Source organism: Cydia fagiglandana, chromosome 23, assembly GCF_963556715.1.
Source record: "Cydia fagiglandana chromosome 23, ilCydFagi1.1, whole genome shotgun sequence".
Classification (NCBI taxonomy): Eukaryota; Metazoa; Arthropoda; class Insecta; order Lepidoptera; family Tortricidae; genus Cydia; species Cydia fagiglandana.
The window spans coordinates 2368592-2512770 of NC_085954.1; the positions used below are offsets into that span (position 1 = coordinate 2368592).

General features: G+C 36.2%; 1 protein-coding gene across 2 annotated transcripts; it reads left to right on the forward strand.

Annotated features, from left to right (window-relative positions):
* Positions 1 to 54098: 54098 nt before the first annotated feature.
* On the forward strand, positions 54099 to 116661 carry LOC134675856 (irregular chiasm C-roughest protein). 2 transcript variants are annotated; one of them, XM_063534160.1, is made up of 22 exons: positions 54099 to 54538; positions 60536 to 60686; positions 63690 to 63770; positions 74806 to 74957; positions 78348 to 78439; positions 81860 to 81968; positions 90053 to 90131; positions 92857 to 92945; positions 96461 to 96563; positions 99186 to 99319; positions 100961 to 101084; positions 101803 to 101948; positions 102475 to 102628; positions 103188 to 103313; positions 103901 to 104013; positions 106916 to 107083; positions 107944 to 108047; positions 111933 to 112081; positions 112793 to 112972; positions 113851 to 113957; positions 114895 to 115000; positions 116041 to 116661. In XM_063534160.1, exons 1-22 carry the CDS (start codon positions 54359 to 54361, stop codon positions 116088 to 116090), a joined length of 2697 nt encoding a protein of 898 aa, XP_063390230.1. In that variant the 5' UTR covers positions 54099 to 54358; the 3' UTR covers positions 116091 to 116661. The 2 variants fall into 2 exon arrangements, with proteins under 2 accessions (XP_063390230.1, XP_063390231.1); XM_063534161.1 differs by having other exon boundaries at positions 116053 to 116661.
* Positions 116662 to 144179: the final 27518 nt, after the last annotated feature.

Genomic DNA, 144179 nt, shown 5'->3' on the forward strand with positions numbered 1-144179 from the left:
CATTATTTACACTGTTAGAGTGACATTCCATTTCCAACTGCAGCTGCAATACTGTTCATTTTACTATGGAAACGCGTCGCTGTCATTGTCAATTTCCATAGTAAAATGAACAATATTGCAGCTGCAGTTGGAAATGGAATGTCACTTTAAATCTGTTATTGTATTTTTCTTTGTGATGCAATAAAGAGTATTTACTTACTTACTTACTTTGGCATAGTATCAAAGAAAATGTCCTTGTTACAATACATTCGCTTAGCAAAAAGGTAAATACTGCCGTATTCGAACTTACAAGATATTCACAAGAGACGAAACATACTAGATCCATTCTAGATACATTATAGTTTAGATATCAACTAGTTCTCTTTGGCAGCGCAATTCGGGCAACCAATGTCATTTTTACGTTAGATAGAGTAAGATATCTATTAGATGTGAATTGGATCTCTAAGTCATATCCTGTGGAAATCGTTCAAGAGTATCTCCAGAATCGCGCAAATGTCAAATTTGACTGGTTAGATCACAACATATCGTTATCGTATCTTGGTGATGTCTAAAAGATGTCTAATAGATGTCTATTTCACAATCCGAATCGGGCCCATAGTAACAAAGAGAATGTCCTTGTTATATACATTCACTTAGCAAAAAGGTAATAGTATTTACCAACACGTGCAGAAATATTATTTCCGGGCCTAGGTCTACAATACAATGATTTTCCTTTTCAGCGCTAAGTAAATAATGTTACTTTTCATAAAGGTTCTTTCAAATGGGACACAGACCTTTTCTTTGTATTGTTCTTTTCTATGTGTCATCATCATCATCATCATCTCAGCCATAAGACGTCCACTGCTGAACATAGGCCTCCCCCTTGGACCTCCACTCGTGCCGGTTGGAAGCGATCCGCATCCAGCGTCTTCCGGCGGCCTTAACAAGGTCGTCCGTCCATCTTGTGGGTGGACGTCCTTTTGCTAGTCCGTGGTTTCTATGTGTAACTTGGTGTATTTGTCTTTACTCCATAGCCAAACTGGTTGTAAGTATACAGGTTTTAAATAGTTATACCCTTAAACAGGTTGTGTATCTATATAGGTACCACATAAACAACAAGATTTTTTTTTGACGACCAGAGTAAATATAACGACCGCAAAATGTCGTTGCCGTAAAGTCTATAAAGTGGGTGATTTCCGAACGTAAAAAAATGGGAGGTGTCAATAAAAATTTCCTTGACATAAGAACGGGTCACTCACGTACTTTAAGACGAAACAGGAGCTGAGTTTTAAATATTTTAGGTAAATATACCCGTCTCGCTAACGGAAGCGGCTCCTAAAACTAGTGCTATAAGGACAAGGCGAAAAATCCCGCGTAAAAATCTCAATGATCGAGGTTTCGTACTCGACTGTTTCCTCCAACCAACCAATCCTAACTAAACTTGGAAATCTAAATGATTATGAAATTATCTGTGTCGGGCCGTTTTGCTTTTTTGGCTAATTGATATCAGTTTTGAATACTACGCCTCTCATTGCGGCATAGTCAATTAGGCCATTTTGGCCATTTTTGAAAGGCTCAAGCGCCTTAAAAAACAAAAATATCAAAAAAGCAAAACTCCGACACAGGTATTGATAATAATTAATCTGTGTTGAAAAAATCATTGCTCTAGCATCAAAACTTACGGAGGGAGCAGTCGAGTAACGTTTGTATGGAGAAATGACCACTCCTGTTGGCTCTTAAATACTCGTACCTATATTAAAAACCGGTCACTCACGTACTTTAAGTCGAAAATGAAAACGCACGACATGTTTCACTTCGTACCGAGTAGTTTCATCAGGAGCTTGCGTTGACGGTGACGGACCGGCGCAGACTCCTCGCCCTGGCTGATGACTCTAGGGGGGGAGGGGGTCAAAAACTAGCAAAAAATCGTCTTACGTAATAAATGAAAGGCGCCCATATTAGAAACATTGAAACAGTACCATGTTTCAATTCACAGGTTTACTCAGGTATTTCCGAATGTCGAAAACTGTCGGATAATTCCGAAATGAGACTTTTATTATGATGGAATTAATGTGATTTTCATCTGTATTTCGGAATTACCCGAATACACCTTAATTTAATGTAGACCATAACGCATAACCGAAATAAACCGTAACCGAAATTCAATTACGTAGTTTTTACCGCAAATTACAACCGGATTGTGGTATACATTTGCCAATCAAATTTCAACTTTATTAGTTAAGCATAGAATCGAATGTAGGTTACTGTATTTATGTCATAGTAGACGATGTACAAAAATCTGGTGTAGTTTTAATTTTGATCCGTAATTGTTTAAAAGTATGATTGAGTTTTGATTGCACATTTTTTGAGTTGTGACTTTGTTATAAGAGTAGGTATTAATACACAGACTGTTTTTTAATGCACAGATATAAAATGTAGTCTGCGGTTATTCCCTTTGAGCGTAGGCTGTGGAAAAATAGTATACCGGGTGTGGCCTATAACACGAGCAAATAATCAAAACATAGATTGTACTCCTCAAAAGGTGACACTTGTATTCAACAACTTTTAAAAATTATGTAGTATTTAGATTCCCTATTTTTCATACAAAATAAATAGGTATTATCTTCAATGGACGCCATCGCCACGCCATTATCATTGTGATTGACGTTGCTTGTCACGCCTTAAACATAACAAAATTCGCAATCCATGCGTCTTAGAATAAAATTTAAAATGTATTAAAAATCAAACTACAAGTTATTTTTAAAAGTCGCTGAACAAATGTTGGTCAGTATGAGGAGTACAGCCTACGGTTTAATTTTTTGCTCATACTATAGGTCACACCCGGTATAGCAAGATCTTTGATACAGAATAGATACTGTTGAATATGTTTAAGATTTTTCATTTGTACTTTTCATTTACCACGTGTATCACGAGCTGTTTCGATCCTAGATGGCGCCACCGCTCGAAGAAATATTGCTCCATACCTTTGGCGTACTGTCGAGTAGATGGCGTTATTTTTAATATTTAACAAATAACACATCATTGAAAGAAAAAATATCATAGCCAAATGGCGTTCTAACAGTTTTAATCTTCTGTCGAAAGATGGCAGTAAATTTACTGTGGCTACATAATCTACTTTGAAAATCGGACTCTATTTTAAATTCTCTTTGCTGAGATGAAAGGTGCCTATATTGGGCCCGATCGGATTTTGAAATAGACAACTATTAGATATCTTTTAGACATCACCAAGATACAATAGCGATATGTTTAAGATCTAACCTGTCAAATTTGACATTTGCGCGATTCTGGAGATACTCTTGAACGATTACCTCAGGATATGACTTAGAGATCCAATTCACATCTAATAGATATCTTACTTGGGCTATAGCCCAAGCCCTCTCGTGCTCGAGAGGAGGCCTGTGCCCAGCAGTGGGACGTATATAGGCTGAGATGATGATGATGATGATGATGAAATATCTTACGCTATCTAACGTAAAAGTGACATTGGTTGCCCGTATTGCGCTGCAAAAGAGAACTAGTTGATATCTAAACTATAACGTATCTAAATAGAATGGATCTTGTACGTGTCGTCTCTTGTGAATATCTTCAAGTTCGAATACGGCAGATTATTATGGTATGGTGAGATGAAAGGTATAGAGACAGCAGTAGAAAGTAGAGCGAGTTGATGAAATTGTTTTCGCTTGTTTTCTATTATTAGCGATTTGTGTTTATAGCCTTGGCAAATAACTAATGTGTTCTATAACGGACAATTATGAATGATTAGCTAACATTAACAATTGAAAAAGTATTCGAATACTTAGAAATCTCTTTTTATTCATTACTCATTTCCTCCATAGCGGTAAAATGACCCAGTCTCATTTACTTTGTGACATTTTCGACAGTAAATAAATATTTTTACAGTAATTTGACCGCACAGTATTGCGTGGGCGAAACGCAATAAATAAAGATGTCTTTTTAGACTAATGACTGTTTTTACGTTCCATAAAGTTTACGCACGGATTGTAAAAAACGTAGGTGCGGCCATTACTGATGGTTTTAATATGTAACGACATAAATTAGTTGATTAAAGTCATGGTAAACTAATTATTTTTACTAAATAAGGCACGGGATGATTGCGGAGTTTAGTAAAGTTTAGTCAAAAACTGATTGCAATATTATCAATTTATCAAAATGTAATACGCAATTTTCAAAGTGTTAGTTTATTAAAGGCAGAGGGGTTATCAACGTTCAAAATTCTTTTAAAAACCATTCGGAAATTGATGAAATAACATAACGACCTACTTACATTTTCCGTTTAATACATTCTCCCGACAATGGGCCGAACCCCAATATTTCTACTTTTTTATGTAAAAACGTATTATTCCAAATGTACCAAAAAACCTTCAGGAACCAGTATATTTTGAACTTCGATTCCATTGAATCCTTATACATATCTAGGCTACAATTAAAATGTTTTTTCTGCAATGGGAACTAAGCAAGAACCGTTGAGAGCTCTTGAGCCTATCCGTACTTCTGATCGGGATAAAGACCTAACACAATACGTAATAAAAATATAGATATACGTTTTCGACATTTTATGAAATAGGTTTACCAAAACTGCTATAAGGTAGAAGTACTAGCGCTCGACGCTGCACTAGTATTCGACATGGGCACTTTATGTCAAAGTAATATAGGTTAAATTTGAACGGCGAAAATTTTTCTGTACTTATTCAAATTTAATGATTTTTATTTATTTTATTTCTTGGTAATTTTACATGTATGTAAGATGTATGGTTATTGGTGCAATAAAGAATATTTACTTACTTACTTAATCCTTGTCTCCGGAACGTCTTATGTTGTTGAGATTAGAGTTTCCGGTCGGTGCTACATCTATTGTCACTTGACAGTACTACTACTACTTAAATTAGTACTGATAATTCCGCTACTCGATGCTACGAGTAGATGTCGACTATGAAAGTTGCTATGGAAATACTAATATTTCTGGGACCAAAAATGATATATGGAGTGAGCACTCTCGTATTACCATATTCCCGGCAACCTTCAAATCAAGAGTGAACGGGCACCTTCTGGGCGAGCTCGCTCCATCGTAGGCCACGTCTACGCCTCGGCTAGTCTGTGGCCATGAGTAAGCCCATTCATAATAAAAAAAAAAAATTCTCTATGGTAGCAGAGAGATGGGCTTATGACTAGAATCGAATTCGAGTCTCGTCCGAGCCAGCGAATTTTTCCATTTTTCCTTTAATTTTTAAGCTTAAAGGCACATATATTTTGACGACCGGTCTGGCCTAGTGGGTAGTGACCCTGCCTATGAAGCCGATGGTCCCGGGTTCGAATCCTGGTAAGGGCATTTATTTGTATGATGCAGATATTTGTTCCTGAGTCATGGTTGTTTTCTATGTATTTAAGTATTTATATATTATATATATCGTTGTCTAAGTACCCACAACACAAGCTTTCTTGAGCTTACCGTGGGGCTCAGTCAATTTGTGTAAAAATGTCCTGTAATATTTATTTATTTATTTATATAAAAATAATAATCTAGATATTTCTTTGTTATAGATCATAAAGGTAAGCAGAGAGCACCAGTTTTATCAGTTCCTATTTGGTACTTATTTGGCAAGTATATTTCACTACATCTTTTTATAATTCGCGTGAAGCATATTCAATAAATAATACGACACCTACATAAGACCATGTTTCAGTATTTTAAGTCAATAAAATCATCATGAGTATCATGACACCTACATAAAAAAAAACCGGTCAAGTGCGAGTCGGACTCGCGTTCCAAGGGTTACATAACTCCGACTCACGCTTGACTGCACATTTCTAATAGGTTTTCCTGTCATATAAAGGTAAAGTACTATTTTGTGTATTTTTTTCAAAATTTTAGACCCAGTAGTTTCAGAGATAAGGAGGGGAGGGGGGGGGGAATGGTCGGACAGACAGATTGACATATAGGGCTCGATTCGGGAAATGAATTAGAGACTCACTAGATATGAAATAATAACGATATGAAGATATGTGACGTTCCACTGCAAAAGGTACCTTATGGCGACTGGCGCCGCGATTCGGGAAATGAATTAGAGATTCACTAGATATGAAATAGTGAAGATATCTTAACTATATCGTATCTAGTTAATCTCTAATTCATTTCCCGAATCGCGCCGAGACTCACGAGTGATCCTCCACAAAGGTTCCGTTTCGAACAAGGGTTCCGTTGTTTCCTTTTGAGGTACGGAATCCTAAAAAAAGAAAGAATAATTCCCAACACGTTCCTCGAATCACTAATATTTTTCGTACGACCACTTTAAATACCGGTCTTACAAAAATAAATAAAAGTATTTTGAACCCAGTTCGATACCGCGGCTATCAAGACCTGTCATGGCGTCCAGGCAAGAACATTGTATGTCAATTTGTGTTTTATTTGCGGGTTTCGATTCTGTATTCAAACGTTTGTATATTTTAAGCCGGATTCAATAAACCAAAATGCCTAAGTTTAGTTTTGTATGAAATATTTATATGGTTACTGTATCGATATTGAGAGATTTTCGTTTATTCCATTTATTTTGTTCATTAGAAACAGTTTCTTAATTTATTAAAAGCATTGCTACATACAACAAATGGTTCATAAGAAACACATTTTCTTCAACTACCTAATTGGTTTCCACTCCACTAAGATTATTTGGAGTTCAACTCGAAATGGGTTGAAAATGGGGTTGAAAGCTAATTAATACATACAAAATAAAGTAATAGATGGTTTTATCTTAATCGAAACAATAATGGTATCCATTTCAAATGGAACAAAATGACAATCGTTTTTGCCAATAACTTTAAAGTGAGAGGCATTAAGTTTTCATTACACAGTAATTGATACAATTCACTTTTGTTTTCAATGTTACTTGTGTGGGCTAAATTTACTAATGGGTACTTTCTAAACCACAATATGAAATAATAAAAATTGAATTTTATGACTATTTCTTAATGGATAAAACTTTCGTTTTCTGTCTCTTAACTGATGAGGTAAATCATAATAAAATCAAATTAGACAAACTTTCGGAAATTTTCTTTTGGTTAAGTAAATTCAAAGGGTTCTTATTGCAAAAACCACGTGAAAAACACAATAATTATGTACATCCAGCCGTAAAAGTGCACAGCCACTTTATGAATGAATAAATTCATAAAGTGCCCATGCAATTTTGCATCTCGTTGTACCTGTACGGTCGATAATATGTTGAGGTTAAACCTAAAAAAATGCTAACCGAGTTTTTTTAAAATTGGACCCCTACGGAGGTTAAAATGGGGTTGAAATTTTTGTACAGTTTTTTGTGGAGGAAGTCGCGGGTGGAAGAGTAGTTCTTAATAAAGTTACGTTATATAAACAAAAACACGGGTGTCCATGGGTGACGGAAATCGCTTACCATTAAGTCTATATTAAAAAAAATACACAACAAAACTGCGTTTGACCTATTTAAATACAGAACATTGAAAAAAGTATTTAAACATGAATCCACATAATTTTATCAAACTTCGCCGGAGATCAATTTTAAGAAACAAATTTATGGAATCATAAATGAAGTATCTGAATTCGAATGGTCTCAAAAGAATAAAGGCGTATGAGTCAATGAAGGCTATATAAGACCGTAACCTTTTTGGTTAGATTCGAAATGCGAAGAGTTGATTTCAAGGAAATATCGGAGCGACGCCTAATAAGTATTTTGTCAGTAGCAAATTCACAAAATGATTGAAACCAACACTAGATATAAAAAATCGATCAAATAACTTAATAGACAAATAACACTTTGAAATAACAATGTATGTATGTAATCTATTATTTCCCTTTACATTTCTCCGATTTAATACCCGAAGTTCAAGAAACGAATGCATAATAATATAAAAGTGCATTAAATCAAAACGGATTTAACTATAAAACTGCTTCAAGCGTATATCGTCGTATTACGGTCCGATCTGATTTGTTACTGTCATAATATTTAAACCCACGATACTTTACTAATTTCTGTTTATATTTTTTACAACTTCTTTGAGAGGTTAGCCTTGTTATAAAAATAACAAAAGCTTGTGGGCGAGAGAGTACGTGCCTACTTTTGCAATCAAAAACACACCTGGTGATATTCTTATTGGTAATAAAATTTACGAAGAGAATCAAAATTTCCGTATAACAAGTCTTAATACTGTATATTAGGTATTGTTACGACGCGATAATTTTTTTGCTGCCCAAAAAAAGAGTGTTTTCTCTTAATTTTCTTTCACTAAGTAATCCGAGCCGCCGCTAGAAGAGTGTCGAAACACAATTGTTTCATATTTAAAACACAATTTTTATATATTTAAGAATTTTAAGATTAGGTATGAAGCACTTAAATTCATTGACTGTTAAATCGACGGAAAACACGCAAGGTCGTGAGTTCAAACCTCGTAGCTCAATAGTATTAATGATTCTGGTTAAGACAAACAAAAAGAAGGTCAAAAATCTTGTCCAGTATTTTGGACGTTACCGATATTAAGGGTTAAAATCATTCTATTTGTAAACGATAAGAATTGTATGCAATTTCATCCTTGAACAATATTTTTGTTTTACAACCATTGAAATATGTAATATTCGTCGTTTCTTCTTCCTTTTTTCTGCAACCTATAATTTTTCGAGTCAAATCTTCGTAAGCGATAGTACCAAAATCCAGCTTTAAGTCACAAGCCTATGCTATGACCTTGATACGCAATTCTGATCTTTATTGCCCAACTACTTAAGCACTTATATCGCTCGTAAATAATCTTTATCATTCTTGTACTCCCAAAAAGTCCAGTGAAATCGTTATTCATTTATATAGCCAATAACTGTCAAAGTTCTCCTTAAAACTATCTGTAGTGGAATCTTTTTTATTACGGTTTTCGGTCGAAGAATCTCGGGTATAAATTTCTTTGTACGATAAGGTTCTATTTGATTCAATTATTTGAACTCGAGGTTTCACAGTTTTCGGTTGTCTTTTCTGTTTGACACTTTTAGTCATCTTTGCACTAAACGATTTTGATTGAATGACTGACATTTTATGACACTCATGATGTCGTCCCACAAAAGTTCATATTTTCACCACGCCGTGCGCTGGCATCGCTTATATTCCCCTCACCACCAATTGCGCACATATTAGTTTATTAGTTTTCCGTAATATTTTTTCAGTGAAAAGCTATAAATAAATATGTAATGGTCGGCTGGGATCAGTAAATTTCCAAGAAGCTCATTGATCCGAGCCGTATTTCGTCCAATTTGAAAGTCGGCTTGCACCACTACATATCAAATTGCAGTAAATTACATAGTACGTTATAAAATTGCAGTAGGTACACTTGAAAAGTAAATTACGAGCCACCTTTCACTTTTTAGCCAACCAATCATTTTGTAAAAAAAATGGTTTTTATGTGCCAATGCATTTTAAAGGAACTTTCAAATTCTGCCCAATGTTCAGATTTACGGATAAATTTGTTCTTTTTTGCGTGAGTCATCCTTAAAATGGAACTGCTGTCGACCATACAATATATTTTTGGTACTTTAAACTGTTTTGTAAGTTCTTTTTAGGGTTCCGTACCCAAAGGGTAAAACGGGACCCTATTACTAAGACTTCGCTGTCCGTCCGTCCGTCCGTCCGTCCGTCCGTCTGTCACCAGGCTGTATCTCACGAACCGTGATAGCTAGACAGTTGAAATTTTCACAGATGATGTTCTGTTGTGTTTCTGTTGCCGCTATAACAACAAATACTAAAAACAGAATAAAATAAAGATTTAAATGGGGTTCCCATACAACAAACGTGATTTTTGACCAAAGTTAAGCAACGTCGGGAGGGGTCAGTACTTGGATGGGTGACCGTTTTCTTTTTGCTTTTTTTTGTTTTTTTTTTTTGCATTATGGTACGGAACCCTTCGTGCGCGAGTCCGACTCGCACTTGCCCGGTTTTTTTTGTTAAAAGTTACCTATTTAAGGTGTTGCAAAATCTCTTGGTTTAGATGAAAAGTTAAATTCGCTCCCCGCCTTGAGCAAAAAGTTATTCCAAGTGGGACTTTGCATAGCCGTTTGTGGAAATAGTGTTTTTAGGGCCGGAATAGGGCCAGGTTAGAATAATTTTAGCATAATGAAGGGAAAAAGTTGCGAGTGTACTGATGTAATCGGGGAAAATACTGGGCGGCCTGAAAGGTTTCTAGTACCTGTTAATGAAGAATATATATATGTATTCACAATGTAACAAAATCAAAAACCATTTATCTTAGTCAACAAAAGGTCTATACAGGGTGATTCATGAGACGTGAGCAGGACTAATCCTGCACACTCAGTAACTGATAATTGATCGATCACCGTCGTATATAGGTGAAACAACCACACTTTTTCCTATTTTTTTAACTTTTTGGCGAGGGCAAATTTAATTCTCTACAATCATGGTCACCCTACAAGACCTAATTAATAAACATAAAACCTCTTTAACCGTAATGACAGCATTATGATTACGAAGAAAATAAACTGTCAAACTTGAGTGAGATACGAGTTTTCAAAAGTAACCAGACCGTGATGACATTCAATTTGACACAGAATATCGGTAGTTTAGTATTCTAATTGTAGGGTGACCATGCATGTCGTAAATAAATTAATAACTTTTTTTTTTTCAACACGACTAAAAAATTTACGTTAACCTCACTAATACTGATACGAAACAGTTGCTTATAATTTACGAAATGCGCTGTGTTAGTCCTGCTCACGTCTCCTGAATCACCCTGTATACACCGTGAAATTTTAGTGGTTGTTTTCCCGCGGCAGGGCGATTTGCTATCGGTAGTACTTTCGAATTATGATAGACAAACTTATAAATAAACTGTTTTCCAAAAAAAAAAATACAAAAAAATAACCTAAACTCGAACAAGCGAAAAACAATAGTAACACACTAAAACTGCAAGTCGACGACAGTTCCCGATATTGTAAACAGATAAACAAATAAACAAGCACATGTTACTTTTTTAAACTGTGTAACAGGCTAGAGTGCTTTACTGTTTGACAACTGAAATTAAAATTTACTTAGACTGTTCCTTCACGATTAACAGTTGAAATAAAACCTTTTTATTAGTTTGATGATTGCCATTACGTTGTGTCAACTTTGGTAAATCGAATACTTAATTACATCCTCTTCGCTTTTTAAACTAATGTGATAACAGATCCTGTCAATGTCATCACTGCTATTTCTAGTAAAATGGATCGACATTACGAATATTCTAATTTAGAGTACGTCGCGATGGTGCAGGACGAACAATTGTCGCCGCAACACAGCGGCTGCTTAACCACGGGCAGTTTCAAACGCCAGCACATGCACAGGGCAGAGGTGATTGTGTATTGAACGTGGTGGATTGCAGTTCGAACAATTATTGCGGTATCGGGAAGTTTAAGTGTATGTTTAAGTTTTTGATCATTAAAAGCTTGACCTTATCTTGTTATGTTTACTTTTAAGGATCTGCAAACTAACTGCACGTAAAATGTGTAAAGGAAAAATAAATGGAACTACTTTTTAGGTTATTTTGTTTCATTCACTCAAAAGAATTAGGTAGGTACTACTGCAGTGCTACTACTGGTGTTAGGTCACTTTCGAGTTTCGTTCGACACATTTATAAATCTGGCATTTCTTAACATTATTTAAAAAAAAGATTACACATCGACTGTGGGTCCATATTGGCTGATATACAATTTATTATCCGAATATTTCTAATAATACCGCTTTGTAGTCATAATCATCATTTCTCCGAAAATTGTTACTCATATATTTTTTTTATAGTTTTTTGTGCTACCACCTACATTATTCATAACGATACATATTCCGTTTTTTTTTACTCATAATATTGTCACTGAGAATGTATCTGTGCCCATAATAGCTCAATAGTGGGACCGGATTTTTGCACTATAAGTTTTGATAATTCTAAAGTTGAAAAAGTGATACTTATCTGATATGGGACATATTTTTAAGCATATTTGCAATATATGATGAAAAGTTAGAACGAGCGTTAGATATAAATTAGGTATTTATATATTTTTAGTAATGATTTTTTAATATTGAATTAAAGTGCAATGTTTAAGTTCAATTGTTTATAATATGTATGACGCTTTATAATGTAAAATTATTAGAAATTTTTTTAACGTGCTTCTTTGTCAAACTACAAATTAGCTTATTATTTTGTCGATATTGAATTAAAGTTTAATAAATCCACAACAACATATCTCATTTTTTAAGTTAATAGGCACGCTAAAAAGCTAGAAGAATAAGATATATGCTCTAGAATTAATATGCGTTTTTTGTCCTATAAGATCCAATATTGAATTAGAGTCTGTAAAAATAAGTCTATTACTATAAAATAATATACGCAGCCATATTATGGAAAGTAAGAAATTTCTGCGTGTAGCTTGCATTGTAATAGTAAAATCCAGTTAAAAAGGCGCGAAATTCATACATACGCCGCGCTGGTTCGTCAGTCGCCGGCGCGGCGCTCGAGAGCCTATCATAGCCTACCTATACTTCGCCCCTCGCCCCACCTCCCGCTCAGTAACACTGTCTGTCTTTTCTTATCATTCATTTGTTTGTTTACCGTGCACATATATAAATTAAATGCGGACATTACGTGAAATTAAAATATCTTATTACGTAAAAATACCTACAGCTGGTCAATCAGATCTTGGCAGTAGAAAGAGGCGGCAAATTTGAAAAATGTAGGCGCGAAGGGATATCGTCCCATAGAAAATTTGTGTTTCGCGCCTTTTTTTTGTGACAAGATTTGCTTGACCAGCTATATTTCATTATCTTGACTAATATTGTAATAAAAATGTACAAAATATTCACAACTATTTTTTACTATACATAGTTTGTCAAAGGAATGTCTCATTTCAAACATAGACAGAGAGAATCATCATACTATCTTTGACTTACACTAGTACTAGCACCCAAAAGAAAAGGATGAATATAGTTTTTTTGTTTTTATTTACTGACAAATGGTTTCTTCTGGTTCCTATTGTCATGTCCTGTCCTATTCAAGGTCAATATCATAATATGTATATTATAAACCAACTGCTCAATATTACACGGTATACATCCTGAATATACAATAAGGTAAGTGAGGCCACTTACCTTATTGTATATTCCGTGTGGGCCGTATATGCCTATATAGATAGAGCCCACCTTAAATTAAAATGGTTTTTTTTAATAAACAGGATATGAAGTATGAAAAACTCACTCAAATAGGTTTCTCATTTATTTAAGTTTCTTCATTATACCAAAATAGTTATAAAAATATTACGATACTCTTGGAAAATATACCTTAAAAGTCCTATTATGGGCCTTATTGAACACTAGCAGTGTATTACTTAATCCCGCAAAAAATAATCATTTCGACAGTAGGTAATAACAGATTTTATTGTTTTTAACTTAAGAGTTATACATATACAAATAACAATATTTGATACTTCATAACAGGAGGATTTATTTATAATAAGTGAAAATAATTATTTTGGGCCTTAATAACTAAAGATATAAAAATTGTCTAGTTTACGCGAAAATAGTAGGTAACTAAACATAAATCTTTATTACTTACAGTAGTATCATCTTTTAACATCTGGGGGCACGGCAGTGCCCCTGCCAAGACGAGCAAAGCATAAGGGCACTATCTACCTTTTCTCGAAGCGCTTCGTCGTGTTTTGGAACCCTCATAACTTGGGGTTGGATTATACCAGATAAACAAAGTTCTCGGACTTATTAAGCATATCAATTGCATAGCTCTTATACTTTAGATTTTATTCATATCTAAAAACTTCGATTTCGTCACTGACTCACTCACTTGATGATCATCAATACCGGGTACTTCCTGAAGTCCTCTAAGAAGCTGAAATTTGGTATGTAAGATAGTTTTAGTACACAAACAACAAATAAATTCAAAATCTTGAAATTATTTTTTTATCCCTAAGGGGATGAAGAGGGGGTTTAATTTTGTATGGGGAATCAATAATCGCTGAACCGATTTTGTTGAAATTTGGTATGTAGATAGGTATTGTTATGGGGAAGGATATAGAATAGATTTCAACCTCAAAGTTTACCCTTACGGGGTGAAGGCAGATTTCAACCCCAAAGTTTACCCTTATGGGGTGAAGGGTTTATATAGGGAATCAGTAAGAAGTACATTGTGTAACAGATGCCCCCAGATACTTATTTCAGGATTTTTAATAGTAAATCACCCCCAACCCTTTAAATTAGGGCATGGAAGATTGTCATAAGCATCTTACAAAAAGAAGTGAAATCCCACTAAAAACATTTTGATGTAAAATGTTGCCCAAACGAAACCACTGTCAAAAAGTTATCAGATCTCTTGCCAAGCTTCTAACTCTACAAGCCCTCTAACTTTACTAGCTCTACACCAAAAGTATGTGGCTTGGTCGTTTCGTTTCTACAAGAACTATTGTAAGTATAATACAAAAACCGCCCAAATGCGAGTCGGACTCGCGTTCCAAGGGTTCCGTACATTACACAATTTTAACAATAAATTTTTATTTTAGAGAAAAGTGAGTAAAATGTCTTTAAAAAACCCGTAGGGATCGGAAAACTAGGTACTTAAGTCCGACTCACGCTTGACTGCACATTTCTAATAGGTTTTTCTGGCATCTATAGGAAAAGAGCTAATATGTGTATTTTTTTCATAATTTTAGACCCAGTAGTTTCGGAGAGAGGGGGAATGGTCATTTTTTGCGTATTTTCTTAAATAACTTCTAAACTATTTATTTTAAAATTATTAAAAAACATATCTGAGGTTCTCACAATGAGCCCCTTAATTTGATATATAACAAGATATAGTGTTTTTTTCTTCTATTTATCATTCATCTCAAAAGTGACCCCTTTATTTGAATTTCTATTATTTACTTTACATGTATGTTCTTGGGTTATAGACTTATGTGTGTATACCAAATTTCAACTTATTGGTGCAGTAGTTACGGAGCAAATAGGCTGTGACAGACGGACAGCCAGACACACGAGTGATCCTATAAGGGTTCAGTATTTTTCCTTTTGAGGTACGGTACCCTAAAAATAATGAATTTAATAAATTTTTCACCTTATGCCCATGTGGCGGTAGCGAAACAGCCAAGCCACATATTTTGACTAAGGTGTAGAGTTAGTGAAGTTAGGGCTTGTAGAGTTTGAAGCTTGGCTCGACAAGAGATCTGACAACTTTTTGACAGTGCGAGTCTTATGGTTTCGTCTTAGCAACAATTTACATGAAAATGTGTTTGGTGGGATAATTTTTTACAGTATAAATATTTATTCGTAACAAATAAGTATTATCTTTTAACATAATTTTGACAGTACATCTGGTGCTACATTACGACACCGGTGCTATAATAAGCACATTAAAACACTCCCTTTGGCCGTGTGTTAAAATTTGTCACTCGTTGCAAAATATCTATTTTTCGCACTTCTATCGTAAATACCTACCTATGTATTAACAAAAAAAGTCACTTGTAAATAGTTACTGCCTTTAAAAAGTATAAGTGCCTCAATGTTATTAGACTTTTTGATTCTATAAACGTCTTTAGGTCAATAAAGCAAGTGATAAATTATTAGAGTTAGACCAAGAAAAGTCTGCAGCAATTTTGACAGCCCACGCAGTGCAAGTGTTATTTATAAGTCATAATTTTATAGAAGTTTCTTCAAATCGACCTTATTAATAAGAGATTAAAAATACTCAAAATTATCTTAAAATATTTTAATCTAATATTTCATCTCATACGTTCAATAAGGCCCGGGACTGGACCTTTTTACCTGCACTGACAGTGGGCCTTCTTAGCAACAAGTACAAATTCAGAATAATTGGGAATAATAGGGAGCAACTGTTATTTTTGAATGCTGGGCCTTGTTACCCGCCGGGCCTCATATGCCTGCACTTCACCTACCTTATTTGTTTTACAAGGGGAAAAGTTGTTGATTAACCGCTCGTGCTAATATTGATACCCAAACAAGCGAAACATTTTTTTTTATTAAATAGAAGGCAAACGAGCAGACGGATCACCTGGTGGTTAGCGATTACCGCCGCCCATGGACACCCGCAACACCAGAAGGGTTGCAAGCGCGTTGCCGACGCGCGTTTAAGATGGGGGTCTTTTAAGGTTTGAAGGTCGTATCGGACAGTTCATTCCACTGTTTGGCTGTGCGAGGCAGGAAGTACATTCACAAATTCAAACATTCTAAAATTGAAGCACGAGCGTAGCGAGTGGTTCGTAAAATTGAACCTTGAGCGTAGTGAAGGTTTCGAGGGACGAAGGTTAAATAAAATTTTCATCACATCAGCTCGTAAAGGCCCTCTTGATTGTTCCAAACGGATAAGAAAAGTGGCATTTAATTTGATGCAAATTTTGAGTTGTTTCCGTAGGTAAATTGGATCAGTTGGTTGGTAATATTGACTTTAAAATGATAAATATCGTTAGTTTGAAATTGATTTTATGATAAAGTAAATATTATCGGAGATGATCGCTCTTAAAAAATATATGTCGCTAGTCATTTATAACCTAAAAGCGCCAAATTACGCAAAATTATATTGAAATGACACCTGTGTATTGAATTTGAAGAATACTTTAACAAGGGTAGTTATCTGTATGACAATGCACCTAAAATAATTTTCAAATGTATCTATTATTTCTATACTTAACACGATAACGAATTCTACGTAAACGAAACCGCGGGCAATCCCTAGTACATATAGAAATAAATAAGGAAAGGTAAGTTTCCATTAGTGTACTGTGTAAAATAACTGTTTACCATTGATAATAATTTTATAAACGCTTTGCGTATTTTTAAGGTCACCGCGCTAACCGCTAGCCCGCGACCGTCGATCGCTGCCTCCTGCCCCGGCGCACAGCGCGGCGCGCGAAAACGCCGCGCGTTTGAAATGTAACTTAATATAAGCTCGGAATGCATACTTACGTATCAGTATTTAGTGTCGCCGTGATTTTATATTTCTAATCTTTTGTGTGAGAAGTAAGATCTTTATTATGACCGTGTAGTATTAACTCTACAAACTTTAATTCAATATTGGCTATACTGCTTAACCAGAAATCAATATCTAGACAAGCACATTGTCTACATTTCTAACTTTTTACATGTATACTAAGTTGATAGGTAATATCGTAATTTTGCAATATCAGCTACTCTAATTCTGTATTTACATAATAATTCGTGTTTTTACGTTCACCAGAAAGCAGCTGTTCCAGATTTCTAAAAACCGAATATTGTGAATAAATAAAAGTGTTATTGAATATGTTAAAGTTTTTTGTAACTTTAATTTTATATTTACATAGTTATTTAGCAAAAATTGAAATATTTAAATATGGCCGAACGCTCCACCTAGAATTTTCTAACTTTTTACATGAATGTTATTTAACATGCTTACAATAACATATCAAAAAAGAAAAAACTTTAATGTTATCAAAACCCATTTTTGTTCCACCGCTGGTCTATAATGTTATTTGTAAGATTTTCTCGAAGACTAAGGCGGTAGCATTTGCTCTCGCTACGCTCGCTCACTGTGAGGGTCACAGGATTTCGGTTCTGTGAGGTTCGCAGTTCTAACCTAACCTAACCCACCATTCTGGCAGCATTTCGGTTCTGCGAGGGTCGCAGTTCTAACCTAACCCACCTTTCTGGCAGCATTTCGGTTCTGTGAGGGTCGCAGTTCTAACCTAACCTAACCCACCATTCTGGCAGCGTTTCGGTTCTGTGAGGGTCGCAGTTCTAACCTAACCTAACCCACCTTTCTGGCAGCATTTCGGTTCTGTGAGGGTCGCAATTCTAACCTAACCTAACCCACCATTCTGGCAGCATTTCGGTTCTGTGAGAGTCGCAGTTCTAACCTAACCCACCTGTCTGGCAGCATTTCGGTTCTGTGAGGGTCACAGTTCTAACCTAACCTAACCCACCTTTCTGGCAGCATTTCGGTTCTGTGAAGGTCGCAGTTCTAACCTAACCTAACCCACCTGTCTGGCAGCATTTCGGTTCTGTGAGGGTTACAGTTCTAACCTAACCTAACCCACCTTTCTGGCAGCATTTCGGTTCTGTGAGGGTCGCAGTTCTAACCTAACCTAACCCACCTTTCTGGCAGCATTTCGATTCTGTGAGGGTCGCAGTTCTAACCTAACCTAACCCACCTTTCTGGGAGCATTTCGGTTCTGTGAGGGTCGCAGTTCTAACCTAACCCACCTTTCTGGCAGGATTTTAACCTGACTTGACCTACAGGTGCATGCTGTTATAAATAAAATCAAATATGTCGAAATCGATATGTCGAGTAATAATATATGCATAAATTTTAGTAATAGAGATATTTATGTAGAATGACATTATGAATATAATAAATTCGAAGTTCCAATGAGTATTGTTTAAAATGAAAATGAACAATGATCATTAGGATGTAAAATTATATGAGATACATTTTCGGAGTTTCAATAATCGAATTTGCAATTTTATATGAACTTTGGCGCACCCATCGACTGTATATCGATAGCAGAATCATTTCGTTGCGGGAAAACAACCACTAAAATTTTACGGTGTATACTAGCCTGAGTATTGAGTAGAATGCATGTACACCTAAAAAGGTAAAGTTTCGGTGTAACTAAATGTGTAATTGTATATTCCACCTGAAATGTAACCTGATTCTAAGTTAAAATAAAAAAACTTGATACATGAAGTAAATAACTCGGGTACCCTCGGAGTCCTTAGAGTAGACTACAAACATTCACAATAATGTAAACATAATTTATGTACGTTCATACTGGAGGGTTTTATTTACGATAATTCCATTATTATAACATTTATAACAATTAAAGAGCCTGATAACTGCACGCTTACTTCTATGAGAGTACTTTCTAATGCAAAAAAACGAAGTATAGTATATAGTAGCCTAACTGATTACAAACGTCCATGTTTAAAAACAGTAGCCGACGCCATCAACTTGATAAGTTTAACGCACCCAAGCGAAACTGGTACCCAATGAACTGACAACTTGAAATAAATGAAACATTGCAAGTAATCATTTAACATGCAAAAAAATCACAATCTGAACTCAACCTTAACTGTTCACACTAAGGTGTAAATCAGCTTGAAGCGCTAACTGGACTTACGCTCTTTTTATAATGTAGTATTCTAAGACGGCCACGCGAACGCTTCTCCGACAGACGCTTCTGAATTAGACTTTACGACTTCGACATTAAGTCATAAATTCCTTTGCACTAACCATGGTTTTACAACGGTTTATAACTTAAGTGTTGCAAGCCACGCGTAATGTACTTGGTTTGCAACTGGTTTTCAAAGTCCAGTTTTTCCTCTGTGGATATTTTTGTTCGCATGCATTTTTATGGCCAATAAAGGTATTTTAAGTTTCTCTTTGACAGACTGTTGAATTCAATTCAAGGGGCCAATTCACACTTACATTTTGACATCAAAATGATGTCTTTTTATAATCATTCGTCCGTGTGTCTTGCTCGCTCCAATATAAGTACATGGATAAGGTACGAGAAAATACATAGAGTGCTCACTGCATAGGTACATAAATTTTAGTACCAAAACGACTATTATTTTCGCAGTCGACATCTAGCATCGAGTAGCGGAATTATCACTTACTGTTATTTAACAATAGATGTTCCGACGACCGAAAATTCTAATGCTCAACAATTTTTTTTTCAGCTAATATTATAACCGGATTAACCGGAACTCTAGTTTCAACTCCTTCTGCTTAAATATTAGTTGTAAATTGTTGTTTAATACAATTTGCGTGAGTCGTGACACTAGAGAATTCTAGTATCAAGTAGCGGTACTGATGATGAAATAATAGTCGTTTTGGTAAGTATCAAAACTGATGTATGCAGTGAGCACTCTATTCTTACCATTTTTCTCTATGGTACGAGCGAAAAGTACGCGCGAATGATAACTAAATAATATCAATTTAGATATGTCATTCTGATATCAAAATATACGTAAGTTTGAATTGGTCTCCATGAAAATTTATAGGATTTAAATCAGAACCGCGAGAGCTTCGAGCCTTAAAAATGTTTTTTTTCAATTTATTGGTTTGAAAGTGATCTTATGCTGATAATATCATTATAATAAAATACATTATAGAACATTATTCTTTGACTCCGAGGTGCTTAGGGATTTAATGTTTTTTTCGTAATAAAATACATTATTTTGAATACAATAAGCAGTTTTGCGAAATATGAATTTTAAAGCCGACTACTGATTAACAGGCCACCGGACGATATCGGCCTGTCAGTTAGAACAAAAATTTGACAGCTCCGAACAGCTGACCGGCCGATATCGTCCGGCGGACTGTTAGTCAGTGGGCCCCTTAATGGGTTGAAATGAGTCTGAGTAGGTACATACTTAAAATTAATAACTACAGGTATATTTTGACAATAAAAAAGTATTAAGTACTACCATCAAAGAACTGAAAGTATAAATAACTAGCTTCCGTCAGCGACTTTTGTCGTCGTGGTATGATGATGATTAATATAAACCATCTTGTCCTTGTCCGGGCTTCAAACTATCTAAATAGCAAATTTCATCTAAATCGGTGCAGTAGTTTAAGCGTGAAGCGGTACCTAACAGACATACAGACAAGTGGACACTGTCTGTCTATCTGTCTGTTAACGTGTCACTAAACTCGGTGTTTTGCATTTATAATAGTATATACCTAGGGATAAGATTAGATAAAAAATATTTCTCTTAAATGGATATTTTGCAATTTCTACTTTAATTATCTCAACATCTTATTATTTCAATCTTTTATGACATCAATAAGCTTGTATGTTTCTTAATAATTTTTATATAATAATATAAGTACATACCTATTTAATACCATAGGTACTTGTGTATTATACGAATTATTTAAACGAAATTAAACTTTAATACTATCACCATAAGTATAAGAATTGAAACGCTACTATAACTTGATAGAAAACGGCCGCCTTTCGTCACCAGAATTAATTTCAAAAGATCGTATATCCCATACATCACCCAGCCTCAAAGTCCTACTAAAAAGGGCTTTAATCCCATAGAAATTCCTGTCACTTACGCCCTTTTATACTAAGAAGGTTATACTTGAGCTAACCGGTCAAGCTTCCGCTTGAGCACCTGTCGCTTGACTCCTTTATTTTTAATAGAACCTTTAGAACGACAAGGTTCTACGTCCTATAGGAACAGTACTCTTTTAGAACCTTTTTACAAGTAATCGTGACGCATGGTAATGTTCGAGAGAAGAATAGCGTATGATTGTATGAAATGTATTTGTTTATCTGGCGTTTTGGATGTAATTTTTTAGCTGTGGTCGCTTCAAGGGTGGGATACTGTGGGAATGTGAACTGTTAAAGTAATGAGATGAAATATACAAATTCTACATTTTTCATGCAGATGTTCAAAGTAAATGCTTTGCTATGAATAAATGCATTTAATGTTGTGTCGATATAATTTTATTAATCGTTGAGAATAACCTAACCAGCAAGACCTGCCAAAATATTTTCAAGGGAACTTCGATATTCTGCTGAATGCTCTAAATTACTTTACTCACTCACTCGCTCACTCACTCACTCACTTACTCACTCACTTCACGACACTTTGGCATTAAAATGTTCTTTATAAAAAAAAAACCGAATTCAAAAATTTACTTGTCACTGCGATTACACAAAATATTCGATAACGTCTGCGCAACTTACTTTCTATACATCTCGCTCGCACTAATATGCGTGTAAAGGCGAGATTAACGAGATGCATAGAAAATAGTAAGTACCTAAATTACTCTTGCGTATTTGTCAGTGTCAAACTCGTGGTAGTGGTGCAGATACATTTTGCCAAAAATATCTCAAATTTAGACCTTTCCAGAAATGGCTATAGTGAAATATAGCATGCTTCATCTCATCCCGTCTCTTTTTAATAGGTGGCGTTCTCCAGAGAGCCACATCTTGATGGGATGGCTAGGGTTGCCACTGCTTAAAAGAATACTTAATTTTTCAAATCTGGCTTATATTCGAGATAAACTTACTGAATACCATCTATTAATACATTGATTGCGTGGAACCCGCTCGGTCCGTTTTCTGTTCGTAGTCGCTTTCCACTACATAGCGGAAAAACGCTGGGATCGGCTACGAGCGTAGCGCCACGAAAACGTTGCAGTGAATGTGTTAAAAAACGTTCCAAGATTGTAGTTTACTCTGCATTGATTGTTAATGTTAATTATTAATATAAATTCCACAGGCCGATGGTAGGATAACCTAGCCTTTTAATCCGAGTATAAGGCTTATATATCAAGCTGATAAGAGATGTTAAACCTTAAAATTACTTACCTAAGGTTTTAAATGTATTAATTAACTTAAAAATATTAATGTGTTTTTTACAACAACACTTAATTATACCTTATATATATATTTTTTCATAGCATAGCATAGTAATCCAATAAAACTTTTAAAATAAAATAAAACCGAATCCATAACCAATCTGGAAATCCAATGTGGGAATCTGCCAAATCCTACACCGGAACATGCGACACAACTGAAAACCGCCGTGTCGCTGAAATAATTTTTAGCTTGTAAGATTTTTACTACCTATTGTATGTATGTTAGTTTGTAAGGTAGATACCTTGGCCTCAGTTGCCTGATAATAAATGATATTTAAATTTAATTTAATTTATGACAGTTATGGATTAGCTTGTTTTAACTACTAGTCACTAGTCCAACGCTTTTTACTTCAAACAACAAAAATAAAAATAATCATTTCATAAAAGTTATAAAAGGGTGTCAACCCTACAACTCTTGTAGATCTATTTTTTCCCCCGCAAAGCTATTAAGTCAAAACGCCTTATCTTAAGCCGGGAACCTTTTTCTGAATTACGTTTCCGTTTTTTTACACCCTATGTCTTGTGGTGACAAAATGGTGGAATCGATTTGATAAAAAAAGTACGCTAAGGCACAGTACACTAACGCTACGTCTTACGTAGGCGAACAACGCGCGAACGCGGCGCGGCGCCTAAAGCCGACCACTGACTAACAGGCCGCCGGACGATATCGGCCTGTCAGTTAGAACAAAAATTTGACAGCTCCGAACAACTGACCGGCCGATATCGTCCGGCGGACTGTTAGTCAGTGGTCGGCTTGACATTCGCGTGCAAATCGCGCCGCACCGCGTTCGCAACGAGATCGCTTACGTAGGACACTTCTATGGGCATCAAAGGATTGATTTCGCCGCGCCGCGCCGCGCCGCGTTCGCGCGTTGTTCGCCTACGTAAGACGTAGCGTAAGGGCCAGTTGCACCAACCACATTTGACAGACTGATCAACGTCAGCCGGCGCGCCCCGGCGCTTTCCTATGAAACTTTCCATACATAAAAATTTAGCGAACTCTTTAACGATACGAACAGTTTGGTGCAACCGACCCTAAGAACAGTAGTGAATCTAAGGCCGCTCGGCAAGTTATTTGCCTACTCTTGCGTTGGCGCTTAGGGTTGTCAGTACTTTTATTGTACCTTCATACTGATACGCGACCCGGCCGCCGCGCCCCGCGCCCCACGGCGTGTTGGTCAACGACACCTTCTCGTAACTCATGAGGCCCTGGTACTTGTGTAGCGCTAAATTCAATTTTTAAAGAGTTTTTTTTCTCGATTTTAGCCACCGTAGCCTATGGAGACTAACAAGTAACGCTAAGCGGTATTCGTAGGCAATGGATGTTCCTATATTAAGGGTGTCACATGTGCGTTTCTGACTTATGATGCAATTGTTCCTACAATACAATACGACCGCGGCGAGCTGTACTGAGGCCTACCGAGAGCAGACAAATGCGAGCGGGTGGGCAGCGTACTCGAATGCACGCGATCACAGTCGCGGTACAGCCCACACTGCCGCCACCGTATTCCCCCGTATTTTATGCTAATGTGTGCGTGGCAGCGCGTGCGTACACGGCGTCCGGCGCGCACGCACACATTCAAGCCGGCAGCGGCACATTTCTATGAAGATTCACTACTGTTCTTGTACTGTGGCTAAGGTTTAATAATCTACTTCCTTAAGAGGAAAGTTGACGACCCCTTCTGTATATAAATGTACAGCCCGATTCGAACTTTAAGGTACAACAATTAATAGATCTAGAAACGACATGGATTAGATATGTCAGTGTCTCATGTGACGCTTCTTCAAACAAAACAAAAACGTCTCTTTTGACACTGACACATGTAATCCATATCGTTTTTAGATCTATTAATTGACGTATCTTTGTTGTGTGTGTACGAGTAGGTACTACGTCTTAGTCACACACGTGTATAGTTTAGTCTATAAGGGGTCATCCATTAATTACGTCACACGAATTTCTAGGTTTTTGACCCCTCCCCCCTCCTTGTCACACTTGGTCACATTTGGCAAACCCCTCCCCCCTAGTGTGACATCACATTTTTTCTACGAAATCGGCAAATCGAATTAAGTAAGTATTTTTGACGATATAAATATTAGTAATTTTATAACCTAAAACTGCTTAGGAAAGATAATTAAACGAATAAAAACGATTATCGTTTTAAAAACTTGTTATTTAAATGTACAGCGAATAAAATAATTTAAATAAATTTTCGGTTACTGATGAAGTTCAAGTGACGTCACAAAGTTTGTGTCTCCGCCCTCCCCCATGTCACAATATGTCACATTTTCTTGACCCCCTCCCTCCCCCTAAACGTGTGATGTAATTAATGGATGACCCCTAATGGCTTGTACTTATTACTTAGACAGAATTAACCTATATTCAGCAGGATCGAGTTCTCATTTAACGCCCCGCCTCACATGGCGACCCTGCCAGGACTAAAGTTCGAATCAGGCAGTTAGTAAAGTTACGGCTTTCAGGTCGTTAAGTAAGGCAGGTCCCGTCATATGCACTAAACGTTAGTTTAGCGGTTAAGCTAGGTATTTCAGTGCTTTGTAATTTAGTCTTAGTAACTTAGACAAATACTAAGACGCGTAAGGTTTTGATAGCTAATGTAGGTGAATGGTGATGTGAAAAGAAATATTATTATTCTTTTTTATATTTAGGTATACCTATTTAGTTTATGTGTCTGTTATACAATGAAAGGCATTAAAATACGAGTGTCGATTTATGATATGAGCGAAAAGCGAGTTTCATCAAAACATCACACGAGTGTTGTGCCTAATCATGTACAGTTACATATAAGTACACTGCTTTATACACATATTACTTTAAGCTTAATTATGTGTTCAGGAACCGCATGTTATGACCACCATTGTAAGTTTTCTGAGAAATTCTAAATTTAAATGTCAATACTAAATCTATCTCGTCGTTCTTATTACACAATAATAACATTTCCAAAGATAAAAAAAATACTTTTATTTTAGTATGTATTCTCATTAAGTAGAATGCACAATATTATTTTGAGAGAATAAAGTTCTAAGCATAAATGTAAAAAAAAGTTTATTAAGAAATGTAAAAGAACTGTTTATAATGACGTAATTTGCGTTTTATGAATGCATGAGGATTTATGATAACGACATGTTATAATAAGTATGTATGTATGATCATAGAAGATTTTGATATGCGTTACCTACATACGTAGGGTTGCCATACGTCCGGATTTGTCCGGACATGTCCGGATTTTTGATCCTTTGTCCGGATTGCGGCCGGACTTGGCATGTGTCCGGATTTTTAGGAATGATCTTATAAAAATAAAATGCGCGCCCGGGGACGGGGCTACGGGATCTGGTGAAGGGAAAGGGAAAAGTAGATCCACGATACAGTACACCGCAGAGAGCAGCGCGCCGCCGGGGCGTCGTTCAAGCTACGCCAAATCTCTGCTACAAGAAATGTCCGGATTTTTAGGGTGATGTCAGGATTTTTATCAGGACATTTAATTCTTCCATATGGCAACCCTATACCTACGGTAGCTTCATTACGTAAACATCCATGTAGGTAGCCGTTACAGTGTACCAATCATTCAAAACAAATGACTATCATCTCACATGTCACAGACTAGAGAAATTCCCCGTTGATTACTTCGACACTGCCGATAACTTACGCGGCATGTATCCAACTTAATTAGCATATTGATTTAAGAAATGCTTCACTAGAAAAGAGTTGTATGAGGCTTAGTATTAATATAGATATAATATATTTTATGCTTAGAGAAAGTAACTGCTTAAGTCAAATATAGATGAGATACTTTAATCTAGAGCAGCTTTAAATATATTGATTTATCAATTAATTCTTAATAGAAGAAGATATTAAAAGTATTTGAAATGTAGAACACTTTGTACGTTTCTCTTTTAAGATGTTTATATGTATATAGAACGCTCCCCGCTGCGTTGCTCAAAACATATCAATCTGTATGAGTGATGGATGAATTATGTTTAGTGATAATTACATAAATAATCGATTAAGGTATAGGTGCGTTTGTTTTACAAACATAATGAAATTGTTTATAGGATCTTGAAATAATGTTATGTTTAAAAGATTATTTATTTTATGCAATATCTTTGCCTACACGCTGGAGCTTTTGCCTATGATAATGTATTTAGAAAATGAGTTAATTGAATGTTTCCAAAATTTTATTTTCAATATTTTTTAAACATAGGTACCTACTTCCAAGGATTATTCTACATGTCTAGCATATTTTCTCAAATGTCAAGGCAAGTTGCGGAAAACAAACATAATTTATTTATTTATTGATCAAATAAGCAACACAACATTACAGTATCAAAACTAAGGCAATGTGAAACTACAAAATAAAAGAAAAGACTTAAAGAAAAACAACACAAATAAAATACTTATTTGTTTTACAAGGGGGCAAAATTGTTGTTTAACTGCTCGTGCTAATATTGACACCCGAGCAAGCGAAAGATTTCGAAATTGAACCACGAGCATAGCGAGTGGTTCGAAAAATGGAATCTTGAGCGTTGCGAGGGTTTCAAAGCACGAGGGTTAAACAAAATTTGCCCCCGAGTGAAACACAACAATTTTCACCACACCAACCCGAAGCAAATATTAAATGTAAATTATCAAACAAAATCAAACCAAATCAAATCCAAATGAATGTTATTAAATATGTATCATTAAAAATCATCATTTAAAAGTCAATTCTACCAGCAAACATAAGAAAATAACTCAAAATTTGCATTTGATTACTTTGCCTCACATGTGAATAAAATGCAACTTTGCTATCAGTTTTTGAAGTGCAAAGTAAGCCTTTCCGAGCTGGTGTGGTGAAAATGAAATTAACTACCCATTAGATTTGGAGATAATGGAACTATAACAAAGACCCCACACTAACGTTTCTCGAGCGCTATTGGCTGCTGCTCAACGCAACGTTTGGCGCAAATGCGCAGCGACGCCATTTTCTATATCGCTGACTAGATGCCGACGCTCAAATGACGTTAGAGTGGGGTCTGTCTAAGGGTTCCTAGTTAGCTAAGTAACCCTAAAAGTTTCAAACAAACTCAAAACCATGGCGTGTCAAATCAAAATGCTTGACAATAACTAAAATAGGTTTAGTAAAATATCTCACTAAAATAACAAACACTTTTTAGATAAAGATAGTTTATTTAATTAGTCAAGTAATCATATTACAATGCGTTTATGAACGTCAAATAAAGCTACACCGGCTCCAACCCTACACCTCTGCCTCGAGACAATTTAAATCCACCCTCAATTGGAGGAGGGTGTCCCAATATGGGACCGGCAAAAAACTTTAAACAGGCAACGTTACGGTCATCTCCGATTTTGTATAAAATATAAACTGTTGAGTTAGGTGACTTGCACTTTGATTCAATCAACTTTAAAATCAATTAACAAATCGAGCATAGCAATTAGTGTTAACCCGGTACCATGTTTCCGCCCAATTTTTAATAAACTAATAGACCGTGTACCAAAAACGGACATTTGAAGGGTATAAAGGGGCCCACAGATTACCAGTACGCCGGACGATATCAGCCTGTCAGTTGTTTGGAGCTGTCAAATTATGCTTTTAACCAGGCGTGGCTCACACCGCGATTTCGTCGCTTTGCTACAGGTAGCTAAAAGTACATCCGTTCCACACCAATTTTGGTGGCTAGCCATAATGTCCTGATCGTAATAGACGCGTTTTAGTGAGTCTTCTGTACCTAGTACTATTATTTATTCTGTGGTTTATTATTTATTGTGTGGTGTGGTGTGGTTCTGTGGTTGTGATGTGGGGTGGTTGTGTGGTGGTGTGGTGACAGGCTGATATCGTCCGGCAGATTGGTAATCAGTGGGTCCCTTACGCTCACATGAACCTATATCCTGACCACGACACTGGCATATTCTATAGCGAATGCATTAGAGTTAGACCAAGAAAAGTCTGCAACGATTTGGATAGCATACGCAGTGCAAGTGTTGTTTATACTAGGGCTCGCGGTCGTGTCCGGGTTTCGTGTACACGTGTTCGGTACTCGTTTCCGAACTACACGTACACGGTTTTCTGACCCGTTCTGCACGTGTAGTCGGGTACACGTGTAATTAAGATCCGTGTATCCGGGTATCCGTGTACCAGTGTACACGGCGACACGGACCTTAAATACACGCAGGCCTAACCTGTCCTTGGCGTGTAGCGGAGATTGAAGTAATGTATAAAGTTATAAATAAAACAAAGGTTCAGGTTCAGGAGCTCCGATTGTTTAGCAGTTTTATTTTATCGGATGTTCAATGTGATTGATATGTGTTGTACCAATTTAATTGATTTTCACCTCAGCAGCTCGAACAAGGGTACTTTGCTACTTAATAAAACCGGGCAAGTGCGAGTCGGACTCGCGCACGAAGGGTTCCGTGCCATAATGCAAAAAAAGGCAAAAAAAAACGGTCAGTATCCAAGTACTGACCCCGCCCGACGTTGCTTAACTTCGGTCAAAAATCACGTTTGTTGTATGGGAGCCCCACTTAAATCTTTATTTTATTCTGTGTTTAGTATTTGTTATAGAGGCAACAGAAATACATCATCTGTGAAAATTTCAACTGTCTAGCTATCACGGTTCGTGAGATACAGCCTGGTGACAGACGGACGGACGGACAGCAGAGTCTTAATAATAGGGTCCCGTTTTATCCTTTGGATACGGAACCCTAAAAACAGCGAACAAAATTCGATTTTGCTAAAGGAAAATATAACATATTCCGTTCGTTGTAGTTTCAGTAAGCATAACTATCTACTTTTTTATTAGATAATCATTTAAGTTTACTTTAATTATTAAAAAACTACATCAATGAAGAAAATTAAATACCTATCAATGAGGTCAACGGTTACTAAGATATTGTTAATTTTAATCTTATGATTATTAAAACAAAGTGCACTTACCTACCTATTATTGACATCACCAATCAATCCAGTAAAACTGCAAAGTAGGTAATGAATCTTCCTAACCTCCCACATATTCAATCGTATGTCTTCATAGCACGAATCTCCCCTACACGAGAGTGAAGGGTCGAACCGGCGGGTAAATAAGATCCGTTATTTCGTGTATCCGTGTACCCGTGTACACGGGTACCCGTGTAAACGTTTCCGAATCCGGGCGGGTTCGTGTAGTTCGGGTTCTTAAGCCCGGCGGGCTTAAGAACACGGGTACCCGTGTCAGCGTGTAACACGTGTATCGGGAGCTCTAGTTTATACAGTCATCATAAGTTCGTAGAATTTTGACGTTTAAACAGTGTATTTATAATTTGAAATTAAGACTGACATTCAGTAGTTAAATTATTTTATACTTTATTAAATTTAGTGTTAAAAAAATAATTTTATGTTTATACAAGATTAATGACTATCGCTAATTTCTTATACGAAAATATACCTAATTTAATTTTATCTCTAGACACGTTTTGTCTATAATGATAAATTTTAAATGTTCCGCGAGAGGCATAAAAAACCGGCCAAGTGCGAGTCGGACTCGCACACGAAGGGTTCCGTAACACCTACGCAAAAACGGCAAAAAATTCGTTTGATGTATGTGAGCCCCACTTTAATACTTATTATATTCTGTTTTTAGTATTTGCTGTTATAGCGGTAACAGAAATACATCATCTGTGAAAATTTCAACTGTCTAGCTATCACGGTTCATGATATACAGTCTGGTGATAGACAGACGGACAGACGGATAGCGGAGTCTTAGTAATAGGGTCCCGTTGTTACCATTTGGGTACGGAACCCTAAAAACACAAACCGCCTTATAATGGTCAGCATATAATGGTAACAGCGAATGACATCTATATCACTAATGACTTGTCTCCCGCTGCGCAAAACGTCATTACCAGATCAACGACGCATCGTATAATAAAATATGGGGTCAACGTACCGTTTCTTCAAGAAACTTTCTTGATATACAACGCGATTCGGGAAATGAATTAGAGATTAACTAAACTGCAAAACGTAATTCAAGACCAAAAAAAGTAAGAAATGTTGCCACTTTTTTACTAGCGCGTCTTGTATTTATGTACAAATAAGTAAATAAAAGTACTTTTTTTAAATAGTAGGAGTAAAATTACGAATGAATAAATTATCTTAGCGTGATTATTTATCAAAAGGAATTTACAATTTTACAAACAAATTATTGCAGTGGCAACATTGTCTTACTTTTTTTGGTCTTGAATTACGTTTTGCAGTATAGATATGATATACACGCGTATTCACAAGATCACAAGATCTAGAAACGATATAGAGATCAACTAGATTTACATTAGATATCGACTAGATGTGACTTGGATATCTAAGTCATAACTTGTCGAAATCGTTCAAGAGGGCCTCCAGAATCGCGGAAACGTCAAATTTGACATATCTATCTTACAAATATCTTTAAATTATCCATATCGTAACTTGTTGAGGTCTAGTAGAGATCTAATACATTTTCAGAATCGAGCCGATAGTAATTAGTAAATATATGTGACGTTCCACGGAAAAAGGTACCTTATGGCGGTTGGCGCTTACCCTATTATTAACGCCGCTCCAATATTAACGCGGCGCTATGTGACGTTAGCGCCAGCCGCCATAAGGTACCTTTTTCCGTGGAACGTCACATGTCTTCACTATTTCATATCTAGTGAATCTCTAATTCATTTCCTGCTTCGCGGCGCCAGGTACCTTTTGTAGTGAAACGTCACATATCTTTACTATTTCATATCTAGTGAGTCTCTAATTAATTTCCCGAATCGAGCCGATAGAGTGAGCGTTTCTTTTATTTTTTTCCATTTTATATATCGTGACCTTTCTTGCCACTTTTGTGTTATTTCTAGTAGGATCGCGAGCCCTTTTCATCCTTGCAGGAGAAAAAAAGTGTCCTAAAATTTCCATACATTTTTCAAACTTTCCTTTTTAGGGTTCCGTACCCAAAGGGTAAAACGGGACCCTATTACTAAGACTTCGCTGTCCGTCCGTCCGTCCGTCTGTCACCAGGCTGTATCTCACGAACCGTGATAGCTAGACAGTTGAAATTTTCACAGATGATGTATTTCTACTAAAAACAGAATAAAATAAAGATTTAAATGGGGCTCCCATACAACAAACGTGATTTTTGACCAAAGTTAAGCAACGTCGGGAGTGGTCAGTAGGTACTTGGATGGGTGTTATTTTTTTGCTTTTTTTTTGCATTATGGTACGGAACCCTTCGTGCGCGAGTCCGACTCGCACTTGCCCGGTTTTTTTTATCCCATTAGGATCGAAAGAGCTCGTGATTCTGAGTAGAAATAACACAAGAGTAGCAAAAAAGGCAACAATATATAAAAATGGCAAAAAAATAAAAGAAACACTTAGGTAATCATTTTCACATTAAACTTGTAATAAATCATGCTTTTATTGTAAGTTAAATATTATATTATAATGCCAATATATTGATTTAACATAAAAAAATACGAAACGAAAATAAAAGAGGTTTTCTTAAATGACTTCTTTTAAAAATAAATTTCATAGATAGTTTTAGTTTTGTAGGTAGTTTTAATTTTAGGTTACTTTTTATTCTAAGTTTGTTATTAATATTGTAAATATACCTATATTAAAGAGTAAATATTGAACTTCAAATGTAAACAGTCTCAATAATCAGAGAATAAAAATGTCATAATAATATCGCACTCATTATCTTAAAGGTTTTCATTTGGGAACCGAGCGTTAATTATCATTCCATCACCGACTGTTATTAAATAAATACAATCTTAATTATTTAACTCACTATGTCAATTTGCTTTCTGCCCAACCACGATTCATATCGAAACGATTAAGTAAAAAAACCGGGCAAGTGCGAGTCGGACTCGCGCTCGAAGGGTTCCGTACCATAATGCAAAAAACAAAAAAAAAACAAAAAGAAAAGCAAAAAAAAAAACGGTCACCCATCCAAGTACTGACCACTCCCGACGTTGCTTAACTTTGGTCAAAAATCACGTTATTTGTATGGGAGCCCCATTTAAATCTTTATTTTATTCTGTTTTTAGTATTTGTTGTTATAGCGGCAACAGAAATGCATCATCTGTGAAAATTTCAACTGTCTAGCTATCACGGTTCGTGAGATACAGCCTGGTGACAGACGGACGGACGGACGGACGGACGGACGGACAGCGAAGTCTTAGTAATAGGGTCCCGTTTTACCCTTTGGGTACGGAACCCTAAAAACCCTCCCTTTTATCGACAATTTACGACAATTTTATCGATACCTATCAAAATAAAAATAACCGACCCAACATTCTATCGATATCCCTATCAAAATAAAAAAACCCCAGACGGTAACAGCCTGATCGATATATCGATACGGTACCGTATCGGATCCGTATCGTATCAAAATAAAATAAATATGGCGGATGGAGTGGAACTAATGGAAATAAATCAGCTGTGTTGGCTCGATTACCCGAAAGAGTCGTTCATGCGTGCGTAAGGTGTAGGAGGGGGCGGGGCGGATTCATAAACGGAAGCGATTTAATGATGAATAAGATAAATACTTATTCACCTTTTGTACAGTCACCTGCAATTATATGTTACTCTTTTGAAGGCTGCAATAAGATGTGACACGTTCTTATGGCTCTACAAATAAGATCGTGTCAGATATTTTTGCGGCCTTCGTTGTGTAGCATAATATTGCAGGTGACTGTTGTAGATTACTCAGAAAGCGATAGTTAAAGTTTTTATCATTATTCGTTTTAACTTATGCATTTTGCCATTTTTTTTATTTGTATTTTATAATAAACGGAAAACGGACGATTTACTACGCTATTATTATAATACTACCATGAATTCCTTATCTAACACCATATTGTATGATGTTTTTTTTTTTGGAATACATAATTAATGAATATTATAGGACAAATCAACCTACACCCACCATTAAAAATAAGGCTTGTATTGTGGGTACTAGACGAAGATAATATATATATGTACATCTATGTCATAATTGTCATAGACTGGATAAATACTTAAATGTGACTTTATCTATGGAAAGAGACCTTATCGTCGATGGAGCTTACGACATTATTATTGATGCTCCGATATAAAATATACAATGCCGCGCGACGCTTTGCGGCTTAAGCGCCATCGACAATAAGGTCCCTTTTCCTAGATAATGCCCCAAATACAAATGGATGAATACTTAAATACAAAATATGGATAGATAACATCCATATTGACCCTATTGAGCTTATTGTTTTTTTTTTGCGACGGTAAATTACTATTTATTTTATCTTTTATTTTAGGAACACAGGAACCCCATAAATAATGCCCATACCATGATTTGAACCCAGACCTCCTGTTTTATTGGCAGCCTGCACCTCTAGCACAACTGGCCGCGACAGGCGTGAGAAGTGACAGATCGGCGCGACTTGGCGGCTTGTCACGTGTTGGCAGCACAACTCACGCGCGAGAGCCGCGACAAACTCGCGATCAGGTGTCACTGTCAGAAAATGACAACTATCGCGACTTTGAACTAAAATCCTTAGCACAACTGCCTATTTTGAGACAAAATATTCTCTCGTCTTTATGTCAATCCGCGAGTCGAAGTCTACGCGACTTTAGAACGCGACTCGCTCTCGCGGGTGGTTTGCTTGTACTTTTTTAACTAAACTCATGATAATTATAACTTAAAAACAAGTTTCATATATTATGTAATAATATAATTTGTATAATTACTTATTGCCCTAAGGAATAAGGAAGTATGGAACAATCACTAAATGCGCTTTACGCACTCATATATCGATTATGCACGGTGATACCTACAAGTACCACAACACACCCATCATGTTTACAACTTTAATTTCAAACAGCTAGCTTGTAGGTACTCAATTAAGTAATTAGGTACATATGTAGGATTTTTAAATTTCAATTCAGGTTCGTAAGTTTGTAAAAGTAATCCTAAGACTTCCTTACACAAAACTTTCATCAACCTAACAACGGAGCCCGCTTGCTTGTACATAAATGAAGCCGATGAGGTGGGTAGGTACAAATGTTCAAAACAAACTATCTAACATATTAAGTAAGCCATAGTATTAGTAGTAATATTTAGGATCACGGTTAAATGTCTAATTTCAACAATCTCTTACTATTTAGGTACCGTTTGGAACCTTCCTCGACTTCAACAAAAGATACCTACATGTGGCCTGTGCCCGCTGCATCGTACTGTAACAGAATGATGTAATACGTGGCTATAACAGGATCATGTCCGGCTCAAAATAATGCTTTGTATGAAATATTATCAGTCAACACCCACTAAACCATTCCGTCCCCTGCCAACACCATACCGTGACGTGACTGGACCGAGCCGACCAACAATATTTTGAAGGAATCGTTACGCTCATGTCATAGTCTGCGTAGGTAGCATAGGTACGGTTATCATATGGTCTACCATATTGAAACTCCTCTAGATAATACCCGTGTTCTAGATGTTTCACTTCATGTTTGACAGGGCCTGATACGATCATGCTATGATACGTTGCTGTCAACATTAGGTATGAAGTGGGCCTTGGGGAGCTAATTAATAATGGCTTCTAGGAGTTCTAGGTACTTACCTACCTACTTTATTTTTGTTTCTTTTCAGGTAAAAATACAGGAGAGAAAAAAAAACACAATATATATTTAAATTAATAGTATATTGCTTTGCCTTATATATTCTTGCAATATTCGACTTCTTATTATTAAACCTAATATATATTAACATCTAGAATCACTATAGAGAAATTGTAAGAATCTTCTTTACTACCCTTGAAAAGTATTTTCTCTCTTCCTTTTTCTTCGACATGCGGCGTAGGACAATTAAATATCACCCTGGAAAGAAAATTTATTTGTAGACAATAAAATATGGTCATGACTTCATCGAGGACTATTATGAAATAAGCTTTTCATATCAATTTGTCAAATCATAAACAGTTAGGTACACAGTATACAAACATGCCATCCATTATTGGCACAAGAAAAACTATATGAAACTTATTTGAGAGTTACTGTGGCAGCTTAGATAGGTACGCCATAACCATTAGGGTTATTATTAATAGTTCACTTCCTCGGTGGTGTTCTTAAAGCTAAAGCGCTTCTCACATCTTAGTTAATTTAGAAAAGGGGACAGCTCCGCGTTTGAAACCTACAAGCTTGCCTAGTGTGTTTCTTTTCCTGAATCTCCACTTCGGGTCCCGTTGGCAGGTTCCTATTAATAATAGTTTCCTTTGGGTGCTGGGATATCAATCGTGTCTAGGATAATGCTGAACTTATTCTGAAAAATAAAACACTATTTACAACAGGAATATGAGAACAAAACCAATAATAGCCATTTCATTATTATATTTACTTACAAAAATATTTTATTTAAAAGGTATATTAAACAGAAATTTTTAAACAATATATATTTTAAGAAATATTATCAATATTAAGTATATAAGGAAGGCTCTATTACTTACATTTTTTCATATTTTTTCCCGTAATTAAATGTTGACAAAATTTGAAAGTTCCTTGACTTTGACAGGAAAAACTTAACCATCGACAAAAAACTAGATTTTTTACCACCAAAGAACGAATGATTTAGCGCATCCCTGGTTTCCGATTCAGTGTTGCCACTTGCAAATATCGATTTGTTTAGACTTTGATTTCGCCGGGTAACACTGACGAGTCGCGCCGCGACTTTGAGTTCTCTACGCGGCTGTTGCAGTCGCGGGTACAAGTTATGCTACGGAAATCGACAGATTTGACAGCCGCGGGAATGGCGACTCGAGTCGCGGTCTAAGTCGCGGATGCAAGATGTGCTAGAGGTGCAGATAATATTGATGATTTAATACTAAACCACAGAATAAATAATTGTACTAGGTACAGAAGATTCACTCTCTAACAAAACGCGTCTGTTACGATTAGGACAGATATGGCCGCTAGGTGGCGACAGCGCCACGCGCGGCTTGTGGCTAGCCACCAAAATGGTGGTTGTGGTGGTTGTGGGACGGATGTAGTACTTGTGCTACCTGTTGCAAAGCGACGAAATCGCGGAGTGAGCCTGACCCAACTCCATTGTATATTATAAAAACGCTATAACTTATGACTTGTAAGCATCTTCCAGCATAGATCAACTCAACTAGAATGAGATGCACATATCTCCGTAAAGCGCCAGTCGTTTGAATGTTAACGCTCTTTTAAGTATTAATAATACCTACTTTATAGCTATATTTTAATATAGTTGTATTAGTGGAGAAAGTGTGAATATTAAAGTTGGTAATATGTCAGGTTCTAACATTTAATTAATTTAAAAAATCTATGAAATTGACAGTATCTTGTGTAGCTCAAAATTAGTGATTTGTTTAATGGCTCCTCTACACGATGGGCCAACGCCAGCCACTCCAAGGGACGCATTTATGCGTTAGAGGGAGCAAGTGATATTGCTATCTCATTCTACCGCATGGCTGCGTCCCTTGGAGTGACCGGCGTTGGCCCATCGTGTAGCCTCGTGTAGCATCGAGGAGCCATAATACGTTTAGAGGCACATGAGTACTCGTATTAAATAGTTATTGGTTTCACTCGGGGGCAAAGTTGTTGTTTAACCGCTCGTGCTAATATTGATACCCGAGCAAGCGAAAGATTCCAAATTTGAACCACGAGCGTAGCGAGTGGTTCGAAATATGGAATCTTGAGCGTTGCGAGGGTTTCAAAGAACGAGGGTTAAACAAAACTTACCCCCGAGTGAAACACGACATTTTTCATCACACCAACCCGAACCAAATATTAAATGTAAAATATCAAACAAAATCAAAACAAATCAAATCCAAATGAATGATATTAAATATTTATCATCCAAAATCATCATTTAAAAGTAAATTCAACCAGCAAACATAAGAAAACAATTCAAAAAGTGCATTTGATTACTTTGCCTCACATGTGAATAAAATGCAACTTTGCTATCAGTTTTTGAAGTGCAAAGTAAGCGTTTCCCAGCTGGTGTGGTGAAAATACGTTTGAAGGCACATGAATTGAGTACTCGTTTTAAAAAAACCGGGCAAGTGCGAGTCGGACTCGCGCACGAAGGGTTCCGTACCATAATGCAAAAAAAAACAAAAAAAAAACGGTCACCCATCCAAGTACTGACCACTCCCGACGTTGCTTAACTTTGGTCAAAAATCACGTTTGTTGTATGGGAGCCCCATTTAAATCTTTATTTTATTCTGTTTTTAGTATTTGTTGTTATAGCGGCAACAGAAATACATCATCTGTGAAAATTTCATCTGTCTAGCTATCACGGTATTCACGGTTCGTGAGATACAGCCTGGTGACAGACGGACGGACGGACGGACGGACGTACGGACGTATGGACGGACGGACAGCGAAGTCTTAGTAATAGGGTCCCGTTTTACCCTTTGGGTACGGAACCCTAAAAATATGATATTGTATATCTCTTTGCCCAGCAGTGGGACACTGGTAGAGATGGGCGGCGGGTAAATACCCGGGGTAGATATCGGGTATTTATCGGGTATTTACCCAATCTACCCGGTATTTACCTTTTCTACCCAAATGAGTGGGTATAAATAAAAGTTGGAAACGGAGTAGTAAATTTAATGGAGATATTGCAAATAACGGTTTTTTTGATGCTCATGTAGTTATATAAAACGTATAATATTTGTATTGACTAAGAAAATTGACAAATGCTTAATATCTTAAACATACGTTCTACAATACGTGTGTTTGTCACTCTACTCCTCCTAAACGGCTGGAACGATAACGATAAAATTTTGTGTGTATATTTCAATGGGTTCCTGAAGGGTTGGGAAAAACAATTATACCCGGTAGGTGGCGCTGCTATCGGTATATAGCCAAATTCGATTTACTGAAACCGATTTGGGTGAAATTTTGTGTATATGACTATTATATATGTATATTTCAACGGGTATCTGGATGGTTTGAAAAACTAATATTAAATTACTGACTGAAACCGATTTGGATGAAATTTTGTGTATATATTTCAACCGGTACCTGGATTGTTTGAAAACACTATTGGCTATATATATACCGATAGCATTGCCACCTACTGGGTCATATTGTGTTTTCATCATCATCATCATCAGCCTACTCTCGTCCACTGCTGGACATAGGCCTCTCCTATTGCACGCCATTGAGCACGATTTGCGGTAACTTTGATCCAGCTCTTGCTGGCCACCTTGCGAAGATCATCGCTCCATCTAGTCTGAGGGCGTCCTACTCTACGTTTGCCGATGCGCGGTCTCTACTCGAGAACTCGTCTACCCCAACGGTTATCGGTTCTACGGCTAATATGACCGGCCCACTGCCACTTCAGCTTGCTAATCCGGTGGGCTATGTCGACGACTTTAGTTCTCTGACGGATGACTTCATTTCGAATACGATCCCTCAGAGAGACTCCGAGCATAGCCCTTTCCATTGCTCGCTGAGCGACTTTGAATTTATGGACTGACCCTACCGTGAGTGTCCACGTTTCGACTCCGTATGTCATCACGGGTAGGACGCACTGATTGAAGACTTTTGTCTTCAGACTCTGTGGGATTGACGACGTGAAGACTTGACGCAGCTTCCCATAAGCTGCCCAGCCCAGCTGTATCCTTCTATTCGACTCTTTCTCGAAGTTGTTCCTTCCTAACTGCAGTATTTGCCCGAGGTAGACGTATTCCTGAACAACCTCGAGAACAGCCCCTTGTACTGAAATAGGTCCCGGAGCAACACATTTGTTGAACATAACTTTTGTTTTGTCCAAATTCATCTGGAGACCTATGCGTTGAGAAGAATCAGCTAGACCGGTCAGCATATGCTCTAAATCCTACAACGTCTCAGCCATGGTGACGATGTTGTCCGCAAATCGCAAGTGTGAGATGTATTCGCCATTAATGTTAATACCATGTTCCTTCCAGTCGAGCGTTTTAAACATATCCTCCAATGCATTTGTGAACAATTTGGGGGAAATCACATCCCCTTGTCTCGCACCACGATGCATGGGGATAGGCTTAGTCTGCTGGTTTTGGACTTGGACGGCCATGGTAGCTGCGTTGTACAGACATCTCAACACTTGGATATATCACCAGTCGACTTGGCATCGCTGCAGGGAATCCAGAACAGCCCAGACTTCAATGGAGTCAAAGGCTTTCTCATAGTCCACAAATGCTAAGCACAGGGGCCGATTATACTCTTCAGTCTTCTGAAGATGTGGTCTATGGTGCCGTATCCTCCTTGAAATCCGGCCTGCTCCGGTGGCTGAAATTCGCCGAGTCTTCGTGCTAGGCGCTTCGTGATGACCCTCGAAAACAGCTTGTAGATGTGGCTTAGGAGCGAAATGGGTCGGTAGTTCTTCAATAGGGCCTTATTTCCCTTTTTGAAGAACAGCACGACTACACTCCTACTCCACACCTCTGGAGTTCTCCCATCGAAAAGAACGGCGTTAAAGATGTTCTGGAGATCCTTCAGTGCAGGTTTACCTCCCGCTTTCAGAAGCTCGTAACGCCGCCCTCGCCTGGGGCTCTTCCATTTTTAAGCTGCCTGAGGAGCATCTCGATTTCGTCAGAGCTGATTTCTGGCAAGTTTTCGGTAAAATGGCGGATTAATGTGGCTCTCGAATCCTCATTTTCGGGATCTGGTTGAGATCAAACAATTTAGATACACACAAAATTTCATCCAAACTGGTTATAGTAAATCAAATTTGGCCATATACCTAACGAAAAAATTACTGTATTAAACGATAAATAAAATAAAATGTAGAAATATCAAAACCAAAATATGACAACAATTAAAAAATAGTAGGTATATAGGTATAAAAAAAATTCACGAAAAAAAATTAATTGTGTACAAAAAAGTTGTGAGATTGTGATTTGTATACTTTATTTTAACTTATTTTCATATTTATACGATAATAATATTGATATACCTTGGTTATATAATGAATTTCTTCAATTATACGAACAAATTTTAAATACCCAACAATTTGGGTAGATACGGGTAAATATCGGGTAGATTGGGTAGTTTTGGGTATTTTCCCGGTATTTACCCGCTGGCGCCCATCTCTAGACACTGGTGGTACTCGTACTGGTGCTTGACGCGGTCCCAGTACATGTCATCTTGAAACATAAGTCATTGTCAATAGAGGTGATAGCAGTGTGTCATCTATTGGGCATTAGCATGTCGAGCACCAGTACTACCACAATATCTGTGTGTCAATGATGTGTCAGTTTCAAAAGTGACGTTTTTGTTGAAAGAAACGTCACATTTGACACTGACATATCTAATCCATATCGTTTCTAGACCTATTAATTGACGTATCTTAAAGTTCGAATGGGGCCGTGTATATCCCATGGCGTTTGTAGGTCAAACCTGTGATCCCTATCCTCTAGCCGCCCAGAGACCTATAAAAAGGTCTCCTGTTCCATTCTAATTTGAACTTTGTGTTGACGAAATAAAATATAATTTTGCTTGGCAAGGTTTGACGTATGAGCGGGTAGAGGATATTTAACCAACCAGGTGTAATGTAATTACTCGCAACACACCTGTTATTTCTTACCTTCCTCTAAAATAAATAATGACTTCCAAAAAATTCTCATAGTTAAACCTTAAACTTAATCGTACAGAGTAAATAAACCATACTTATACGAATTATAAGTAAAATTAAACAAATTATAAGTATAACATGAACAACATATCATTATAATAATTCAAAATCAGAAGGTCTTAAGCTAAGTGTAACTCCACATGAAATGGAACCTTAAGCCGAATGGCGCTTACGCCATTATTAACGATTCCCGAATATAAATTTGACGCTTTTTGGCGTAAGCACCATTTTCTTTTGTTAATTCCACATATTACTTAAGTCATTTTAAAAATAAGAAAGTAAAGTCGCCTTAGTGCAAAAACGACTTAACTGACACTAATTTCTTTAACAGTTACATCATTTTAAAAGTAACAGGCAACGAAAGTTCGAAGAACAATATGGTTATTGTAACCCCAATTTCGTAATTAACTACAATTTTCATAGCAATCATCTCGTTTGCGTGTCGGACTTACTGCACCCAGGAAACGGCAACTAGTCAACAGTTCTCACGGACATTCTATCTAGCGATCGCCGGATGTGACGGAACGCTAAGTGGCTTTGACTGGGGTAAAGTGGCGTCATTGACTGGGCTAATCATGTGACTTAACACCAGACACCTGGATAGTTATAGATCTAGATTCTAGAGGCATGTGGTGTGACCAATCAAAGATTCTCACGTTTAAAATAAATCTAATACTTTTTAGGGGTCCGTACCTCAAAAGGAAAATCGGAACTCTTAAGCGACCCACTGATTAACAGTCCGCCGGACGGTATCGGCCTGTCAGTTAGAACAAAATTTTGACAGTTCCGAACAACTGACAGGCCGATACCGTCCGGCAGACTGTTACTAAGTGGGCCCCTTTATAGGGTTGGTGTTTAGCAAAAATGTGTCAACCCACATTAATTTTTCAATAAAATGTCAACTGTAAGCGTATTTTTTTTGAGTTGACATCTTATTGCAAAATTAATGTGGGTTAACACATTATTGCGTATCAGCATCCAATTAGGATCACTCGTGCGTCTGTCTGTTTGTCTGTCTGTCCGTCTGTCACAGCCTATTTTCTCGGAAACTACTGGAACAATTAAGTTGAAATTTAGTACACATATGTAAATAATTGCCCCAAAGATGGACATGTAACGTAAACAAATGAATTTTAAACATAGGGGCAACTTTAGGAGGGTAAATGATAAAGTTGTAAAATAAAGTTTTTCAAACTACAGTGGAACATTGCTAACTCTAACCTCGATAAGACGAAATCCTCGTTAACACGAAATAAAATGCTATTCCGTTCCCTTCAGAGCCCAAAACCTCTATAACTCGAAATATTTAACCTTATTAACACGAAAAATATAATTTTTTTGATATAAATTGTTGAAATCGTCACATGATCACCGACACCTGTCATAGACAAATAAGTGTCTGGCACCCGGCCCTGGCCCGGACCGTTCTAGCGTGAGTCATCCATTAACTCTCTGTTTTCTCTGTATTATTGTATTTTTTTTATGTGTCAAAATGTGTGTGTTTGATGTGTGTAGGTACCTAGCTATTTGTGTTGTATTGTAAATATATTAACTAACATATCCACCGGAAATAAATGTCAAATTGTATCTACCATCTAAATTCTAAAGTACTCATTTGTCGTGTCTTAAAAAAAAACAATGCAAAAACAATAATTGTCACGTCAATTCTTAAAATAGTGCGTCCACCGCCCGCTCTGTGTGTCCAAACTTTTTTTATTTTTTTTTAACCTCAATCCTTCTGGGAACGGATGTAATAGGCATCCGTTTAATCGCTCCAACTTTCATTGCAATTAAAGTCTTATTTCGCGGTAGTAAGGTTTCAAATTACTTGTAGACTCCGGTGGCCCACGGAGTATAACACCTGTCGAATCATTTTAAATTATTTAGAACCTTATTGTTGAAAGAATAAAGTTGCATTTGGAATGAAGCGAATTGGGTTTTTAAACGGGTTTGATAATGTGGTTTTTTGAAATTGAATCTTTTATAGAATTTATTGTCCGTATGGGAGAGGATATAGATTGATCTTAATACCGGACAAGTGTATAAAGAGTTTAATTAAGAAAACTAAGATTTTATTATCTATAAAAAGTTATTTATGCCTAATTATTTTTCTAGTGACCACCGTGTCATCGCTACCTAATTAAAAATAAAGTTTGTCTCAAACTTGATCTTAAGATCAATAATAGTAACGGATTATAATTTATTGGCCTATCTTAGAAGCTGTGTTTTTTAGACGTTATTTGCCGCAGTAAGTTGAGATTTAGATAATATAATACTCGTAGTATCACACAGTACTATGAGTAAAGTAAGAGTCCATACATCAGTTTCTTACCAAAAATACGAGTTATTTTGTAGTCGACATGTAGCGTCAAGTCGCGGAATTTATCAGTACTGCTAGTTGATAATAGATGTCGCGGCGAACGAAAATTCTAATGCTCAATAATTTTCAGCTAATGTTATAACTGGATTAATTGGAAGTCTATTTTCAACTCCTGCTTATAATATTAGTTGTAAATTGTTTTTAGTAGTACATTTTTTGCCAGTAGCGTCACTTGTGACATCTGGCCCCTATTTCACCAACGTGACAGGTGCGACAATTCGACAAGTCTCATTGTTGCTGACGTCACAGGCATCCATGGGCTACGGTTATCGCTTACCATCGGGCGGGCCGTATTCCTGTTTGTCACCATCATTGTATTATTTAAAAAAACTTTATTATATCGGCAAAAAACAGGTATTTCTCTTGTGATGTTTATGATGATAATGATGACAATTGTCACAAGATTTCAAAGAACTTTCGGGAATTCTTGACAGCAAATGAGTTCTGTGTCGGAATTTCGTAACAATTGTCGTATTTCTTGTAACAATTGTCATTAGCTTCGCAAAATAAATACCTACTTATTTACTGGAGATATAGTGGATTTTTTTTAATTAACATGTTGGTGGCAAACAACCACACTGTCCGTCTGATGGTAAGCGGTTAGCGTAGCCTATGGAGGCCTGTGACGTCAGTAACAGTGATGTCGACAAATGCGACATTTGTCACGTTGGTGAAATAAGTAGTGGTGGTTGGATAAGTAGGGATACTGATAGTACTAATAAAGCTCTTTAGCACAGAAGCGGTATCATGGTCGCATTTTATCTCCTGTCATGCCATGCATCACTATCACACTTACATATTTCTTAAAACGTGACAGGGTGACAAATGATAAAGAGCCGATCATCTGAGCCCTACAGGACCGGCTCTAGTGTGACATAAAACGCGTATAAAACTAAATCCTGATTTATACCACGCTCAACTATACCACCAACTAACGTCGATATACTAAGCAATATTAATTACTAAAAGCACCGTCCATTATTCAGTTCACTCGATACCGCGATAATTTATCCGAATTTGTATAGAAACGCTTTAGTTTGATATAAATTAATTGTCAGCTCGAAGAGGGTATTTTTAGCATGAAACTCGGGATTTTTATTTAGTAGCGATGGAATCGATAAGCTTTTTATAGACAACTGCAGTTTTTTTGATGTTTAATAAAAATATTGTAAATTAACTCACATTTATAGACGGGTTTATCGCGAATTTATTTTATCACCTTTATTTACCGACGTATCGAGACAGGTTTCACTGGTCGTGGTCGCCGCAATTAATTAGCCGAAATATCACGAAATTTTGGTATACTTGTTGTCTTTCTTCTATGCTATGCAATACGGGTATGATGGTCGTTCTTGTCTACGTGACAGCGTGATAAAACGGTGTCCGTCACGTTCAATCTGTTAAAAAGTGACGGATATTTTGTCACGTGGTTAAAGTCATCCATTATAGGCCTGCAGATTTTTATTTTATTTAAAGTTGCACTCTATCCTTATATTGAAATTAGAAATTTTTACGTTTTTCCTACTCAGAATAACGAGCTCTTTCTGAAAAATGTGTCCCAAGGTTTTCATTCAGTTACTTTCATAACACTTTCTAAGGTAAACTTACTGGTGCTCGACGCCGTCCCAGTACATGTCATCTTGAAACTTAAGTCATTGTCAATAGAGGTGACAGCAAGCTGTCATCTATTGGGCATTAGCATGTCGAGCACTAGTACGTTTACATTATGACAGTAACGGAATGGAAGGAATAAAAAAATTTAACTTTTGATGGCCATCTTTATACTTATATTTAAATACCTAAAGAGAATATAACTTTAGTATCTTCTGTCCGAATTGTGACGGCGAATACGGCGGTGATATTACCGTGGGCCCTGTCACTGTCAATTTACTTGATAAAATGAGTGATCGGCTGAACGTTCTATTCAGGGCTGTAAGGCGGCAACGAACGCCACTTATTTTATCAAAGAGATTGACATTTGAAAGTGACAGCGGCCGCGACAACGCTGTCGACTGCCAAGGATTGAAAGATTTATTATTAGTGTAGTAGCTACTCTGATTTCGATTTGATAATTCTTTAACTTCTAAAAGAGTACAAAAATTACGATATAATTGGCGCGATTCGGGAAATGAATTAGATATTCACTAGATATGAAATAGTAAAGATATGTGACGTTCCACGACAAAAGGTACCTTATGGCGGCTTGCGCTTATTTCGCATAGCGCCGCAATAATACTACTGCGGCGCCATAAGGTACCTTTTGCCGTGCCTTTCCCGAATTGCGCTGAATGTAACTAGATAAATAAAAATAATAAATAAATAAATAAATATTATAGGACAATTTTACATAGATCAACCTAGTCCCACAGTAAGCTCAATAAGGCTTGTGTTGTGGGTACTAGACGACGATATAAGTATATAATATACACATATATATACATAGAAAACATCCATAACTCAGGAACAAATATTTGTGATGAACTAGATGTAGGTAAAATAAATCTACGATAATGTAACTGAAACAAATCATATTAGGTACAGTCGCCATCAGATACATCGGAGCGGCCAAGGTGATCACAATATCTGAACGCGCACTCTAACGCCTTGACAATAGAGGCCTGTTCAGATATTTGTGAGCACCTTGGCCGCTCCGATATATCTGATGGCGACTGTACCTGCAAAATAATCTCCTTTTTGATACACAACAATCCTTACACAACAATTGCTGCTTTAGAATAGAACAGAATATAATAGAAGAAATTTATTCAAATACGCTTAAATTTATCTTAAGTATTACATGAGACATACGGCGCGATTCGGGAAATGAATTGGACATTCACTAGATATGAAATAGTAGAGATATGTGACGTTCCACGACAAAAGGTACCTTATGGCGTCTGGTGCTTACGCTATTACTTATTAACGCCGGGGCTCCAATATTTAGTCGGGGCAATGGTACCTTTTGTCGTGGAACGTCACATATCTTTACTATTTCATATCTAGTGAATCTCTAGTTCATTTCCCGAATCGCGCCGATAGAGAACCAACTTGTCATTAAGCGTCACTGAAAAGGTCTCCACTCAGCTTAACGTCTAGATACCACATAAAGATCACGACGCTGGTCTTCCGTGGAAACCTTTAAAAACAATTTCAACGTACTTATATTTGGGTCTCTATAAAGGTAGGACTTCCTAATTTGGTCACAAATACTCTACTATGTACCAGACAGGAATCATGTTAAAATTAACCACGCTTAATCGTCTCTGTGAGTCATTTAGACAACTTACAAGGGGGTAGGTTAAAAATATACTTCACAACGGCTACAAGCCAGCATAACTTTGAGCTCTCGCCAGGCGTAATACGTAGAAATATGTAGGTCAGGTTATACTGGGTATTATTAGTAGAGACATTTTAGACTAAGAGCTGGTATTGGAAAATGGTAAACGATTTCAAGAACGAAAATCTTTATCTGTATTAATGGATTATTTTCATAGTAATTCACCAGTAGCCAATTTTTGCGCTTTTGAATTTGGAACTTTCTTTTATTTCTATGAGTTCATAACTCAAATTTAATTTAAACTTGTACATGTGGAAGATGTTATTGGTCTCACGCTTTATTAACCCTTGTACTCTATTTCTGTGTCTGAACCCTGTGTGTTGCTGTTTTTTGTCCCAAACAAATTGAAAAAAAAATTACGCGGGGACTTACGAGGTTAATGTTAATATTGCGGTTGACCCATGTCTCTTCACCTGGTCATATCATTTTGACAAAAATAAATAAAATAATAATAAACTTATCTAGTTAGTTTTCTAAACTTTTTACTAGATCCGGACCTCTGGTAGCTTCTTAGTTGAAAAAAATGCCAAAGTACTTCAAAAGTGCCGAAATTATCTCATTAAGAGACATTATGTCCTATATTTAAATATTAGAATAAACACCATTATGCATCACAGTTAGGCCAAAAAATGCGTTGTCAAACCATTTATAAACCATTATATTTTTCTTACTCACAAGACATAATACAAAATGTCATTAAAAATTTAAACATCTATATGCAAACGCAAAAGTTTATTAAAATTATCAACAATACTGTAGGTAGTAGAAAACCGGGCAAGTGCGAGTCGGACTCGCGCACGAAGGGTTCCGTACCAAAAAGCAAAAAAAAAAAACAAAAAAAGCAAAAAAAAAACGGTCACCCATCCAAGTACTGACCACTCCCGACGTTGCTTAACTTTGGTCAAAAATCACGTTTGTTGTATGGGAGCCCCATTTAAATCTTTATTTTATTCTGTTTTTAGTATTTGTTGTTATAGCGGCAACAGAAATATATCATCTGTGAAAATTTCAACTGTCTAGCTATCACGGTTCGTGAGATACAGCCTGGTGACAAACGGACGGACGGACGGACGGACGGACGGACAGCGAAGTCTTAGTAATAGGGTCCCGTTTTACCCTTTGGGTACGGAACCCTAAAAAATATCAAAGTGTCTTTGGGCCACTCTGTAGTTTCGTTGATAAAAATGTTAACCATTTTCCTGCACGAGCTCTCCGTCTATTTCAGGAATAGGGTGGTCGGATACATGCAGTCGTTCTTTGGCAGTTGGGCAGGCGTTGTCTGAGTTTGGATTTAAAAAGTTTCAGTTTGAATTTGGAAGTGTTTTTGTGTTCGGTTATTTTTGTTGTGACAAAGGTGAGATATTTTATTTGAATCTGACCGTAATTTTACTTTTATATGCATTTGAGCGATTTTTATTTTCTTGGCCATTTATTTTTTTCGTCAGATAATATTCCCTATTTCTAGATTTCCCTCTAGATTCTTGAATATAAGCGCAATTTCATTCCTAAATAAATCCTTAGATTTGCAAAAAAAAAGAAAGGTATTTTCATAAGAGATGACTCACGCTAGACCGGGCCGTGCCCGGGCCGGGGCGTCTGACATGTAATTTTCTATGATGACTGATCAGTGATCGCTTTCCATAGAAAACGAAGCTCCGGAAGCTCCACGGCCCGGTTTAACGTGAGCCATCCTTCTCAACGGAAAATTTTATACATTTTTTCGGGACAAGTTTTGATTTCGTGTTTATTTGTGCCAGAATGCTCTTCAAATTTGATACAAATACGTATATAAAAAAAAAAAAATAGCCACAACCGAATACAGAACCTCCTCCTTCTATGAAATGGAAGTCGGTTAAAAAGAAAAATCTATTGTCAAGATCACTTAACAAAATCTCGTCTGACATTTTACATTGGCTCCGTTATCAACAAAGTAATTTTGTTAATTAACTTATCTTTAATACGCCGTTGCCTTTGGACCCTCAATTTGCTTATCGGTCGTAAAATTAAATGTTACTTGAGGGCCATTCGAACTTACACTGATATCAGAATATCTAACTGATATTCAGTTTAATCGTGGACTTCTCTTGGTCGTCTATACCGGGTGTGGCCTGTAACACGAGCAAATAATTAAAACATAGATTGTACTCCTCAAACGGTGACACTTTTGTTCAACAACTTTTAAAAATTATGAAGTATTTAGACTCCCTATTTTTCATACAAAATAAATATTATCTTCAATGGATGCCATCGCCACGCCATATCATTGTGATTGACGTTGCTTGTCACGCCTTAAACATAAAGAAATTCGCAATAAATTGCGTCTTAGAAAAAAACTTTAAAATGTATTAAAAATCAAACCACAAGTTATTTTTAAAACTCGCTGAACAAATGTTGCTCAGTATGAAGAATACAGCCTACAGTTAAATTTATTGGTCATATTACAGGCCACACCCGATATAAGGTGGCTAAAAAATAACTGTATTCCCGTTGCCGTTTTGGGATTATACTGAGCAACTTTTACTATGGGACTTTTTACTACGCAAAAAAAAATTTACCCTCCCATAGAAAAAGAACCAGCCAAAATGTATGAATCAGTAAATTTTTTTTTCGCGATTTCGAGGTTGGTCGTTGGTCCCATTGTAAAAGTTGCTCAGTATAATCCCAAAACTGCCCTGGCAACGGTAATGCAGTATTTTTTTACAGTTATTTTTGGCCAACCTGTATATTGGAGCGGGAGAGACGTACGATAACTAAATTAATTCAAATATCAGTCTTAGTTCGAATTGGCCTGTGAATGTTATTTAGTAGATAATGCCAAAACCTTAGGCATCGGCGCTTTGAGGTTATAACCGAAATTTAATTACTATGTTTATCTTAGTTCGTTCTATTTAATTTTCTTCATTCCAAATTTCTAGTTTTATGTATGATTTAGGTATTTAAAAAGATAGGTACCTATATCTGGCTCCAAAGTGGAAGAGATTTAATCAATAACAAAACTTATAAACTATCATTAAAATTAAGTATAAACTAAATAAATTATAACTAATAAAATAAATAAATAAAACATACCCACCTACCTTAGGTCCCCCAGATCTGTCCCCTGCGGAAGGGTGTCCAATAGTGCCCATAAGGCTGGCTACATTCCCACGCTGAATGCTACGCCTATTCTTTGGCCTAGGAATGAGCCAGCCCTAGGGTCACCCATTATAATAATAAATATTGATATAATTTATTTTTTATTTTTATACGCATTATCCAACTTCCTTCAGAATTATACTTACATTTGTGTCATTATTCATAATAAATCAAAAAAAGTGTTTATTTTATTTTCATACAAAATTATAGGCACTTAAAAACAAAAAAAAAACTAAAATTATTAATACTAGGTACATACTAAAAACCAAGGTACTAAAACTAAAATGAGTTAGTATAATAAAGCTACATTATTACAATAATAACATTAATGGAACCTCAAACTTAATCTCCTTAACCGATTTTGGCACTAACAAGGTATAATAAGCTGTAATCTGTTTCTGAGATGATTTGTGATGGTTTCAAGCAGAAGTTACAATGTTGGTTTATGATAATAATTAAACTAGCAATTGCACGCGATTTAACAATTTGAAATAAGTAAGGTAAATGCATTTAGTTATTATTAATATCACAGAATAAGTAATAGTATTATCATACAGAACGGCCACGCACCGCCCCGCCCCGACTTGCATTACCTCGCCCCGCGACTGCCCGCGACATGAATCTGGCGGACTACCAGCGTCCTCTCAGTAAAGCGATTTACCCACACATACACAATGAGGCGTGTACAGACGTGCCACGCACACATATAAACGCAAATGATTTTTGATGTATGGCGTGTCCGTCCTGTGATTAATATAGACAAGCCATTTCTACCAAACAATGAAATTGTCGCAACGCAACCTGTATCACGTGACCAAAACGTCGTAAAAGCCGTAAAATTAATGGCGCTTACGCGATTAGGTCGTGAGACTTACGCTCCGCTTCCATGGTTTGTTGTCAAAAAAACATCAACCTCATGGTGCAAAATACTGGTTCTCTGTGCCGGTTCCATACGTAACCCTTAGTTCAGTGGGTCAATGTGGAAAAGACTTACCGACCAAAATATTGTATGTCAGTCTTCTCCTAATGTGCTTGGCCCACAGGGATTATATATCACGGAATAGAGTCACGGAATTAGTCCAGGGCAGATAGCTGAATGGTAAAATATGTGGCTTCCAAACCGTATCACAAAAAGGCGTAGTTTCATATTAAATACTCTTATTATTTTAAACTATAAACGCGTAAGTACATTATCATTAGCCTTAAATTAGTTACCAACCTCACATAGCTTTAATATTATCTTCAGCCAGTCTTTATCTCAAAGGAATAAGGTCGAAATTACGCACTAATCAAGATAATTAAAGAATTTATATCGATATCAGTAATAAGCCTGCTCTATAAAACTAATTACGCATCCATGAGAACAAACGTAAAGTATAATTTTCGAAATAGCGTAACTACATACTAGTTTTAATAGCGTTTACGACATTTTAAAAGTAAAGCTGTGAAGCACATGTTTTGTTACAAAAGGGCGTAAGTACATCAGATTAATATGGCGGTTACGTCTTTTTTAAAGTAACGAAGTCAACTAGAACTACTGGTAGAGTAACTACTAGTGTGTATACGCACTGGAATTTAGTTCTTTTTTTTCGTTCGGTAATAAATAATGTTTATGTGTTAGTTAAATTGTGCGGTTGGACATGGAGGCTTAATTATATATTTTTGGTTCGATATGGTATGGTATTGTGGTGTAATGGATCGGCTTTTTGACAAAGGGTATTAAATATTACAGTCCTTAACCGGTTTTTTTGAAAAAAGTGTGTAATATTCTAATTTTTTTTTAAATACCTACACCTACCTACCTAGTAAAATAATCTTTTTCAATACTTTAGGCATTTTATAGTCAATGATGTTCGAGTAAAGTACATTACAATACGTTATAAAGGCACTTACGGGCTACCAACAACATTTTATAATTAAATTTTATATTCTGTATAGGTATACAGATATCTGCAAAATCTAAAACTTATTTTTAGGAAATAGTTCATATTAATTATTATTTTTTTTTTTCAATTTATAATTTTATTTGTTTGTTTCAATAATAAATGTAGGTATATCTATTGGTTAAAATTATTCTACTATTTCTACATAGGACCCTACCCCTAATTTCACACCTTTTCGGTCATGTTTCCTTCCCCATACTCCCAAGGGCGTCGTATCGGCGACTTAGGGCGAGTTAAACCGCTTTAGCCTCATTTCTCTGGCTCGCCAAAACAACCAGGGTAATGAGAACTCTCGTTCCAAAAAAAATGTACAGAATACGAGACTAGGTTTGTACTGGAATTAAAACTGCGTTGGAAAGACATTTATCATTGTAACTTTGCATAATTTATTTGCAGGTAATAAATAAAAATGCGAAGACGGATGGCTCCTGTGTGTTTGTATGGTACATAGGGTCGGAGTACGGGTATACATTATGTATGCAAGTGATTTAAACATAGCTTATAGGTCGTTTTACATTTGACATATAGCCTTGACCAGTGACGTCTCTGAAAAAAAACATCTGCTAGCACTGAAATTTTGGTTCATCCGTTACAATTCAAGTACTTTTATTGTTATATTTTTGCAGAAATGCAGATATTCAATTAAAAATATGAATATTGTACAATAGTAAAATGGTTCTAGGAATAATTTGATCTCTGATATTATGATTTTTGTTATAAAATTATTTTAAAGAGATAAATATTAGGCACCTATGTAAGCTTTTAAGCTCTTTTGTGAATTTGTGAAAAGTAGGTAGGTATTTACCTAATTGAACGATATATTTTTTTTCAAATAATTTCATACAAAAAAGAAATTGATATTGTTTCCCGTTTTTTTTGTAAAACGAAACGGAGAAAACTACGCCAAACTTTTATGCATATTTGTGATTTAATCGGAAAGGCGAAGTTTTAAACTTTTGCGTCAGTTTTTGTTTATCGTGTTTGCAAAGAAATAAGTTCAACATAGTTTCGCAAAATATTGGTTTGCAGCCGGACTTTAAAATTTAATGTTAGTTTTTAGTTTACTGACTTTTGCGCAGAACTAAATGAAAACATGGGAAATGTTTAAGCTAAAATAACATTAAATCATTCAAGTTTCAATTTTATGATATTATTTGTGCATGAAACTAAATATTTTATGTTGAAAAAAGACTAGTTTTAGTAAGTGAATATGTAGTAACATTCATATCATCATTCATCATCATTTCAGCCTATATACGTCTCACTGCTAAGCACAGGCCTCCTCTCATGCGCGAGAGGGCTTGGGCTCTATAGTCCCCACGCTAGCCCACTGCGGATTGGGGACTTCACATACACCTTTGAATTTCTTCGCAGATGTATGCAGGTTTCCTCACGATGTTTTCCTTCACCGAAAAGCTAGTGGTCAAACATCAAACATCAACATCAACATTTATTCAGCAAATAGGCCACAAGGGCACTTTTACACGTCAACATTGAATTTACATAAAACGCAAAAATAATAACATCAACAATTTTATAAAATAAAACTAACAATTCAATCTAACGTATTACAATTACTAAGAGATGTATATGGTCTCTTAATGTCGAATTACATACAAAATACAGATAAAAAAACACACACAAAAAAAATCTATAATATTTAGAGGTGTAAATGTCTCTAGGTGTCAGAACTATAAGATTATATAGTTTATCAAGTTATCCTTAGAGATGTATAAGGTCTCCAAGAGTCAATATCCTGTATAATTAATACATTCATTAAAAGAAAAGAAACATACGAGAACAGAATGAGGCGTCTCACTGTAATTAATTAATAAAAGTTACTAAGTATAATAGCTCGTGTTAGCTTAACAGACCAGTCTCCACAAACAGCACCCGTTCACGAGTATGACGCGTATCTCAGCCAGTGGTAAATATCAAATGATATTTCGTACATAAGTTCCGAAAGACTCATTGGTATGAGCCAGGATTTGAACCCCCGACCTCCGGATTGAAAGTCAGACGTCATATCCACTCGGCAAACACTGCTTCTACATTCATATATACCTACATTATTAGTAGGTATTGTCTAGGTATTAAGCATTACATATAGACTCTGAATTCAAAAATTTAGAGGTGTCTTTAACTTTTTTATAGGTACTCTTAACCCTTTCAATACAAAAATAGCTGAGTTAACTCAGCTTTCTTCCTCCTATATCTTAAACACGTCAAAATAAATCATATTCTCAACATCACACCAAATAAATCAATATTCATAATCATGTGAACACCCATTCTATTTGCGTCACTTACATTAAACCCTTTTTTGTTTCAGATCCAAAAAAACAACTGAACGAGCGATACGTCATCCTAAAAACAAAATGGCCGCTAAGCAGCACGCGTCGATAAAAATAGGAACGGACAGGGGAAGTTAAGCTTCCGTTTTAAAATGTGAATTTTAAAAATAGAACACCGGATCCTTATGTTAACGGAATGGTGACAATTCTTGAAATGTCTAAGTGTAAATATAGAGTGGACTTAGTGAGGGTGAAACCTTTGTTCTTATTATTGCGGACCCAAAGTGTGTTTTGTTTTAGTTTTTTTCTAGTGTTTAATTTTGGTGTGTGTGGTGGTTATCATGAACAGAAGTTTGCTATGGAGCCGCAGGATCAGGTAAGTTTATTCAAATCTTATTCATAGTTTGTATATAACTTGTATTTCAATGCATGTCCTTAAGCAATGTTTTAAATGTGGCGTCGAGCACCAAAATCCTCATGCCCTGAGAACAACACATTTAGGTATTATTAGTATTACCTGCTAGCTTGAGTACTGACCTAGAATTGGTACTAACAATTAGGTCAGTAATCTAGCTAGCAGGATCAAAATGTGTCATTACAAATATTATTCAGTAGTTAATCCTGACATTATGTAGAGAATAAGGTGATAAAAACCTGATGGTCCTTGGTTCAAATCCCGGTTCAAAGTACGGATATTAGTTTCGGATTCATGGGTGTTTTCTATAAATGTTTATGTTGTACATATATCGTTGTCTATGTACCCGCAATACGAGCCTAATTGAGCTTTCTCTGGGGCTCAGTCAATTCGAGTATGTAATAATATCCCAAAATATATTAATTTTAAAAAAGGTTTTTAAATATCAGAAGAATAATAAATATCTTAATCTTCAAGTCCTTACGTGATTTTTTATTTATTTCAAGGAGTTTTAATAATCTTAACCAGTTAAGCTTAATGACATTGATTTCTTCTAAAAATAACCCGTCAGTAACGAGCTATAATTAAAAAAACCCACTAAATATCACTGTCACTGTTTATAATCCCGCCAGTAATCAGAAGCAATTTTAAAACGATCCAGGCCGCAAAGAAAGGCATTTCCATATCAAAGATAATCCTCGCCATGACAGTATAATTAGGAGCCCGGAACAATGTAGTTTTCCGGCTTAGACGGAAATGGCGTGGAGCCAGAATGACGTGAAAACTAGTACTATTTTTTATGTGTTCTTTAAAAAAATACATAAAGTTGGCCAGGAGGCAAATTTAAACGCGTTAGACCCGTTCATCACAATAATTTTAGTTAGTTAATTCTGTAGAATTCTATAATCATACACATATTTTTATCTTTGTTTTATTACTCAGTAGGCGTATTATATGGCTTTATCAATGTGATAAAATAAGTATCACTTTTTAACATCACGCAATTGAAATACACACAGTCATTATCATGCTGTCAAGTAGACAAGTAAAGCCATTATATCCGTACTTGACTGAGGAAAAATCCACAGTATATAGCAAGACAATACTACCCACACTATGCAAATATATTTAGGTACATTGTACATTACAAATTTATCAACCATAATCAATAAAAAAACCAAAATCAATAACCCCAAAATATTTTCCATAAAGCACCATTGTAGTAATTTATGAATACTTCATAAAAGTCGACTTCAGCCACAAACAAGCGACAGAAGGGCGATAAAAAGGTCAATAGACACTATTGTCCGACACTTTATTGTTGTAAAACCAGTTTGTTCCGTAAAAACCATAAAAAGTTTAGGTGTCGTAAAATGGGGTCGTATATCGTAAAAATCGCCAGGGTAATGATATTAATAATCCGATTCTGAATAATGACCGCTAAATAAAGCTATTTTCAACCTTGTTTGAGCCTCCTGCTCCTGAAGACCTAAAGAATAAGTTCCTGTTTGATACTCCTCGTCCCGGCTGTGAGCTGCGTACATCTCGTGTTCTCAAACTCTCAATTCCTGCTCACCGCACTGGGTTTACGACTAACTCCTTTGCTGTCCAGTACGGTTACCATCAGACAAACTGATGGTAACCGTACAGGCGAGTCGTCTCTGGAATTCACTCCCTCTCAATATTAGACAAGCCCCGAGCAAGTTAGCATTCAAGCGGTTGCTACATAAGTATCTGCTGAAACAAGAGTTCGAATAGTGTCCATCATTATATATTATATATTATGAGTATGTATTAAATATGTAGTAGTACATATATTAATTATATGTATTCTATATGTATGTAGTTTATCAGAATTATTAGTTGTTCGTTGTTCAGTTGTTTTCCAATGTTCTAATAAATGCCTCTGTTCTCCTTGCACCATTTTTACATGTCTCTGTTTGGCCCGATGGTTGACTGGTAGAGAATGCCATTAGGCATTAAGTTCGCCATTTGTACATTATTTTTATGTTTGTGCAATAAAGTTTAAATAAATAAAGCAAAATACCGTAAACCGTACTTTGATTCGTGGGGTAACATTGATTATCGGATTATGAGGAATAAGGAATTGATTTTTGAATGCGAACTGAAACATTTTATGATGTGGTTGGCATGCTTAACCTAAATGCGAGTAAATGATGAAAGAGTACAGAAACGAATTCCAAACTAGATACATACCTAGTTTAAAAATCGATGGTTAATGTTATTCCACGCAAGTAATCCGAACCTTCAAAGTAACCCCGGTTTACGGTGTTTGGCTTTATTTAGCGCTAATTCAAAATCAGATAATTCATATCATTACCCTGGCCAGGCGTGGCTCACTCCTCGATTTCGTCGCTATGCTACAGGTAGCTAAAAGTACATACTTTCGACCCCAATTTTGGGGTTTGCCATAAGCCGCGCGTGGCGCTGTCGCCACCTTATCTGTGCTGATCGTGACAGACGCGTTTTGTTAGAGAGTGAGTCTTCTGTACCTAGTACTATTATTTATTCTGTGCCCTGGCGATTAATACTTAAACTTATTTTGACGAAATTAAAATACCTAAATTATAAATTTCAAAATCTTTGTTAAATAATGGGATTCGTTGTTATTAAAAGAAAAAAAAAATAGTGCATAGTTGTTATCCATAGTATTTTCTCGCAAACGTTCGTATCTGACGTGCTACTTAGTCAACCTCAGTACCTACTTTATGTAGCTACCGAGACTGATTGAAATAGCAAGACAATACTTCATAAGATCGATATATTGTTATGTCACACATTCGTAAATCTCCGCGAAATTACGATGGTAAATAATTATGCACTACATCTGTATTAACATATCTGCCTGTTCAAAACCTCATTGTGATAATGAGTAACCTGTTTACCATTCCATTAAATCCCATTAAACGCAACATATGTTCCACATAACAAACGGATTTGCCCTGTTACGTAATTTAAACGTGTACTGTTCTAAACCGAAAAGCATTATAGCATTGCCGAGACACGTGGAGATACGCCTTAATGGATTAATAAGGCAGAATTTAGAGGATGTGAACGCAAAACGGATCCGGATCCTAAACTAAGCTTAGTTTTCGATGTGTTTTTGTACATTTTGCATTGTATTTCACTTGAAAGTAATTTCTCGTTTAGGTACTTGTATTTAGTGTTTTTCAAATAAATATTTATATAATAATGTAGACGTTATTCAAGTTTTGATTTTGAGCAGTTGCCAGATATCACTATAATTCATGACCAATTAACCAATTACAATAATGATTTTTTAATCGCGTTACTCATTGATAATTAATAAATAAACCCTAACAAAGTATATATAAAATTTGTTTAACAATTTTTATATCCTATATTATTTGACAGAGCTGGAAAAAGCTTTATCCTTTTGTGAATGTAAAATTCTGGTCAGACGTCATATCGTTTTTGGTCCATCTCTGATGGGGACAATTAAATGAAGTTTAAAAACTATACAAGTTCAAACAAGTTTGTCAGCAGAAAAAGGCGCGAAATTCAAATTTTCTATGGGACGATAACCCTTCGCGCCTATATTATGTAAAATTTTCCGCTCTTTTCTCCTGACGGAAATGGCTTGACAGAGTATATATTGAGTACTAGCAGAAGCCTGCGACTTCATCTCATCATCATCATTATCATCATCATCTCAGCCATAAGACGTCCACTGCTGAACATAGGCCTGCCCCTTTTTTGGGGGGTGAATGCCATAATCGCCACGCTTGGCAGGCGGGTTGGCGATCGCAGTCGAGTACACCGAATTTGAGGGACGCTGCTGCCCGTCCACCGGTGGTCTTGGACGTGGTTTAAGGACATACCCGGGTCCTGGACGTAGTTTAAGGACATACCCGGGTCCACCTTATACGACTTCATCTATTCTGCATAAAATGATGAAAATGATAATTAAAACTTTTCTTTGTCCTTCCCCGGGTCTCAAAGTATTTCCATACCTGATTTCATTCAAATCGGTTCAGCGGTTTAAGTGTGAAGTAATAACAAATGGACAGACAGACAGACAGAGGTACTATCGCATTTACAGTATGAGTAAGGATAAGGAATAAATGTTATTATAATTATATTATAATGAGATTAATGAGTAAGCCTGAATTCAAGTGATATGGTCCGTTTTGTCCTGACTTCCTCCTGTTTATTCACTGTGTGGCTAGAAACATACAACACGTGTACAATTTAATGGGACGTGTGTTCCGAAAATATTATATTACTCGCACACAATTAAGGTCTTCCAATTAAACAGGAAAATTAAGTATCATGTATCTTGTTTTGTAAAATTATAATGTGATTAGAATTTAATATTTACATAGGTAACTCACATTTATAGGCGGGTCTATCGCGAATTTATTTCATTACCTTTATTTACCAACGTTTCCAAAGTAATAAAATAAAATCTCGAAAGACCCGTTTATAAATGTGAGTTAGTGTACATAAGGCGAAAGTTTCAAATATTATATTTACGTCTGTTAAAAGGTAATAAAGTAAATTAAGCATAAGGTCCTGGGTTCGAGTCCCGGTAATGGCATTTATTTGCGTGATAAAAGGTTTTTCGTACCTATACATATTTGGATGTAGTTCAGGGAAAGGGATCCATTTTCGTCAAATTGTCATTTAAATTTTATTCATATATTTTGTGGATTGAATCATTTTCTCGTACCTATACTGCGTGTAAATTCAATACGGGCGAATATTTAGGACCTAAGAAGGAAATTGAGATAAATTTTGCTTAGAAATATTATGAAAATATTAATCATACGCAACAATTTGTTTAGGTATATTTATCATTTATTTATTTTTCTTCTTAGGCTAGGTCATTTATAAAATTATGAACATAAAAATAAAATACAAAAACACTATAACAATAAAAATACGTATAAACACATTATAAAAAACCTAACCTAGGGTGCCGCCGGCAACGGGGCAAGGCCCAAGCTGCCGGTGATCAGGGCCGCAGATAGAGTCGGACCAAAAAAAAGTCTGCAGCGGATTTGATAGCCCACGCAGTGCAAGTGTCTTTTTTTTACCTAGTCTACTTTGGTGTCCCACTAGCAAGTGTCATTTATACGTCATAATTTCATAGTGGTTTGACGTTTAAAATAACACTCACTCCGTGGTCTATCAAATCCACTGCAGACTATTCTTGGTCTGACTTTATATAATTGTTTATATTAATATTAGGTACCTACTCGTACTTATCTATTTATGGTACATTGCATATTATACCATCATTTAGTACCTGTACCTGCAAGTCAAGCTTTATCGAGCTAACCATCAAGGCTCGGAACCGGTATTTTTTTTAAATCCCAAATTAGCCTAATAATTTTAATTATTTTATGGTCTTTACGTGAAACTGAATCATGTATTATATTTAGGTAACAACTTCGCATTGTTAGATTGTCCCATTAAAAATGAAATAAAAAACCAAAGAACGAAAAAGAACTTAATAATACCGGTATTTTTTGGATAAAAAAAAAACCGGTTCCGAGCCTAGTAACCGTGGAACTAGGTCAAATTGTGTAAGACTCTTCTTTCTTTTTTTTTTATTTAATTTGTTTTAATCCATTTCTTTTTAGCGTGATAACGTCTTATAAATCGATGAACACCGGTAGTACGCACGAAAAAGTGTCACGTTGTGGACAAATCTCCATGGTAACGTTACAGCAATTTTTCATCAATGTTTTTCTTATGACGTTATCACGCAAAATTATCGTCCTTTAAACCGACTTTATGGCTCCTCTACAGGATGGACCAACGCCGGCCACTCCAAGGGACGCATTTATGCGTTAGAGGGAGCAAGTGATATTCCTATCTCATTCTACCGCATGGCTGCGTCCCTTGGAGTGGCCGGTGTTGGCCCATCGTGTAGAGGAGCCATTACAGACAATCATATTTTTTCCACAGACGGCCGTAGTCGGATCAAGAGTGACGCTTCCCTGCAGAGTAGAGAGGAAATCCGGCCAACTCCAATGGACGAAGGACGACTTCGGTCTGGGCCTCCACCGCGACTTGAGCGGGTACGACCGGTACAAGATGATCGGGAGTGATGAGGAAGGTACGGTATTTAGACCGAAGGGTAAATTGTTGAATTTATACAGGGCACTTTTTGAACATCTAGCCATATTGACGACCGGTCTGGCCTAGTGGGTAGTGACCCTGCCGGTGAAGCCGACGGTGCTAGGTTCGAATACTGGTACTTACTCACTACTTACTCCGTTAGCTCAGCGACCCAAAATGAGACTTGGCCTCCGATACAAGACAGCGCCACTTTTCTCGGTCCTGTGCGACCTCTCGCCAACTGCTGACTCGAAGTTCGCGCAGATCCGCCTCCACCATGTCGAACCAGCGATATCTGGGGCGTCCGATAGGACGTCTTCCTGCTGGACGGCCCAGGCATGCTCTTTTCACCTGAATACTGGTAAGGGCATTTATTTGTGTGATGACACAGATATTTGTTCCTGAGTCATGGATGTTTTCTAGCACAATATGGCTAGTTGTTCAAAAAAATCTTAACGCGGTTCACAGAATACATCTATTTACCAAGTTTCAACAGTATAGTTCTCATAGTTTCGGAAAAAAGTGGATGTGACATACACGGACAGACAGACAGACATGATGAATCCATAGGGTTCCGTTTTTTGCCATTTGCCGTCTCAAAATACCTATAAGTTACTCGTATATTACGAGGATATCTAAAATAAGCGTCAAATACCGGGCTTGTGTCCACATTATGAACTAAGCCACCCTTTATTGAAACAAAATGGCCACCTTTATTATCGCCGTTAATAACACAAAGCCAGTAGGTATGTATATGTCGCAGTCGGATCGTATAATCCGCCGTATTACATTACGGCTAGCCGTTTTCAAAAACAGGGGCGTTTTGAAATGCGGCGGTTTAACGATTAGCCGTATTGAATGCGGCTGAATGAGAATCCGCCGGAATGTATTCGGCGCCATACGTTCTTCAACACGGCTAGCCGTAATGTAATACAGCGAGTCATTAGCCGCCGCTTTGACAGTTTTTAGTTCCCATTTTTAACACTCGTGGCGCTGCCTGACAAACGCTGGGGTGTCCATCAAATCTGGAGTTTGTCGGACTGTTTCCTTTCAAAAAAAAATTTCCTTCGCAACTTAACTAGACGGAGCCCCGCTTCGCGGGGCTCCTATTTCTGAGCGGTTTGCCCTTCGGGCATCTGAAGCTACCTAACGAACCTAACCTACCTACCTATTGATTAAGTGAGACGTCCGTGAAAACATTACACTTTGGGGAAAAAAGCGTAGGTAGGTAATTAGGTTAGGTTCGTTAGGTAACTTCAGATGCCCGAAGGGCAAACCGCCCAGAAATAGGAGCCCCGCTTGCGGGGCTCCGTCTATTTAAGTTGTGAAGGAAATGTTTTGGAAAAGAAACACATGTAGTGCGGTGGAACCATGGTAGAAATAAATTAAATTGCAAACATTGTCAAACTCCGGTTACGTAGGCGACCGAAAGAACTGGTCACTCTACAATGTACGATGCGGCTAAACGTGGGCCGCCTTATTGAAGAACGTATCGCAGTGACAATCCGGCTAATCGTCGAACCGCCGCATTTCAAAACGCCCCTGTTTTTGAAAACGGCTAGCCGTAATGTAATACGGCGGATTATACGATCTGACTACGACATATACACGTAAACGTGTGATCATTAGGGAATAGGGATGCTACACGCGCAGAACTAAGAATGCCGATGTGGTTTGGGCAGGGACCGAATCCCGGTATATTTTTTTCGGTATATTTTCGGTATCTTGGTTGTTTTTAGGGTTCCGTACCCAAAGGGTAAAACGGGATTACTAAGACTTCGCTGTCCGTCCGTCCGTCCGTCCGTCCGTCTGTCACCACGCTGTATCTCACGAACCGTGATAGCTAGACAGTTGAAATTTTCACAGATGATGTATTTCTGTTGCCGCTATAACAACAAATACTAAATACAGAATAAAATAATGATTTAAATGGGGCTCCCATACAACAAACGTGATTTTTGACCAAAGTTAGGCAACGTCGGGAGGGGTCAGTACCTACTTGGATGGGTGACCGTTTTTTTTTTTTGTTTTTTTTTTTTTGCATTATGGTACGGAACCCTTCGTGCGCGAGTCCGACTCGCACTTGCCCGGTTTTTGTATACCGCGTGAGACCTGTAACACGAGCAAAAAATTATACTGTAGGCTGTACTCTTCATACTGACCAACATTTGTTCAGCAACTTTTAAAAATAACTTGCGATTTGATTTTTAATACACTTTAAAGTTTATTCTAACAAGGAAGGGTACCCAACTGTCCGACTCCGATTTGATTTATTTTGATATATGTGAAAAAATATATATATATAATAAATAAATATAATAAATGTATTTTTATATAAAAAATGAGTTTGTGGTGAAATGTCAAAACACGTCCCCATTATTTATTCATGTTCTCCAACATATAACGAAACCAGTAATTTTTTTTTTTATAATCATTTATTTACAAACAATATTTATACAGTGGTACAACTAAACGAAATTAATAACTAGCTTAAATAAAAAAAAAAACAGTTATTAATTAGCAATTTTTTTGAAAATAGTTTTTCATTAAAATTAGAAGGTTTGGTCAATTTTCAGTACTTTGAAGGCCATTTTCTCCCAACAGGTTGAGTTTGGGCAGTTAAAAAAAAATACGTGTCCGTTATTTTAGACTACTCTATAAAATATATCAAAATAAATCAAATCGGAGTCGGACAGTTGGGTACCCTTCCTTGTAAGATGCAATGTACTGCGAATTTTGTTATGTTTAAGGCGTGACAAGCAACGTCAATCCAAATAATATGGCGTGGCGATGGCGTCCATTGAAGATAATATTTATTTTGTATAAAAAATAGGAAGTCAAAATACTTCATAATTTTTAAAAATTGTTGAACAAAAGTGTCACCGTTTGAGGCGTACGATCTATGATTTAATTATTTGCTCATGTTACAGGCCACACCCGGTATAGTACAGTGGTTATATGTTTCACGTCACTATTTACAAATGAAGTTGTTTGCCCACAGGGGATTACTCACTGGACATAAGAGATGTGACGCTGGACGATGATGCGAGGTACCAGTGCCAAGTCAGCTCCGGTTCCAAAGGTAAGGGTTTTTAAATAATTTTCGACTATTTAAAGACAATCTGCCCGATTAGCCCCCTTATTCATAAACTTTTACTAAAGTTAACAAGCCGATAATAATCGTTTGTCCCTTTCCATCATACCAATACGTCGGAAAGGGACAAACGATTATTATCGGCTTGCATGTCAACTTAAGTAAACGTTTATGAATAAGGGGGTTATTCTGTTATGTCAAAAATTTGCTAAAGAGACAATATAGATTTGATTTCAGTGTCAAAAGTGACGTTCTTGTTTGAAGAAACGTCACTTTTAACACTGACATATCCGATCTATGTCGTATCTTTAGCAAATTTTTGACGTATCTTAACGTTAAGGGGCCCACTGATTAACAGTCCGCCGAACGGAATCGGCCTGTCAGTTAGAACAAAATTTTGACAGTTCCGAACAACTGACAGGCCGATACCGTCCGGCGGACTGCTAATCAGTGGGCCCCTTTAGAATCAGGCCGTTTGTCTTTTAACCTCGAAAGAGAATTTTGAATTTAGACCTTTTTATTTTTTTGGGAGTTCAAATTTCGATTTGGAATTGGATTTGTACTTGTATAAGTACGCGGGAATTTACCAGTAATATTTTTCTTATTTAAGTACTATTGTCTGAAAAAGTTGTGTGGCATGGCAATGTTTTAAAATCTTTAAATGATGGTCAGTTGTAATGTCTTTAACATGAAAATAAGTTTAATTAATTAGTAATAAAAAAGAGTTACAATACTTATAAACATGCAGTTAATAAAAATGTCCACTCCTGCCAATATTAAAAATAATAAATCACAAGTTATTGTCCAGTAAAACCAAGACTTAAATCAGAAATAAGTTCCGTACATAATTATTCCGCGTTACCGAAGCGAAAGACAAATTATTGACGTATGTCATTCCCTCCGGTCGAAACACTGACATATCACCAATTATCCAAGTCTTATTTTTAAAGGACGTAAGTGTAATTAGTTCACTTTTGCACTTCAGCCTTTCTTCGATTCAATCTTACTTTATTGCCATATTTGATCCTCACCCCAAGGCTTTGATTCCGATTGCTGAGCGCCATGCAGTATAGGACCAGTATAAGCAGACACACCTACACTAATCACCTACACTAATCGCCTACACTAATCACCTACACTAATCACCTACACTAATCGCCTACACTAATCGCCTACACTAATCACCTACACTAATCAACTACACTAATCACCCACAATAATCACCCACACTAATCACCTACACTAATCAACTACACTAATCACCTACACTAATCACCCACACTAATCACCTGCACTAATCGCCTACACTAATCGCCTACACTAATCACCTGCACTAATCACCTACACTAATCAACTACACTAATCACCCACAATAATCACCCACACTAATCACCTACACTAATCAACTACACTAATCACCTACACTAATCACCCACACTAATCACCTACACTATAATCTCCTACACTAATCACCTGCACTAATCACCTACACTATAATCACCTACACTAATCACCCACACTAATCACCTACACTATAATCACCTACACTAATCACCCACACTAATCACCATACCTCGCAATCGAGCTAGCAAAACCGTAGCAGTTGCACATTAAGGTTGACGCATATATGCGTATTTACTAAGTCAAATACAAAAACTATGTTTTAAATTAATTATTTAAGATCTGTTTGCGTGTCATTACGCTAAATAAGGTATTTACATCCTTGTGCTATACACAGTACACACATCATTACGTTATAAGTAGGTAGAATTTATTTTGTATTTCAAATTAAGAGTAAACAAATTGAGATCAAATAAACAAAAATTTAAAGAAGTAGGTATAATATACTTTCCTGAAACACAAATTTAACTTAAAAATTTAAAAAATAGTGACTATGTTATCATGAGTCATGATGATGATTCATGACATATGAACGCTAACCTTTACATTAAACTGTCATTTGCTACGGTTTTGCTAGCTCGATTGCGAGGTATGCTAATCACCTACACTAATCACCTGTCGAGACCTTGGGGAGAGTCACGCCCAGTATGAAAACCAAATGGCTCCTCTACACCATGGGCCAACGCCGGCCACTCCAAGGGACGCAGCCATGCGGTAGAATGAGATAGCAATATCACTTGCTCCCTCTAACGCACAAATGCGTACCTTGGAGTGGCCGGCGTTGGCCCATCGTGTAGAGGAGCCAAAAGATGCGTTGGTATGACATCAAAAGAACAGCTGGATCAAAATGGGTACAAAGGACACAAAATAGATCAGAATGGCAAAAATTGAAGGAGGCCTACATCTCAAAGATTGAAAAGGGCTAAAAAGAAGAGATAAGCAGACATGGTAATCTATGTTTGACGTGTGTGTCATTATTTAATTAAACTTTATTTCACAATACAAGAAAGTAAAAACGGCGGACTTAATGCCATAAGGCATTCTCTACCAGTCAACCATTGGGCCAAACAGAAACATAATATACAATTGGTGCGGAAGATAAAACAAAAAACTTAAAAATTAAGATAAAAGATAAATAGGAAGAAGATAGGTGTTGTCAGTCGTTTAGTTTTAGTTTAGTTTTAGTTCAGGCACAGAATAAATAATAGTACTAAGTACAGAAGACTCACTCTCTAAAAAAACGCTGTTGTTACGATCAGCACAGATATGGCCGCTAGGCGGCGACAGCGCCACGCGCGGCTTATAGCTTTCCCCAAAATTGGAGTGGAACGGATGTACTTTTAGCTACCTGTAGCAAAGCGACGAAATCGCGGAGTGAGCCACGCCTGGTTCAGGAACCCACTGAAAATCAGCGTCATGAACGCTGTCTCTATCGCACTAATAGGGAAGAGTAATAGAAAGACATTATTAGCCTTTAGAGTTAATAGCGTTTCGTTTCGTTTTCTGCAAACGATTAAGCCTCAAGAACCACTACCACCAGTTTTGACATTGACAGATACGCTCGCGTCTAAGTAACTTACTTTCTATGCATTTCGCTCGTACTCGCATATTAGTGCAAGCGAGATGTATAGAAAGTAATTTACGTAGACGCGAGCGCATCTGTCAATGTCAAAACTGGTGGTAGGTAGCCGTACAGGCTTATAGTGGTGGTCTTAGTCGAGACAAACAGCCGTATTCGAACAATGAGATACGTCAAATACTAGATATTGAAACGATATGGATTAGACAGGTATTATGTCAGTGTCAAACAAGAGTCAAACGGCGCGATTCGGAAAATGAAATAGATCTCTACTAGACCTCAACAAGTTACGATATGGATAATTTAACGATATTTGTAAGATAGACATGTCAAATTTGACGTTTCCGCGATTCTGGAGGTCCTCTTGAACGATTTCGACAAGTTATGACTTAGATATCCAAGTCACATCTAGTCGATATCTATTGTAAATCTAGTTGATCTCCATATCGTTTCTAGATCTTGTGATTATCTCGTTTCCCGAATACGCGTGAAAATTGACATTTCTTCAAACAAAACCGTCACTTTTGACACTTGTTTGACACTGACATATATATTCCATAACTTTTCAATATCTAGTATTTGACGTATCTCATTGTTCGAATACGGCTGCTAGGCAAGCTATAGCAACTACATCAGAGCAGTTAATTACAGGCTCCGGATAAAATGAGATAAGGATTTTTTCCTCCCTTTTGTAATATCGCGCTCGATGGTTACACGGATTTGTTTATAGCGTTATTATGTGAAATTGCAATTTGTTTTGATATTTATTTATATATTTAGAAGTGGAAAATCGTTTCCTCTTTTTCTATGGACGAGTACAGTCGCCATCAAATATATCGGAGCGGTCAAGGTGCTCAAAAATATCTGAACACGCGCTCTAACGCCTTGACAATAGAGGCGTGTTCAGATATTTGTGAGTACCTTGGCCGCTCAGATATATCTGACGGCGACTGTACGTGCTATTATACTTCCTTCTTAAACTGGAATTTATCTTCAGTTTTATTAAAACAAATATTAGGTGTTAAAGCTTACACGGTCCTTATATAGACCTCTTGTCTACCCTACCCTTTGAAACCATATTCAGTATTGAACTGTCCATTTGCTTTGACAGGAGAACCCTTTGGGTAATTGGGACAATTCAATCGCATATCCCATTTTGTAGGTACTAGATGAACACACATGCGGCGCGATTCGGGAAATGTATTAGAGATTAACTCGTTACGATATAGTAAAGATATGTGAAGTCCTACGGAAAAAGGTACCTTATGGCCGTTGGCGCTTACGCTATTATTAACGCCGCTCCAAAATTATTGCGGCGCTATGCGACGTAAACGCCGGCCGCAATAAGGTACCTTTTCGTGGAACGTCACATATCTTCACTATTTCATATCTAGTGAATCTCTAATTCATTTCCCGAATCGCGGCGCCAGCCGCCATAAGGCACCTTTTGCAGTGGAACGTCACATATCTTTACTATTTCATATCTAGTGAGTCTCTAATTCATTTATCGAATCGAGCCGATTGTATATGTCTTTCTTGTATTCTGTTTACAAGGGGGAATAAAAAGGAGTAAAAAAAATATCAGAAAGTAGCAAAAGAAACTTAACTTACTGTTACTTTACTTAGGTACTTTAAAAACGGATTCAGAATAAATATGACATTGATGGTGCAAGGGGATTAAAGATAGTGTATTATTTTTTATTTCATAGAATTGAACATTTTTGATTATTGTTAGGTACGTAGGTATATGTAGTAAGAAGTTGGTGCTTAAGAGCAAAATTAAAAATGGACATGTTTTTCGTCTGGAAGAGATCGCTTACAGCGATAAGACCGCCTGTTGCTACTTTACTTACTCTACCAAGAGGCAGATTCTGATGTATCAATTTGTTACGGTTTCGATCTAAAAACATCCCTGATTAGATCGCATACGAATTAAAATGAAAGTCGTGCGTGAGATGCAAACCAATAACCTAAATTTTAACTGTAACAAAGTGTTTTATTTGAACATTTATTAAAAAAAAATTGTGAACATATTAAAATTGGTACAAAGAGTTTCTTTGTTGAAATACAATACAGCAATCTGTTTTATCTAAAAGGAAAATGGTGTAAGAGTTTATTATATCTTTCGTTCAATTCAAAATTATGCAAAAAAATTACAAAATCAAGCGATGTTTACAATCTCAGCGCATCAATTTCCTGTTCACATTTTTTTTATTCATCTTTAAACGAATCGAAATTATACGGAAATACGTAGCAGTTTAAATATTTACTCGACATAATAGGCCTCGAAAAATACGCTTACAAAATGGCTGATCGCATTTTTAAGTGGGGAATTAAATGATTATCTGCTAAAGAAATTTGAGCATAAATCTTTTTAAATCGAGTTTTTTTTGTTTTTGATGATGTAGGCTCAGTTTCAGTTGTATTTTATATACTTACCTTCACTGTTGTTAGAAGTATATAGTTTTTAAGGTTATAAACGGTATTAGTAGTAGTTTATGTAATTGTTACATAATTAAAGGCATTAAAATACGATTATGAGTTTATGAAACGAGTTGAGCTCTTTCCATCACAAGAGTGTTTTAATGCCTAAATATGTACCTATTTATACAGTGTGGAAAGATAAGTCGGGCCCTGGAGGGAAACTACCTTAAATCCTTAAGCTGGCTCATTTTACTTAAAGGAGACATTCCTTTATTTTTTAAAAGAAACAAAACTGCATTTAAACATTTTTCTTTTTTTTCTTCAATTTGGCTTGTCTAAAAAAAACTTTAGTACTAAATATTATATTTTATGGATATTTTATACGACAGACGAGTGTAAGACCTAATGTTTCATGGAGAAATGTTATCAGTAACATTAACTGTATCGACTAGTATAATAAAATTGCGAGTGTTTATTTTTTGGAATTTTTAGTCGGTTCGAGTCCCGGGCGAGGCAAGCGAGTTTTAGAAAAACTTTGAATGCAGTTTTGTTTCTTTTTAAAAATAAAGGAATGTCTCCTTTAAGTAAAATGAGCCAGCTTAAGGATTTAAGGTACCTAGTTCCCCTCCAGGGCCCGACTTACCTTTCCACACTGTATACACAATCGATATTTTAAAACGCCATCCTGGGCTTATACTAGGAATGAGGTCAAATCAAATTCCTTTGTTTCGGAATGTTCGGAAATTGAATGTCATTATTAAATTGATATCGACGTTATTATTACTTACCCAATAATAATTTTTTTACAGATTATACATTTTGTTGTACCAGAACTCTTTATATTGCTGGCTAATTTGTGGTAATTTGTGGTTTTTGAACGCATCATAGATCTAAATAGTGTTGATTTTAAGTTTATAAAATACATATGTATGTTAGTCTGTAAGGTATTTGTAATATGGGCCTTGTTGCCTGAATTAAATATCTAAATAAAAAATAGATGGTTTAATGATTATGTTTGTAGGCAATTTATATTTAAATGTATTTTCAAACTTACAGCAAATGGAACTACTTGATACAATTGTAATTACAAGTACTTTTAACACAACTGTTGTAAACCAACTAATTGAAACTTGAAGATTTAGTCACAAATACGTAGACTATTTTACATTTCAAATACATTTTAGCATTGTGCAAAGGCCAACAATTCAATAAGATACTAAAGATACCAACTTGTAACTAGCACCCCGAAACGAGCACGTCTCAAGTTCTGAGTTCTTAAACTGCTTTGATGCCTCAAAGCTTGTATGTAACGAGTTGTCTGCACTTTGAAGATAATAATCTGCATGGTGGAGAATTGATGAGGGTGATTTCTTAGATATTTTACTTAAAAATAGATTGAGTACTCTTTATTGGCACACTTGAGTAAAAGATAAAACTTAAGATTCGCCCTTTGTACGAAGTTTTTTGTCCAATAAAGATTAAAGAAATTGTGTTAAATCATAACAATATTTCCAAGCAACCGGCCAAGCTAAACGTTTCTGTGTACGACGTAAAAACCTATACAACTTAAAAATAAATATTTCCTACACAAGGCACAATTGTTTCTGTTCCTGAGCCCCGCCTCGCGAAATTGTGTTTGCCTTTAATAAATTGAAATTCTTTCTGAGGCCTCGAGCCATCTTTTCCCCTTTTGCCCTTTTTCCGATCCGGAGTTTTCTTGTGTTTTAATTTGTTTAAAATATTTTCATTAGGATTTTCTGTTTCATTTATCTTGGTCTCTTTCATCTCGTAATTAATAAAAGCTGATCGGTTTAAGGATTTACTTTTACATGCTTTTGATGTGGTTCAGTTTTCTTTAACTACTTTTGTATCTTCTTCTTCGTCGTTATCTCATGGCTGAGAATCGTAACCAACAACTATGTCCCTCCATTTATCGCCATCAAGGGATATGTGGGCTGCCCTCTGCATGGAACCACATGCTTGTCTAATGGAATCCGACCATCTTGCAGGGGTTCTTCCTCTAGCGCGCTTGCCTTTCACTTGCCCTAATATGGTGTCACGTTTGAGGCTGTGGTGTGGCGGTCGCAATGTGCCCAAAGAATCTAAGTCAAGAGCCCTCTCCTGGTTTTTTTATAGCTGATCAAAAATCATCAGATGCATTATAGTCATGTATATGCGTGTAAAGAGGTGTATTTCTTGTATTTTACAGTATGGGGTTCTTCAAAAAAGGAGTGTACAGGTTTATAAAAGGTCGGCAACGCGCATGTAACACCTCTGGAGTTGCAGGCGTCCATAGGCTACGGTGACTGCTTACCATCAGGCGGGCCGTATGCTTGTTTGCCACCGATGTGTAATAAAAAAAATTAATAACAGGAATCGATTTAAAGAACTTTATAAACTGAACAACGCCAATCACTCCAAACATTAAGTTCGCTCGATGTAAAATAAAATCTAACCTCTAGAGCAGAACCAAGCTAACAACTGGATAGAATTTAAAATAAAAAGTGTGGCAATATCATAATTAATGTCGAATTGTCATCATTAATGACATCCCTTCACTTTTTCATGTTAAAATCGGTGCAAAGATAGTTTAGACGAATTCAAGACCCAAATAACTTTCTCCGAGATACAGTACTACTACAGTATTGGAATGATGATATTATTTGTATTTTCAAGTTTTATAAAGAGATATTTATCATTTAATTCTATAGAAAGTATTTTAATACACATTTACCTAAAAGCGCCTTCTTATAAATTCTCAGACATCAAATACGATCGAACAATTTCACTCTCAAATTTAAGACGATCCTGATAACTCAAACATCATTAATCCGAATCTCTATTCAAGCTTGGCATTACAATTGTTCGCTACCCTGACCCATTCTACTAAATTAATTAGGCTGGATATCGTGACATTTATTATGCGAATTCTTAATAAGCCGTCTTAGAAATTTTACAGAGCTTCGATCCTTTTGGCCTCTGCCGAATCGTGCCCTATTCAGATGCAAAAGGCCTGAGAAATTAATTTACATAGCCCTTTGTGCGTACTGCAACTGGTACCTTTTGATTTAATTCTCCTATTCGAAATGTCTCTGTTAGAAATTTCTTATCGCTTCTTCGGGCTCTTATGGCCCATTCAGCTTTTGTTTTAGGGTTTAGGGTTAACTTTGTATTTCTTAAGTAATCGAGGGTACCGCGTACATTTTCTTTGATCGTTATCCCTAAGCCGTTAAGTAAATTTGATCTTGTTTTAAGTAAAACGGTCCAATGTTCCGAATTTGAGTTTTAGAGATACTTCCAGGGATTACAAGAACAAAGATAGAAGTTTTCTAAGTAGCTTTTCGATTTAGGTGCTTTTGAGTTTTCAAGCATTATCACTAACGTACTTTGTTACCCAATTTCTTGAATATTCATGTAGGTATAAGAAGTAAAATCAATGATAGGCCTAAACTGAAACCTACCTATTCATTGACTTTATAAATACATTTTTATTATACAGTACAAATAAGCTTCCCTGAAATTTAGTGTTCTTTATACAGTGTGTAAGTTTGTACGCTGCGAAAACAGTATAAGAAAACACAGGTATAAGAAAAAAATCAAAATATTAAAATCTGAAATCTTCAGCTGAGCCATATACACTTGTTCTGTAATCAGGCTTCAACGGCATTTAATCATCAAAAATATAAAATTATAAAAAAATAGAGTAAGCAACAACAAATACGTGGCGCTAGTGCAGAGTAGAGGAGTTGAGACCGAAGAAATTGTAATCAAGTTCAATAATCTACCAAGCACGACATTATCTAAGAATTTATTAATGCAGCAAAAAGAAACAGCAAATAAAAATAATGCATACTTACAAAGAATTAAAATCATAATAACAAAGAGAACGTCTTAAAGAAAATGAACAATTTACATGAGGCTAATAGAAGAACTTTGTTTTTATCAACCAGGCACGACGGACAACTGGCTTGCGGCAAAATTGTACAACTTTGCACTATTTAACTTGCAAACTTTGTTTGAGACAGGAACTTCCATAGGGAACTATCTGGAGGAACAGACTTTCATTGTCTTTATTCCTCATTCTCTGTAGATTATTAAATTGTGTTCAAATCCCAAGTTGCCGAGACAACCCAAATATGGCGCTGACTTATTGAATTAAACTACGTTTATTAGAGAAAGGAGTTTAACAAAGGACTTACCTATTTATTATTTGATGTTGATTAAAAATATAAAAGTTAAATTGGAAATGGAGTTCATTCTTGCTCATTTCGCGTACTAATACAGTTTGTAGTTCTTATTTTTCTGTAACTCAAATATGTAGGCAATGGAGGTAAATGAAGTAAATTGCCCGTCGTGAAAGAAAATGTCAATTGTAAGCTGTATGTGGCCATCTAGGAAATCAAGGGAAAGAAAATTCCCACTGCAATATATTATTTAAAAAAATTTAAGATGTTGACAATGCAACAAGACTGGAAAGCTAAAGTAAACTGAGAGCAGATTTTTTAAATCAAACATAATGTAAATATGTAAATACACACAATAAAGCTTAACTTATGACTTATGACTTATTTACTTACTTATGTAAATGACAATGCGTAGAAACGCAAAACATTTAATTTAAGTAAACATGCAACCAAGAAAAATCAAAACAATTACGTCATAACGCAGTAATCTCATTAAATACACGCCCACAAACATTAGTTCACTTAATATAATTATAGCTACTGCTGTATATTTTTGTTGTGTAGAATTTATCAGGTATGTTTGACTTTCAAATTTATTTCAAGCTATCTAAGTAATTACACTTTTGTAGTTAGTCATGAATTTGGACTACCTACATGAAAATAAAAATACCAAGAAACTTAGCTAATTCCAAAAGTTGAGGAACAAATATAGTTTGGTGATTAGAATCGATTTCTCTATTTATAGCCCTAAGGTCAGAGTCACTCTGTATTTAAATGAGAATTTTCTAGCTGGATTAACAACCGTAATAGGTACCTATGAATAAATTTTATAAGGAGCTGTACGGATATGATGGTCGTTCTTGTCTACGTGACACGTGATAAAACGGTGTCTGTCACTTTCTATCCCACAGTGTTAAAAAGAGATAGTTATTTTATCACGTGGATAAAGATGGATAAAGCCATCCATGATACGCCGGCTGGACATTTATTAACAAAGTTTCAAAATTTTGAACAGTTGTCTTCAAAAGCTTTCATTACCTACTTTTAAAGACATGTTTTAGAAAGGCACAGAAGAAAGTTCAAAAAAGGTACATTTTAAACTAAACTAAAATTATTACAAACAAACTTATTATTCATTAAAACAAATGACCAAACCACTATAAATTAATTTACCAAAACCCACAACAATCCATTTTTAGCCGCCATATTATCAAATAATGACTCTGACCACCATTTAAAGACAACCCCGAATTAGGTTACAAATACAACTACACTTACATAAATGAGAACAATTTACAAAAAGGCGTAATTAATAGCGTAACAACTTTGAAAATCTACCTTAACCTTTCAGTGTTAAGGTTGATTCTTGATGTAGCAAAGCCCAGTATATATGCGCTTGTGGAAATCACTGCTCAAATTAAAATGGTTTGTACAGGGGAGCCGGCTATTAGGTCACGGTACGCCCGCCTGACTGTCCTTGTGCCGCCCGAACCGCCGAGAATCCTGCAAGGCAACTTCTACTCTACGACAGAAGACAGAAACATCATTTTGGAATGTGAGTCCGTCGGAGGAAAACCCCCGGCAGAGGTGAGTGAAAAATTCTGTATTGGCTTGCGTTGATGACATTTTTGTTGGTACTGAATGAAATTCCGGGCGATTCTTTCGGTGGAATTGGGTTCCAGGGATATATGCCGATATTTAGGCTTACATCGGGCTTTTAGCAAGGTTTGGATACAATATGAAAAGGTTTTTAGAAAACTCGAAAATTACTTGTGATTTTTCGATATATGAATAAAATTACCTGTGTTCTTTAGAGGCTTTCTAGAAAAGTAATTGGTATCTTATAAATACGCTTCTCATCGTTTCTAAGTGCGTCAAAGAGAAATAGATGCATTGTAAATTGTAACTAAGTAAAATGGTCTTATCAGTCTTACCACAGAGTTTCATGATTTTTACTGTTACTATTATGAATAGGCTGTTAAAAATGGAATCTACTAAAATATTCAAAAGCGAAGAGAAAACTAAAATGACAAATTTAATGTTAAACCTACAATATAATTGTGTATTTCGGTAATACATTAACTACTTTGATGTTCATATTCGATAGCACATTACCATTACGAGTACCTACTAAAAGCTTGAATAATACATAGCATTCCAATTTATTAACGCCAATCCTATTAAAATAGTAATCAATAATACAGCGAACTACTTAAACAAAATTAGCTAATGATCAGAGCACTCTGACTCCTAGTTCCATTAAACTAATTACGTTACAAGAAACACGGATTAACTATACACTCTATTTTGCTTAGAACAGTTAACGGTTCTTCAAATTCTACAATCACTTTAACTTCTTTAGTATTTGCAAAAACGGCGTTTTTAATAACTTTGGACATTAAAAAATTGTCTTATTGTTCCCAAAGAAAGACTGGCTAAATTTCAGTATCAACATTTTCTACATGCGCTACGTAAGTCTAGTTTTAGTTAACAGTAATGTGTACTAAACGTGTACTTTTAAGTTTAGTCTGTGTTTCACTTTGACTTCATTATTATAGGCAAATTTGTTAAAAGGAAACTTTTCCCTCCAATCTCTTTTTCTTTATATTAGCTTTGATTCAATTCGATCGTAAAAGCAACATTGTCTCCACATGCCAATTTCCCCCTTTTTAAAACTTTGTCATCCCAACCCTCAGTCAATTCTATTTCACCGTTATAAATCTTTGTACTCGTCCCAGAGGTCCTCTAAGCTACGCTACATCGTTTTCAATTTTAAGTCCTAATTGTATGAAGTCTCATGGGTCGTATACCTATTCACTTAACCGGATTAAATAAATAGAAAACGTCGACACCAGCAAAGTAAATTGGACGTTTATGTAAACAGGCAGTATTTCTTTGAAGCTTATCTCCCATAGGCAAATATGTCAGGGTATACGCGGGGAATCTTTATTCCATGATTACATTTCCATGTTAAGTCAGGCCGATTTTTGTATTTCGATCGCTCGGATTCGTCACTCGAAAATCGGTGGAAAACGGTGAAATGCAAATTTTCGAAATACGAGCGATCAAAATTTGAAATCTAGTGGTCTAGTTTAATTCTATTAGTAGAATTTAAATGCCTAGTAGTGGAGATATTATTTAACGAAATACACGAAATCGAGCGGTCGAAATTCAAAAATCGGCACCCTGGTCAAGTGGTTTTCCTTTGAAATTGTTTTTTTAGGCGTCTCGTGGGTATCGGTTACAAATGTGAGGAAAATTTTACATTCTCGCTTGACAAATTTGTCCCGGGTCTCTGTTTCGAAATTTTATCTTCCTATCAAAACAATGAGTGTCTTATTGATTTCTTTTATGGTTTGCTTGTGAATTTAAATTGAGATGTAGCCCTATTTTCGTATCATTAATTAACAAGCTTTTATTAGGTCGACCTGTATTGTAACTAACTATGTAATGGAATCTAAGGTAACTAATTTAACCATCTTCCAACGATCATAGCGTCATAAAAATTGGCAGCTGTATGTAGTTCTGATGACAATACAATAATATGGTACTGTCGAACTGATCTGATGATGGAGACAGGAGGTGGCCATAGGAACGTCGACCTGTATGTAACTATGTAATGGAATCTAAGGTAACTAATTTAACCATCTTCCAAGGTTCGTAGCGTTATGAAAATTGGCAGCTGTATGTAGTTCTGATGACAATACAATAATATGGTACTTTCGAACTGATCTGATGATGGAGACAGGATGTGGCCATAGGAACTCTGTGATGAAACAACGCAACCTAATTGTGTTAGGGGTTTTTAGAATTGTCTCGATGAGTATTAGTTGTCTGTCGTGAGAAAAGTACAGTCAGCGATAAAAGCTTGTACCAAAAATTAAATTTTTGCCAAAAACTTATTTTCATATTGGGTTCTCTCAATTTAAAATGGAATAAAATATTTGTTTCATGTTTAAAACAAAACCACATTACTCTATTTCGAATCATCATCATCATCTCAGCCATAAGACGTCCACTGCTGAACATAGGCCTCCCCTTTGGAACTCCATACGTGCCGGTTAGAAGCGACCCGCATCCAGCGTCTTCCGGCGACCTTAACAAGGTCGTCTGTCCGTCTTCGAATACTGATATCAATTTCGCGGTAAAAGGCCTCCGTTAGGAGGTTCAATTATTGTACAGTGAAATCGAATTGCAGTTCATTTTTATAGCACTATAGGCTCTGTAGGCTATGGACTCCTGTAACTCAACCTGTTTGAATTTGAGATTAATAAATAATATAAAAAAAATGTTTATTTCTGATAAACATCATCACTGGCCTGTCACATCAATTAGATGATGGTTTAAACAGCGTCTATATTAAGAGTGCGGCACTGATAAACAAATGTACTGTTAACTGTTAAACTAGAAATAGACTGTTAGGAAAACAAGCAAAGATCTGCTTAACTTATAATACATATACATATACCTACACTATTACAGCATATTAGGTATCTACAATTTTGTTTTGCTCGGTCCAATGCCTTAGGATCGGACAATCAAATCTATCAGCAATTTTTCTTAGTATGCTGTTGGGTTGGGACTAGATCTCGACTTAGTAATGAGACTATTTTTTTTTCGTGATAAAGCCTGAAAACAAATTATTAAATTTTGCGAGAATATTAAATATCTCAAACAATAAGTTTATAATTTTGTGTTGTTGTAGACTTCTAGCATTGTTTTCTAGATTTCTCGTTATTCTTAATGACCTAAGTTAGTCAAAGTCAAAGTAATCATTAATCATTTTAACATTATCTTTTAGATCTACAAGACTCAGTACCTAATTATAAGTATTTCAGTGATCTAAATACATAAAAAGTTTTTTCAGTACCTACCTTGTAACTTAAGCGGTAAAATGGTTGAATGGTTTTCCGGGACGTTTGTCACACAAATATATGTTTTACATAAAATACCTCATCTACATATATATGTTCACAGATAACCTGGGTGGACAGTAACGCCGGTGTGTTGACACAAGGCGTAACATACACCGTGGAGCCTTTGTCGGACGGTCAACGGTTCACGGCTAGGTGAGTTACAAGCAAGACCTCTGAGGCCGTGTGTTTGTACAAATACAGAACAGTGGAACCTCGATAACTCGACCCAGAGACGAAATCCTCTTTAACATTAAATACAATGTTATTTATATCGTCGCACCAATAAAAGTCTGCTGCGGATTTGATGGCCCACGCAATGTAAGTGTTATTTAAACGTCATAATTTCATAGAAGTTTGACGTTTAAAATGACACTTGCACTGCGTGGGCTATCAAAATCGCTGCAGACTTTTTACGGTCTAACTCTATTCATTCAAAGATTAATACAAAGACGTACCTACCTAGTGCATGAACGCGCTAAAAGCCTCATGCTTTAATTCGTTTATCTCAATCTGTCATTTTGACTTTTACATTTGTACCTAAAAGAGTTATAAAATATATAGGGTTTTGGGGGAGCGAAAAATCGATCTAGCTACTTAGCTAGGTCTTATCTCTGAGCGCATTTTTGAGTTTTTATATGTTTTCCGAGAAAAACTTGGTCTCCCAGATATTAGTATTAAGACGGAATCAACGATTCTCTTCATGGTAATCCAGTGAATACAAATAATTTACCTTCATAACTCGAAGACTAAATTGGACGTCTACATCTCAAAACATAATGTTTTCTTTTATTACTTCCATTTATGTCGACTTCATGGCTTACTAAACCTCTTTAAAGAAAAATACAATAATACGTACTCTACATGTTTGTATAATTTGAAATTTTCATTAGTTGAGTCTCCCTGTCCTCTTAAGAAGTGGAAGAATATCCTACAATAACCACTTTTAGTCGAAACCTTTCCTCCGTCGAGATTCCTGTTATCGAGGTTCCATTGAATCAATACCAAAAGGGATCTTAAACCATTTGAGATTCAAACACATGTCAGAGAAACATATCAGCAATATAGCTACTGAGACGGTTACAGAACCGTTCGAATCACTGACAGTGTCAAAACTAACTACGTCATTTACTTTCTATACATCTCGCTCGTACTAATATGCGAGTACGAGCGAGATGCATAGAAAGTAAGTTACGTTCTCAAATTTCTCGATAGCGTTTATGTCAGTGCCAAACTGGTGGTAGTCACACTGGACAGGCAAATACCAAAAGGGGTCTTATTCTCCAAATAAGAACATAGCTACCTACAGCGAAAGGGTCGTGAATAATTCGCAATACAAACTGAGCAATACAAATGTCTGTTGAATGTCTCTACATAAAGGCCGATTCTGTCTTTTAGTTCATTTTGTTTTGATACGACCTTGGACATGAGCACCAATAAAAAAAAAACAAATTTTAAATCGATTAATTTCCATAAAAAGTACAGTAAGTCTACATACATATGTGTGCAAAATCTCTAGTATGAGATTATGTGTGCGGTTACTAAACTCGCGTTTTGTTGTTATCTAACACACACAATTACATTAAGGTTTTGTTCGGATTCAGACTGGAGTAGCACTATTGCTGCAGTAATTGATGTTTGTGTTCGGATTTGGGTCAGTAATGTCACGCTGCAATAGTGCTGCAGTACTGCCTTACTGCAGGAAAAGTGAAAACAAATTAAATTGTCTCCCTGCTGCAAATGTCAAAATTGATGTTGCTGCTCCGGTTTTTGATGTTAAATAATAATAAAAAAAAATGTTTTGGACCACAAAAATCCATAACAGGTTAGTTGAACGAACATGTACATGCAGCAACTTGTAATTAAGACTATGTTAGTACTTAAATTTGCAGCACCAATATACGAAATGCAATTAAGAATCGTCTCATTAGGCATTTTGCTTGCACTTATTGGTAACTAAAACCACATAAAATTTCTAAAACAGAATCAGCCTCCTAGTATCCCTTTGAAGGTCCATGTTTAATTTGGATTGTAGAGTATTATTATGTCCACCTGAATTAGAATCGTTGTATAGAATGTCTAGGTAAGTTTGTTACCTAAATATTAGAACTTTAGAAATACCCACACAAAATTGAAAATAATAGTAGATTTTGTATTATACAATTTGTGTGGGTAGTTATTAAGAAATTGTCGGGCACACTTCAAATTCTGTCCCTATTCACCCCGGTTGACGGTACCTATTATAATAAAACATGAAGTACATTAAAAGATGTGAATAAAGTTGAATAAACCTTATATAACCTAACGAATTTCAATTAGCAATATACTATTTGTCAAAAAGACTAATCTCAATCAAATGAGGAACTTAATTAAACTAAAATGCAAGGCACCGTCTTCATTGGCTCTAAGCTCTGCGCCCTGAATTTGATCAAAATAGAATCTAGATTAATGCAAATTTTGCACCCGAACGTTCCTTCAATAGATTTAATAGTAGCTGTAGAAATACCGCTACTATTAAATCTATTGAATACGTACATCAAAAGGAAAACAAACGTAAGAACTTGGATATTTTTTAAATCACAAATTATTAATAAAAATCTACGGAAGTAAAACTTCAATACTAAAGTGTTTCATCGATTAAAACTTAAATGTCACTAAAAATACAAAATCACTTAAATCGTCGACTGTATTAATCATGGAAATTGTCAAGATAATATCAAAGTGAGCTTTTAATAGAAGCAAAATGCAAAGCAACTTTATCAAAATACGATCTAAATTAATGCAGATTTTGCACCCGGATTCATAATATACCTTCATTATGGTGAAAGCTCTTTGCATCAAACACAACATCATAAATATCGCTTTATGATATTTTGATACGGAATTAAATGGTTCCTGCATTTTTAAACAACTATTTGCTTACGAACTCTTGCTGCTGTGTTTTTATTTTTTACTTATTTTTGGATAACGCCGAGGGAGATTGATATTATTAAATTCATGAATATTTACTAGGAATGATTACCTTTCAGTTTATAAGGTATCCTAATCACACCAATATGTACTAATCTAATTGTGATTGTCCCTTTCCTTATAAAAATGATAATTTATTTTTAGCTAAAATTAAGACTGCGATTCTTTGCAAAATAAGCGCCATTGGTCTAAAATTCCTTTATAGTTGGAATGACTCAATATTATTTTTTTTGTAAAATTTTGATGCTCAGTTGGCGTTTTAACCTCTTGCCGCCCATACGTCAAACCTTGCCAAGCACAATGAAATTTTATTTCGTTAATACAAAGTTCAAATTAGAATGGAACAGGAGACCTTTTTATCGGTCTCTGGGTGGCTAGAGCTTAAAGGTAAATCCATAATGCAGGTAAAATTAGCCCGGACAATCTCTTCCGTCGCTAAACAGTCACACAAAAAATTAAAAATGCGAAAGGTGACCTACTTTTGAGCTTATTCCACCTTTTAACTGGTATTACTGATATGATATTAGGTCAGCCGTATGATAAACGCCCTCTCTTTGAATTCTCACGTATATTATAAAATAATAATATGACACCATTTGTCCCCAGATCAATAATAAAGATGTCCCCGAAGCAGGAACACCATAACCAAACGTTCACCTGTCAGGCGCAGAACACCGCGGACCGGGCTTACAGAGCCGCTAGCATTCAAATTGAGGTAAGGAACATCTCTATTGATTCTTCCTCGTGTCATTTGTTAAAAACTTTGACACCATTTGGAGTTTATTTTTAAGCTTAGTGGAGCCCTACATCATCTCAAGAATGAGCAATTTAATTTAAATCTTCAAACTATATTTTTTCTTCCAATTTGGTCTTTTTATGTCATTCCTGCTCAGAATCACGAGTTCTTTCGATCTTTTTAGGAGAAAAATGTATTCGATCAGTAGAGATGATGTTCAGTCACGCTCCGTGATTGTTACGCCATTTAGGGTTCTAGCTAAATTAGTCATTCCATAGCGTAAGTATTGATGAACCAATTTAGCCAGGACCCTAAATGGCGCAACAATCCCGTGTGGTGACTGTACCTAGTCGTTGCTCAGTCGAAGATCGTCTAAAAATAATTTTATTAACCTCATCAAACTACATACTTGGGAAATAGACGTATTTAGATCTGCTAAATTATTAAAACAATAAACTAAATTAATGCACACAAGGCATAGTGATTGTCTCAGATCTTAAATTGTGTAGAGGACTTTGCAACACAATCTGACAAAGTCTATATTTGTATAGAGAATATTGAAGCACAAATACCAAAATCTATTTCCATCGCTTTCAAACTAGGTTGCTCCCACGTTCATTTTCATACTGCGTTGGATTATTTGTATGGTTGTTTAACGGTAGCTGTTTATTTAACATCTTGAGCAGAATCTATTCACGATGACGTTAGTTTTCTCATAAACTCACATCATTTCATTTCATTACCCATTATTTGACCCGATTTAGAATAATCATTTTTTTTATTCAGAAGTATTTTTGATCGAAAAGTTTACTGAAAAGCAAGTACTTTAAAAGGTATCAAAGTACTAACTTTACTCGTACAAAAGTATCTTCCAAAAGGCTTGTTAAAAGTTATCTTACTTAAAGAAGATCACAGTTGTAATATTGCCAAGGCAAGATCTGAATTATGTTAATAAATATTCAGTTTTCGCTTCAAATAATAATTCAAATCTTTAGACCCTTAAATGTAAACTAAATTCAGTAAAAGGCACATTATTTCATGAATATTCTAGTGGAATCTTTTATTCTAAATCTGCTTTATGATATTAATCCTTATCTTTTGAAGAATTGAGTTTTCTTAGCTTAGGAAGGATTTTTTCAAACAACTTAATCTTTTCAAAGAAGTCTTTCAAGACATTTGTATTAACATTTATTCAATAACAGCCACAGTCTCCTCCATAATCAACTTTAAATTATACTTATTTTGATTATATATATGTACCTATTTTACGCGGTCCAGTGAACAAACCCAGGGGGATTAAGGATATCTTGATGAAAAGTATCCCGGGCGATATATCAAAAAGTGGTTTAGGGGCGATGTGTTATGAATTCTGAACCCCCATAGAGGTCAGCTGCCGCTTCGTTTGTGGGTTGAGGAGTAGCAGCCACCTAAACACGTAAAAATAGTTTCAATGTGGACAAAGTTTCTGGGAACAATTATTTTATTGTTTACAGTTCATGCGGCCAGCTGACGATCTTTCCACCGCGATACAACTGGCTGACGTTTTTTTAAATTATCATCATCATCATCATCTCAGCCATAAGACGTCCTCAGCTGAATATAGGCCTCCCCCTTTTTTGGGGGGCGAATGCTATAACAGCCACGCTTGGCAGGTTTTTTTAAATATTTTGAACAAACATTAGAAGCAATTTTAACGACTAACAGCTTTACCTGAAAAAACATAAATTAATTCCGCTATGTTATAAGCGTCCTACAAGCTCCAAATAGCTTATCAACAACTTCTTAACTGAACTCGAAGTTAATCCTAACATGCTCGAGTTAATGCTAAGTACAAAGACAAGAGTTGTTCACAATATTAATGTACTTTAAGCTGATAATCTTTTGTAGAACAGAAAACGTGGCACGAAATACATAAAGAAAGAAGTTAATAAAATACATTTACATAAGTAATTAAATAATTTATCACCACAATAGATCGTAAATACTCTTTTTATTCTTCAAAAACTGATGAAAAAGGTGCATTTTATCCACTAGAGTGCGAAGTAGTTAAATGCAAATTTTGAGTTGTTGTCTCATGTTAACTGATGGAATTGAGTGATAATTTTGAATCACAAATATTTAATTAATAGATTTTATTTGGATTCGATTTGTAACATTATTCAGCTAGAATTTTCCTCGCATGTGGTAGAAAATTTTGTGTTTCACTCGGGAGCACAGTATATATTTAAACCTCGTAGTAAAGTTATAGAACTTGCTAACTATGTAAACAAACCGCCATCATATTGAAATTGTCCCTGAATGATGAATTTACTAGTGACTTTTGTTTACATAGCAAGTTCCATAGAATGACACTTTATATTGCAACCGCCTCCCTTTAGGTTCCACTTTTTGAAATTATTTGCAATGACAACAATTTTTTTTAATAAACGGGTAAGATTATTGTTTTCCCAAAAATCTACGCAATCTTGAGTCTAAGCAGAAAGACAGAAGCTCCTCATAATATATATTAATGTACTTTACACTCTTCCGAGCAAAAAGCAGAGAAAACAGTAAACAGAGAATGTTTTGCCGCTACTCCGTATTCCGCCCTCGTTCTGCCCTTTCTTGCCCGCTTTTTTCCACCCGACACAAAACGGAGCTATGAAAGATGTAACAAAACAGTGTTGGTTAAAGATCGGAGCGATAAAGTAACAATTGTTACGATAGTAAAGTTGCTTATCTGCTTTTTGAGATCTAAATCTAACACATAGTAGACAAACACCATTAACGTATTTTTGGAGAGCGTTGTAGTTTAGTGGGCTCTAAATGAGTAATGATTTTTTTGCAACCAGTTAGGGCCACCTGAGTTGCCATGGAATTAACCTGGAGTTACCATGGTTAACGGTTTAACCGGTTAGCCCCGGGTTAGTGGTTTGGTGCAAGTGGCGCTTAGGTATTCATTCTTTACTTACTTACACCTATAACATAATTTCTTACTTCTTACCCGCCTTTTTCCATCCCGGCATTTTAGCTGAAATTGAAGTATTAATATTGTTTACACAAATGCGGAAATTATTACTCAATGCAATTCTAACTGTGCACTGTGGTTTAATGAAATCTTTTTTTAAGATTTTGACCTCATCACTTTAGTATCCGATATAACTAAACAAAAAAAATCTTTTTTTAAATGGGACGGGAAATCCTTACACACATGTCCTGATTTTGTTGATATGTGTTTTGCCAAGCAAAGGTTTGTTTACAGGATATATTTGGTTTACGAGATACAGTTGTAAAAGCAGATGGCTTTACAAATGTAAACAAACATTCAAGTTAAACAAATGTTGAAGTTGAATACATTTTATTTGCAAGGAAAAAATACAGGCGGATGATTTGAACAGAAAAAGCTTGTTAATTAAAGATTTGTTTGACTGTAAACACTTGCTATTGCAAATAATAATCTTGAAATAATAATGAAAGAAAAGTAAATTAAGGACATAGTTTAGGGATATTAAAAAAACATTATCTACCGTACGAAGCAAATGTATTCCTGTAATCATTAAATATTTGTCGAGCACGAAACTCCACATTAAATTTGCCTGCTCCTAAATTCTTACTTCCTGGGTAAGGCAATCGTAAGACACCCCGATACTGAGGTCTTATAAAATATTGAGATAGAATTCGACATCAACCCCGGGTCAACGAGGATGAACTTTAATCCAAGAAGATAGAATACAAAATCGATTGCACGAATGACGGCAATGAATGATAAAGAATGGAAAGATGTAAGAGAAGGGAATAAGGTTCATTTTACAACGTATTTTTCTATAGTTTGGAGGACTGTAAACATACTCGTTGAATTTGCTGCATATGATGAAAATTTCTTTCCCTTTTTTTACTTCCTATGAAAAAATGGGCTTATGAGATGAAATGTTCAGGTTTATTTGTTTGTTTGCTTCTGATATGTAGTTTATAATAAAGAATATTGAAATTTATTTAGGACGGATGTGCAAATATTTTGGTTGTGAAGGTTCTGATTTGTAATATTTTTGTACACTTTTGCAAAGTATATATTATTTCGACTAGTTCTGAGTAGATATTGATTTTTTTCTAGGATGTTACTGATGTTCGAAATGTTATTTCTAATTAAAAAGTATTTATTATTTAATATTACTATATTAAGTGAGATTATTGTAACTTATTTCAAATTATATTATTAAATTATTGCTAGACATAGTTATCAACAAATTGTAATGAAAGGTGTGAAATCATTATCGATGTAGTTTAAGCGGACATATTTGACTTATCCAAATCTTTTAAATTAAAATATAGTACAAATAAACGAAAGCAGGTTTGAGTAATTTTATACATAGTTTTACAAATATTTACATCAACTACCTTTTTAAAAAAAAATTGGGATTATTTATGCAAAAACGTGTCGAAAATTTCCATACTTCTTCGATCCTTAATTCTTTTCTGTAACTTCATTAAAATGTAATTTCTTTGTTTCGTCAATTTCTTGAATATAAAAGAATAAAGATGAATATTCCTCTTACATATTCCTAACTCCGTATAAAGCCTTGTTTTGCTTGTACACACGCCCTTATGTTTGCAAAGGGACGTATGATTTATGTTTCAATAAAATAGAGTGTCGGCAATAAATTTCACTTGAGTTGTCAATGCAGGGCAGGTTTATTATCAATATCTTTATATTTCATGGATGGTCATGGCAAAAAGCACATTAGGTTTCAATCTTTTTTTTGCTATATCTTCCGTTTGACTCATTATTTCAAATGTTGTTGTTTACCAAACTATGGAGCTTGCCCGGGTCTTTGTTTTTGTAATTACTTTTTTCATACAATTATTAAAATGTTATAATAAATAACTGCTTGATACCTACGTGAACATCATTAGATAAACTACTGTTTTTTTAGTCTGTAACTTTGTAATCGACATACGATTTTGTAATCGCTGGCACGCTTTTTTATCAATCAAATCAATCAAAGCATTTACTTTCAGGCTACTAAGGCCCATAGATACATATACCTTACAAACTAACATATATATACAATAATAATATCTTAAATACTAATAAAATCTATATAAATGAAATATATATAAATATCATATAGGTACACCTTACAAAAGCCATTGACGAAAACAGTTCAATACCTAATCTAATGTCATCACATTTTTAATCGAAACCACACGTCATAAAATAACATTATTGACAAACAGAAAGCGACATAAAACGTTACAGCGTCAACGGCGTGATAAAAATTATTGTCGCCCAGAAGACTGTTAAGCGGAAATTACTATTCTATACACGGATGTAGAGGGGATTGGATATAAACTTGGATGGGGGATGAAATATAAATGAGGGATAAAATATATAGATGTACCTCTATAACTATCTTTAACTATTTGTTTATATTAAACGTCTACCGGCGGGTTCCTCTTCGTGTTATGATGATGATTGATATAAAATACAAGAGAAAGAAAGAATTTTTTTTTACGTCAACCGAACAATAAAATTACAAATTTAAACTGTCTTATGTCCTTCCTCGGGCTTCAAACAATATCCATGCGAAAATTATTTAAATCGGTTCAGCGGCTTAATCTTGAAAAGATAACAGACAGACAGTTAGTCGATCAGACGAACAGACAGGCAGACAGACAGACAAGCAGACAGCCAGCCAGACAGACAGATAAGCAGATGAATAGACGGACGGACAGTGTAAGCTTTGCATTGTCCCGATTGTCATTTACAAAATTTGTTGAAATAATTTATTTCAAGTTGATAAAGATCGGATTTTATTTCATAAAATTGTAATATTATAGACTAAGAGTAATTTTAAAGAAAACTTTGTTTATCTGAAGTTTGTTAATATAAAAACAATTATGTTAATCGAAAACTGAAAAAAAAGTGGTCGGTTTTTTTTTGAACACTTTTATAACCCTTTTAGGTTAAGTGCATAACACTTTATTTTTAAAGCATAACTTTCTCACAAACTAAAGCACTAAATAGCTCACTAAAAACTTCACAATCACCAAAGACACTTTCATAAAAGCCAAAGTGCACTTCGCACCAAAACGTCATGTGCAAGTTTAAAATGTCTTCGTTTGTAAAGTTTTAACCTCTAGCCGCCCAGATACCTATAAAAAGGTCTCCTGTTCCATTCTAATTTGAACTTTGTGTTGACAAAATAAAATATCATTTTGCTTGGCAAGGTTTAACGTGTGGGCGGCTAGAGAAAAACAGACTAGTTTATTCAGACATTGAGTCCCGTTGGGCAAAGTGTTGCTAGTTTTGTGACGTCTTGGAACAGATGAAATTTGGCAGAAGTTTAATTATGTGCTAATAAGTTGTAACTAATAATAGTAAATATTATTATGTCCGCCACTATCGTGAATAATGACATTACTTTGAAGTAATGATATTTTTAGTGATAGTGTAGGGATTGGCATGAAGGAATGACGGCAAGTAAGGAAGTTCTTTTAAAATATTTACCTTCAGTATTGGAGTTATGTCAATGTAATTACACTAGAAATGACATTACTACTGACAGTGAATTGATAAGAATGACGGAATCAGAAATGACAGAAAGAATGACGGAAGATAAAATCCATAGGACACATTAACACAGTTGGAATATACCTAATAACATATCATTATTGATTAATTAATGAGCAAAAATACACTGACAAAAATACGTTGACGAACAATATTTTTTTCAAAATTGCATAAATAATTAAAACTACAATCTGTTAATTAAAACAGGAAGTATTGTATTGATAATATGCTCCTTTAACTTTGATAAAAAACACAAACGTTTGTTAAAATAATCTACAATATGTACGAAAAAGGTATTTTGGGTGAGTTTGTAATGACCAAATTTTCCCAGAATATTTAAACCAAAGGTCCATATATTTTCCCACTTGTTATATTAACATACCTAGTTATTTGATATCTGAGCCGTATCCAGTAATCCTATTCATTTCGGTCGTTACCAAAAAAAGGCCCAGTATCTTTATCATGTATTTTTCGGGCCCCGTAAAATAACAACCCCTTTTTACTGGCAACCCAATTACTTTTTATGATCAGATGGCCAGCGATATTACTGGCCATTGGGTCATACCGTTGTGACCGTATTTTTATCTGTTTTTATATAAAATGTCTTAATAGAGAATATAAAATAGCGATTGTATCTGAGTTATGTTTTTTTTATTGGATTTTCTTTGTAGTTTTATTAAGGTTATATCTGTATTGAACGAAATATTTGTGTCTATTATGTCACGTAAAATTAGGTAGATATTATACAATTTTTTCAACATTAAATGGGATTTATTTTTGTGTAAAAAAACACGTTATTCTAAATATTATCGACGCTCTTTGATGTGGCAGTCAACTATTCTTAAATTATAAAATAATAAAACAGGAATAAAATTATAATATGAAGTAAAACTATAATTCATTAAATTTTAAAGTAGGTAGTCAATCTAATAGCAGTCATTACTCTACTCAACGACATTATTAAGCCTACAGTTAAACCCGACCAATTAAATTAATATTTAATACCAGGTGTGGCCTGTAACACGAGCAAATAATTTAAACATAGATTGTACTCTTCAACTGGTGACACTTTTGTTCAATAACTTTTAAAAATTGTGAAGTATTTAGACTTCCTATTTTTCATACAAAATAAATATTATCTTCAATGGACGCCATCGCCACGCCATATCATTGTGATTGACGTTGCTTGTCACGCCTTTAAACATAACAAAATTCGCAATACATTGCGTTTTAGAATAAACTTTAAAGTGTATTAAAAATCAAACCATATGTTATTTTTAAAAGTCGCTGAACAAATGTTGATCATTATGAAGAGTACAGTCTACAGTTAAATTTTTTGCTCATATTACAGGCCACACCCGGTATGTCTACATATTCAATTTAAAATAATATTTTTTACAATTCTTCACCTTTATAAAGTATTTGGTGAATGTTTTTTAATTAAAACGTAGTAGCACTAAGGATTCCATTAAAACGTTTTCACTTTAATTAATTGGATATTTTTTGTCAACAGGTAAAATACGCCCCAAAAGTGCAGATAAGAATAAAATCAGGAGCTAAAAGGATACCTGAAGGAAGTGACGTAATAGTTGGTGAGTATTTATCTAAAATAATGGTTTTTGCACACACATACACACACACGCACACACATACACACACACACACACACACACACACACACACACACACACACACACACAATTTTTGCTTTATTACCTACTTCAATAATCATGCTTTAAACAAAATATTCATATTGTTTATATAAGTAGATTATTTTTTTCATATTGTTGTAAATACGATTAAGTATATTGAATACTATTTATCTAATGTAATTAAAAAAGTGACAAAATAACTCGAGAGAATAAAATAATATATAAAGCTGGTCAAGCAGATCTTGTCAGTAGAAAAAGGCGGCAAATTTGAAAAATGTAGGCGCGAACGGATATCGTCCCATAGAAAATTTGAATTTCGCGCGTTTTTTTACTGACAAGATTTGCTTGACCAGCTATATGTTCAAATTTTATGATGATTATACTTCTACTGTGTACAGTCACCTGCACTAATATGTAGTAACTAATATACAGGGTCATTTTTGGACCATTAGCTATACTGTGCGAGGTGATTAGGTAGGTCATACTGAACAACTTTTTCTATGGGACCTACCCCGAAATCCCCAAAAAAATTGGCCTACCCATAGAAAACGTCGACATCCTCTTGGCCAAAATCTATGAAACGGCCAAAAATTTTTTGCGATTTCGGAGTTGGTCCCATAGAAAAAGTTGTTCAGTATGGCCTACCTAATCACCTCGCACAATATGGCTAACGGTCCAAAAATGACCCTGTATGTGACGCGCTCTTATGGCTCTACAAATAATTAATGTCAGATATTTTTGCAGCCTTCGTTGTGTAAGATATTACACATTTAAAGTGACATTCCATTTCCAACTGCAGCTGCAATACTGTTCATTTTACTATGGAAATTGACAATGACAGCGACGCGTTTCCATAGTAAAATGAACAGTATTGCAGCTGCAGTTGGAAATGGAATGTCACTCTTACAGTACATTGTAGGTAAATGTAAACGATTATTCTAAGCTACTTTTTAATATTGTCACGTGCTTGTGACAATAATGTGCTCTTAAAGGTTATTTATACTCCAAAATCAACAACGACCTTAAATTCTTCAAAACTCATAATTGCAAAAAGGTACGAGTACCCTAATGCCTTGCATTAAGGTCTCTTTTTTTCTGTACCTATTTAGTACTACTAGTAAAGTAATTTCTCCAAGAAAAAAGTGATCTCGCATTAGTTAAGCGCTCAAACCTTTCTAGAGCGATATTTTGTCCTCTAGCCGCCCATACGTCAAACCTTGCCAAGCAAAATTAAATTTTATTTTGTCAACACAAAGTTCAAATTAGAATGGAACAGGAGACCTTTTTATAGGTCTTTGGGCGGCTAGAGGATGTAGTACAAAGACTGAAAAGTTGTTATTTAAATGCTAATTAGTAAACAACACCGTAATTTAAAAAAAAACCGGGCAAGTGCGAGTCGGACTCGCGCACGAAGGGTTCCGTACCATAATGCAAAAAAAAAAAACAAAAAAAAGCAAAAAAAAAACGGTCACCCATCCAAGTCCTGACCCCTCCCGACGTTGCTTAACTTTGGTCAAAAATCACGTTTGTTGTATGGGAGCCCCATTTAAATCTTTATTTTATTCTGTTTTTAGTATTTGTTGTTATAGCGGCAACAGAAATACATCATCTGTGAAAATTTCAACTGTCTAGCTATCACGGTTCGTGAGATACAGCCTGGTGACAGACGGACGGACGGACGGACGGACGGACGATTAGTAATAGGGTCCCGTTTTACCCTTTGGGTACGGAACCCTAATTGAGTGTTTCTTGTTTATAAATGCTAGATCGTAAAGTAAAGGTACGGTATAATTTCTGAATTAAAGTGAGCTATGTCTGTGACAACTTTTTTATTTTTATTTGTAAGATTTATGTGTCTAGAATTTCGCATTATGATCGCGTGTGTAATTTGTACTTATGACATTGCGCGAATTGCGACGGCGGCGGTAGCAACCATAAGTTGAAGTGAGACACAGCGATCGGACCTTTCGTTTCCACTTTATTTTCAAAAAATAACTACACAACTTACGAGGTTGATCTTTTGTATTATCGACAGCTTATTTATTGTAGATTACTAGGATATGCAATATGCATAACTCCATACGAGCCATAACGTACCCATGGAACGTCACAAATAATGGATGTTGTGACGACCTGAACCACTACCACCAGTTTTGACTTTTTATGCATCTCGCTCGTACTCGCATATTAGTGCAAGCGAGATGTATAGAAAGTAATTTACTTAGACGCGAGCGTATCTGTCAATGTCAAAACTGGTGGTAGCCGTACTGTCAGTACAGTCAGCAGCAGAAGTTGCTAAGCGGTCGAGGTGTTCAAAATTACCTTGACGCGCTCTTATTCTCTTAACAATAAAGTCGCGTCAAGATCATTTTGAACACTTCGCCCGCTTAGCAACTATTGCTGCTGACTGTACCGCTAGTAAGTGTAGTGTAAATTTTATTCGATAGCGTAACGTGACGTAGTTACGCATTTGTGTGATTTCTATTTTGTATGGGATTTCGAACAGCGCGCCAAACGGAACGTTTTGGAAACTCAAAATCCCATACAAAATGACACTTAGGTAATAGGGTGCTTCAACTACATGTTTTGTTACTTTTACTATTACATTTGTTATTTAAACTGATAATTAATATAAATTATTAATAATGAATGATTATTGTTCTAGTGTGCCAAGCGGAAGCGAATCCCACCAATTTAACATACAAGTGGTATATGGATGAACATCTAGTTATAGGAAACTATACAAAGGAATTGGTAAGCTATTTGGGGCATTATCTATGAAAAGGGACCTTATTGTCGATGGCGCTTACGCCATTTCCAGCAAACATTTTTGGTTGATATTCCGAAAAAGGCACCTATTTTAGGTCGCACAATTTAGGAGACCAAAATGAGGCACGTCGAATCGACGTCGTGGGCACGTCGAGTCGACATAAATGGGGAAAAAACGCACGTGCCGGCGACGTATTTATTGACGGTAAATTAGTGATTACAACCATTAGGTCAACACTAGGTCATGTTTCCGACGTGGATTCGACGTCGCCACGACGTGCCGCGTAGTGAAAATGTACTAATTTGGTATTCTTTACCACCTTTAGACGTGATGGCGACATATTTTTATCCATATAATTACTCTGCGAGGCAATATTTAGATGAGACGCGATGAAGAGAAAAAGAGACACAAACATTACGCTTATATATTATTTCCACTCAGAAACAAAATGTCTAACAAGAAAACAACTTTAAGTTGTGCAATGATAATGGCGGCCACTAAGTCATGTAAAATAATTTAGGCCGATTACACTGATGAAGAACGATGAAATCTAGTGCACAGAAAATTTTTTCGTGCAGTATGTTAGGTTTACATACAAAACTATCGATGGGCTTTTGAAATATTTAAGTTTTCAACATTTTATAATATCAAAATGCATATATTTGCTTGTAATTGAGTGTTGTAATTGAATATTTGTGTGTGTGAGTGTATTGACTTGATCAAAAATATTGTTTTATTTTGAATATTAGCACAATGAAGTACCGTGCGATGGCACCATTCAAGATATAACAACTTAAATTATGCAATTTCATATTTAGCATCTCGTTATAATGAAAGAAAATGGCGGCACAACCTTATGGTATTGATAGTACTTTACAAGTGATTTTAACTATATGGTCGCAATTTGGTATCTATTTTAAGTAACATTTACCTAAAATTAGTAGCTAAATCGACATAAAATCGACGACCTAAAGGTCTCCGTATAGGAAATAATTACGTCGCAAATACACCTAAAATGTCTTATTAGTACATTTGACCTATTGGTCAGACTTTGCAGTTAATTTTACCTAATATTTCGACTTATTTTCAACCATTACGTCCCTGACTTCATGGTCCCCGTATAAGAAATAATTACGTCGCATATACACCTAAAATGCCTTATTAGTACATTTGACCTATTGGTCAGGGTTCGAAGTTAATATTACCTAATATTTCGACAGATTTTCAACCATTAAGTCCCTGACTTCATGGTCTCCGTATAAGAAATAATTACGTCGCATATACACCTAAAAGGCCTTGTTAGTATATTTGACCTATTGGTCAGGGTACGAAGTTAATTTTACCTAGTAATACGACTTATTTTCAACCATTAAGTCCGTGACTTCATAGTCCCCGTATAAGTAATAATTACGTCGCAAATACACCTAAAATACCTTATTAGTAGATTTGACCTATTGGTCAGGGTTTAAGGTTAATTTTACCTAGTATTTTGCCTTATTTTCAACCCCTAAGTCCCTGACTTCATGGTGTATTTATGAAGTGAAATTTACGTTTTATTATCCCTATATTTTGACTTGGAAGTAAAAGTGTACAATACGTAAAATAATTGGTGATTTAGGACGTCATTTTCACTTAAATTGGTAAAATCTTCTTCGAGCCTAGGAAAAAATACTTAAAATGTTTGCTGTATTAACGATGCTCCGATATAAATACAATGCCGCGCGACTCTGTGCGGCGTAAGCGCCATCGACAATAAGGTCCCTTTTCATAGATAACGTCACATTTTATAACAAAACTTCCGTGAGACACAGATATACAGGGTGCTTCCTGTAACAGGAGCAATAAACTAAACTAAAGGCTGTACTCCTCAAACTGACCAACATTTGTTCAGCAACTTTTAAAAATTATGAATCCTTTAGACTTCCTCTTTTTCATACAAAATAAATATTGCCTTCAATGTACGCTGACATCAGTGTGTTTGACGTTACTTGTTACGATTTTAACAAAATTCGCAATACATTGCGTCTTAGAATAAACTGTAAAGTGTATTAAAAATCAAACCACAAGTTATTTTTAAAAGTCGCTGAACAAATGTTAGTCAGTATGAGGAGTAATAGTTTAATTTACAGTTTAATTTTTTGCTCATATTACAGGCCACACCCGGTATAGTGAGACATACATAGGTCACTAGATAAGTCTTGCTATGGACAAATATGAAACAAAGAGGCCTATTACATATATTTTTTTAAACTATATTTCCATACACAATGATTGGCCTGAAAATTTTTACTTTCTTTTTAAATTTACTTTTTTTTTAATACCACATAGGTGGCAAACAAGCATACGGCCCGCCTGATGGTAAACAGTCACCGTAGTCTATGAACGCCTGCAACTCCAGAGGTGTTACATGTCAAAAAATTTACTTATGTAAATAAAGTTTTTAACTTTTAAAACGTCGGCGTGGCCTAAGGACTATTTACGAACATTTATAAGTAAATTTAAAAAGAAAGTAAATGTGATTGAGAACGAGAATGCTATCAAAATCGATGCAGACTTTTCTTGGTCTATCTTTAACTGCCTTTAAAATATGAGGTCGTATCAAAATACACGATGTTATATTAAAAAATCACCCTGCACTTCTCCCTTTTGAAGTCAAAGAAACAATGACATGTCAAAAATAGACGTTAGGGTAAAAAGGGTAAAAATAGAAAGGTGCCCTCAGCAATGTGGTCATGCGTGAAAGATGGACACTATTATATGTATGGATGAAATGAATGGGAGGTCGGTGAGGGTCGCAAATTGTCGAAATGGTGGAGAAATTGACAAAAGTGTGTTCAGGTAGAAATGTTTGTATAAGGATGAGCTTTATGTCTATTTTATAGGTTGCCCAAAAATATATTATGTGGACAATATTTTTTACAGTGGTATATTTTTCATGATTAAAATAAATCTTTTGCGTGTGTATCCTACAAAAAACATTTTAAATAATACCTACGTTTTGTTTTAGTTAAATGATTGTAGTTTTAATTGGGCTACCCTGTACTGGTAATGTGGTTACCTATATTTTGTTTTAACATTACTACAATGAATAAAAATTAGTTCAAACTAGACAACCATATTAGCTTTAATAATGAATATAATTATATTCTGGTAAAATATTAGCCCCGACATGTCGTTACCTACTCTGTATTTCGCTAAGATCCCCACGTCACAGGCTCACGGCCCGATTATAACTTTAAGGTATGTCAGTTAAAAGATCTAGAAAAGATATGAATTACATGTGTCAGTGTCAAATGTAACGTTTCTTCAAACAAAAACGTCACTTGACACTGACACATCTAATCCAAATTGTTTCGAGATCTATTAATTGACGCATCTTATAGTTCGAATAGGGCAGTCAGCCTAGTGTGGGGATCACTGTACTGCCTCTCCTGTAATATTAATTTCAGAAATAAATATATTTTGAATTTGAATATTTCATGTATGTTTTTTGTTACAGAAAATAGAGAGTATAACAAGAAAATATAACGACATTGTTATCAAATGTGAAGTTTTCAACGAAGTTGGCAAGAGCGAAGACTCCAGAACGTTAGAAGTTACATGTAAGTTTTTAAAGTCATTCAGGAATATAAATAATCCTACGACCTTCGAATAAAATTGTAGCTTATACAGGTTGAATTTCCAAACCTAAGCTATATATATTGTTAGGTGAATACATACTGAGCAACTTTTACTATGGGCCCAATGCCGAGATCGTGAAAAAATAAATTGCCTGTCGCATACACATACGCAACCGCAAAGTTGCCTGTTGCATACACATACGCAACCGCAAAGTTGCCCGTTGAATACACATACGCAACCGCCAAGTTGCCTGTTGCATCCACATACGCAACCGCCAAGTTGCCTTGTCTGGGCACGCACTGCTTTACTCGCGCATTCGTTTCTGTGATGTGTGATCGGCGATCACATGATGGTTTTGATAATGATGATCACAAAACCACACTTTCAGGCCAATTCGAACGTACATTGACATCAAACCGATATTAGAATGATATTCATCAACATCATCATCATTTCAGCCTATATACGTCCCACTGCTGAGCACAGGCCTCCTCTCATGCGCGAGAGGGCTTGGGCTATAGTCCCCACGCTAGCCCAATGGATTGGGGACTTCACATACCCCTTTGAATTTCTTCGCAGATGTATGCAGGTTTCCTCACGATGTTTTCCTTCACCGAAAAGCTATAGTGGTAAATATCAAATGATATATTAAATATATTAAGAACGGGTCACTCGAGTGTCGAGCATTTTTCGACTAAAAATATATAGAAATAGAATGATATTGGAATCATTTCGGTTAGCTGTCATTCTCGCGGGCGTCTCGCTCGCACTAATTGCCATTATTATTAGTGACATGAAAAAGTTGTTTCACCTAGATATTAGGACCTACATAACAAAGTACAGCAGTTTATTACCTTATTACAAAATAATGTTTAATTTGTGAAACCACCAACGCTTCCCAGAATATTATGACGTCAATTAGCGGGTGTACATAATACGCACCTTATCATGACGTCAAATCAAAACAGTGAACGCAGATATGGAAATACGAATAACTTCCAACATTTAAAGTGTGACTCACGTTTATTACGTGGATTCGTGGTGGTTCAGTTGGCAGCGCGCTGGAGTATCGATCCAGAGGCCGTGAGTTCAAGTCTCACCCAACCCAAGGCAGCAATTTCTCCATTTTTTAAGCTTAATAGCATCGTTCGCAGACGTTTTTGCTTTTTAAAAATTTAAATTAGTATGGGTAGCACATAGTAATTGGTGAATTTCCAATATGACATGGAACTCTGGTGGCCGTTTAAGAACAATCTTACGGTAGACGTCGCTAGGGTCCCCTTGACCTATAATATAGTGGAAAGATTTGCTCATTTGCTGGCTATGGATGAAGTCTTGGTGGCTCAGATGGAAGAGCGCTGGAGTATCGATCCAGAGGCCGTGAGTTCAAGTCTCACCCAAGGCCCAAATTTTTCCACTTTTAAATTTATTCTAAGCTTAATACGTTTCTGCTTGTTAAAAATTTATTTAATATTATTTTGCTTCAGTGAATTGAAGTTATATTTGGTATTTCACAAACATGTCACCCCAGCGTCGGTTTTCGTGTCACCATTATTATATTATTTAGGTCAGTAAATTTTTTGTTGTTAATACGTTTGGTTTCGTGACTAGATACAGCATTGAAATAAAATATATTTGTTATTTATAACCGTGAAATGGATTGTGAATTTGACTACTCAGAAATCATAAAGAAGAAATTTAAATTCTAGGATTTGATTACATTTCTGGCCAAATAGTAATTTACCAAAGATTTATATTTTTTTCTGTAATATCTAACAACTATTTACATATTTATAACTAACTAACTATTGTAATACCTACTAATAATTGTGTATCCTGAGTCTGAAATAAATATTTTAATTTCAAATAATAAGAATTGAAAGTCGAATATATAGATAAATTTCAAAGACTAAGAAATGTTTAAGCTTTGTATTTTAAACATATTACAACAAAAAAAATTAACATTCTAGGATTTAATTTAATTTGTGGCCTGATTGTCATTTACCAATCTTTATTGGATGTTTTATTAGTGATATAGGAGGAAATATTTTTAAATGAATTTTAAGAACTTGGAGAAATATTTGTGCTTGGAATAAACTGAAATTGATGTCATTATTTTTCTTTTGTATGTTAAGTACAAGTCTTTCATCAGACAACTGCAAACATCATTTCACCCATCTTGCGATTCTTTCATCAGACAACAGCAAACATCATTTCACCCATCTTGCGATTCTTTCATCAACTGCAAACATCATTTCACCCATCTTGCGATTCTTTCATCAACTGCAAACATCATTTCACCCATCTTGCGATTCTTTCATCAACTGCAAACATCATTTCACCCATCTTGCGATTCTTTCATCAGACAACTGCAAAAATCATTTCACCCATCTTGCGATTCTTTCATCAGACAACTGCAAAAATCATTTCACCCATCTTGCGATTCTTTCATCAGATAACTGCAAACATCATTTCACCCATCTTGCGATTCTTTTGATCAGACAACTGCAAACATCATTTCTTGCGACACCCACACCGTGGCTATTTTAATGTGTTCCATTCTTATACTATAACTTTCGCTAATAATGTGTCTCTTCCCTCAGACGCGCCGACCTTCAGGACTCATCCCAAAGACGTGGAAGCCGAAATCGGGAAGACTGTCACGTTGACATGTGACGTTGACAGTTACCCGGCGCCTGACATAAGGTGGCTACATCAGGAGGAGGATCAGAATATTGTAAGTATATTTAGCAATTTTTTAACGCAATTAATGGTACCTAATGAGAAGAGCTACAAAATACCGCACGGAAATTGTGCCGCGACCAGACTCAACTGTAGGTACAGTTACCTGCAATAATATGTTAGGCTTCGAAGGCCTCAAAAGTATGTGACACGCTTATAACTCTACAAATAAGATCGTGTCAGATATTTTTGCGGCTTCGTTGCGTAACATATTATTGCAGGTACAACGCGCATGTTGACAACATCAAATAGGTACTGTAATGCCGCAAATGCGCACAAGAGGTTTGAAATCGGTAAGACTGTCATGTTGACATGTGACGTTGACAGTTACCCGGCGCCTGAGATACGGTGGCTACATCAGGAGGAGGATCAGAATATTGTAAGCATATTTTGCAATTAAAGGCTATGGTCGAACTTTCATACATTTGTGACCTTTTATTATAGAGTATCGATTTGTTTGTGGTAAACACCCCCGATGGTGTCTATTATTTAGCCCAAGTCTCAGCTTCTTGTGTTTGATAGTTTTACTTAAAATTCAATTTATTGGTACGAGCTGCGATTTGGACCGCGCGAGATAGTTTCAATAAATGTGTGATAATTAAATAAATTATGTCGAGGTTAATATGATTATTTACTCAAAATTCTCAGGAATTTGTGATTTACTGGGTTAAATAATGGAATTCCTACATAGACTGTATTAATTGCATTACTAGATTTAAACCAAAAACAAATCGGCCTTTATTTCATTCCCGTTCATTGTAATTTCAAACTTATATTGATTCCTGTACAGTTCAATTTGGCATGAACAAAAACGTTTAGATACGTCAATATTCATTTAGCAAAAGTGGCTAAAACCAATAAACTGACCACATTAAATACGAATATCGACTAAAAGCTTTTGACCACAGAATTATATACAAATTTATTGAGGTTTTCAACCGGTGCATTACCTAGTATACAAATATATTCCTAAAGCAGGCCACTGACGAGCCTTCCAAATGGATGCCGTTACAATGGATTCATCCAAATGGACGGCATCCTAATATTAAACATTGTACGTTTTTGACATTCACGGACTGATTTTGGATTGCAGCCACGCTATTTGGACTGTTGGAAGGCTCGTCAGTGGCCACCTTAATTCTAATCTTTTATCCTCAAGTATGTCAGATTGCAGATAAAGTTAAGATCTGAGGCACGAGTTTTGTATGTATAATATAATATTCCAGTGAAGTTCGCAACATTTCGTAATCGAGAACCGAGTGAGAACTGAGTGTGTTTTCAAAAGGGCTTATTATTGTATAGTTTTTCATAGAGAAATAAGCACTTTTAAAAGAGACTCCTCAACTCAACGACGCCCACACTCACAATAAACATATCAAAAAGGCAACAAACCCTCACAAAAGGTACAATAAGCGCATTACTCCATACGGAAATAAGGGATCTTGATAAACGCACGCGTTGCTTGAATACGTTCGTAAGATAAGTTTATGTGGGATGTATTTGACATTTTTTTACGAATGCTATCAATTGATCAGGTTTGTTTTAAAGATGAAATGTCTGTATGGGAACCAGGATTATTATTATTATAAGCTCTCCTAATAACAAACATTATTTTAAACTATCTTATTTGTTGCAGCGAGTCGGTAGAACTGCCAATCTGACCCTAACACTGGATACACACACAGCCGGGAGATACATATGCATAGCCAACGTACCTGGCTATCCAGAAATCGAGACGTCCGGCTCCATATTTATTAAAGGTAAGTTTAGACAAAAGAATGTTAGGGATGAATGTCTATGAACGGAGAGCGGATGGTAGACCCAAACGAGGGATGGATTGTGTGAGAGAGGGTATGAGAAAGAAAGGAGTGAGTGCTGAGGCGACGAAAGACAGAGGAGAATGGAAGAGAAAAACATGTTGTGTCGACCCCACATAACGTGGGATAAGGGAAAAGAAAGAAATTTATTTTTATTTCACAGAAATATTTTTAATCGTCGATCACAAAAATACGTGGTTAAAATAGTTTTGACTTGCACAGCAGAATGCTGTTTTGTTGCTATGTTATGTTATGTTGTGTTGTTAGGTAAGATTAGTATTTTTGCTGATCGTTTAAATAATACTTTAAAACTATTATAATAATAGTAATAGTTTTAAAGTCTTTACAAAAGATATGAACGTATTGTTGGTATAATTTATCAGTCGCTTTTCGGTGAAGGAAAACATCTTGCGGAAACCGGACTAATCCCAATAAGGCCTAGTTTACCCTCTGGGTTGGAAGGTCGAGTCGCTTTCGTAAAAAACTAGTGCCTACGCCAATTCGTGAGATTAGTTGCCAAGCGGAACCCACGCTCCCATGAGCCGTGGCAAAATGCCGGGACAACGCGAGGAAGCTAATGAAGAAGATGATGAACGTATTGTTGTCAGTAAACTGATTAGGTATCAATTGGATGTGGATTAACTTTTTGATGTTTTTTTAGGTCCACCAAAAATCCTTTCCAACTACACCCAGTTTGGGTCCCAAGGAGACAGCGTAAAGATAGAATGTGCAGCGTTTGCAGTCCCTCGCATCGAGAGCATTGTGTGGACCTTCGATGGGAAAGAGATAGATTCAATACATGACCAGGTAAGCAAACCAGATCAAAATTATAAATAGTTTTATAAATACAGAATCACCCTCCTGTTATTTCTACGTGTCCATTTCGCGTAGGCGTTGATGTAGAAGGCTTTGGGTGTGAACTAAGGTCAGAGAAAGGTTTATTAATAGAAATAACAACAATGATGACATTGATGAATGTTTTGCTTCGATATTGTTTCATAATGAACAAGACGATTATATATAACAGATTTATATATAAATACATCCATAACACAGAAACAAATGTTTGTAATAAACACGCAAATAAATGCCCATACTAGATTTCGAAACTGGAACCTCCTGTTTCATAGTTAGGGTCGCTATTGACTAGGTTAGGAGGCCGTTTCTGTTAAAGTAAGATACTATGCAAAATAACATAAGGATAAAAAAGAAGTTTCCTTTTTTTACTATGAACAAACAACATAAGGCTAGTCTTCTCTTCTTCCTTGATCCTATTATTGTATTCAATCCCTATTATTGATACAAAAATCTACCATATATATTTTCTCAACAGGATTACGCATTTCTCGAAGAAGCGCAGCCAGGCGGTGTTATAAACTTAACTCTGATCATACGAGAAAGCCAATCCAAACACTTCGGGACATATCGATGTAATGTGTCCAATGAGTATGGGAGCGATGCGATGGATATAATATTGAAGCCTAACAGTAAGTATATACAAGATTTACTTGGACATCTGCTACGACACAACCTGTTCCTTAAGAACCTAATAGAAGGAAAAATAGAGGGAAAGAGAAGAGTAGGACCGAGAAAAAATTGTATCGTCTTGGGTCGTCCCATTCGTTTTTTGTCAAGTTCTTAAATTAGTCCTATTCTGCTTTAGTCACTCATTCTACATTGAAAACCACCGACGATTGTGACGAATATAGAATGAGTGACGAAAGCAGAATAGGACTAATTTAAGAACTTGACGAAAAACAAATGGGACGACCCAAGACGATACCGAAAAAATATTTCAACCAAATAAAAGAAAAGGTTGGTCGTGTCATACCAGAAGGTTAAGTATGTGGCAGAAGATCGGACGAGTTGGAAATTGCTCACCGACGAGAGATTTTAAATATAAAGAAAAATAATACAAGATTTAGTAATTTTGTATAATCGAAAAACAAAAACCAATTAAAAGTATTGTTAACCATAATGATAGCAAAGAATTCAGAGGAATAGTATATAGCGTCAACAAAGTAGGTAACACAACTTTTGTTGCAGAAACGTTTCCACTACTAATAATACTGTTCGGGGTGACATCAGGAACAATAATGGTGGCGGCATTGATAATGCTTGTGATATTATGTCAAAGAAAGCAGAGGAAAAATAAGCAGACGCAAGTAACAGGTACATTAATCTTAATAATGTTTGTACAATATATGCAGAATTTACTGAGGATATAAGTACAGTCAACCGATTTGATTCCTTGACTACTAGATAATTGACATACATCACTCATTAAGTACTGTCGTAGAAGACAAACAAATTGATTCATTTGACATTGTCCAGGAATCAAATTGCTTGAGTCTACCTAAAGGTGAGTAAAGTAGAATCGTTAAGAAAACAACGATATTTGTACCATTTATCTATTTCTTTTTGAGATTGCCAAAATTACACATCAAAATAGCGTCAGAGGATATGCTTTTATCTTCTTAAATAATGTATTAATGTGTAACTGAACTAATCTTGACTAACATTTGTTATTAAAATTATTCATTTACAAAATACAAAATCAAATTCTCTTTTTAACAGCAATCATTCAATATATTGTTACGAAAACAGTTACAAATTTCGTTCCATTTCATTTAGTTACGAACTTACTCGCAGTTTTTCGATGTATCATCAATTTTATTTATCCCGAGACAAATGTGTCACGTGTATTAAAAGGCAATGGAATAAAGTTTTTGGGAATTCATCAATTTGTGTTGTTTCAGAAAAACCCGACGTGACAGTGACAGCGGAAGAACTGTATAAAGAAAACGACAGAAACTCCAATATCAGCGATCTCAAACTTGAACTCCGACAGGCTAACGGAAGTTGTGAAGTTGTAAGTATTGATAAAGTTACTTCGGAAATTGGAATCATTTTGTTTACTAATCCTGTAGTTTAGCTAGCAATCGCTTCAATTAAACCAGTTTAAGAAATTATACTAAATGACTTGCATTTTGCACTACCGCCTTTGATTTTCAGTTCTTCATACGCTACCCAAAGGTTCCGTCTGGAAGACATCGCTTTTTAGCAATAAAACCGCCTACTGTTACTTAGTTATAATTTTCTTCTAAATTTTCATAGTAATTTTACATGTTTTTGGAGCAAAAAAGAATATTTACTTACTTGCGCTCTTAAATTATATACTGGTGTGCCTCAAGGCACTGTTCTAGGTAGCGATATGTTTAATTTTGCAATTGTTGGTTGGAGTGTTACTTCCCACTGTCTTTCAAAATGTATAAATAGTACTTTCAGGTTAGTTTCAAAGTTTAAAGTTTGTTTTATACTGCTTTAGTAGTAGTGATATTAATATTATAGAGCACTTATTGTTAGGTACTTTTACTAAGTTTTACACTTTCCACGGATTGGAACTTTTTTACCCTTTACTTAAATGTTATTTTTCTCTGATTGTTTTCTCATAATGATAGTTGAATCCACATGTTTAAGTAATAATAATTATTTAAAGATTAGATATTTATAAAACACACTTACATACTGAATTCGTTCAAACTTTTGGGCAGTTATGCACAAAGGTGCTTTCGGCAAATATTGTCGGTCACAAAAGTCAAATAGTGAATTAAAAGTTTGTCCTCCTGAGACTCAGAAGCAGTTATTGTGTTTTTTTAGAACCTTTATCTACTGAATAAAAGTTCGAAATATATTTTGGAATATGTACGAAAATTTGTAGGCGTTTCTGGAGGCCATATGAAACCTAAACAATGTATTAATACCACGTACTGTAGCTATTAGTCGTATTGTTATGCTTTTTCCGATGCATAAATGCAACAGAAATACCAAATAAGAGCCCACGTTGCAATTAGCATAATTCTATTTAGCAAAGTTCAACATTTGCAGTGAAACTATTTTGAAGCATTCTGATTGGCTAATTGGCCAAGCGGAGTTGCGATTCAAAAGTTTGAATGCAATTGTAAGCTAGAGGATAGTTTGATGAGTTTATTTGGATCTTACCGAGTTTATGAACTATGAGAAGAGTTTTTATTTAAAAGAGGTACTATTTACTTGAAAAAAGTTGAAGTGATGCAAATTAAAATAATAATAATAAAACGGATAGTCCGCCGGTTCCTCTCTCTGCAGCCCTGACCACCGGTAGCTTGGGCCTTGCCCCGCTGCTGGCGGCACCCTAGGTTAGGTTTTTTATAATGTGTTTATATGTACTTTTTATTGTTTTGTAAGTGTTTTTATATTTTACTTTTATATTCATATTATAAAAACCTAGCCTAAGAAGAATGATGAATAAAGGAAATAAAACGTCGAAAACTATTAAAGGTTTTCTTTTATAAGATTGTGTAGCTCCATGACAATTGGCCAAACCAGTCGCACTAGAGAAATATTTAACAAAACTCAAGTCAAAGTAAGCATCAAATAGAAAATGATGTCTAAAGTAACCAAATATTATACTGTTACACCCATGTGTATGTTAAAGACAGAGGCGTGTAGGTAGAATCAAAGCTTGCAATTGCGTGTCACGATATATTTGGCCACATTGGCCTTTACCATTTATTTATTGCTTAATTTAGATACATTAGTTGAGATATAATAATATTTTCCAACTAAATAGTCGTAGAAGATCTTGTAGAGTAGACGGTTTTCCAGATATACCAAACGAATAAAATTCATACATTAAAATGCTGTCCATAAAATTCGCGAATTTTTTTTATTTGATTGTGGCTGGAACCCACAATACATTAACCACTGTCCAGCAAAGTAAAATTATATTTTCGTTAGCTTAAATAATGTTAATACCATATTTAACAAAATGATGTAACAACGCTAAAACCATTAGCTTTAATAGGGCAATAACGAACAAAATACACTTTTATTGCCCTGAAGTACTTTTTAACTCTTATTAAGACAATATTACCTTTTTGAGCTCCTAATTCGTTCATTGTTAACAATTAAGAGAGTTTATTACATTTTAGTCTAGTAGATGCTTATCTATACACTTATTGTTAGCTGACATGGAACTTTTTGTAAACAAACAAAATCACGTAAAAACACGATATTTGAATAATTAAATTGCTTTTGACAGGAGACAATAGTGGCTTTTAAAAATAATTGATTTAACGGGATTTACCGAACGCTTGGCAAAAAGTGATTGGAGTTTTTTGTACACAAAATATTCGTCAGTTTGGTTGAATGTTTTAAATGACAACACTTCGGTCAAATTCAAATAATTATTTTAAGCGTAGTAAAGGTTTACTGGGAAATTTTAATTGCTACTAGACTATTCGCAAACTACGAGGAGCAATTTGTAAAATTTGTTACGGTTTACATCCATAATCGTATTGTGCTTAGGGCCCCCCCACATTTGGCGTCTTTCGAGCGTCGGCGTCTGTCGGCGTCGGTCCAGCGCTATGGAAAAAAAATGACGTCGCTGCGCAGTTGCGTCGACGCTGCGTCGACGTTGCGTCGACGTCGGCCATAGAATTGTAGACGCCGACGCTCGAAAGACGCCAGATGTGGGGGGGCCCTTATAGTGGCCAGATTCGAACTTTAAGATAGGTACGTTAATTAAAATATCTAGAAACGATATGGATGAGAAATATCAGTGTCACTTTTGACACGGACACATCTAATCCATATCGTTTCTAGATCTCTTAATTGATATATTTTAAAATTAGCATCAGGCAGTATGTGTTGGTTACAAAGTTACAAATACAGTTACAAATTTTTGAATTAAAGGATAAATGGAAGGATACAACCTTGGTTTTCTTTCACAGGACTACCCCAACACAGGTTCAGACAGCACGCTGTGCTCCAACGCCAAGCTTGGCAGTGGCATACCACTGGCCGGCTCTGTGCCTCTCAACTCTATAAGTCAGAATAACTACCAGCCTTATAGATATAGCAACGACTATACGGACCCGGCGTATGCGGATTGTTACAAGGTGAGATTTTTAGATAAATGTAACTTATTGTTTTAAACACCCTTGCACACGCTTCGGCCCATCTGGATCTTTTGTGTAATCGCCCCTTCAAGAGCTACCTTGTTTCTACTCAAGAGCTTTTTCGACCATAAACCGTGTGTGAAAATGACGTGAAAATGAACGTCTTCTGACTATTGTCACAAAACAACATAAGATGAACATAAAAAATATATGTAAAATTTTCAGTAGAGTAAGTAGAGTTGATATAGGAAAAACTATCAATTACAAAGACATGTAGAGAAGTTTTTATTTACACAGTAAAAAGTATGCAGATAAAAAATGCTAATTTAACTGAAGCATGCACAAAACATAAAGTAAAAAAGGCTTCGCTAAAAGAAACGCCAATCCAGTGCCGGAAAAGTATCCTCTAATGAAAAAAATAAAAAAACAAAGGAATCAATAAAATTCCTAAAAGGTCTCAATCAATTCCACCTTTCAGTGTAAAAGAGAATTTTCCGGTCTTTACTCTTCTAAAATTACAATTCTGTTTTACAAGGAAAACTCGAAATGCTTTTCAATAGAAATTTTGGGATCAATTGCAATTCGAGGGTTTAATTGTTTGATTGTCATTTTGAACTTGCAATATGCTTCTTTTGAATTACAAGAATACATTTCTGTTTTTTCATATTAGATTTTGTTTACAAAAACATGCTTTTGATTTGAAATATGTTATCGGATCAAATTTGAACTTATACGTACTTTACTCGTAAAGTTAATAAAAATCGTTTGATAAAAAGAAGAAAAATACCGTCAGAGATAAAAAAAACTAGCAACGAAAATATTATCTTTTTTGAAAAAAAAATACAATTTTTTGTCCGCAGGTAAACGGCTACCAGACCTACGTGCATTATGGGCACGATTACACCCCCGGGTCTTTGAGAGTACAATCGCCCACGCTCAGCGCGGACAAATTAACTCCTAACAGGTAAAGCTCGATCATAGATTATCTCCTATTAAACACCGCACTTGGGCGAATCCAATTTTTGACCGACACTTTTCACGTCTCTGGGCCCGATTCGTACTTTAAGATTTCATTTCATTTTATTTCATTCATTTCATTTCATTTATTGCAGAACCAATACGTCAATTAATAGATCTAGAAACGATATGGATTAGACATGTCAGTATCAAATGTGACGTTTCTTCAAACAAAAGCGTCACTTTTGACACTGACACATCTAATCCATACGACGTTTGAGTTATATGAACTTAGAGGATATAACCAAACAGAGTAGCCATTAACAGGTGTTCCCGTCTGTCGAAAATAGGTGGCCAATTGTCATACACATTGTATGGACTGACGTTTATCTGACATGGCTATTTTTACGTTTGACGTGCCTCGCAAAAATCGCCCGACTGTATCGTACCGAAAATTACAGACAAGGCGTTTCCATTTGGTAATAATATGAAATATTAATTCATTAAAAACAGCGTTGTAATATCGTGCCGCGTTATTAGCATTAAATGAACCATCTAGTGGTAAATTATGATCTACGTCCAGTTTGTTACTCTCATTTGAGTAATGTGACACCATTACTTGCCGTCATGCGTACAGTTTTGATTAATTGCGCCTGTCAATTGCGAGCAAATTAATTTTAGTGCCTCTGTTGTCCAATTTGTGAGTCGTTCGAATTAAAAATGAATGAATAAGGGCTCATATAGACGATGCGAGAACTCGCATGCGAGTTTCATTACATTGCGGGTTTTGATCGGTCGGTTGAATTGGACGTAACCAATAGCCCGCAATGTAATTATATCAGCCCTTAGTTCCGAAAGGATGTTTATGTTTGATGTAGAGTACGTTTATGATGTTATATTTTTGTTACTTTCCAACATATCCATGTCGTGTTTGTAGGGTTATGCGAAGTCCGTAGAGAGGGGGAGGACACGACAACCCTGAAGTCTGGTAACTTGCTCTACCACCGGGAGGGCGACCAACAGTCCCAAGGTGGTGTCGGGTTTCTCGTTCACAAGTCCCTCATAAACAACATAATAACCATCGACAGTGTGTCGAGCAGGGTCGTATACCTAATACTCAGAATATCCAAAAGATATTCGCTGAAGGTCATTCAGGTATACGCACCGACCTCGTAACACTCCGATGATGAAGTAGAGGCTATGTATGAAGACGTAAGTAGGGCCATACATACTTCTAAAACCTACTTTACTGTTGTTATGGGGGACTTCAACGCAAAGTTGGGCAAGAGAAGCGGTGATGAGTTGAGAGTGGGGCAATTTGGGTATGGGCAACGGAACCCTAGGGGTCAGAGGCTGGCCGACTTTCTGGAGAGAGAGGAACTCTTCGTGATGAACTCTTTCTTCCAGAAGCCGCCTCACAGGAAATGGACCTGGATGAGTCCTGACGGTTCCACGAGAAACGAGATAGACTTCATCATGACCGACAAGAAACGGATATTCAGCGATGTCTCTGTGATCAACAGGGTAAAGACCGGTAGTGATCACCGAATCGTAAGAGGCTCACTGAATATCAATATTAAACTTGAAAGGTCCAGCCTGATGAAGTCTACGCTCCGACCTACTCGAGCCCATGTTCAAAACCCCGAAAGCTTTCAACTCGAGCTCTCTAACCGCTTTTCTTGCCTAGAGAACTTGGCTTCAGTGAACGAAATCAACGACGGGCTAGTGGAAACTGTCCACACAGTAGGGTCTAAGTTTTTTAGACCCCGCCGTAAAGATAGACCTCAGAAATTGACCGAGCAAACCTTAAACCTCATGGCTGAACGACGCTCGCTACAGTTGCAGTCTCCCGATGACGCGAAGTCATATAGGCAACTCAATAGACGTATATCTAAGTCCTTGCGACATGATCTGCGTCTCTTTAATACTAACCGTATTAAAGAGACTATTGAGCGAAACCAAGGCTCCAAAGTGTTCGCAAAGGACAAGTCTATTGGGCAAAGCCAGCTGACGAAGCTGAAACGGGAAGATGGCAGCATAGCGTCGAGCAAAGCGGAGGTTTTAGGCGAGATCGAGAGGTTCTATGGACAGTTATACACTTCGATCGCAAAGCCCGTCGACAGCTTGGTAGGAGATCCAAGAGCCAAGCTGTCCCGACATTATACCGAAGATATCCCGGATATCAGTCTGTACGAGATTAGGATGGCCCTGAAGCAGCTTAAGAACAACAAGGCGCCGGGAAAAGACGGAATCACTTCAGAGCTTCTGAGAGCGGGTGGAACACCGGCACTTAAAGTCCTCCAGAAGCTCTTTAATTCCGTCTTGTGCGAGGGCAAAACGCCTGAAACATGGAATAGAGGCGAGGTGGTGCTGTTTTTCAAAAAAGGCGATAACAGCCTATTGAAGAACTACAGACCCATCACGCTTCTGAGCCATGTCTATAAGCTGTTTTCAAGGGTCATCACGAACCGTCTCGAACACAGACTTGATGACTTCCAGCCTCCCGAACAAGCCGGGTTTCGAAAAGGCTATAGTACCATAGACCACATCCATACGCTGCGGCAAGTTATACAGAAGACCGAAGAGTATAACTTACCATTATGCTTAGCGTTTGTGGACTATGAGAAAGCCTTCGATTCGGTGGAAACATGGGCGGTGCTTGAGTCTCTTCAGCGATGCCATATTGACTATCGGTACATCGAAGTGTTGAAGTATTTGTATAGTAACGCCACCATGTCGGTCCGAGTACAGGAGCAGAGCACGAAGGCGATTCCATTGCAAAGAGGCGTAAGGCAGGGAGACGTTATCTCTCTGAAACTGTTTACTGCCGTAATGGAAGACACCTTCAAGCTCCTGGAATGGCAAGGACTTGGCATCAACATCAACGGCGAATACATCACTCACCTTCGGTTTGCCGACGATATCGTAGTCATGGCAAAGTCGATGGAGGAACTCAGCATGATGCTCGATGACCTCAACCGAGTTTCACAACGGGTGGGCTTGAAAATGAACATGGACAAGACGAAACTTATGTCAAATGCCAATGTTGTGCCCATCCCAGTCTCTGTTGGGAACTCGGTACTCGAAGTTGTTGACTCGTACATCTACCTAGGACAAGCAGTCCAATTAGGTAGGTCCAACTTCGAGAAGGAGGTCAACCGCCGAATCCAACTCGGTTGGGCAGCGTTCGGGAAACTACGTAATGTCTTTTCGTCCGACATACCTCAGTGCCTCAAGACGAAAGTCTTTAATCAATGTGTGTTACCAGCGACGACTTACGGCTCCGAAACGTGGTCTTTCACTATCGGCCTCATCTCAAAATTCAAAGTCGCTCAACGAGCTATGGAGAGGGCTATGCTCGGAGTTTCTCTGCGTGATCGAATCAGAAATGAGGAGATCCGTAGACGAACTAAAGTCACCGACATAGCTCACCGGATTAGCAAGCTGAAGTGGCAATGGGCAGGCCACATTGCGCGCAGAGAAGATGGCCGATGGGGTCGAAAAGTGCTCGAGTGGAGACCACGGACTAGCAAACGCAGCGTAGGACGTCCACCCACAAGATGGACGGACGACCTTGTTAAAGCCGCCGGAAGACGCTGGATGCGGGTGGCTTCCAACCGGTACGAATGGAGGTCCAAGGGGGAGGCCTATGTTCAGCAGTGGACGTCTTATGGCTGAGATGATGATATCCATGTCGCAGCTTTTTGGTTAAATTAGCCAGCCAATTAGACGCCTAGGCCGTTCATTAAACGCCTCTAATGAAATGGCGCAAAGGATGACATAACGAGATGTGTATTTGTGTAATTTCTATTCGAAAAAACATTGATTGTATGGGAGCGGCTTTTTGGCTGCGAGTTAGTGCTGTTCTTAATTGTATATCCTATTGTTGTAGATCTGTCAATGGTAGTCTTCCAAGGAGCGTAGATACGTCTTCAACAGTGCAATTTAACCCTGGGAATGGGTCGCAGAACAACTCGCTACAACGCAAAAGGCAGGATAGCAGCAACGCGTTGAACAACCTTGGGTTGCCGACCACTGAAGGTAAGATTTTTCTACAAGTATCTATATATGTTTTATTTATTTATGTGTTTACTCTTTTATTTTCTGTTTATTTTCCTTTGTCAGGCTGTTGACATAGGCCTCCTCCAGGCGGCGCCACTCCTCGCGGTTTTTTGAAAATCTTCTCCAGTCTTCAAGTCATCTTCCCCTAGTCTAATAAAACGTGGTCTTCTCTTCCCAGAGTGCCACAAGCCTACGTCACAATAACATGGCCGCTATATAATAGCGCTATCGCATATTATCATATAGCGCTGTCGCGTGATGACGTAGGCTTGTGTCAGTCAGGTGACCTAGAAAAGACGGGAAGAGAGTACCAGGCGGAGTATATTATTATACCATGCATCTTCCCATCTTTTGTACGGTTTACATTGCGGTCTTTTCTATCCTCTTTGGTACCATTCTGTGACATCTTTTGTCCATTTGTCCTTTTGTGACCATCATGTGCCCGGTCCATTTCCATTTAACACATTCATGGCCACTAAGTGTTACGGGTTACGCTCGTAGCGCGTATAGCCACCATTCGCCGTATGTAGCGCGTAGTCGCTAAGAACAGTGTACCCGACAGTCGGGATCTTGGCCCTGAATGTGTTACGTGTTCGGATTCTCTGGGAGACGTCTTCTATTTTGGTCGTTTTCCTAATATCTGAGAGTCTGCAGAACCAATGATGATTAACTAAACTTATTTTGTTCTAGTGAGTCGGGTACCAAACGGCGGTATCATACAAGGAGTTGACGTCCGTTACGCCGCCACATACGGCAACCCCCACCTGCGATCAGGGGCCTTAGGCTTCACTGTGAACACGGCGAAGCCTGCATCAACTCCCGCGCCCCCGCCTTACTCGTCCGTGCGAAGTTCCGTTGTGATGCCTTCAGGTGAGGTTTTAAGACTTGTTTTGAAAAAAAAAGACCCATGGCCATTCTGTCCGAATTCTGTTGTAAAAGCAGTTTCTTTATAGGATCTATTGAAATTGCTCAATCTAACTACAACAGTCAGTATGGAATGTATTATTTTCAAATTTTCTTTCAGTTTTTAATATATTATGGTACCTAAGTGTTTTAACTACTTATACCAAAAATCAAAATAATTTACACTTTTTATTGTTAGGGACAAACAAATTATCAAACACACAAACACTACTAAAAAACAATTCACAACACTACTATCAAGAAGTAAAAACACTACATGTATAAATAACAAACCGAAATAAATGTCATATACGACGAAAAAATTACCAAAGCTTCCAGTGCCCAGGGCTGAAAACAAAGCTGGCCTAGGCACTGGAGGCCTTGGTCACTAACTCTTCGTATAGGACATTTATTTCGGTTCGTTATTTATATAGTAGGTAGTGTTTTTATTTTATAATAGTGTTGTGGAGTATAATATTTTAAACTTTCGCGTTTTGAACACATATTAACTCACATTATAGACGGGTTTAACGCGAATTTTATTCAATTACCTTGATTTACCGACGTTTCTCTCTCAATCTCTCTCAAAATCTCTGTTTTGACATTTTGCTGGGACATCAGTCAGCCGCGACCACGACCAGTGAAACCTGTGTGGAAACGTCGGTAAGGTAATTGAATAAAATTCGCGTTAGACCCGTCTATAATGTGAGTTAATAAGTGTTGTGGAGTGTTTTTTGTAGTGTTTGTGTTTGTGTTCCCAACAATAAAACGTTTAAATTTTTATAATTTTTCGTTTTAGGTTTGTAATAGGTACGTTGTATTCTTATGAAATCCGTTTGTTGTAGGTACATCGTCACACTCGATCACATCACCGACGAGTTTAGCGTCACCGCAGTGCGCAACTAGCCCTATAACAACTTCTACAATGTCTACGGATAGCACGCAACCGGCGGTGAGTTTATGGTTTTAGACTAACATTGTATTGTGATGTAGAATTTGAATTTTTTTTTCGATTGAAATTTTTATTGGAATCAATATGGGGGTCAAAGTCAAGTCAACAGATCAAAGAGATTAGAAGTAAAGTAAAGTACTTAAAATATTTATTAATTTTAAACTGTGTACATAAGATGGAGATATCAAATCAACAGTTTGCCCATTACGAGCATACAATATGATCTTAAAACTACTAACTAAACTAGCTTACTGACTAACTTATACTTAACATAATACTTAGAAGTACATAATAGAGAATACACAAGGTAAATTATATGGGATAACTCACGTATTATTAGTCATTACATACAAACTTCCGATTAAAAACCTGTCAAATGCGTGTCGGACTCGCTCACCGATGGTTCGGTACAATTTAACTTTTTTTTTTCGTTTTACAAATTTATACTTTTGAGATTTTCCCCCCTTTATTTGTAATGTAAGGCGATAATTACTTGCCAAATTTCATAGTTCTAGGTCATCGGGAAATACCCTATAAATTTTGATTCTCTTGAGTGTCTAAATTTACATTTTTTTGCGGCATACACGGCCATCTTTTTTTACGTAACTTAGGAGTTTGATTTTTTTACAGCTAAAAGTGACCGTAGACTTGAGTATATGGTTTTAATTTGAATTCAATACCTTTACGCTTTCCCGAGATAAAGGCTCTTGACAGACCGACGGACGGACGGACTACAGAGTGATCCTATAAGCGTTCCGATTTTTGCTTTTGAGGTACCTAGGGAACCCTTCTTCTTCTTCTTCGTTACACTCTTGACAGAGTGGTCGTGGCCATTATGTAGACTTTTGAGCGACTTGTTTGTTTGAGGGAACCCTAGATATTAAAATATTAGTAAGATTAGGATATTATTCTAATTTCTGTTACATTTTCTCCTTAGATCGGGGTTGCAACATCATCGGCGACACCACAGTCGCCCAGCGCCCACTACATACTAGCCCCATCGAATAGAACCATTAGCAATGCTGTTACTGTCACTAAGAAAGGTAAGTTGAAAATTATTTAGCCCATACTAGCGTCTCTCAAGCGTCGGCGTCTAGTCAACTCTATCAGCTCGGCCACTATTGCGCGACTGGCGGCGGCGGCAGCGGCAACCATAGGTTGAAGCGGACCTTTCGTTCCCACCTATGGTTACCACCACCACCACCACCAAGTCGTGGCCAGGCCGCTAAGCTCCTGGTTGATGTTGCCGCAACTGCGCGGCGACATAGTATAGTATAGTATCGTTTATTGCAAAACATGGTATAATACAAAAGATGTTACAATGGAAATGGGTCGCATGGCACCCTGGTAGGGTATGGCAATTATCCTTATAACTAAATACATTAACTAAATATAATATTTAGTACAGAAAAATAGTCTTACTTAACGTTAACTTATATTATTACTACATATTTATTACTATCTAAGTATAGGAACTTTGTTTTCAATCATAGATCATCCTGCATAAATTCTTCGATGGTATAGTATGATTTTTTTAATAGAATGGACTTGAGTTTATTTGAAAATAAATTCATTTTTTCTTGTTTTTTTCATCATTTCCCACATAATTTTCCATAGCGCTGACTAGACGCCAACGCTCAAAAGACGCTAGTATGGGGTCTCTCTCATCAGTACTTTTTAGGTGTACCAGCTTTTAAAGATGAAGTCAGATTCTTCAATGTGCTAATTTTTATTCCTACTATGCTTATCTCTGTGTCATTATCATTATTGTAGATTTTGACTTCTAAATTATTGTAGATTTTGACGCAAATTTTAATGACGTTTAAATTTTAGTTTGCTTTGACTTTTTAAATACAAAATAAATAAGGTACTTAATTTTATATTTTCGATTATTGGGCATTATTTTATTTAAAATTTACCGATAGCTTTTTAATTTACCTAGAGTATCCTTTTCATCTGAGGACCCATTTCAGTTTCGTATCTTTTCATGATTTTTGATTTTAAATAATGCTCAAAATGTATGTTTATTTGTTAGTTTAAAATGTACAAATCTCACAGAACATTAATATAAGTATAACATTAGTATCTTTTTCAGGTAATGGCCTCCAATCACCGCTAGCGACGCACGTGTAATAAAAAAATAAAAGACATTTACCAAAATAACTATAAAAGTAGTGACAGTGAAAACTATGAATAGTAAATTAATATTCTGGTCATTAATATTTGATCACTCACACAATACATATAACTATAACCATGGTCAGATATTAATCACTAGATTTTACAATTATATTAATGACAATGATGTTGTTTTTGTTAAAAAAACTAGTGACAAAGTTCGGTTTAAAAATGTTACGAAAATCAGTTCGAAAACTGTTATTTTACTTCGTCAATTTTCAAGAACACTAAAAGTGACTTTCAAAACACTTAAACTGACTTTCAAAAGTGCGTGTGTTATTAATAAAAATTAAAAAGTTTTGTAAAAAGTCAATTTCAAATATCCGACTGATATTCTTGTTGCTATTTGTAATTATATTTCAGAATAGTTATAGATATATGTAACTAATTATGTATAGGTTCATGTATCATGCAAAATTAGTTATTCTTGATTATTTCTAATATGTTTATAATATTGTAACTGTTATAAATATAAGTGTCATCGCATTATTCTGTTTTCAAAAAAAAATACACTATTTCGTCGGGTGACAAGCAAAAGTCACTAACTACACGTGTTACAAGTGTAATAAAGTGCATTGTTACTTTAATTTTTTGATAGTACTTAGTGACTTTTGCTTGTCACCCGACGATTTCATTTCATTTATCTTAGATGACAGAATCAACAACTTTTTATTCTCTTTGTAAATACGTATTACATAATTTCAGTCTTGAGACTACTTATTCAGCGGTTTTACAATTTTACAAGGACATCACTTCTACTTATCTATACAAGGACAACAATGTTTTTAATTGTCATTCTTCCTTGTCAAAAACCGAATACAGTAAAAGTACAAAACTTTGCCCTTTAAAACATTGCCCTCCGCGTCACAGTTCAGTAAAAGCGAAATTATTCGAACAATGAGATACGTCAAATACTAGATATTGAAACGATATGGATCGGATATGTCAGTGTCAAACAAGTGTTTCTTCAAACAAAAACGTCACTTTTGACACTTGTTTCAATATCTAGTATTTGACGTATCTCATTGTTCGAATACAGCTGCTAGTTACAGATACGCTTTCTTCACTTTCTTCAGAAACTGTATCTGTAACTACTTTTAAGTAATTTCGCTTTTACTAAACTGTGACGCAGTGGGCAAAGTTATAATAAAGGGCAAAGTTTTATACTTTTACGGTACCTAAATAATTATATATTAAGCTCGATTGGCGTGGCCACAGCTATTATGCTCCAAAATATTATTTTACTATGCATAAAAATATTGCATGCCATAACGTTAAAATTGTAAAACTTTCTGTTTAAGTATATGCCGAGATAATTTTGTAAATGCAGTGTATGTGGCTGGTTTTTACACCATGTTTTTACATTTGTAAGTAAGTGTGGCCTATGTATCATAACTGCTAAAATTTACATTTTATACTTACCAGCTTTCGAATTTCCACCTAGTTATAAAATTAAGCTTTAATTTGTCTACGAAAATGTGCCATTTCCATATCTCATACACATATCTTTATATTAAAATTATTAGGGCAAATTGATCAGAAATAATAGCACGGATCTTCCATTTTGTTTTATAGTGCAATGTCAATTAAAAATGTTTTTCTTCAAAGTTTAATAAATTATTTCAAATATTATTTTATAGTAAAATATTTCATCGACATATAGTATATTTACCGCTTATAATACGCTCAATCTTTACAAATGGATTTGTGACGTTATCTATGAAAAGGGACCTTATTGTCAATGGCGCTTACGCCATTATTAACTCTCCGATATAAATACATTGCCGCGCGACGCTGTGCGGCGTAAGCGCCATCGACAATAAGGTCCCTTTTCATAGATAATGCCCCATTTTATTTCAAATTTTAATCTAAGACTGATTAGACTAACCTTCACATTGCCTAAATTCATTTGTCGAAAAGTTCAATAATAATTAGTGAAGACTGGCAACATTCTATTTAGCCTTGAGATATTGTTGCTACAACCTTACATAATGGCAACATTGGCAACAATGCTCCTACAGATGTAGTGCACAATTATGTTCCATTCAAACTTAGTTTTTCTGGCATCTTTGTCCATCATTTTTGCCATTTTTTGTTGTAAAATCGTTTCGTCTTCCTCGCGTTGTCCTGGCATTTTTCCGCAGCTCATAGGAGCGGGTCCGCTTGACAACTAAATAAAATAAAAACAAAATGGCTATAAAATCATTTTTAATTGCGAAATATTTTATTCGTATACAGTATGTGTCTGACCATGGGGCTTTAATTCCAGGGCTTGCTTTTACTCGCTAAACTGAGCTACTTTTACTATGGGACCAACCCTAAAATCGGGGAAAAAATGTTGGCTTGTCCATAGAAAACGTCGACATCTGATCAGACAAAATGTATGAAAACGTAAAAAAATTTTTCGGGACCGCGGGGTTGGTGCCATAATAAAAGTAGCTCAGTTTAGCGAGCGAGAGGGCCTGCTGTCGAATCGAGCCCTGGATTTAAAGCCCGATGGTCAGTAACACCCTGTATACACCGATGACATTCAATGTCTTTCAACGTATGTTGTCAAAAAGTATTTTTGCCAGTAAAATAAATAAGTACCACAGAATATCCGCAACATATCGAAGGCCAAATAATATCTTGTCAAGGTAAAATACGATAGTAAAATCGCTGTATTTGAGCTATAAATTACACAATTTCTTGCCTCTTAATTAAGCAATTACATTAATTGTTAATTTTAATACTTCAAGCATTACGAAGATAAAATAATTGTTAATTTCAATACCCAAAGGATTTACGGAACGCATCGCTTTCGTATTCAAACATTCTACAGATGTAGTGCATAATTTTACTGTTTTCCACCGTAATTTCTCGGAAACATTCGTATTTGTCATGCTACTTCAGTCAACCTCAGTACTCTTTTTACCGAGCATTTCTGAAATAACAAGACATCGTAAGTTTTCATGAAAATACGATGGAAAATAATTATGTACATCTATAAGTACACGTTTTACAAGCAAGTGTGACGAAAAAGTCTTCTATGCAAAAGCGTGCCGTCAAAACTGTACGCGATCAAAAGTCAAAATGTCAATTTAAATAATACCAAAGTTTTCAGCGACTACCTTCTAAACTCCAGAACATTATTCACTACTAATGACATAAACTTTTCAAAGTCAAGTCTCGTTTGATCTAATTGCGACCTTGGTTGTATCGATTACCTGTGAAATACTTCTGTAGTCGTGTTTCAAACGTAAATAATTGATCTGTTCCTATAATTAAAAACACATAAATGGTCCCATAGTTTTTTTCCCTTGAATTCAAACTGTCGTAAGTCATATCAAATTATTATACGGTACGTTACGGTATAGTTCCTTTTTTTTAGCATTAGAAAGAACTTAAAAGAGGGTAAGCGATCTTGACATGTTTTTTAATTGAAAAACGCTTTTTATAAATCAGTAACTATTACTTATGAAAGCAAAAGAATATAAATGATCGTAATACATTCATCATTGTTACATATTTGCCGTAACTTATTTTTAAAATGTGTTTTTCGATTAAAAGACACATCAAGATTGTTTACCTTATTTCTAATGCTAAAAAAAAACGAACTACAGACTTAGACCAAAACGATTTTGATAAGGCACTCGCAGTGCAAGTGTTATATTAAACGTCAAACTTCTCTGAAAGTATGACGTATGCATGAGCTGTCAAAATCGTTGCAAACTTATCTTGGTATAACTTTACATATATTTGCGTTCGTGTTTAAAACTTTTCCTTCGTCTTTTAATAATGTGTAAAATTTGTAAAAGTTAAAATCGGTGTTTTATTAAAGTATCAATGGATAATACATAAAAAATACATATAAATCTCTAAATATCAATGAGTTGATACATAAATAAAATATAATATGATTTGTTGAAAAATACAGTGGAAAAATAGCTATATAAATAAATAAGGTGGTGGTACTGGTGCTCGACGCGGTCTCAGTACATGTCATCTTGAAACTTAAGTCATTGTCAATAGAGGTGACAGCAGGGCGTCATCTATTGGGCATTAGCATGTCGAGCACTAGTACCACCTTACCATGTCCAAAAATAAGGGGTTACAAATTGGTAAAAAGCCTACAGCGATTTTACTTTCCGTATATTCATATTTCCTCGTAGATAACATTATTTTGGTGTCCCTACACCATAATATATCATGGCCTAGAGATATATACCTAAGCAAATCTACTGTTACTCATATCATCCGTCTTTTAGTATTAAAAATATGACTCGATATTTTTCTGTTATAATGAAGGCGGACTCACACTAAAACGGTCCGGGCCCGGGTCCCAGCATGTTTTTATAGAAAACGAATTGTCGGACGCCTCGGCCCGGTCCCGGACGGTACTAGCGTGAGTAAACCTTAAATATATAATTATATACCATAGCACGATTAGTAAAGATTACTAAAGATGAAATTAATGTTAACACTAAAATTTGTATGAAATAGCAAGTTGAGAAAATAGTGTTCATAGGAAAAAAATAATATGAAAATATTGAGTACCCTACCCACTAGCTAGACTGTAGATAAAATACATTTTTAAAAACTGCTTACATATCATGAAAGCTACGTAAATTTTATATGTAAGCAGAATTATGAATTTAAAAATATTCTCCTATTATAATTAACATGTTAAAAAGTCTGTTTCACATATGCAAATTTTCACTGGCTCATAACTAAAAAAAAATCCCGGGGTCGCGGGATTTTCTTCTAAAATCCCGGGAATTTGTAAAAAAAGACGGGGATTTTTTTAAGACTCGTTTTTGTCAGCCCTATCTACCGATGATATATCGATGTACGTAGTGACGTCAAAGACAAGATGGATTGTCGACACTTGATATGGCACTTACAAAATTAGATGCGTTCGGATAATTTGTATATGTGAGGCGCGGCTGTGCCAGGGACGAGTATATAATAAAGACTATTAATTTAATATAAAGTAGTAGTAGTAGTAGTAAACACTTTATTGCACAAAACAAGTACATAACACAGAGAGAATACAATAAATGTGTACAAAGGCGAACTTATCCCGTTAAGGGATCTCTTCCAGCTAACCTTTAAGTAACTGAGAGATACATATGAAATGGTATAAAGTCTTTTTCCTTCAATGAATTTGCTTGTAAACGATGTCGATTTGGATTTTTTTCAGTTCCATTTTATACTGCCGTATTCGAACTACAAGATATTCACAAGAGACGACACGTACTAGATCCATCCATCCATTCTGGATACGTTATAGTTTAGATATCAACTAGTTCTGTTTTGCAGCGCAATTCGGGCAACCAATGTCACTTTTACGTTAGATAGAGTAAGATATCTATTAGACGTGAATTGGATCTCTAAGTCATATTCTTTTGAAATCGTTCAAGAGTATCTCCAGAATCGTGCAAATGTCAAATTTGACAGGTTAGATCTTAAACATATCGTTATCGTATCTCGGTGATGTCTAAAAGTTATCTAATAGATATCTATTTCAAAATCCGAATCGGGCCCATAGAATTTAGCCTTTTCATACGTTATAGCACCATTTTACTGACTTTTCTTATTCTTTACCATATATGGTGCTATAATATACAGGACAATTTTACTATCTCTGTCGCACGTGTTTAAATATTAATTACATTGCCGTCCCGCTCGCACAGTGGCATCGACTGTCGTCGTGGGCGGGACAACAATATACGCGCGATAGAGATAGGAAATAGCAGGTCATTGTACGAAATTCTTCGTTCTTAGTGTTCTTACTTTAGGAACGATTTCTATAGAAATAAGCAGTCTTTATTAATACTGTCTCTGTCTATACGCTAGAAATGTAATTATTTTTTCTGTGATACTATAGATTAAAGTGTTTTGTGTAAATATGCTATAATGAGTGAAATTGTTAAGAATTGTAATTATTTGAAAATGTAAGGCTTTCAAATTTGTGAACTAGCATAGTGACGTTTCGAGTGGGTAGATGGCGTTGTGCGCAACTTGTAAACTAGTGAAATGTACAAATTACTTTTCTAAATAAAACGAAACTTTGGCCTACCTATGTATATTGAAGTTTTTTTTTTATTCTCCACCCTATACGGGGCGTTTTATGGACAACTAGCCATATTATGCGAGGTGATTAGGTAGGTCATACTAAACCATTTTTTCTATGGGACCAACCCCGAAATCCCAAAAAAAAAGTTGGCCTTGCCATAGAAAACGTCGACATCCACTCGACCAAAAATTTATGAAACGGCCAAAAATTTTTGTGATTTCGGAGTTGATCCCATAGAAAAAGTTGCTCAGTATGGCCTACTTAATCACCTCGCACAATATGGCTAGTTGATCAAAAAACGCCCTGTACCTATATGGTTAATATGTGTTCTATAATAACAAAAAAAAAGAAAAACAAAATACATTTTTCACCACACCAATGCGAAAATACTAACCGTGAAACATTATAAATCAAATCAAAACTGCAGGGGCCCGTTTCTCAAAAGTTTGTAACTTGTAATACAAGTGGAAGTCCCTTTCTAACAAAAGCTGTCCAAAAGCGACATCCGCTTGTATTACAAGTTACAAGCTTTTGAGAAACGAGCCCCAGAGCTCAACGAGGGCACAGATTAAATAATAGTACTAGGTACAGAAGACTCATGCACTCTCTAACAAAACGCGTTTGTTACGATCAGCACAGATATGGCCGCTAGGTGGCGACAGCGCCACGCGCGGCTTATGGCTTTCCCCAAAATTGGGGTGGAATGGATGTACTTTTAGCTACCTGCAGCAAAGCGACGAAATCGCGGAGTGAGCCACGCCTGACGAGGGTCCCGTTCGGAGTGTTAGGGTCGAATTACATACCTCTGGAGTTGCAGGCGTAAATAGGCTACGGTGACTGCTTCCTATCAGGCGGGCCGTATGCTCATTTGCCTCCGACGGAGTAAAAAAAAGATTATTGTGCGCCTTGAAAAGTATCTGAAACAGTTTAATTATTCGTCAGAAATAAAGAGACATAATATCACTTTTTGTTATGCTATCAGAGTATCAGAGAATGGTAGATATTTTTGACGTGTTGTCTGATACGCTACTTTTGATACTAACTTCACTGTACTTCTAGTATAAATTTCATTCGATAGCGTGACGTGACGTGTCGTATGCGTTTGCGTTAAGTGTTATTTTGTATGGCATTTTGAGTTTACAATATGCCTACCTTGGCGCTGGCTTATCGAATGAATTTTACACTAGGGGTAACACACCAAGTAATATCTAAAACCGTTGCTTTCATAAAGGAATATTATATTACCCTCACCTTAGCTGAGTTATTTCTTCTACGCATAAAGAAATTTTACGTTCCTCGGATATAAGGCAATTGTGATTCATCTGTTATACGGACATGCGCGTAAATGTTTATCGTTGTGTGGGGCCACGGATACAGCGATTTTATTCCCATTCCGCTGGCTCAATAATCTGTTCTATGTTACATTTTCAAGATAGGTGAAATTTGACTTAATGTCACTATGACAATGCTCTCAGTTCGATAAAGTGAAACTGTAATATTGTGCCAGCGATTTGTCCCAGCTAGATACAGAAGGGAATAGGCGCAATGGCGCATATATATATGATTTTTTCCCATCTGGCCCCGGCTCATGACCATGAAATTAAACATCATAGTAAATTCTGCATGGTATTTGCAAGAAAAAGTGAGGTAATGTTATCATTAATGTCAAATTTCTATGAAAATATGACGTTTATAATGGCAATCCCTCACTTTGTTCTCTATAAGTCGGATGTAAAGTTAGCTCAGACTGACTCTAAGAGTTAATATTTATAGTGTATGAGCATTAAAAAATTTTATACAAAAGTAAGTTGTAACATTAAGAACAGACAAGATTTAATGACAATGTATTCTGCTCATTAAAAATATTTTAAATAAATAATTATAACAAATTAAACATTTTCACTTTAATAGCAAATTTAATTTTATAGCCTATTTAGAAATGCGCGGAAATGGAACGACGTACACGGCGAGTCGAAAATATGACTTTTCTATTGAAATCCCCCATGGCGCTTATTTTATTTACCTTCTACTCATAAACATGTCACAAGTTGCTATCGTAAAAGCGAAATCAAAATCTTGAGCTGATTACTTAGCCTTTTCCTGGCCCACAGGGCTCAGAACAGGGACGCACGCACGGAGATACGGAGATGTCAGTTATTGCCGTACTTTTGTTTTTGCTACCAAATGCACGTCCGCAAATAACTCGGGGTGGAATAAAGCATATATAAAATGGAAGGAGTACCTACGACGGACTCCGTATTGTGAAGCATTTACAAGTTTATTTGGTTGCTGCAAACACACGCAAATTTCAAAAATCATAGTGCATGTTTTAAAGTTTGAAGAAGATTTGTTTTAATTATCATTTAAGGCCGTGCGTCATAATCAGATTTCGGACAATTTATCGCAAAAATAAATATTGTATGGAAAATGATACAATTTTTTTAAAATTTTGATCTGCAATTTTTGAGTATAATCTGGGAATTTTATAAAGATACTGTGTACATAATATGAGTTTAATAAATCTTGTCCTATTTTGAGATATGTATAAATGATTTTTGATGGTTTTGCTATGATTTTTGTCCGATCACTGGTCATAATAAGCAATATTTTACTTTAAAAAGAAAATAAGTCATAAGTCTTACAACAATTTTTTGTTGATATTTGGCATTTACATAAGCCAAGTGTAAAACTAAATGCATAATGTAAATATGCGCTTGCAATCTCATGCTAAAGTCTGTTTCAGCTAATTCTGACCTAAGTAACGATAAACGTGACTTTTTTATAGGAATAAATTTGCAATTTTTATAGTAACTCCCGTATTAAAACTATTCCTGCGAATGCCATTTCGTGCCCCGTCGAGAGTAAGTGATCTGTGGAAATACGTATGCCGTCTGTTGGACTTAAGGACCTCAATGATAATTTTGAGTTGTTTCATTGAAATGAATGGAGATTTAATAGCATTTTAAAATACACTAAAGTGTGGTTCTTGATATATATTTTTGTTTATATTCATGTTATTAAAATAAGTGGGAAAAGTGGTTTTCAGGTTTGCAGTTAATTAAAATACAATCAGTTTGATGTGGTTCCAATTTGTTTGACATTTTAAAGGCATGTGTTTAAAGTGTCATTAAATGGGACCAATCGTAATAGTGTAGTCATAAAGTCGTGGAAATATATCAAGAAAGTTGAAAGTCATTAAGGACCATTTGAGGTGATTGGTAATTTCATAAGTTTTAATAAATAAATAATAAATAAATATACTTAATAATAATATAAATAATGGGATGTTGATTCGACGATCATTGTCCCGATAGTCGTTTCAGTGAACGGTTTAATAGCGAACAGTCTCGACCAACATCTCGAGAGACTCTCGCTAGGTGGTTGGATCAAGGGACAGATGCAGAAGGCAGTGATCTTGGACACGGCGCGGATAGTACGTCGGTTCCTCTCTCTGCAGCCCTGACCACCGGTAGCTTGGGCCGTGCCCCGCTGCTGGCGGCACCCTAGGTTAGGTATTTTATAATGTGTTTATATGTATTTTTTATTGTTTTGTAAGTGTTTTTATATTTTACTTTTATATTCATATTATAAAAACCCTAGCCTAAGAAAAATGATGAATAAAATAATATAAATAATAATAATATAGGACAATTTTACACAGATCGAACTAGTCCCACCGTAAGCTCAATAAGGCTTGTGTTGGGCACTAGACGACAATATATATAATATATGTATATAAATACTAATATACATTGTAAACATCCATTACTCATGTAAAACAAGGAAGATATTTCGATTAGTTGAAATTACTCGCAGTCAAAATGGCCCCGCTGCACCTTATAAATTGTATACTTCCCGCCATATAGGTTTGCATTTTTGTATTATTTCTGGAAATGTTATTTTGACAGAGCCTAACTGTACGTGCTCTTTTGATATCTAACAGTACAGGGCCTCATCATCATCACCATCATCTCAGCCATAAGACGTCCACTGCTGAACATAGGCCTCCCCCTTGGACCTCCATACGTGCCGGTTGGAAGCGACCCGCATCCAGCGCCTTCCGGCGACCTTAACAAGGTCGTCTGTCCATCTTGTGGGTGGTTCTACGCTGCGCTTGCTAGTCCGTGGTCTCCACTCGTACAGGGCCTAACCTTCAAGTGCTCTGGGGTAAGAATGAAATCACTATTTTCATGGCCCTACGAAGGGATTAGACTAGGGCCGCACGCGCCTCGGTTATCGGTTATTGCTGTAGGTAACTATTGTTACGTTGCCTGTTTTTTACGTGCATTGAAATAATTAAATTTTACCGGTTACTGCCAAAGCCTTAAAATTGTATATACGGACGTAACACAATTAAAAAATTAACGATGATCAACTCAGGCGGTCTAGCATCAGTTGCGTTCTCGATTTGAAGTCGCGCTTGATGAATGGAGTCGCGCGCGAGAACGCAACTCACGCTCAGACCGTCTGGTCAACGTGGGATTCGAACCCACATCTTTGGACTGCCGGTCCAACGCGTTACCAATTAACGCGTTAAGGTAAAACCTTGTTTAAGGTAATGTTGGAGTAAGAAGCTTACAAGTTTAAAAAAAAAAGAAGCAAACATTGTTAGGTTAGGAATATAAATTTGGTAAATCAGGGCTCGGAACCGGTATTGAAATACCTGTTAATATCGTTCCAAAACCTTTATATTATTTCTTTCATTAAAAAACCGGTTTATTGATGGAACGCAAACTAACAAATTTCGTTTTCTCTCCTAACCGGTAAGAAGAGGGAACGGAACTTTATGGTTCGCAGGGAAATATATAAATACCGGTTACTCTTGGCTTTCGTTTCGGAGACTCTCCGTTAAACTCGTTGTCATACGTAAAAGAGATAGCAGTACTTACTCGTTCTATCTAGCTTCGATATTTTCAATTTAACCGGTTAATTTCGCTCCTCAAGAACGAAATGAGAACGTATATGGCATTAAACCGTTATCTCATAAGAACAGTTCTTTAACCGGTAACCGCAAACGGAAACGAACTCCTTTTCGTTCCCGGGCGAATGAACGAAACGGGTTTGACAAATGAGAACGGTTTCCGAACCCTGTGGTAAATAACAAAAAAAAATAGTATACATTTTTAGTTGTTTACAGTATCCTATATATTTTTTAATGGTAATTAAGATATCTCACTAAAATGCTAATTATCATCTTCATCTTCCTCGCGTTGCCCCGCATTTTGCCACGGCTCATGAGCGCCTGGGGTCCGCTTGGCAACTAATCCCAAGAATTGGCGTAGGCTCTAGTTTTTACTAAAGTGACTGCCATCTGACCTTCCAACCCTGAGGGTAAACTAGACCTTATCGGGATTAGTCCAGTTTCCTCACGATGTTTTCCTTCACCGAAAAGCGACTGGTAAAATGTCAAAGGATATTTCGTAGGTACGTTCCGAAAAACTCATTGGTACGAGCCGGGGTTTGCACCCGCGACCTCCGGATTGAAAGTCGCAAACTCTTACCGCTAGGCCACCAGCGTTCATTAAAATGCTAATGTTTACGTAATTACGGTTAGTTGTTCACCTGTACCTATAGATCCGGGAAGTAGTTGTGTACAAACAAACACTTCCTGTTTCCAGGCAATCTTGCTTTGTCTTAGGTACAGTCAGCATGAATAGTCGGATAAAATACAACGCCAAGAATATCTACCACCCTCGAATAATTTTCCATATATGTCTACAGTTCGCGTTCAAAAGTGTGGGTAAGGGCGCCTGTACACGGTGCCGCCTCCGCGCCCACACCGCACCGCCGCCGCGCCGCCGCCGCGCCGCCGTCGCACATTCGCGCTATGAACACGAGGCGCGGCGCCGGGTTTTACGTGTCTCGTGTACATAGCGCGAAGATGCGGCGGAGGTGCGGCGGCGGTGCGGTGTCGACGCGGAGGCGGTGCGGTGCCGACGCGGAGGCGGTGCGGTGTCGGCGCGGAGGCGGGCTTTACGCGTCTCGTGTACATAGCGCGGAGGTGCGGCGGCGGTGCGGTGTCGGCGCGGAGGCGGCACCGTATACAGGCGCCCTTATGTCTGTTTTTGTATAGGATTTTGAACAGCGCGTGGAACGTTTTGGAAACTCAAAATCCCATACAATGACACTTAACGCAAACGCGTATGTCACGTCACGCTATCTAATCAAATTTACACTATACGGTTCCATCACTTTGGCATTTACATAAACGCTACCGTGAACGTAATTTACTTTCTATATATCTCTTTCGCACTAATATGTAATATGTACGAGCGAGATGCATAAAAAGGAAATTACGTTCACGATAGCGTTTATGTCAATGCCAAATTAATGGTAGAGGCTTAGGGGTACAGTAGTAGCTACTCACGTATCGTTCAGGAAATGTTTCTGTACAGTCAGAGATTTCCAATTTCCTTGCAATCTTGCTTCGTCTTATGACGGATATTGAGTGGTGTAATGGGTAGTTTTAAGATCGAATATGAGGGAAATATTAACTGTTATGTATGGTTTTTTATGAATCGGGAATTTAAAAAACCGGGCAAGTGCGAGTCGGACTCGAGCACGAAGGGTTCCGTACCATAATGCAAAAAAAGGCAAAAAAAAAACGGTCACCCATCCAAGTACTGACCCCGCCCGACGTTACTTAACTTCGGTCAAAAATGACGTTTGTCGTATGGGAGCCCCACTTAAATCTTTATTTTATTCTGTTATTAGTATTTGTTGTTATAGCGGTAACATAAATACAATCATCTGTGAAAATTTCAACTGTCTAGCTATCACGGTTCATGGGATACAGCCTGGTGACAGACAGACGGATAGACAGACAGTGGAGTCTTAGTAATAGGGTCCCGTTTTTACCCTTTGGGTACCGAGCCCTAAAAAAAGACAGACACAATAGTTATTTGTTTTAAAAGGGGGCAAAGTTGTTGTTTAACCGCTCGTGCTAATATTGATACCCGAGCCAGCGAAAGATTCCAAAATTGAACCACGAGCGTAGCGAGTGGTTCGAAAAATGGAATTTGAGCGTTGCGAGGGTTTCAAAGCACGAGGGTTAAACAAAATTTGCCCCCGAGTGAAACACAAAATTTTTCACCACACCAACCCGAAGCAAATATTAAATGTAAAATATGAAACAAAATCAAACCAAATCAAATCCAAATGAATGTTTTTAAATATTTATCATCCAAAATCATCATTTAAAAGTCAATTCTACCAGCAAATATAAGAAAACCACTCAAAATTTGCATTTGATTACTTTGCCTCACATGTGAATAAAATGCAACTTTGCTATCAGTGTTTGAAGTGCAAAGTAAGCCTTTCCGAGCTGGTGTGGTGAAAAAAATATTATATTGGTGATTTCATTGCAAGTAAAGAAAAAATTTACAAAAATTGCGACTTGCGAACTATGTGTTACACCGGCCAATAGATTAGGTTCTTAAGAACAATTTCACTTTAGGATATTGATCATAATTTATTTTGTGTATTGCAAAAGTCATCTACTATCCCATATTTAATCTGATCCCTAATATTCCGTCCGCTGTATCACAGAATAAATTAACTAAGTACAGAAGACTCGCTCTCTAATAAAACGCGTCTGTTACGATCAGTACGGATATTATGACAGCAGCGTGATAAAACGGTGTCCGTCACTTTCTATCCCACGGTGTTAAACAGTGACAGTTATTTCATCACGTGGATAAAGATGGATAAAGCTATCCATAACACGCTGGCAGGACAGATATGGCCGCTGGGTGGCGACAGCGCCAAGCGCGGCTTATGGCTAGCCATAGCCACCAAAATTGGTGTGGAATGGATGTAATTGTAGCTATCTGATGCAAAGCGATGAAATAGCGGAGTGAGCCACACCTGGCTGTAGTACCTATTTGTATTAACAATTTGCCAAATAATCCTTTTTAATTAATGAGTAATAATGAATAAACAATTATATTATTTCACTTGAAACTACAGATAAAATACCCCTTTTTCTCACTTATAGTCCAACTTTCCTAAAGGTCACACACGCTCCCTGATTGCCAAATGGACCGTTTTACGGCGACCTCGTTTGACAGAATGGCGCCGTTTTCACTATATTTCTCCCCCTTATCATTTCATAAAAAAAGAATGTTTCCTTCAATTACTAAGGGAAATGTGGGCGATTCAATAAATGAGTATAGTTAATGTTCGCTTTGTCAAAAGTTAGTAAGGGTGAGTTTGAGGGGAAAGTCGTAGTTTTTCCTCTCTCTGTTAAAAATACCTTAGGGTTTCATATCGTACGAAAAAATACTAGGTAGCCTTTAGGATTAAGTACTGTATACCTACTAGGCATCAGTATTAGATGTCAGGATCTTAGCAAGTGGAAATCCGTTCCTGTGTACCCCTCTGGGAAAAAGGCGTGATTATATATATGTATGTATCTACATCAATATTAATAGGTTAGTTATGTAATTTTGGAAATCGTAAAAAAATATACGATATCAATGACAAAGATAATGCCCGCAGCTTGCAGCATATTTTTTCTACATCTAGATATTTCAGAAAACCAGAAATAAAATAATTAAGCGAAGACAATTGAAAAAAAGTAAAAAAAAAAGGTTTATTACTAGCCTATAAGAGTGTCCCACTGATGAGCAAATGTCTTTATCCTTTCTACCACTCTTAAAAAATATCAAATATAAATAAAACATAAAAATACAGTAAAACAAAAAAATAACTTGACGAAACCAAATAATTATAAGTAAGTAACGTTTTATACACCGTGTTTTTATTGAATTCCGTTAACTTCGGGGTAAAATTAAAAAAAAATATATATATTTTTTGCTTTTTTAAAACAAAAAAATAATTTTAAAAAGTAATTTAATGTAGCATGTAGCGTTGTTGTAACACGGGCATTACATTTAACTCAACCTAACAAATGAAATCTGTGTCATATCAATGTCATTTCGAACATCGATCGACCGAGATTGTACTTAAGTTTAGTAGCAAATGTATGAACTCATTGTAAACACTAATCAATATGTAAACCGGCCCTAAGGCAAGTGTACACGCTTGTAGAGGCCTTATAGGAAAAAAATAAATTATTAATTATATCCGAAATGGAGTTAATTAGAATATCGGTGTCTTTGAGAAAGTTACTTGATTTAAGCTCAGGAATGCACCCTTGAAATTAACGGAAAACAAAAAAAACACGGTGTATAGCTAATAAAAACTACATTAAACTTGTATAAACCCTTTTAAAAACTCGTAACTTTGATATTACCAGAATTTCAAAACTAAATAACTATTCCGAGACACATAACTTTTACTGTCTTGTAATAGTTTTTCTTGTTTTGAAACGGAATTATTTATTTTTAACCTTATGTGCTGGGAATAGAATAGAAATTTGCTTACACTGGTAATATACAAGGTCGCGAGTCGTGCAATTTTGATGATTTGTTGTCTCAACTGCTGTATAAAGTATTTTTTATCACTCATATTTTCAAGTATCAATAAAACATTGCAATCTCTTAGTTTTTTTAAGGTTAAGTGTCAAAAGAAGAATTAATCTAGTAAGTAATATATATATATATATATATATAGGTATACCTACATATTACAATACACAATACCAAAGATAGACATAATAAATTTAGAAAAAAGATAGACAAAGGTCTAAAGTACCCACAACACAAGCCTTAGGTACTTTGTCAATTTGTGTAATAATGTATTTTAAAAAATTACATGCAAGTAGATACTTTTTGTGCATTATTAGTCTAATCAGTGACCTTTGATGCTGAATGTCATCATCATCTCAGCCATAAGACGTCCACTGCTGAACATATAGGCCTCCCCCTTGGAACTCCATACGTGCCGGTTGGAAGCGACCCGCATCCAGCGTCTTCCGGCGACCTTAACAAGGTCGTCTGTCCATCTTGTGGGTGGACGCCCTACGCTGCGCTTGCTAGTCCGTGGTCTCCACTCGAGCACTTTTCGACCCCATCGGCCATCTTCTCTGCGCGCAATGTGGCCAGCCCATTGCCACTTCAGCTTGCTAATCCGGTGGGCTATGTCGGTGACTTTAGTTCGTCTACGGACCTCCTCATTTCTGATTCGATCACGCAGAGAAACTCCGAACATAGCCCTCTCCATAGCTCGTTGAGCGACTTTGAGTTTTGAGATGAGGCCGATAGTGATACCACGTGCGATGCTGAATGTATTTTAGTAAAATTTGGAACAAAAACTTACCTACCCACATTGTTTTAAGCGTGAATAAATCGACAAAAAACCCATTTTGCGTGAGCCTTTAAAAATACGTGTGTGAATTCTAGACCCTTAACTTTATCGAGGCCATTCCTTAGGCAATTTTATTTTTCGTTAAAATATACGCAGATCTAGAAAGACGTGCGCGAATTTATAGCAGCCCGCTCCATTACCGAATTACATATAAACGACTTAGCATCACTCACTGCGGTTGAGCTTCTATTTTAGCTTATTGCTCGTAATGTAATAAAAAGTAATTTGTTTCGGGTTCACTTAGTTTATTACTTTATTAGCTAGACTAAGTCACCTTTAAAATTGTTGATGTGCTAGATACAAAGATAAGGCCATTTTTTTTAAACCATTAACTTTTGGCTTATTTATGCTTAGAACCATGAAAGAAATGTGTCTCCAAATAATTTTACCTGAGTAGTTTTGTTACGCATTTTTATATCGACCATCACAAAACTGACATCCAAAATTTGTATGAAAAACTAGGGAACCTTTTTTCTTTGTTTCAATCGATAGTCCTCGTGATACTGAGTCAAAATAATCCTAGAGTTGTTAGTTTTTGGAAAAAAAGAAAACTATCATTTTTTTTATGAAAACTGGAGGTTCCAAGTCACACGTAAATTACGATTTTACAGACAAGTCCGAACAATGATGTTTTCACCAAATAAATGAAGAAGTAAGAATAAGAAACTATTTATTGCCATACAAATAATATGAAGACGAGATGCAAGTAGACTTTTTAGGGTTCCGTACCCAAAGGGTAAAACGGGACCCTATTACTAAGACTTCGCTGTCCGTCCGTCCGTCCGTCCGTCCGTCCGTCCGTCCGTCCGTCCGTCTGTCACCAGGCTGTATCTCACGAACCGTGATAGCTAGACAGTTGAAATTTTCACAGATGATGTGTATGATGTATTCATAGAATAAAATAAAGATTTAAATGGGGCTCCCATACAACAAACGTGATTTTTTACCAAAGTTAAGCAACGTCGGGAGTGGTCAGTAATTGGATGGGTGACCGTTTTTTTTGCTTTTTTTTGTTTTTTTTTTTTGCATTATGGTACGGAACCGTTCGTGCGCGAGTCCGACTCGCACTTGGTTTTTTATGAAAACTGGGGGTTCCAAGTCACACGTAAATTACGATTTTACAGACAAGTCCGAACTATTATGTTTTCACCAAATAAATTAAATTAAGAAGTAAGAATAAGAAACCATTTATTGCCACACAAAAAATAAGACGAGATGCAAGTAGACTTTTTTAAGGGCCTCCCCACATCTGGCGTCTTTCGAGCGTCGGCGTCTGTCGGCGTCGGTCCAGCGCTATGGAAAATGACGTCGCTGCGCAGTTGCGTCGACGCTGCGTCGACGTTGCGTCGACGTCGGCCATACAATTGTAGACGCCGACGCTCGAAAGACGCCAGATGTGGGGAGGCCCTAATATGTCAGTCTTACTCACAACGAAATAGTGAGACTGACTATTTTCTTGAGCAGAACTAACAAGAACATTTCATTATCAAAATGTAAATACCTTCCAATGAAATAAAACTCGGAAACTAATAACAAGGCCGCAACTTGAACCGAATCGAAATCGCGGCCGATTCTAACTCTGTAATAAACGGCTTAAGTCGTTCATATTGAGTGTAAACGCAAGCCTTTCGTGCAAGAAGCCTAAGTTCCGGGTTAAGTGATTCTAAGCCGAACTTTTAAAGTTAGCTCGTTATGAATGCCTCAACATTTTAGGGTGTAACGTATAGTGTAAAATTACGCGTGTCGTCTAGCACCCACAACACAAGCCTTATTGAGCTTACCGTGGGACTAGGTCGATTTGTGTAAAATTGTCTTAAGTATACAGGGTGATTCAGGAGACGTGAGCAGAACTAACACTGCACATTTCGTAAATTATAAGCAACTGTTTCGTATCAGTATTAGTGAGGTTAACGTTAATTTTCTAGTCGTGTTGAAAAAAAAAGGTAATTAATTTATTTACCACATGCATGGTCACTCTAAAATTAGAATACTAAACTACCGATATTCTGTGTCAAATTGAATGTCAACACTGTCATCACGGTCTGGTTACTTTTGAAAACTCGTATCTCACTCAAGTTGACAGTTTATTTTCTTCGTAATCAAAATGCTGTCATTACGGTTAAAGAGATTTTATGTTTATTAATTAGGTCTTGTAGGGTGACCATTATTGTAGAGAATTAAATTTGCCCTCACCAAAAAGTAAAAAAATAGGAAAAAGTGTGGTTGTTTCACCTAAATACGACTGTGATCGATCAATTATCAGTTACTGAGTATGCAGGATTAGTCCTGCTCACGTCTCATGAATCACCCTGTATAATTTTTTTTTTTTAATAATGTCAACGTGTGGACGCTCGCTAAGAACTGACAGGTGATGGATCCGGCACGACCGTAACTTGTTCGGTAACTGCACGCCAACGTTGCAGTTGGCGTGCAGTCAATATGCAGTTCCCATACAAATTGCAGTTAGGTTGCAGTCCGACTTTATCCGCCCTTACAGCCGTCTGGGATAAATATATTTTGAATTTGAATTTGAATTTAACGTGGCTCAACATGGCATTAAAATAAAACTAAAATGCCTACGTAAAGAAGTCTTCCAAAACACAACCGAGCTCTAAGTACGCTAGTAGCTGGTCTATCCTCCTAAGTCCCACAGTTATTTTGCAGTTTTGAATTTGGAACCGTCTTCCACTCCATTATAGTCAAAATTCGATTTGATTTTTTCCTTTTAAAATGACATTGGGACTTAGGAGGCTATGTAAGCCATTTTAGCAAAGTAATGAGATTACGCGTGTCTAAAGACGAAAGTGTTTAAACAATTTTAACATTAATTTGTTCCTCAAGTTTAAGTTACCAGTAAAAGCTTAGACACAAACTTCTTTAATTTTCATTATGGTGTGGAATCATGCTAATTGTATAATTTGTGAAGGTTCCAAGTTTTTAATTAAATATTTTGTTAATTACTTCTGGGGAAAAGGTGCTGTGAGTGGAATACAGAATTTGGGTATTACTGTGTACATTTGTTTCATTTATTTAGCATTTATTGTGAAATATATCCTTATTCATGTTACAAACGGTTATTAATTATCATTTGATATTTACCAGTCGCTTTTTGGTGAAGGAAAACATCGTAAGGAAACCGGACTAATTCCAATAAGGCCGAGTTTACCCTCTGGGTTGGAAGGTCAGATGGCAGTCGCTTTCGTAAAGACTTATGCCTACGCCAATTATTGGGATTACTTGCCAAGCGGACCCCAGGCGCTCATGAACCGTGGCAAAAAGCCGGAATAACACGAGGAAGATGATGAGATGATGTTACAAACGGAAGATTACGTTGGAAATGAATCTAGTTACTTAGGCCAATATTGCTATGTAAGTAAATAAAATTGAAGGATAATATGTATGTATATTGCATATTTTTTATTAATTTTATTTAGTATGCACCAAATCTTTATGACTGACGGAAGAGAGGGGAGGCCTTTGCCCAGCAGTGGGACATAAAATAGGCTATAATAAAACTTACCTAATATTGATGTATTTTGTAGCCTTTAGACTTAATTTACGATTACAACAGAAAAAGAAAAAAAATATGTAGCCAAACGAATTGAACTAAAAGAACCAAACAAATACTTACTACTAATAGAGAAAGGTTACTTAGGTTACTAGTAGAAAATGAATAAAAAAAGGATTTGTTATTCATTAAATTCTAGGTACCGGTACTTAAGTACCTACTTATGCATATGAAATATGTTTCATTCAAATGATAAACGTGACTATTTGCAATACACAGTATTCATTTGCCTAAATATGGTAGTGTTGCAAGAAACTAGGTAGTAACATTGCAAAAGGTATTTCTTCCAATAATAGCTAACAGCTAACACTAACCCACCGAACTACAGGTGGGTACCTAAGTAGGTAATATGCAAAGTTTCACAATTTATTCTACACCATTCATAACGTCTGAGAATAAATTGACACCTTTGTCACAAACTCTAAAGCCATCAAAATTAGCAATTTCGAACCGAAAAAGGAAAGTTTCTTCCCAACTCCCACGCCTAGCACGTAAGGCCGATTGTGTTTTACCGATTTGATATGAATTTCGTCACATTTTGATACGATCTTGATCACAATACATATTTTGATACGTGCATCAACGAAAGGACGCGAAATGAGATGACTCCTGATCTGATAGCATTTCGCCAGCACCAATTAAGCTGGATGACATGTTTTTATTAATGTCATCAGTCGATCAGATTTGTTTTGATTTTAATAAAGGAACACAAAAGTGAGAAAATTATAGTCCAATTGTGACAATCGTACAGTACGCGCCAAACGTTCCTTACCAAACCTTACCGTCCCTTATGTGTGATGCTTTTCCAATTTATAATATTTTAGACCTTTTGTTACCACATTTAACGCAAATAAAGAGCTTATTTACTTACATAGGACCCGATTCGGATTTTGAAATAGACATCTATTAGATACCTTTTAGACATCACCAAGATACGATAACGATATTTTTAAGTCTTAAACAGGTTATATCTTAAACTTTAAGATCTAACCTGTCAAATTTGACATTTGCGCGATTCTGGAGCTACTCTTGAACGATTTCCACAGGATACGACTTAGAGATCCAATTCACATCTAATAGATATCTTACTCTATCTAACGTAAAAGTGACATTGGTTGCCCGAATTGCGCTGCAAAAGAGAACTGGTTGATATCTAAACGTGACGTCTCTTGTGAATATCTTGAAGTTCGAATACGCCAGTTACTTACAAACTTTGGTACCTATCTCTATTGAGGTCTCGATCTAATTGAAACAGTTTTGAAGTATCAAAAACAAGAAAATTCCGGTTTTGACTGTTAAATATTGCGTTTATCAATATTACCGATAATTGCTGTAATCTATTTGTTACCTAAACGTAATAAATCGAATGCTACTATTTTATATTCATTTTGGAACTCAAAAAAAACGAAAACTTTTACGTTTTTTTTTATTGTTTCCAGTTTGTTATGATAAATTACGTAATATATATTTAACTAGACGTTATTATAATACATAATAATTAGCGTGAGCCGCTAACACTGCAATGGTTCTCATAATGTCGTATCAAAACAAAAAATCATATCAAAGTGTAAAAGCACAATCGGTCTCCGTATTAACATAAAGAGCACGATAAATCAAATATTTCTCTTCACAAAGACAAACGCGTTCAGCCTTAACGAGTTAAACTCGGAAAGAAATTCCTAAATTCACAAGTCAATTGGCTTTGTAAAAATCAGGGAATTTGCTCTCGCAGCTGAGAATGATTAAAAAATTTAAATATGTAGTAAAGTAAAAAGTAAAAGTTACTGCCATATTTTTTTTGTGACACTGAGTGTACTTCTTTTCATTGCATGTCTATCAACAACTTCTCAAGACCTTTCAAATGAATTTAAACTCGACGTGTTTGTGTTTTTCCATCGAAGAGTTCCATTTGCTATATTTCGACTTTCTTCAACAGCAGTGAATCTTTCGACAGCAGTGGGCCACAATATAGGCTATAAAATATATATATATATATTTGTTCAATATTTTATGTATAGAACATAAGTTCGAATAGGTGTACCACAGGGTTCAACTTTTGGACCTGTACTCAATTGCTTACTAAAGTTATTCTTTATTACATAACTAAAAGAGAAAAGCTAAATACAAACGTATTAGTCTAAAATATAATGCTGTTCCATTATCCTCTACATTTTTAAATAAATTGTTTTAGTTTACGAGCCTAAATTACCTCTTAAATTTTGTGCAGAAAAGCTACCTTCCACCTAGCCGCATTACCGTCAGGCACGTTTAAAAAAAACTAGCCACAGACAACAGAATGCAAATGCATTCTGCATCTGGCTGCCAAGAAAACGCCAACAAAATGCCAAATTTAAGAAAAAGAGTCGCTTATTTAAATTTCGAATTCGGCACGTCAGTGGACGCTCGACTCTCCTACTGTTAGCACGTCTTAATGAAGTTTTAAATATATTTTACAATACCTCGTATCTGTCTAAGTAGTTTTGTTGTAAAAACAATCTTATGACAAATTATTTAAGGTTTAGAACAGAAGTAAACGCTGAGGTAATAATGAGTTTCTTAAAGTCACAGCGCGATTTAGCAGATGGCACTGGGGAGTAACGAATTTAAATTACTTTTTTCTTTCAAGATCTTATTTCAGTTCCTGAATGAGATAAAGAATTTTTGTCCTTTGAGTTACTTCATAGTTGTAATTAAAGATTTCGTTAAGATATCTTTTGTTTTGCATTTTTAGGCCTTCATTATTCATTGCTTAGGCAGTTAAAAACATGGCCCTAACTTTTTGTTTAATACCGTTTAAAGGACGAGGTTCTTTCTTAATTTTGAAAGTATATGTGTTAGTTTCAACATATTTAAATATAAATTCATTGCTTTTATTTTCTCGTCTTCTTCTGCTCGGAAAATCTGCATCCACTGCTGAATATAATTATGCTTCTTTCTTCGATTTCCATGCTGTTCTGAATGCGGCGGTTCTATGCCAGGTCTTTTTAATGTCGTCCGACCATCTGGCTCTTGGTTTTCCGTCCTTTTGGCTTCCCAGTCAAAGTCTCCAGAACAGTCCTCGCTGGCCCCATCGCTCATCATCCCTGCGACAGATCAATATGCTGCTTTTATTTTATCAATACTTAGATTAGGTGGGTAGGTACTTTGAGTCGCGGGGAAACATTGATCATCGATTTTAGAAAATTAGAGCATTGATTTTTTAACGCAAGCATAGGAAATTTACGATATGGTTGGTTACCAATGTGGAAATAAAAGTAAATTTAAATTAAAAATTGAAGTACAAGATGATGACTAAATAAAAATAGTTGATAATTTAAATTTATTTATTTAATGCGTTTTTGCTTTTGTTTTTGCAACCGTACTTCAAGTAAAATGTAAGCCACGTTTTTTCTTATAATAGGGACCCTTCCACACTAGCCGAGATTCGACGACGGGGACATGAATTTATATCGATTATAGACCTTTGCGGGTCTTGTTTATCTGAATCTTGATGGCGGGTGAAAATGAGGTCTTTTAAGAAATAGGTTCTGGGAGGGCTGATTTAGATGCTGATTTTGGAAGTGAGAAAGAAAGCCGGTATTCGTGCAGAGTTCAGGCAAAAAAGGTTTCCGTGTAAAAAGTTTCAGTGTATAAAAAAAACACAACTCTTAGTTCCAAATATTTTAAATACATTGTGCAAATCTGCCACCTGCCTACTAAGTATAATAGACTAATGGCGTTATTCTTAAACGCGTTACTGGCTTGGATTATAGCTATAAATCGTTTGTCCTCATCTGTCATTTTGACTTATGTATATTTAAGAAAGAGATAAAACATAATTTAACTAAATCAGGCCCTTAAAGTTTTATGAATAAGGGGGTTAAACTGTCTTGAGTAATAAGAGGAGGGCTATGCCGAACATTGGGACGTATAAAAGCTGGTGACAATCAAACGGCACCTCTGGCGACCACTATCCAATATCCAGATATTGGCACTACGAGCCAAAATTTATTTAAACCCGTTAAAGTCTAAATAAACCAAACCGCATTGCAAAGTTCGGTATTACAAACATTGTATAGTTACCTACTTTGAGCCTTACTACAATTGTTTTAAGGTAGCGTTTTCTTTGACAGCGTTTAACCCCTGGGATGGCAATATGGCAGGGTCTGAATAGTGCGGCTAAATAGACCTTTTACTGTGGCAAAGATCCGGATTGGGTGGGTTTCTAGTTTAGGCGTTTTTAGCAGTGTCAGAGGGGCTACTGCGAAAACCGAAATCTTTCCCTTTTACTCCAATGAAGGCGTAATTAGAGTGACAGAGAAAAATGCCCGCAATTTGAGAACTTCGGTTTTCGCGGTTATAGCCCAGTACAGCGGGGTGAGACTTAAGATTTGTGGATTAATGATACTTAATATCACAGACGTCGTCGGTGATGGCGGGATAACTTGGACTCCTTTTTAGAGACTGGCCAGATGTAGCTCAAAACCGGGACGAGTGGACGAAAAGGGGGGAGGCCTTTGCCCAGCAGTGGGACACAACAGGCTCATAATAATAATGTCAGGTGTCCGGACTTTACAATAGCCCAGTCCCATTGTCCACCCAAACTTCAATCCATAGACCGGTATACTGCTCATTTTTTCTACAATAGCCTGCGGCGCCCGGTTCATGGGTCTATTGTTGCGCCTGTACCGGTATACTGCTCACTTTTTCTACAACAGTCCCAATGCCTGCTGCGACCGGTTCATGGGTGTCTATTGTTGCGCCTGTGAACGGATTCCAGCAGGCTTTCTACATGACATGAAAGCTCTCCAAAGGGCTTCTACGTGTTGGTTCAATATCCCTACGCCTATCAAAAGACCGAATTTATAGGTCCGTGAAATTCAAAATAATAATACTCGCCACTCTCTCCAAGACACAACCAACCTTAAGGTAAATGTACATTGCGGTCGACAAGCCTCAGTCTAAGGATTTTAATATTCTGTCAAGACAATAGTACACCCTCGCTTGTGTATGCATTTTTCTTGGAATCACAGACGTCGACTTGCAATACGAGTGACTGTAGTTTTGCGGTTTATTATACTGAATTGTTTTCAAATTTATTAACATTACTATTATTACTACTTGAATAACTAAGAACTAAGCGCTATGTCATGAGAACGGCTAAGAAGCGGAATTCACTGCCTGCAAATCTATTCCCAGTCCACTATAACTTGGATCTCTTTAAATCAAGAGTGAATAGACATCTCTTAGGTAAGCATGTTCCATCCTAGACTGCATCGGCACTTACCATCAGGCCCCAATTTCACATCGGTGACAGGTGCCACGAATTGTAAAATCACTGTTGCTGACGTCACAGGCATCCATGGGCTACGATTACCACTTAACATAGGGCGGGCCGTATTCCTGTTTGCCACCATCATTGTATTATTTAAAAAAACTTTATTATATCGGAAAAAAACAGATGTTTCTCCTGCGAAGTTTCTGACAATTGTCAAAGATTTAGAAGAATTGTAGGTAATTCTTGACAGGTAATGAGTTACATATAATGTCGGAATTTCGTGACAATTGTAGTGTTTCTTGTGACAATTGTCATAAACTTAGCAAGAGAAATATCTGTTTTTTTCCGATATCATAAAGTTTTTTTTAATAATACAATGATAGTGGCAAACAGGAATACGGCCCGCCCGATGGTAAGCGGTAACCGTAGCCCATGGATGCCTGTGACGTCAGCAACAGTGATTTTACAATTCGTCGCACCTGTCACGTTGGTGAAACAGGGGCCAGGTGAGATTGTGGTCAAATGTTTACCTTTTTCAAATAAAAAAAAGGATAAACTATTTTTTATCTTTATCTTTATTAGTAACATATCGACAAGGTATTTTTTGCAAAACGAAAGATACGTTTAGTTAGTAAAAAATACATGCAACAAAGTAACGAGACTGTGTGTCATAACATAATCAATATTTAAATTCAAAACTTCACAACAATATTTTTATTTTGTGTTCTTGTACAAAAAAAAGTTTACTACAACTAAGTACTAAAAGCTTATAACACTAGTGCAAAGTTACACTAACTTTAGCGATCTTATAATAACTATAAGAACTTATATGATTACCATAATGTAATTTTTACATACGTATTGGCTGTTGCACTGAATAAATAGTTGTACAAAGTACAAAAGGCGTCTATTCCGTCAGTGCGCGGCAACTACTGCTGCTAGACACCAAAATTGGTGTGGCCGCATGTACTTGTAGCGATGCGACGAAATCGCGGAGTGAACCACGCCTGGTTGAACTAGTATAAATGTTGCTTTGTATATATCATGTCACTATTTTAATTTTAATTACATCTTCTTCTTCCTCGCGTTATCCCGGCATTTTGCCACGGCTCACATAGGAGCCTGGGGTCCGCTTGACAACTAATCCCATGATTTGACGTAGGCACTACTTTTTACGAAAGCGACTGCCATCTGACCTTCCAACCTAGAGGGGAAACTAGGCCTTATTGGGATTAGTCCGGTTTCCTCACGATGTTTTCCTTCACCGAAAAGCGACAGGTAAATATCAAATGATATTTCGTACATAAGTTCCGAAATCTCATTGGTACGAGCCGGGGTTTGAACCCGCGACCTCCGGATTGCAAGTCGCACGCTCTTACCGCTAGGCCACCAGCGCTTCAATTATTATTTTTTTCGCTTTAATTTTAATTACATGTCTCCTAGATAAACAAAATTTTTGTTGTCGATAATTCCAACTGGTCGAAGCTTTTTATTACTTCCGAAGTACATTTAAACTTTACGAGTTTCTTGTTTTTATTGATATTATACTAAAAACCACTCAAAACTGCGAGGATCTTTAATGCCTTTAAAAGCTGTTTCAACAATATGGTAATTCTAGCTTTGTAGGTACTTAGGTAGACATTCTATAACGATCTAATTATACAAATGGTACATGATTAAAATATTAATGAAATTATACCTACCTAGCTTTCCGCTTCATAAAGTTTATAATTTACTTGTACCGATTTTATTTATTGGTATTTACATTATAAATGAACAATAAAAAATTTAAACTAAACTAAAATATGACTAACGAATAATAGGACATAGAAAACTAATTTCACACATTATTATATATAATTATGTTACTTTAATGTTCATGCCAAGTTTCATGTTAATACCGCATTATATCGTTACCTATGAAATGAGAGCCTAAGAGTGACATTCCATTTCCAACTGCAGCTGCAATACTGTTCATTTTACTATGGAAACGCGTCGCTGTCATTGTCAATTTCCATAGTAAAATGAACAGTATTGCAGCTGCAGTTGGAAATGGAATGTCACTTTAAAGGTGACAGTCCATTTCCAACGACAGCTGCATTACTGTTCATTTTACTATGGAAATTGACAATAACAGCGACGCGTTCAGTACCGGTAGTGCAGCTGCGGTTAGAAATAGGATGTTACCATAATTATAACTTCAATTCTTCGAGCATTTTGTAACTGAAGAGGGCTTATTAACTCACATTATAGACGGGTCTAACGCGAATTATATTCAATTACCTTTATTTACCGACGTTTCGACACAGGTTTCACTGGTCGTGGTCGCGGCTGACTGATTGTCCCAGCAAAATGTCAAAACAGAGATTTGTGCATCTACCCGACGAAAAGTGTATGGAAAAGTTTGGGGTAGACATCACATTTTCAAACCACCCACCACACATAATGTTAATTGTCAATAGTCCGACACGCAACACTCACAATATCCACGCACCCGTCCGAAGATAGATCCTTTGGCTTTAGCTTCTGTATCACTGGTTCCCAAGTTGGCGATAAGTTGAAACCATCCTCCCTATTAAAATTCCTGGGGTGTTTCTTGATTTCAATTGCTTCTCGCACAACTCGAGGATAATAATGGCGTTCAGTGGAGACGACTTTTGGTCTATGCAACTCAATCCAGTGATTAATATGTATTCAAAACGCGAAAGTTTAAAATATTATGAAGAGGGCTTGTCTATCATTTATTTATACAAAACAGTTTGCCGATTTTTGCGGGGGAGGGGAGTGGCACGTCAAATGTAAGGCTATTTGTGCGTTACGTACGAATAACCATGTTAGATAAACGTCAGTCCATACAAAAGTATGCACAATTGTGCAAGATTTTTAGTAGAG

Bases quoted from the DNA above. Each gene is read 5' to 3' on its own strand.
- LOC134675856 (XM_063534160.1), top strand. From the start codon at position 54,359: ATGGTGACAATTCTTGAAATGTCTAAGTGTAAATATAGAGTGGACTTA. The intron at 60,687-63,689 runs GTACGGTATTTA...GTTTGCCCACAG, and splicing joins GATCGGGAGTGATGAGGAAG to GGGATTACTCACTGGACATA. The intron at 101,085-101,802 runs GTAAGTTTAGAC...ATGTTTTTTTAG, and splicing joins CGGCTCCATATTTATTAAAG to GTCCACCAAAAATCCTTTCC.